This window comes from Heterocephalus glaber, unplaced genomic scaffold (genome assembly GCF_053883595.1).
Source record: "Heterocephalus glaber isolate CG9 unplaced genomic scaffold, H.glaber_assembly_v1.0 deba00001564, whole genome shotgun sequence".
In the NCBI taxonomy this organism is placed as follows: Eukaryota; Metazoa; Chordata; class Mammalia; order Rodentia; family Bathyergidae; genus Heterocephalus; species Heterocephalus glaber.
In genome coordinates this window covers 8,566,214-8,707,440 of record NW_028258351.1, presented here as the reverse complement: position 1 = coordinate 8,707,440, position 141,227 = coordinate 8,566,214, and the positions used below count along the sequence as shown (strand labels likewise).

The 141,227-nt window shown below is 44.2% G+C and overlaps 1 long non-coding RNA gene across 4 annotated transcripts; it reads left to right on the top strand.

Moving 5' to 3' along the window:
* The first annotated feature begins 33,985 nt into the window (after positions 1–33,985).
* LOC110346895 (uncharacterized) lies at positions 33,986–108,331 on the top strand. 4 transcript variants are annotated; one of them, XR_015443173.1, is made up of 5 exons: positions 33,986–34,572; positions 35,854–49,683; positions 63,283–63,438; positions 102,166–102,201; positions 102,931–108,330. It is a non-coding gene; the product is annotated as an uncharacterized LOC110346895 (long non-coding RNA). The 4 variants fall into 4 exon arrangements; XR_015443172.1 differs by having other exon boundaries at positions 33,986–47,661; positions 49,220–49,683; positions 102,931–108,328; XR_002391189.2 differs by having other exon boundaries at positions 33,986–49,683; positions 102,931–108,331.
* Positions 108,332–141,227: the final 32,896 nt, after the last annotated feature.

Below are 141,227 nucleotides of genomic sequence, written 5' to 3'. Positions count from 1 at the left end.
CACATACACACACAGGCACACACTGGACCCTCTACGCACTCCCTCCCTCCTCAGCAAGAGCAAGGCAGAGCGCAGCCCTGGCAGGCCTCCCTGGGAGGAAATGCCAGCCGCATTTCTTTAAGCCTCACTCAGCCTCCCCAGGGACCCTCAGGCCGCCCTAACGCTTCCTCTGAGGCCTTGTCAGTGCGCAGGCCTGGCCCACCCCGGGCAGTCCTCCGGCAGGGCCCTGTGACTCAGGGCTCAGTCAGGCAAAGGCAGGATGTCAGCGCCATTCACTGCGCCATGAGGAATCTCACTCTTCTATTTATAGGCAGCACAACTGCTGGCCCAGCCTGGCTAGAGGAAGTGGCCACTCCTGCCATCGAGTCAGGGGAGTGGGGCAGCGAGTCAGGAACCGGGACATGCCACTCCCTCTGCCTGCCTGGGGTGACTTCCAGGGTAGGGCTGGCTCTTCCACTTTGGAATGGCCACGGGCAGGACAGGCCAAGAATGAGTGTGTGGCCGTGGGACTCATCAACTGAGCAATTAGAGGTGGTAGACATGAGGTGGCTTGACCATGAGCCTTGGTTACTTTTCTTGGGAAGCTAAGACTCTGATACCTCCTAAAGGCTGTCATGGAAGTTCTTCAGTCTTACAACAACTTTATAATGTAAGCCCATTCAACAGAAGACAAAACGGAGGTCCAGAGAGTGGTGCCTCGAGGTTCACAAACACTTTTGTTTGCAAACAATTTGGTTCACAAACAGAAACATTTGGCAAAATTTTGTTTTTGTATGCAGACTCTGCATCGGGTGACAAACACAGCCACAGCCATCTTTCCCACAAACACAGACATGGCCATCTCTTCCAAAATCATAGAGCAAATTAAGTTTGTGAACCAAGGTACCACTGTACTTGCCTGGCTTTGAGTGTGTGCACAAATACAAGGGATGATCAAAATATATGGCGAATATTTACATTAAGAACATTTATGATAGTAAAAGACATATTGCCATTTAATCCTCTATCAAAATACTCCCCCTTAATTTGAACACATTTATCTCACCATTTTCACCACTTTCTGAAGCAATTCTGAATGTTCTGTATTGTGAGTGCTTTATAAAGTGTAATCAAAGATGGTAAATTCTGCTGCCAAGTGCCACCCAACAGAAAAGGAGGCTTATAAAAATGTTAGGATATGTCCTCATCCCCTTATTCACTGGATCTGCCACCGTGTGACTCCTGGCTCTTCCTCAAAGTCAAAATTACCATGAACAGTAAATGTTTTGAATCAATTTAGGACATTGAAGCAGCCACAAGAGTGCAATTAAAGACACTCATGAAAGATGACTTTCGGAGCTGCTTCACAAAGTGGCAAGAATGATGTGGTAGTGTGTTTGAAGGGAGAGGGAATATTCTGAGGAAGATTAATGGTGATGCAGCTTTTACTGTAATTTTTTTTTAAAGAAAATTTAAACATTCACCATATTTTTCAGTCACACCTCTCATGTCCTATATGTGAAGTGTGTAAAATGGGAGCTGCCCACTTGTCAGGGGGATATGTTGGGGCTAAGCGGGATTACTGGGGCCATTGTTAATTTGATGCCATCTCTCTGTAGGCGCATCTGTCTACGTGGCTGACCTTAGTTCTCAGCTGAGCCTGCATCTCTGACTGAGTTGAAGGATGCTCATGTTTGTTTCCTGCACTGGACCCCTTAAGGTCTGGAAGGGAGTCTTGTTCCTCTTATGACCCCTCCACACACACCCACCACACACACACTTAGGGCTTGGTACCCAGCAGGTGCTTGGTAGAGCCCCTCCTGCCTGCCCCCAGGGGCCCTTGGAGGCTCCCCTGGCCTCACACTCTGCTTACACTGGCAGCAGCCCTTTTGGCATCTCTGCCACATGGGGTCAGTGTGCAGGACAGATGCTCAGGAAACACAGAGGACCTGACTTCTAGGGAGGCCATGCACTGGGAGCCAGGCTTCGAGTTTTAGGACTTCTGTCCTCATATCCTTTAAGTGGATCCAAGTTCCTGACCAGCAGAGCCTTCCCACTTGGGGCCAGTTCAGAGGACCCAGACAGTGCTGCAATAGATACTGAAAATCTGCCCTCACCACGGGGAAAACCCTCATTCCTTCCTTAGTCTTCCTGGAGTAGTTCTCCAGTACCTTCCTGAGGCCAAGACCCGACCACTCTCCCAGGGTTGTGTGACACCCACTGGTCCACCATGCATGGCCCCTGGGCCGAGGGTCTGGTTACCCCTCCCTGCCTCCCTGACCCTGGAGAAACTTGCAGCAGCTGAGGAGAGTTGTTGGAGAGCTCAGGGAGCTGTCCCACAGCCAGGCAGACAGGGTCTGGGAAATGGGGGGTGGCGCTCACTGCCTGGAGCCCCCCAGAAGCCCCTCCTGCCCTCTCCCAGTGCCCCCATCTCCATCCCCTGCCCCTTTCCTCTGGAAGCCTCTTGAACCAGGTCCTCACTCCTCGCCCACCTGGGTGATCATAAACCTCAGGCCTTTTTGTGCCGTGTAAGTGTGCCTGACTGTCAACAGCTTTTCTCTCCTGAGCAGGATCCAAGAGGCGCAGAGCAGGGCATGTGGTGGGGGACAGGTTGGCTCTCCTGAGGAAGGGAGGCTGTGTAGGAGTTAGTGTGAGGAGAAAAGGGGTCCCCTGGCGTGAAGAGCCTGGGAGTGCGACTTGGCAAATGCTAGAGGAGCTCTGACTGGGGGACTCCTGGAGTATGGACGCTTCAGGAGCAGTCAGGGTTGCAGTGGTGGGCACAGCTCCAGGGCTGGGGGCAGATGAAGCTTCAGAGCGCTAACCTGGTGCGAGCTGCTGTTTGTTTCTTGGGGGGTTTTTTTTGGTACCGGGGATCAAACTCAGGACCTCGCACTTGCAAAGTAGGCGGCAGAACCACTGAGCTAAATCCCCGGCCCTCAAGCTGCTGTTTTGAAAGGTGCCCTGGCTGCAGGGTGAGGGGCTGAGGAGACAAGCCTGTGGCAGATGCATTGCAGCCTTCAGGTGAGAGACAACAACTGAACTAGGCAAGGGGCAGTGAAGAAAATGAGGCTGGGGGAGAGCGATGGTGTAGGACTCCCCAAGGCCCACTCAACTGGGGCGGCTCAGCATGACCAGAGTGAGGAGAGGCAGCGTCCCTGATGGGATGAGAGTGCAGCCCACGGACCCTGTCCACCGAGCCTGCCAGACAGGGCAGAAATGACATCATTTTCACGTACTTAACACAAGGTAAATGGGGGAAAGTCCAAATACTTATTATCTAACTTGGTAGCAGCCAGCTGCTGCCTCCTTATCAGCTGGTTTCCTGAGATTCCAGTATCCTTGTGCGGAGCCGAGCCAGCACCACAAGGGCTCCTCTTCCTGGGCACCGGGTGCCCTGGCCCTGGTGCCAGGCCGTGCTGTGGGGCTTTGCGTTGTTCCCTATAAGTTGATAGAGCTTGGCCTGCCGAGGGCCAGGCATCAGGCCAGACGGTGGTGTGCGGGGTGCAGTGGAAGCCTAAGAAAGTGTGGTCAGGGGCTGGGATCCCAGTGACCGGGCGGGAGGGTGTGGTACTCCAGGAGTAGGGGAAGGAACCGAGGTGCACAGGGGCAAGTTGAGTAAGTACTCAGGCGTGAGCTGAAACCCACAAGGCATCTTGGAGATTATCCAGTCTGACCCTTGAGTGTGCAGATGGATAAACTGAGGCCCAGAGAAGTCAAATGGCTTATGCAGCATCATACGGGGAGAGGATGCTCTGAGGAGCCCAGGTGTCCCGATGTCAGTAGTCCTTTCTGACACATACACTGAGGAATTAGTTCACTGGAGGATACAGGAAAAATGGACACAGGTAGTCTAGCCTTCCTGCTCCCACTCCTCACCCAAACACACACAGGTTGGTTCTCCAGAAGGACAAAGGTATATAGAGAAATCTCTTTCTCATGAGTGGATCCCAAGTGCTTTTCCTTGACCTCCAGGCCTGGAGGCAAGAGGAGGGGCTTCCTCCCGTGGACATAGCTCAAGGGCAGCCACCAGCAGCAGCCAGGCAACAACAGAGCACTGTGCAGGGAGTGGACCCCTGTCCACCGTCCCCTGGCTCCACATTCCCAGGATGGAGGGAGGAACCTCTTAAAGAGCCCAGAGGAACAGCAAGTTCCTGGTGCTGATCACACCCAGGGCCTTTCTCTTACAAAGCAAACCCCCACAAATGATCTGGTAGATTTTGTTCTCTGCTTTAAAAAACAGACATCACAAAGGATGACAGCAGTACTCCTCTTTTTCTAATGTCAGTTGAGTAAAGCAGGCAGCATGGAGAAAAGCTGGGGAGCTAGTCCTGTAGCCCTGGACACATCCGTAGTTCCTCTTGGGCCTCAGTTTCCCCATTAATATTGAACCCTAAGCATCCCAAGCCTCATTGACCTGTGAGTTTGGATGACTTCGTGTGAATGTGCAAAGCTGATCTCTCCAAGGCCCCCTTCCTCTCCTGGGAGTTCTAATCACGTCTTTTGAGGGCCCCAGAGGGAAATAATGCCTGGCCCCTTGGGTTATGTGATCAGCAGGGTAAAAGCCCCCAGTGATGTCCACATCCTGCTCCCAAAACCTGTGATTATGTCACATTACTGGGTAGGGCATTTTACAGGTGTGATTTGCAAAGAGCTTTGAGATGTGGAGGTTTGCCCGGATCATGGTGCTGGGCCCGGGGTCATCACAGCATCTTTAAAGAGGCAGGGGGAGGGGAAGTGGTGGGACAGAGTAGAGGGACAGAAGGCAAGCATCACATGGTGGGAGGAAGGGCCAAGGGGTGAGCATGGCCCCAAGACAATGGATGCTCCCCTGCAGCCTCCAGAAGGACTACAGCACCTCTAGCACCCTGGCCTCAGACTTCTGGCCTCCTGAACTGGAGGACAGCAAGTTTGTGTTGCGTTGAACCAGTAAGTTTACGGCAATTTGTTCAGGCAGCAGTGGGAAGTGAATGTGGGTTAGGACAGATGGCTGCCCAGGCCACCCTGCCTGTCTCCCTGTTGTCCTGCTGGGTACCAGCTCTTGGTAACTGGAAGACACAGCAGCCTCTGCTGGTCTCAATCTCCTCTCTTCCTGCAAGAGCCACCAATGCCTGGAGGTATCAGCCTGTCCACCCAGCAGCCAACATGGGCAATCTGTGAGGAACAGTCGTCCTCTCGTGGCTCCTAACTGTCTGTCCCCCACTCCCTAGCACAGACCCAGCCCCAGGCTGGGACCGCCCTGACCAACAATGCCCAGGCTGGATTCTGAGGGGCTCCCTGTGCTGGATGCCCCTTAGCTCATCATAAATGCTTCCCACTCAACCCACTATCTCCGAGGTGGGTGAACATTCTCAGTAGGAACTACCCCAGCTGTGGCTCAGGATTTATATATTTCTTCTTAAAGCCTTGTTAGCTCCTATGCAAATCACTGGTGCATCTTGGAGCGAAAAGGCAGGGGCACTGGGGACATGGCAGGTGCCAAACTCTGCATGCCACAGACTGGCCATGGACCAGTGTAGAGGGCAGAGTGTCACCTGCCCACATGGCTCATAAGTTGGCATAGTTCTGAGGTGGGTTTCAGGCCATTTACAAGCCCCCCAGGCCTCCCTGGTCCTCTGTTGGCCTGGACCCCTGATATTGCTGGCCCTGTCCCATCCCACTCCCCAGATGTGCATCCTCTGGCTGCTGAGCATCAGTGACAGTGGCCAGCCCCTCCTGTGGCCCACTGAGCAGTTTCTTTCTGGAGAAACTTTGATAACAGTCAGTTATGCAGGATCCCTGGAGCATTTTTCTCTGAACAACATTTCAAACTTGCACTGAATTACACAAGTAACGTACATTCCCTGAAGGAACAAAATCAGGAAAACAATTAAGCAAAAAAAAACCGCATAAAACAAAACAAAATACTAAATAGAAATGATTTCTAATCCTTCCTATCTGGAAATAATAATCCAATAATCCACTGCCAACTTTTGGTATATATCTCACATATTAATCTGATAATTTATTATTTCTGGAATATTGTTTATTTAACACTACCACGATCATATCACACAAACTACTCCTACACAGCTTTTCTCACTCAGCAAATGTGTGATGAACTGTATTCTGTGTCAACATACATGTGTCCACGATACCATTTTTTCATCCTTGTATGCTTATATGACTGTGCTATAATTTATGAAGTCAGTTATTGAATAATTATATTGTTTCAGTTTTTTTCAAAACTGTAAACAAGCTGGGTGTGGTGGTGCACACCCATAATTCCAGCTACTCAGGAGGGCAGGGGGTTTGCAAGTTTGAGGCCAGCCTGAGCACCTTAGCAAGACCCTGTCTCAAAATAAAGTAAAAAGGGCTGGGGATGTAGCTCAGTGATAGAGCACTTGCCTAGCATGGCTTCCATCCCAAGAAACACACACACACATACACACACACACACACACACACACATACTGTGAACACTGTTGTCTTATGTGCAACCTTCTTTGCCTTGTTCTTCCCCGGCTGGTTCGGAAGGACACATTCCTAGAGTTGCAATGGCTATCAGAACGTGCCTTTGGTGCATATTCCTGGCCTGCTCTTAAATCCACTCCCATTTCTTGCATGCTCTGGATTTGCCTCCCACTTTAGCATTGGCTCAAGGACAAGTAAATTTAGGTAAATCTGCTATTTGTAATTCTCTGGGCTACTTCTCTCCATTAATATGTATGAATGAAAAGATGATTCTAGTTTTCATTTTTAAAATGCCAACTATGTTTTCACCCCAGTGTTCTGCTGTGCCTGGCTTTTCCTGGTAGTTTTGGGACTTGGATTAAATGCTGCTTTCTTCTTAGAGTAAGAAATTCCTGGATGAAGCCAGACACTGTGGTTTCTCTGAGCCTCAGTTTATTCATCTGTAAAATGGAGACCTTATCAGCACTTTGTGGAATTTTCATGTGGATAAAAAGTACCCAGGTGGATAAAAAGTACCCAGGTGGCATCTGACACATGGGGAAATCTCAGCGCTTCAGTTCCTTCCTCCTCTCCAGGACCAGACAGGGTGCAGCAGGGCCTCAGCACTGGACGCCTGGCTCCTCTTGGCCCTGTTTCCAGCTGACTCTACCCACATTTTCAGCTACGCAAAGCTGACCGTCTCCCCCCAGAACAACTCCCAGCTTTGCTCCCCCTTAAAAGGTCCTTGAGCTCTCAGAAGGACAACCACACAAGGGAACAGAACATTAGAGGAAATTGCTTGTCTAAAGTAGACAGATAATTTTCATTTCATCCTTCCCTCTGTGTTCTACTTTCTCTGTCTCCTCACTGTCCCTTTTTTACATAAGCCAGGCATGAGGGCGATATTATTCTTATAAATTCTTGAGACGGATTATGTAATAATCTAGACTGGAGACTGAAAAAGAAAAGGTGACTGCCTGGTGAGTGCACGGAAATCTCTACAACTATTAAAGAAGATAAAGCCAGGCCCCTTAGCCTCTCCACGCTCAGTGGCAGGCAGGCTTCACTCTCCAGTTCTCCAGCCACAGCCCCAGAGGGTGGCTTAGAGCTGTTCTGCCCAGCCTCCCCGAGGGTCAGGGCCAGAGGTGGGTGCCTGGGCCCCAGGCTGGACCTTCTGAACCAGATTTTTCTGAGAAGAGTTCTAGACATTTATAAATGCACATTTTACATTTAACAGATGGCCCTGGGTAATTCGTGTGTGTGTGCACATGCATGTGCATGTTTGTCATACAGAATAGTGATGTTTGTTTTGAGGAACTGCCACATGCATATATGCATATAACGTATCTTGGTTATTTTCTTTCTTTATTTTTTTGGTACCGGGAATCAAACTGGGGACCTCACGCTTGCAAGGCAGGCTCCGGAACCACTGAGCTAAATTCCCAGCCCTATGCCATATTTTCTTTATCCATTCATCTGTTGCTGGGCTTCTAGGCTGTTTCCAGAGCTTAGCTACTGCAAACTGAACAACTATAAACATGGGTATGTGAACAACTATAAACATGGGTATGCAGGTGTCACTATGGTATGATGTCTTTAATTGTTTCAGAAATATACCCAGGAGTACAGCTAGGTCAAATGGTATTGCTTGGGCCAGGGATTTAGCTCAGTGGCACAGCACCTGCCTCGAAAGTGCAAGGTCCTGAGTTTGATCCCTGGTACCAAAAAAAAAAAATGGTATTGCCATTTTTAGGGTTGTTTTTTTTTTGAGGAATTTCCATGCCTATTTACATAGCAGCTGTACCAGTTTATATTCCCATCAGCAGTGTAGAAGGGTCTGTCCCTTCCGTATCCCTCACATCTTCATCAGAGTTCATCATTTTTTCTTTCTTTATTTCTTTTTTGAGACAAGGTCTCATTTGTAGCCCAGGCTGGCCTTGAACTTGTAGTGAACCTCTTGCCTCAGCCTCCTGAGTGTTAGGATTACAAGCAAGCGCCACCACACCCAGCTGTGTTCATTGTTTTTAGTGTCCTTGATGATAGCCATTCTGACTAGAGTAAGATGGAATCTTAGAGTCATTTTGATTTGCATTTCTCTAATGGCTAAAGATGATGAACTTTTTTTTCATGTACAGTACTTACTGGCCATTTGTCTTTCTTCTTTTGAAGAGTCTTTTTACTTCATTTGCCCATTTTTTGATTGGGTCATTTGATTTTCAGGGTTTGGGGTTTTTTTTAGCTCTTTACATACTCTAGATATTAGCCATCTATTAGAAAAGTAGCTAACAAAATTTGTCTTCCATTCTGTAGCTTGTCTCTTCTGTTGATTGCTTCTTTTCCTGTGCAAAAGCTTTTTAATTTGATGTTGTCTCATTTGTTAATTCTTATGCTATTTCCTGTGCTGTTGGAGTTCTATTCAGGAAATCCTTGCTTATGCCTATGGCTCCAAGTGTTTCCCCTATGTTATCTTCCAGCAGCCTCAAAGTTTTTGTTTATATCTAGCTTCTTTCTCCATTTTTACTGGATTTTAGTACAGGGTGAAACATATGGGTCTAGTTTCCATCTGTTGCAAGCTGATATCCAGTTTTCCCAGCACCATTTGTTAAAGAGGCTGTCTATTCCCCAATGTATGTTTTTGACCCCTCTGTCAAAAATCAGACAGCTGCAGGTGCTTGGCATTCTTTCTTTGTCTTCTGCTCTATTTTGTTGGTCTATATGTCTGTTTTGTGCTAGTGCAATGTTGGTTTTACTATCATAGCTTTGAAGCATAACTTGAAATCAGGTATTGTGATGCATCCAGTACTGCTCCTTTGGCCCAGGTTTGCTTTAGCTATTCTGAGTCCATATGAACGTTAGGATTTTTTTTTTCTAATCCTGTGAAGGATGCCGTAGGTATTTTAATAGGGATTGCATAGATATAGGGGGATATATGTAACTCCAACATGCCAGATATCAGATAGGCGGAGTTGGTGTTCCCCAAAGTCGAAGAATGAATTCTAAGGAACAATGGAGGTTAAGAGTAGGAAAATTTATTGGGGAATAGGAATGGGGAATAAGAATGGGAATAAGAATAGCTTCCTAGGAGACAGGAGGCGTCCTGAATGGGTTGCCAATGAGACCATTTCTCAAAGGAAATTTTATAGAGCAAAGTCATGTGGGGCAGGTACAACATGAGTAAAAACTATAATCAACCTGGGGCAGGGGATTTAGCTCAGTGGTTCTGCTGCCTGCCTTGTAAGCACAAGATCCCGAGTTCGATCTCTGGTACCAACCCCCACCCCCACCCCACAAAACAAAACAAAACTATAATCAACCAATAAAATTACAAATATAGTCACTTAGGTAATATTGGCCCAATAGTAACAAGGGTATATAGACAACATTAACCTTGGTCCATAATCTGTAGTCTTAGTTTTAAATCTTCTTAGTCTTAGTGGGTGGGAGAGGATGGCCCACTCTTAATGAGATAATGGTCTAACTATTGAGAAATCCCAAAAGGGTGGTACCAATAACCTCAAATTTCGTTTCATCCCTTAGGGGAAGTATGAAAATCTGGCCATTGTGACTTGAATCTTCTTCAGATGTGCCTCCAATGTGCTCTCATCCTCTGCATTGACTTTGAGGGCTTATCCCTGTCTGACTGCCTACAATATTTTTACCTAATTTAGCTGTCTATATCAGCATTAAATCTATAGATCACTTTTGGTAATATTTCTGTTTTCATGATATTAGTTCTTTGAATCCAAGAACAAGGGATGTCTTTCTATGTTCTAATGTCCTCTTTGTTTTTTTTCTTCAGAGTTCTGCAATTTTCATTATAGACCTCTTTTACCTCCTTGGTTAGATTGATTCCTAGGTATTTAATTTTTTTTGAAGCTACTGTAAATGGATTGTCTTCCTTACTCCTTTCTCAATGGTCCCAGGTAATTCTAATCCTAAGATAAAATTAAAGATGTTGCTACCAGAGGGAGACAACCTCAGTAGTTTTCAGCCTTGCATATACGTTAGAGACCTTGGGGGACCTTTAAAACCTCTATGCTCAGTTAAATCAGAACCCCAGTCTTGAACTGTGTTCAAGGGTCTGACTACACATGTACCACGAGTGTGGAGTCCTCACTTGGCTTTGTCACTCACTCAGTGGATGGCATCACTAGGCCGCCGTTTCCACACCTGCAAGGTGAAGGACGTAGACAAGCCTAGTGGACAATGTTTTCCGTCCCATGTGTCAGTCTGAATGATGGGTAATGGCTGCCTGTGCAAAAATATTGAGAAGGATTCTGACTAGGACTGGGCTAAGGGGAGATGCCTTCATTGTTTTGTTTTGGGTTTTTTGGTACCGGGGATGGAACTCGGGTCCTTGTACTCGCTCAGCAGGAGGCAAAACCACTGAGCTAAATCCCCAGCCCTCCTTCATTGTTTAAAGATGTCTGCCACGGTTACAGATCAGAGGGCATTGGCTCGTGTGTTCACACAGATCACAACCTGACTGAATAGCCACGGAGTGAGGTGCCCCAGCCTAGGGAGCGGGGACATGGACCATGAGGTGAAGGGCCCGGGAAGGGATATGAAAGTTTCCCGAAGACAAGGCGCTTACCAGCTGGGTGTGGTGCTGTGTGCCTGTAATTCCAGGCTAAGGCAGGAGGATCTCAAGTTTGAAGCCAACCTGAGCAGTTTAGCGAGACCTTGTCTCAAAAATAAAACTAAAATAGGGCTGGGGATGTAGCTCAATGGTAGAGTGCTTGCGTAACCTGCAGGAGACTTTGGGTTCAATCCCCAGTGCTACCAAAAATAAAAAGCAAAAGAAAGAATTGTGGGATTCCTGTTAGCTTGTGTCTGGATGTCGCCCCAAAGCCTCATGCAGTCATGGGGGTGCTTTTCAGAGGAGGCTGGATCTAGAGTGTGTGGTGCTGGGATCAAGGGTGTGTGATTACTAAATCAGCCCACTGATTCGTTCGGCATAGTCTGGCTAGGATTAAGGGATTGAGAGCTACACCTGCAGTAGTGTGGTAACCTGCATAAAATAGAGAGGACACAAAGAGGGCTAACGTGCTCTGCCTGCCCTGATTTGCCACAGGCTGTTTCTCCTCTGCAATGCCCCTCTGCTGTGCCACCCAGCCTTGGAGCCAGCTGAAACTATGGACTGAAACATCTATAAACTATGAGCCAAATATGAGGCAATGAGAGAAGAGAAACTAAAGACACTTGCATACAGCAATCCTGGAAGTTTCTCCTCTTATCTGAGCCTCTTCTGCGAGCTGGAATTCAGGCCTCTGTCTTTTGCTCCCTGTGGGAGCTCTGGCGCTTCCCTGAACCACTTTGAGCTTCATTTGCCTCCCCAGTGAGGAGGAGGCAGTGACACACGAGTCACAGGGGTGGGCGGAGGTGCTGTGGTGTGAAGGATGTGCCCAGGCTGGTGTGTGCCACTCTCAGCTGCTCTCCTTGGCCTCCTCAGTGGGGATGAGCTGCTCTACTCGAAGCGTTCAGAGAGATGCTGAGTCATTTTATTGTGAAGTGGAAAGTGGTAAGTGTTCCCTCTGATGCCCATCTTGAGGGAAGCAGCTAATAGTGGGCACATTTGTCCCTCCTCATGCATCGATCTGATCACGCTTTAGCATGAAAACAGATGCTCTGATGCCGGAGGAAGGAGCATCCGCCCCATTCTGCTGGCTGCTGTGGCGACTCAGGTGGGAGAGGGAGGAAGGCCTGTTCCCAACACAGGCTCAGGGAGTCACCCTTCCGGGAGGACACCCCATGGCAGGGCCAGGGGCGAGGTGGCAAACACACGGCTCTGCTCAGATGGAAACCTGGTTACTGAGACTGAGGCAGCACTAGGTGGGGCCGCAGGAGGCTGTTTAGGAAGGGGCTAACCTCCCTAATTCCTCTCCTGAGAGGTAGGTGGTGAGTCCTCCCAGGCCACCACCAGCCTTCTAGTTCTCTGCAGGTAAACGTTTCTTGTCTGGCTCCAAGTTCCAGCTCTGCTGTCTGACCAGCTGTATGACCTGGGCAAGGTACTTAATGCCCCTGAACTTCTTTCTCCCACCTACAAAACATGAAACTGGGAGAGGAATGTTTCTACCGGCACGGTCATATGTTGTTGGTAGGAAGGCAAAGCAGTCTGTCACCTACTAAGGGGAACTGGGTAACAACTGGTAAAATTACATAAGCAATTATTCTTTGACCCAGCAATTCTACTTTTAGAAACCTATGCCCAAACCACAATGGCAAAGATATATATAGAAAGGTATTTGTTACAGCATAATTTGTACTGGAAAAAGGCTGGAAACCACCTAAATGTCCATCAATCAGGGGGACTGGTTAGTCACACTATGGCCCATCCACACAGTGGAGTACCATGCAGCTGATAAAAGGAATGAGGATTATTTCCACATGATGATTTGGGGTAGTTACCAGGACAAAGGGTTATATGAAAAAGGTAAAAGCAGGCTGGGGTATGGCTCAGTGCTAGATTGTTTGCCTATCATCCATGAGGCCCTAGGTTTCATAAATAGCACCACAAAAATGAAAAAACAAAACAAAAAAGAAAGGAGGGATCAGAGGGAGGATAAGAGACAGGAAGGACACACACTAGGATTTTTTAAATGATTGCATATGAAGAGGCAGAAAATAGCATAGGAGGGCAAAGAGAAAGTCTGTATTTCTCTCAAAGAGGCTCATAATCCATTCCCTATGCTTTTGCATATATTTTAAATCTTCCATAATATAGCTTTTTAGAAAATCTTGTTCTTGCCAGCTGTGCTGGCACACATTCATAATCCCAGCACTTTGGAAGGCTGAGACAGGAGGATCACAAGTTCAAGCCCAGCTTGGGCAATTTAACAAGACCCTGTGTCAAATTTGGGAGGGGGACTGGGGACATAGCTCAGTGCAAAGGCCCTCGATTCAATCCTCACTACCACAGAAAAGGAAGAAAGGAAGGAAGGAAGGAAGGAAGGGAGTGAGAGAGAGAGGGAGGGAGGGAGGGAGGCAGGCAGGGGAGGAGGGGTGGGGGAGAAAGAAAATGAAAAAAGAAAAGGCAACCTTGTTCTTTTAATCTCACACTGGCCAGCAGAGCCTACAGTATAGAGCAGAGCCAGAACCAGCTGCAGTCTGGACTCCTGTGAGACACAGCATCAGCGATGAGCTGCCTGGTATCTATTTGTCCAGAGGCCCATCCCGACTGATACACAGTCCCGCCACTTACCTTCTAGTTCTCACCTTGGCCTTTCCCTCCTGGCTTGCAAGATACAGACTCGTCTCCAGCTTGACCTCCAGTGTTTCTGTTATATTCTCAAGGAGAGCAGGGTGTGGTGGTGCACACCTGTAATCCCAGTACTTGGGAGGCTGAGGCAGGAGGATAGCTGTAAGTTTGAGACCAGTTTGGGCTACATAGTGAGTTCAAGGCCAGCCTGAACACCAGAGTGAGACCCTGTCTCGAAACAAACAAACAAGCCTCAATATATTCTCAATTCTATCTCAAAAAGATAGAACCCAAGAGCCTATACGTTTGCATCCTCCTTGGCTATGACCCCAGGCCCACAAAAGATATGGAAGTACAATGGCAGTCCTGTTTGTTGCTGTCCACTTGTTCTATAAGTAAGGGACACTTGCTTTTGTCCAGTGGTTTTAATTATTCTCTGTCTTCCTTTTCTCCTGTTCCTTCTGCTCCTCTTTTTCTTCCAGATCCACCTCTTCCTCCCACTCTGCTGTTATATGGGATTTCTGTGAAGTCTTCTTGAAAACAAAGGGGTATTTCCTTCTTTTTCTCTACACCCATCCCACTACTTGAAACACAGATACAATGGCTGGAGCTCTAGTAGCCATCTTGGACTGTGAGGATAAGGGTCACATATCCTACAAATGACAGAGCAGAGAGCTGGAGGGAATCTTGAATCTCTGATAATTTTGTGACATCACCATACTACAGGCTGCCCACTTCTGAGCTCCATAAAAGAGAAATAAACTTCTGTTTATGTCATTATTCTTTTGTGATTTACAAAGACAAAGTTCAATCCCAATCAATAAATCTTCACCTCTCTTACCCACCAGCCGAGCTCAGAAGCCACTCTGCAGGGCCCCAGGCTATCTTGGAATTCTTCTGTGGCCAAGAGAAGACTGGCTGCTCACTGTGACATGTGCTGTCTCTGAAAGCTTCTGTCCAGAACTAACGTGTCATTTCTGCTCACATTTCACCCACTCACACAAGTTGTGATGGCCAAATCTTAGGGCAATGGGGTGGGAATGTATAACCCTCTAGGGGAAGGATAGAAAATATCTGGAAATAATAACACAATCCACCTTAATGGTAAAAACAAAACAAAACAACAACAACAACAACAACAACAAAACCGAGCATGGAGAGGACACAGGGCTGGCCTGAGGTTCTGCAGGCCCCAGGAACCAGAGCGTGAACCAGGGCAAGGCTGAGTCCAGTGCTAGCAGCTCCCCATTGCACCTACTGCCTCTCAAAAGGAACACGGGATGTGACAACTTAGGATGTCCCCCAGGTGGGTGGTGCCTGGCCAAGTCAGGCTCACATTCTTCAGCAGATCCTGCTTGCCAGCCTCCCCCCTCTCTGTATGCTACTTAGGAGCAGTGGTTATAATAGTCCCATCTCTCTCCTATTCTTCTTCACTTTTAGAGTCCAAGGCATCAACATCTATTACTGTGACAGAGACTAGAAAGTGCAGCCCTGCCGATGACTTTATGTAGGATAACCAAACAGATAGAAGAACATACGCTACGGCCTCCACATCTGTGGGCATTTCCAAAAGCATTTATAGCATCCAAGGTCACCATCTTGGGAACTTTTGTTGTTGCTGCTATTGTTGTTTTTGAGACAGCGTCTTGCTATACAGTTCAAGCTGGCCTTGAACTCACTATATAACCCAGACTGGCCTCAAGCCCACAGAGATCCTCCTGCCTCAGCCTCCTGAGTGCTAGGATTACAGGCATATGCCACCATGCTGGGCTCATCTTGGGAACTTTTAATTGAGTCACATATTTTAAAGATGTAGGCGAAAGTTGGGAGGACAGATTTACTCCCAAGTGAGATACAGGAGAGAGACAAGAGTCTGTCTTTACATGTTTCTCCCGTGCCATAAGCTGTTTCTTTGCCCAGTACCACACACGCGTGCGCGCGCGCGCACCCACACCCACACCCACACACACAGGAAAAAGAGAGTAACATTAAGATTGTGATTATCCAGAAGAGGGGGTAAAGGGGGAAGGGACACAGAAAGCTTCTTGAATGCTAAATGTGAATTAGTTCTTTTTTGACCTCGAAGAGCAGTGGCACACTGGTGTTTGGTTTATGGTAATCCACTGAAATGTAGGTTTTGATTTTTTTTCCCTTTGTGTATCTGTGCTAGATTTTTTTTTAAAAACTTGTTTGTTACAAGTAGTATTACTGCCAATATTTAAAAATAAAATATGCAAAAGACAAGAATTAGAAAGCAGGGGGGAAATTTTTTTGGTTTGATTAGTTTACAGAGTCATGAGCAATTTTTCTTTTGGATATGTGTCATTTTAGCATTTTTTTCCAATAATGTAACTTCTAAGTAAATATTAGAGAATAGTATTAGGGAAGATGAATTAATCCAGAATGAGCAGAGGCCTATAAAATGTGCTAAAGAGGGCCGGGGATTTAGCTCACTGGTTCCACCGCCTGCCTTGAGAATGCAAGGTCCCAAGTTCGATCCCCGGTACCAAAAAAAAAAAATCCATTTGCCAAAATGTGCTAAAGAAAGCACAAAGGAATTTTTAAAGGTCTACTCAGAGAAAGGAAAAAAAAAGAGTCAAGGGTAGGCCAGGGCTTGGGGATTTTGATGTAGTAATGTAAACAGAGGATGGGGAGAAAGCAGAACTACTGAGCTTTTTATTTTGCTTCTGTCTTCAGAACAATCACCCTAAAGAAGACAGATCATAAAAAGGGAATGAAAGCCTATGATGAATGAACAAGCTGTATACACTTGCCATTGTGATCAGAGAATAACACCGTCTGTGAGAAGTCCGACAACTGGAGAGGGGCCAGAGGACAGAAGATGAGGAAATAAAGTGAAGTTTCATACACAGAGGGTCCAGGCAAAAATCCTGAGCAAAGTAGAAACCAACTGTGGACATTTCTGCAGAAAGGAGTCCTCACTTAGAGCTTCCAGGGAACCAGCAGGAAGTCTCATCAAATTGGGTTCACTTTCTATATTTAGAGCATCAGAAGGCTGAACATGTCAGACAGAGTTCAGGTAGGGGCACATGTGGAGATTTTTTTTTTTTGGTACCGGGGATCGATTTTGGTACCTGCACTTGTGAGGCAGGCAGCGGAACCACTGAGCTAAATCCCCGGCCCAATGTGGAGATTTTTTAAAATTTGATACAGTTCAGTTATTTTCTAGAAGAACGGGGTGACTACTTCAAATGGAAAACATTGACTCAAGGCCCTAAAAGTTGACTGGGAAGACAGTAGCAGTGACGATGGGATACGAGATGCCGCAGTAATAATAGGACCCCGGATCTTGGCAGCTCCAAGCAGCAAGGCTCAGTTCTCACCTCTGCTCTTAGTCCCCTGCCTGGAGCAACTGGAGGCTCCACCCTGCATCTGTCTCCTCTGGGACCCAGGCTGAGGGAGCAACCCTTATGAGGGGGAGGAAGCAGTGTGGTGAGCCATGGGTTGGCTCTGAAAGCGTCACCCACAAGTGACAAGGCAAGTCTTATGGCCAAGGTTAACTTCAAAAATGGTAGGCAGTACAACCCCACTCCCCATGGGGAGGATGAGGAGCCAGAAATATGTCGGGGTAGCACCACAGACTCCACAGCCCCAGGGCTGCCAGTATCTCATGCAGGGAAGTGCAGGCTCTGGGCAAGAAAGGACTGGGTAGAGACTCAGCACTTTGGCATCTGACTGGGGTCTCAGGGTCGGGAGCAAGTCAGAGGCGCAGACCAGAGCAACTGGAGGCTGGGAAAAAAGCACCAGGGCAGCAGAAGCGGACGTCATCTCCAGAACCCTAAATATTCAGTGATTGAGGTGTTTAAATACTTGGCAGTCTAATCATTTAAATGGACTAGGACAACTACTTAAAGTGACAATATAAATGAACATTTGTTGGCAACAAGCTACACGCTGGGAGTGTCCATTTGGGGAAGGGGCTGTCAGATGTTGAAGCAGCACCTGGCAGAGAGGGGATCCTGTGGTATTTGCCTCGGTGCGGACAGGCAGGAGGTGTGCAGGTTGCATGGTGCTGGTTGAGACCTCAAAAGGTTGACAGACCATCTGGAGACAAACACATTCCCATGCCAATGTGGCAACTGGGGCAACTGGCATTTCCTCCAGAGCTACTGGTGTCATTTGTGTGCAAATAATGTGAGAAAATTTGACTCTCTGCCTGGCTTGCCAGGAGGCTCCTGGGCAGAGTTAGCTTGTGGTTGCCTGGACCTCGTGTGGGGCTGCAGTAGGAAGGACTCTCCAAGTATGACTATGGGAGCATGCACGTTTTCCGGACGTGGCCATTTTGTTTCTCAGCTCCTCAAATTTCTACTCCTAAAGTGAAGCTGTACACTGTGATTAAGAGCACAGACTGCTGGGGCTGGAATCCGGGGCCCATCGCTCTGAGGGACCTTAAGGGAGACTTGACCATTCTGGCCTCAGGACCACTGTGTGTGAAATAATATTTCAGAGACTTGTGTCCATATATAAATTAAATACAAAGGGCTTAGGAAAGAGCATTCGATAAATATTAAACATTTAAAACCCTATACTACTGCCTCTGAATTTCAGCAAAGAATTTGTGAGCCATTCAGAGTATCTTTGTAGGCAAACGGAAAAACTGAGACAGGTGAATAGTGTGGTAAAATCCTGTGAAGTCTGGGTTGGCTGGACTCCTGACAAGGAGAGTCATTAAGGAATTAGTGTCACCTTTCAAAGCAGGTATTTCGTGGTGTGACTTAAGTAAGCAATTCGGAGCATAATAAAGTGATGCTGCAGATCAATTTTTAAAAAGCATCACTTGGGCTGGGGATTTAGTTCAGTGGTTCCACCACCTGCTTCGCAAGCACAAGGTCCCAAGTTCAATCCCTGGTACAAAAAAAAAAAAAAAAAAAAAAAAGCATCATTCAATATTGTTAACACGGGCAGTGGGGGAGTTTAAGCCCTTCCCACAAAGTAGTATCACACTCAGAAATGGATGCCTGCAGCTGAGGGAGCTCAAGAGGCACGTGAGGGGAGGTGTACAAGGGGATCTGGGGAAGAAACAGGTGTCAGATTGTGTCTGGGGAGGGACATGCTCATTTCTCTCCCACTCAGGGGAAACTGCTGGGAGCCCAGGGCTCTGGGTAGGGAATCAGGAACAACTGTATCCCCTCAGCTCCTCTGGGCCCCACAGGATCTGATAGGCTGAGTGTGGTTCTAACACTGAGAGACGGATGTACACTCACATTACGGCCTCAGTTGCAAGACAGCCATGTCCCCCAGAGCTGAACCAAAGAAATGATTCCAATCCACTGATTAAAATCATGACTCATTCCAATCCTGATCCATTCCCACAGTGAAGGAAAAACTGTGTTGTTGCTTCCAGCAGAAACAGGGCCCCTACTATGAATGGCTTTCAGCTTACTTCCTGACTAAAAACCCTGAAAGACAAGACTTCCTATGTGGGACTGACCTTCCCATTCCATTCATCTCCTCAGGACCCCTCATCCCCTGATCCTGCTCTAATTTCCCCTCAATATCATTCATCATTTTCTAATATATTATATCACTTATTTATTTGGTGTCTTTATTATCTGTCCCCTAAAGGGGCTCAGAACGTGTCACCCCAAAATATGCTACTTCAGCCTATTGATTATTTTGAACTTAAAGAAATTGAGAACCGACCCAGGAAAAGTCAGTTATTTACTTCCCCCTGACCACCTAATATAAAGTACTGCATATATTTTCTCTTTTGTAAAGGAAATTTATATTTGTAAAGGAAATTTTTGTTAATAAAGTAACCTGTACCAGGAAGAGAGCTATTCCTAGACAACCTTTATCAGTTGAGATTTTTATCTGCTGAGTAAGACCTTATTCATCAGACATTTACCAACTTTATTTACCTCCCTTCACCCTCCCATAATCTTCCCCATCACTCCCCCAGATCCCCAATTCCTACTACTTTCTGTAGCTCAGGATGATACATAAACTCCAATCACCTGGCTGCCTCCTCAGGTCTCATGTTTTCGTGGGACTCCCATTGAATATCTTTGAAATTAAACTTGTTTCTCTCTAGTTAATCTGTCTTCTGTTACTGTAATTTGTAGACTCAACCCAGAAAAGTTTCTTCTGGAAGCAATTTTTTTCTCCCCTATCTCCCCCTTCCCAAACTATGAGCTCTAGAAGAACAGAATTTTACCTATTTTGCTCACTGATAGACCCAAACCACCTACTATAGAATCTGGCAACTGGCTGACACTTTATAAATTATTGTTAAGTTAATGTATCCCGATAGGGAAAGGCTTTCTAAACTTCATGTCACAAAAAGAAAGCATAAAGGAATATACTGATAGGTTTGCTCGTGCCAAAATATAAACATTTCTGAACCTCCATCACAAAACTGAAACAAAGTAACAGGAGGTCAATAAAGTGATTATATGTCCATACAATTATAAATTAATATACACTCTCATGAGAACTGTGTGATATATTGCCAAGTGAGAAGGACAGGTTCTAAAATGTTGATCCAGTGTTTGTTTAAAAACATACAGGAAAGATGATACTTTCACCAGGGTGATTTCTTGGGAGACCAATTGTTAAAATGACACTTATCAGTACCATAGTGATTATTGTTAGTGTTGTGCTTAGGAGTTCCTGAGATAGTACCAAGTTTCTTCTTTTTCCTGTGGTCCTGGGATTGAACCCAGGGCTTTGTGCATACCACACAAGCATTCTACTGCTGAGCAACACCCCGGTTCTGTTTCCAGTTTTTGTTGTTGTTATTGCTAACAATGCTGCTTCTAAACAATAATCCACAAATCACTTCAAATTCTCTGTATTTTGTCATAATTACTTCTGCTTTGCATTGTAGTGTAACTTTTCTAAAAAAATGTTTCCTAAAAACTAGATAACCTGGAAAGTAGGAATGGAGACTTTGATGTCAAAGACTTGTATGCTGTACCCTCTAACTGCATTTTCATCTAAATACTTAATGTGTTTTTAACCCTGAGGAAAATATGAATAATGCACAAAAAGGTACAGAAAAATGTCTGGAAGATAATAATAAGATGGGCTCTCTGGGGAATTCAGCTGTTTTAAAAAAACATATTTATTGGTTTGTTTCTCTGAATTTTAGGATTTTATTTATTTATTTTATTTTGGTGCCGGGATAGAACTCAGGACCTTGTGCTTTTGAGGCAGGCATGGTGCCACTGAGCTAAATCCCCGCCCAATGATTTTAAATAACAAACATGTACAAATTGAACATTTAGAGGTTATTTTTAATTAAAAAGTGAACAAATTAATTAAACAACAAATTAGGAAAAAGGGATGTAATATGTGTGACTGACAAAAAGACTTAGAGACTAATTTTACAGGTCCATGTGACTGGCCTGAGCAAGCACAGTTTACACATTGCTTGCAGGTGGAAGTTCCTGGAGGAACACTGTGTGGATTCCACACTCTCCATTGATGGTGGCAAAGTCCAGTCCTTGCCCTAGTGGAACAAGAGGCAGAGGAAGAAGGGATTTGCCCCTTCGCTGCCTGTGAGCTGGGACATCTCGTTTTCTCTTGCCTTTGGACTGGGACAGGATGGGGATGGCTGTGTGGTTCCCAGGCCTTCTGACTCAGACTGACCTACACATTGGCTTCCCAACTCTAGGTGGCCAACAGTGGGATTTCTCAGCCTTCATAGTTATATGACCTAACTCATCAGAATAAATTTCCTTTAATACATGTCTCCCACTGGCTCTGTTTCTCTGGAGACCCTTGACTAATACAGAAGTATTAGTATTATAAAGAAGTGTTCTTTAAAAATCAATAAGAGCTGGGGATTTAGCTCAGTGGTTCCACCACCTGCCTCACAAGCGCAAGGACCTGAATTTGATCCCTGGTACCAAAAAAAAAATCATAAGAAATTCTTCCTCTGTCCCTTCTTTTTTCCTTCCTCTTCCTTCTCTTCCCTTCCTTCCTGAGTGATTTAGTCCTAAAATCTATAGGTGGAGCAGAGTAAAGTAGGGATGGACTGAGGAGCCCTGAGACCAGATCAGAGTGTCAGACCCCAGACAGGGTGGGGAGGGCGTCTGCACAGGAGGGCTGTGCCATATGGGGTGACAGAGGCACAGCAGGGAGAAGGGGTCCCCGTGGGGAGGCCATGGTTGGGCATGGTCTGAGTTTGTCTCTGGGGTAGTTTATCGATTAATTGTCAACTTGAGTGGGAACCCTCAGGTGAATGGAGTCAGCATGGTTCTGGACATGGAAGACCCACTTTAAGGAGGACTGCTGTCAGAATGGTATAAAAGGAGAATGGGAGGGAAGGATCTGAGCTGATTTTCCTTAGAAGAGCTCTGTTGCGGCTGATGTTCCTTGGAGGAGCTCCGGTCTTCACCTTCACCTTGGGCCTCCTCTCCTGGTTTTCAGTGCAAACTCTTTCACTCCTTGCGCTGACCCTTGGGCCTCCCACACAGATCCCTTGGTCTTCTGTCCCAGATCTTTCCCTCTCCTTATCTTTTGTTTTTGGTACCAGGGATCGAACTTGGGACCTTGCACTTGCGAGGCAGGCAGCAGAACCACTGAGCTAAATCCCCAGCCCATATCTTTCCCTTCCCTGATGCAGACTTATGGGGGGTGGGCTCCTGGCCTTCAGCTGGATCCTTTGGATCTCTAGCGCTCGGATCTCTAGCACTACAACCCATCTCCACTCTTCTCGATTTGACTTAGGCCGGCCACGGTAGGCCAATCTTGTAAATTTCTGTGTCCTGCATTAAATCTGATTCAGAGCATATGCAATCTTTTGAGACTTGCCCCAGCCCTGCAAGCTCTTGTAAGCACTGACTAATACAGTCTCCTAAGGGTTCGTGTGTTGAAACCTGGTACTCAGTGTAGCAATGCATTAGGTGTTGTGACTTCTTTTCTTTATAAAGTACCCAGCCTCAGGTATCTCATTATCATAACAGACTAATACCAGAAGAAAGTGCTACATGGGTATGGTAGTCCACATAAAACGAGGGGTCGCCCAGGGGTACAAGGAACCAGACTTGAGAGGAGTGAGGTAGGGGGCAGCTTAACTGGGTGAAGGAGGCAAGGGCATGCAGAGGGTTAGAGACCAAACAGGATAAGCAGGGTGCCCATCTGGGGAGGCAGCCCCACACATAGTGTCAGTCTTAGTCTGCTTTCTGCTGCTATGACAGAATACTCAGACTGGGCAAATTACAGAGAATAAATTGATTGCCTGCGGACTTGGATGCTGGCAGGAGCACCTACCATGTGCCTGGCTTCCCCAGAGCAGGTGCCTCAGGGAGTCAGATTCTTACATGGAGCTTCTGAGCACCAAGAAGGAAGGGTTCAGCCAGCAAATGCAGATGCTATATCACCTTTCCTGATCTGGTCTTTGAAACTGCACAGTGTCATTTCTGTGACCTTCTTGGGCTCCAAGCAAGTCACAAACCTGCCCAAATTCAAGAGGAAGGAAACATAGACCCCTGTCCTTCAATGGAAGCAGTACTGAAGTCATGTTGTCAAAGAACATGTGGCACGTAAGATACTGTTGCTGTTGTTTTTGTAAAACACAATCTGTCACAAATGTCAGTATTTGTTTCCTGATTTTGCTGGTAGTGCTGTGTTTATGTAGAAATATACAGCAGAGTATTTTGTGGGTGGTGGAGCATCAGATCACAAATGATTCCAGAAATAAAAAAGTTTTTTATACTGTATCTTCAACTTTTCTGTAAGTTTGAGATGGTTTAAAAATACAAAATACTTAAAATTCAATAAGAAGGTGTACATTCTGATAGAAAAAGAAGGCAGGTGTTTGAATAGGCATATTATGAAGGATAAGCAGAAGTAACTGGTAAACACATAATAAAAATGTTCAGGACCAGGGATTTAGCTCAGTGGTTCCACTGCCTGCCTCGCAAGCGCAAGGCCCCAAGTTCGATCCCTGGTACAAAAAAAAAAAAGTTCAGTTGTGGTATTCAAACAAATGCAGATCATAAATAGCAAGAAGATGCCCTTGGAAAGATTTTTACAATAAAAACCATTGGTGAAAGTGTGGAGGGCATTGCCCTTGCAGAAAGGAACTCTCAGCAATGTATGTATTTCCCCAAGACATTGCATAAGGATTTATGGTAACATGTCAAATAGCTCCATGAAATATTACATTATAGATGTTAGTTAAATTAAGCCCCTACTATTGGATATCTAGTTTTTAGAAAAATGCCTCAGTGATCCTATATTTAAAATATTTGTATATGAAACTTTATACGTATCTTGAAGAGGGATTATTAAAGACTGCCCCCAGGGAGTTTCTGCTTGACCACTGAGCTTGTGTTTCAACATTTTATACCTTTTGATACTGTATGTATTGCCAACTTCCATGTGCCAAGGAACAACATGAGTAAGGGCTACTCAGTACCACTCCTGCTCAGGCTCTGTATGTCCTCCTCTTTGCCTGGCCCACAGAAGAGGCAGTGTGGAGCTGGGTGTCATTGGTCTACAGTCCAGCCAAGCCTGGGAACACAGCCTCTGAATTAGGGGTTGGAGCACCTTAAATTATTGGCTTCCTGAGGGTCTAACTGGCAGTTGGTGAGCCAGAAAACAAGCTACCTCAAGTGACAGGCGCAGCTCTGTTTACACAGGCGTCTCCTCCTCCTCCTCAGCCCTGAGGGGCTGATTTGGGTCCCTTGATTATGTTGCAGCATGACCTTCACCGTCTTCACAGGGCACACGGATGTCCTGAGGCATAACACCATCCCTGCAGGCCTCTTCTTTTTCCCCAGGGCAGCCTCACAGGCCACAAGGTCTCCAGGAACATGTACGCTGAGCTCACCCATCTTCATCACAAACCTCACAGAAAGCTGTGCTCCGTCACCGGACTCCCTCCCAGCAGCCTTCTGGTGTTTGTACAGCAGGGTCTCATTCACTGTCCACTTCCCTAACTCTCTGACACAACTGCCAGTCACTTCAATCCACTTATTCTATCCCCACTTCTTCACAGCCTCCTCTAGGGCCTTGGTAGTCACAATACATGAAACTGATAAAGGAGTAGTGCCTAGACTATATAAAGAGTACAAGTCACTAAGAAAAGGAGAAACATTAAAAATGGGCAAAGAATATGAAATGCAGACCACAGAAGAGAAAACACATTAAAAGTCAATAAGCCTCTGAAAGGATGCTTAATTTCACATGGAAAAAATAAAAGAGCTGCAGGTAGAATTAATATTGTTAAGGTAACCATATCACTGAAAGCAATGTATAGATTTAACACAATCCCTATTAAAACACCAACAACATTCTTTACAGAACTAGAAAAAAAAATCCTAAACTTTACATGGAACCAGAAGAGACCTCGAATAGCCAAAGTCATTTTGAGCAAAAAGAGCAAAGCAGGAGGCATCACAATTCCTGAATTCAAGTTATACTACAAAGCTATAGTAACAATACACAGCATGGGAGTAGTACAAAAATAGACACGTAGATCAAGGGAATAGAAAAGAAGATTCAGAAACAATTCCATGTACATACAGTCATCTGATTTTTGACAAGGGCTTAAAATGTACACTGGAGAAAAGACACCCTCTGTCACAAAATGGTGCTGGGAAAACTGGTTATCCATGTGCAGAAGAATGAGACTAGACCCGCATCTCTCACTCTGTACTAAAATCAAATCAAATGGATAAAAGACATAGATATAAAAACAGAAACTTTGAAACTGCTAGAAAATAGCATAGGGGAACTACTTGAAGCCATAGGCACAGGCAAGGACTTTTTGAACAGAATTCCAGTAGCTTAAGAAATAATACCAAGAATCAATAAATGGGACTACATCAAACTAAAATGTTTTTGCACAGTGAAGGAAACAATCAACAGTGTGAAGAGACAACCTGCTGAATAGGAAAAAAAATTGTCAAATCCTCTTCTGATAGAGAACTCATGTCTAGAATATACAAAGAACTCAAAATAATTAACTCCCCCAAAATAAATAACCCAAACAAAAAATGGACAAATGAATTGGGTACACGCTTCTCACAAGAAAAGTACAAATGGCCAATAAATACATGAAAACATGTTCATCATCTTTGGCCATTAGGGAAATGTAAATTAAAAAACTCTGAGATTCCATGTTACTCCAGTCAGGATGGCTATCAAGAACACCAAAAAGCCACAAATGCTGGTGAGGACACAGAAAAAAAGGAATCCTTCTACATTGTCGGTGGAAATGTAAACTAGTACAATTGGTACAGAAATCAGCATGGAGAGTCCTCAAAAAACTAAAAATAGAAATTCCATTTGACCCAGCTATACCTCTTCAGGTTATATGCCCAAAGGATTTTTAAAGAAATCATACTATAGTGATATCCACATACCCGTGTTTATAGCAGCACAGTTCACAATAGCTGAGCTCTGCAAACAGCCTAGATGCCCAGCAGTGGGTGATTGGATAAAGAAAATGTGATATATATATGATACATATATATATATATATATATCACATTTTCTCTCTCTCTCTCTCTCTCTCTATATATATATATCACATTTTTCTCTCTCTCTCTCTCTCTCTCTCTATATATATATATATATTACTCGCCATGAAAAAGAATACAATCATGGCATTTGCAGGAAAATGGATGGATCTTGAGAACATAATGTTAAGTAAGTTAGACCCAAATATAAATAAATGAAAGAGCAAAATAAAGACAGACTTTTTGAAGATGGGGGAGGGAATCGGAAAGTGGGAGGGGAGGGAGAGGAGAGGGAAAGGGAAGGAAAATGATGGAAATTATATATATAATCTCAATACCGCCAAATGCAAATATTACGTATGGGAAACATACATCAATTAAAAAATGATATAAAAGGAAAAAGGGCTGGGGATATAGCTTAGAAGTAGAGTGCCCCTAGTTTGGTCCCCAGTACTGCACCAATACTTTTTTTCTTTTTTTATTCATCAAGTTTATTGGTACATTTTAGGTATACAATATGATGACATTCATCATTGGGAATTTGTACTGTACACGATGTATCTTAGTTCTTATTTTTTCCCCATTCCCCTGCCCTCCCTTCAATCCCTCTGCCCCTCTCTATTGCTGTTGTTGTTTTTTTGTGGGGTTTTTTGGTACCACCGGGGATCCAACTCAGGACCTTGTGCTTGTGAGGCAGGCGGCGGAACCACTGAGCTAAATCTCTGACCTTGCCCCTCTCTGTTTACAAAGACTTTGTTTCGTTTTTTTCCTTTCTCATATTTTTTCCTTTCCCTTCTTTCCTTTCCCCTACCCCTCCCTTCCCCTTCCCCTTTTAACCTTTTCTTCCTATTTCACAATATCAATTATACATTTTGGTCCTCATTTACACTTTCAGTTTCTCACACCAGAGAAACTATTCGGTATTTACACATGTGTGTCCTATTTATTTCACTTAAAAGTATGGCCTTGATATGCATCCAAAAGGCAAATGCAAATCCTTTGCCACTCATCCCATCGAGGAGTGGTCTATTTCTTCCTCCCTTGAATCCCAGCTGGCCTATAAATTGTTTTGACCAAAAGAATACAGGGGAAGTAATGGTGTGTAATTTGAAGGACACAGCTTAAAAGAGCTACAGCCTCCACTTTGGTGTTTAGAACACTCCTTCCTGGAATTTGTGCCACTCTATGAAGAAGGCCCAGCACACCATGGGAAGCCCCAGATCTTCCACTTGTCTCAGGGTCCGGCTGACACCACAACAGATAGAAGAACCTCCCACAGAAACATGAAAAGTAGTAAGTTATTACTGTCAGCTGTAAATTCCTTACATAGCAACAGGAAGTTGAAACCCTGCAGTTCCACTCCTAGGTGTGTACTCTAGAGACGCACAATGAGACATGTACTGTATTATGCGCATTTACTACAGCATTCTCTGGAATGGCAAAAAAGTGGAAATGAGCTAAGGTCCACTAACAGGAGCCTGGGTAAATAAACTGGAATAGTCGCCCAACAGAATACTGCATAGTTCTTACAATCAGTGAGCCAGACCTACATATGTCTCCCACGATAAATCTCACTCACAAAATAGTACATGAAAAAAGGAGGCTGCATGGCTTGATACCTTTTATGAAAAAGGTGCAGTCATGCAAAACAACCCCATCCATGTTTATGGATCCACAGAACATATTCAGATTGAGAAATCACAGTCTCAGGTCCCCTGTGAAGAGGGTGGAGACGCAGGGAGGGAAATGACACAGGGAGGGGGAATTCACAGGGAACTTCAGGCTTATCTGTGAGGCTGTTTCTTTTATTCAAGACGTGAAGCAAAAATGGCAAAATGTTGAAATTTGACAGAACTGGGAAGTGAGCAAGAGGTGCTTGTTCCTCTGATGCTGAAAATACTTCATTAAAAAAAATGCTTAGAATGAAAAGAAAGAAGAGAATGAATGAGTGACCCTCTGCCCTCCCTTAGTTTCAGGGAGATTAAGGCTCTGCCCGAGTTCACACGGCTCCCAGTGGCAGATCCTGGGGCCTTGCCACAGGGCGTGTCATAGCCTCCACATGCTGTAGTTCCGTCAACTCTGCCAAGAAGCCACTCCACCTAAGACATCCGCCCTGGCCCGACTGAGGTCAAGGTCTAGGGGTTTAAGGTCAAAGTCTTGGGCCTAAACATTTGCTATAGCCTGAACATTTATGCCCCTTCCCCAAATTCACGTGTTAAAATTCTAATTCCCAAGGTGATAATATTAAGAAGGCCTTTGAGAGGTGATTAGGTCATGAGGCTGGGGCCCATGTAAAAGGGACCCCTGTCCCTCCTGCTATGTGGGGACACAGCAAGAAGGCACCATCTGTGAATTGGAAAGTAGGCCCTCACCATGTCTTAGTGTGCTGGAATCTTTTTTCTTTTCTTTTCCTTTCTTTCGTCTTGGTGGTACTGGGGATTGGACCTAGGCCTTCACACCTAGCTACATCCACACCCCATTATTTATTTTGAAGCAGGTTCTTCCTAAGTCTCCAAGATGCCCAAGCCTGGCTCAAACTTGCAATCGTCCTGCCTCAGCCTCCTCAAGTACTGGGATTATAGGCCTGCGCCACTGGGCCTGCCCTGCTGGCATGGATTTTGGAGTTTCTCACCACTTTAGTTGAGAAATCCATTTCTGGTTTTTCTAAGACACTCCGTCTAGGGTATGTTATGTCTGATGAAAGTACTAGGAACGTTCTTTTATATACTGTCCATATTTAGACTCCTGGGTGCCGATAGTGCCCAGGGAGGAGCAGCTGTCTGAAGGACAAGGGCATCCTAGCAGGACAGGCCCACTCAATGGACCAAGGCCTCAGGGTCCCCCTTCCTCGCTCTCCCCTTCCCTCCCTACCTTCCTTTGGTCACCTGACATCTTGCAACCCAGGAACAGAGGCAGAGTGACTCAGGCAGGGGCTCTCCCAGACCCTCTAGGAGAGGGGTCAGCTAGGAGTGAATTCTCTCCCTTTCTGTGGAAATGGGCTAATTATCCACCCCAGAGAGGCTCCATCCAAACTCTGGATTTGTGGTTTTAAGAAACAGCCAATATCCCAAAACACCATTTCTCTCATTCCTTCCTTCCTCTGGCTCCAGGGCTGGTGCATCTCAGAATCTTCCCAAGCATTCTGAGGCTGCTTCTTACTCTGCGAATTTGTTTGGTGCTTGGTGCTCTTGGGTGGCATGCACACAGGATCCTGGTGAGCTTCGAAAGAGGCAGACACTGCCTTCTCCACACTATGTGCTGAGGAGGCTTGGAAACAGCAGTGTTGAAAGGTGTGGAAGTAGAAGGATTCTGGAGCCGATTATGGCTGAATTTGATTCTAGAGCCTTAACTTGGGCCTCATGGTCCACATCTGTAGAACAACAGGGGAAAACTTGGGGACTTCTCTGATTTCCAGCTGGTGCACTGGGGAGGGAGCTGCTGGCATTTAGAACAGGCTGTCTTTGTTGTGAAGGATCAGCCCACATGTTATGGGATGTTTAACATCCCTGCCCTCCAATCCCTCAATGTCAGCAGTGTCTCTGGTCCCTGGGAAAACCAAGATACATTTCCCAGTAGACTGCCAAGCCTGCAGCCTAGTTAGTCAAGAACACTAAACTCCCTGAGGCAAGAACCATGACTTTGGGTCACCAAGCCTGGGCCCCCTGCAGGGACTCTGTGTGCATTTACTCCTTTCACATACCTTTGTTTTTAATAATAAAAGCACCCCAACACAGCTGTGTGATTTGCAGGCACTTATGCAACACAAGTGAGTGGCCACTGTTCTCCCCAGGCTGCAGCCAGGCTGGCAGATGGCCCTCACCTTATAAGTCCTGGAGCTCAGCTTAGCTGGACTTGGCTGTCTGAGCCCTGTGGTGGGATGAGGTGTCAGGGAGGGCGTGCCAGAACCCAGCATGACACCATAGAGCTCCAGGGCACAGTGACATGATACTTCCAGCCAGACTGGCTTGACTTTAAGCCAAATGACCTGCCCTCCCCTGCTACCCAGCCAGGTCATGGGCTCTCAGCCCAGCTCTCCCCAGAGAGGACTCTGGACATGTCCACCCCATGCCCATGACCTCTTTGGGGCCATGCCAACTTCAGGATATGCCCTTAGTATAGGCACTGCCCCTTGGGCAGGATACCTCCCACCTCTGAGCCTGTTTCCTCTTTTGTACATGGAACTCACACGATGCTGAAGTCACGTAATGTATCCGGAGAATGAATATACAGCACTGGGGGCACTGCTGTGACTCTGCTCCTTCCTCCTCCTTTCCCGCCAAGAGGCTTTCCAGTATGTCAAAAAAACCCTGACTTGGGAGTCCAGTCCTAGCTCAAGTATTTCCTAGCCAGAGGATTTTTAGTAAATTATTTTACTTCTTTGAGCATCTGATTAACTATCAAATAAATAGTATAACTATTGCTGACTTTCCTACCTCCCAGAAGCTGTCATGACAATTAAATGAGCTAAGGCTGTGGAAAGGTTTTTTTTTCAAACTCCAAAGCCAGCACACCCTCCCATCTGCCTCCACCCAATTTTCTGGCCCAAATTCTAACACCACTGGTGCAGGAGGTGAGCAAGGCCTTGCGATCCGTCCCTGGTCAGTCCCTCCATGGGAACAGCTCACTGGCTCCAGCATCTCTCAAGGATTTTGGAATCGCCCATGTATTCATTCAGTGACCTGATTTCCTTCTTTTTGCTATATAAAAATAATCATTATTTTCTTTCAAGTTGGCATTTTTCTCTTTTGTGTGTATTTTCTGTTCCCAAGAGTGGAAAGCCTCCCCAGCCCTTCCCTTTGCCCAGCAAGTGTTCTGGATAGAGCAGACTACTGGGTCCACAGGTCTGATCAGGAGCGAATGTCACTTCATTGGTCAGAGAGGGTTCGCAGCTGTGCAGCCTGGAAAGAGGTTTTATTACCCCCCTACCCCTGTTCACTTCATTAGGAACAAATTGTGAAACACTGGATAACACACCTTGGAAAACACGATATAGTCCTGCAGAACTGGTGGCCCAGTCATCAAGGGCCCCACACCCTTGGGCCTGCAGTGTTTGAGTCACTTCTTGCTGAGAGGTAGGGGTGGACACTGTCTTGATAAAAGCTGTTCCCTCCAAAGGACACTTAAAACCAGAGTTGTCTGTGCATTTCACCCTTTTCAAAGGAGTCTGCAGCCCAAAGCAGGACAACTCTGATGGATGTGGCTTAATCTTACTGTGCTGTCCTCATAAAACTCACTAATCCCCAGACACTGAAGCTCAAAACCCATCCTGGGGCTTCTTTCTCCAGGAAGTTGGCCTGACTCACACAGCACACGTCCGCAGCTATAAGTAGATGCCTCACCCCTTGAAATTCCACGATACTCTCTGTTCTGTTGTCTTGAGACTGTTTACACTTTCAAGTATTTATCTGGACCTTTGTCATCCACACCACCCCTCTATAACAGGGGGATCCTACAGCGCAAGGACAGTCCTGCTCCTTGTGGCAGCCCCACTGTGTCAATACAGAGCTGGTCCCCGGAATGATCAAATGAGTCAGACTTCACTCCCTGCCCTCTGACCTGACCACCATCTTCCAGCTGTGCCAAGGTAGAAACATCCTCTAAGAACCTGAGTCAAATGTTCTTTCCACTCCTACTCCACTTAACTGATTCACATCCAGCATGGAGCACAGTGCTTGGTGTAAATATCTAAATATCTGTTGGATTAAATTGTAACAGTACTGAACATGTACTCAGAATGTACTTAGGTTTGGAAAGAAAATGTCACTCCTCACTATCACTGATGGGCATTTCTTATGAGCCCCCAGGGAGATGTGCCACGTTCAAACTTGCCAGTTACAAACAGTCCAGGTTAGGGGACGGCTCAGAGGCAGAGTGTTTGCCTAGAGTGCCCAAGACCCTGGATTCCAAAGCATCAAAACATAAAGACAGGGCCAGGGATTTAGCTCAGTGGTTCTGCTGCCTGCCTTACAAGTGCACGGTCCCAAGTTTGATCCCCAGTACCAAAAACAACAACAACAACAACAACAAAAAAACCAAACATAGAGAGTTGTGCTTGCTTCAGTAGCACATACACTAAAAAACAAAAACAGCCCATCTCACAGACTTAAATGCCAGAATACACAGCCATTCGCCAGATGTTCTCAGGGTCCCTATACCTATTTGCACATATCTTATCTCAAACAGGGGAACCTCATTTTTAAGAAAATCCTGTGGGACTGGAAATGGTGTTGTTTGGCCTTATCCCTTTCCCTGCATTAGATCTGCCCTCTACCCCAGAACAGCCAGCCCAGTGCATGGAGGAAGCGTTGATGGGGTCCCTCATGCCAGATGTCACCGATGCTAGAGGAACTAAGAACTCCTTGTTCTCAAGCTTATTGTCTTGCTTCAGTTTCGAGTGAAAATGTAATGGTCAGTGGTACACAGTGATTGTTGTTCTAATAGACACCCATTGTCTCCCAAACCCTCTACGGCTGAGAAGAACTTCACAGCAACAAGATAAATAGGCATGGAAATACATATGGGAAAAATGTTATATGGAATAAGATTGTCCTTACAGTTGCAATCTTAATTATATAATCAATCCTCATTATTCACCAATTCTATGTTTTCAAACTTGTCTACTTGTTAATATTTATAACCCCCAAAATGATACTTTTTTTTTTTTCAGTGTTAGCACTCAACTCCAATTGCTGTAACATGAGCCACAGCCTTAGCCCCCAGTCAATGCTTGTAGCACTTTCATTGTCATTCTTGGACAAGCAAAGAGAGGTGAAAAGCTAGAGCTGCCCAACGCGTATACATGCAGGTGAAGCTGAACACACACTCTGCTTTTTGTTTCAGGATTTTTGTGCTTTTAGTTGGTAATTTTGCTGTTGGAAATGCCACCAAGCACAGCACTGAAGAACCAGCCACTGTTCCTGAGTTCAAGAAGACTATGATGTGGCTCACCAAGAAATTGCACGTCAGATCAGTTTCCTCTGTACATGAGTTAAGTGCCATTGTCCATGAGTTGAGGGTTAGAGAGTCAACAACACATATTAAATATGGTGTCTTTTTTTTTTTTTTTGTAAATGTGGTGTCTTTAAACAGAAACAGGCATAAAACAAGGTTGTGCATTGACCAGTTGATGAAAATGTGACCACAGAGTCCATGAAACCTAAGTCTCTGTTTTCCTAAAGAGCAATGATTCATGGTAATTCAGTGTTTGGGTGACTTTATAGAACTTAACTACCATGAATGACAAGAATTGAAGGGCCAGGGATTTAGCTCAGTGGTTTCACTGCCTGCTATACAAGTGCAAGGGCCTGAGTTCGATCCCTGGTACCAAAAAAAAAAAAAAAAAAAAGAAAAGAATTGAAAAAAAAAAAACAAGGCACATATTCTACATCCAGAAGACCTTTATCACAATTTTTTTTTTTTGGTATCGGGGATCAAACTCAGGACCTTGTGCTTGCGAGGCAGGTGGCAGAACCACTGAGCTAAAGCCCCGGCCCCCTTTATCACAATTTTTGGTTACCAGCATCTGGCTCCCCTTCTACGTGTCTTGACCTCTGTGGAACCTACCACTCACTGCAGAGCCAGGGCAGGGGCAGGTGGCCTGGGCTCTGTCAATCAGATCCACCAGCCCAGAGTTGGACTAAAGTCTAGGCCAAAAGGGGAGAGAAATTTGAGAAATGATCTGCAGTTTCTCAGGTGGTAGAGCTGGTGGCATAGGTGCCAGGGGTCAATGCTAGCAGGGTCAGTGCAGGCTGTGGTGCCCAGGGCATCCTGCACCTGCTCTAAGGGTGCTGCCAGGGTATGCCACTGCTGGTCATTCCAGGGGTGGCTCAATATCCTCTTAATAAAGTCTTTTGGGGTCTAAATTAGTTAGAGTTGGTCTTTACTATTTGCAGCCAAGAACTGTGTGTGTTTGTGTGGGGGTGGGTGGGTGGGTGGGTGTACATGCATGTGGGTGAGCATGTATTTAGTTGTTGTGTATGTATAAGTGAACAGGAAGGAGTCAAGGAGGGTTGGTAGAGAAGAGTTCTACAGGGAAGATTCCTGGGCTGGAACTTGAAGGATAGTTGGGGGTTTGCAGGGAAATAAAGAAGGAAGGAGAGTTCCAGCACGTGGATGACATTTATGTCGGCATGGAGGAATAAGCAGCATGGCACACTGGGGAGATTCTGAGGCCTCCAGGGGACTGGGGGTTGTGGGGAGATGGAGACAGAGGGGGGACAGCTATCAGAGTGGCCTGCAGCTGCTGGAGGCACAGCAAAGGCCCGAGGCTCTCGTTCTTTCCTCCTCATCCACACCCAGCACAATTTGCTTTCAACAGCTCCGGATCATGGCAGCCCACACAGTGTCAAGCCAAACCTGTGTTCTGGAGAGTGGAGAAAGCCAGTGCACTTCCCAGCAGTGCTTTTTTTAAAGCAGTTATAGAAGCACGTCATGAGAAGATCAACTCTGGGGTCCTCTAGAGACTCTAAATGAGAATGCAATGACCTGAAAGCCCGAATGTCTCAGTCCGCTCAGGATTTCTCAGCCCAGGTAGCTAAGTTGGGGTGCAGTAACAGACATTTGTTTTTCATAGGTGATCTCAGAGGCAGAAGTCTGAGATCGGGGTGCCAGCATGGTGAGGACAGTCTTCCTGGTGTGAGGAGAGATTTTTTCTCATAAGGCTACAGTCCTATTGGCTCAGGGACCCACCCTTATGACACTACTGGAGCTCAGTTACCCCCTAAACACCCTATCTCCAGATACCTTCACACTAGGGACTGGGGATCCACACATGAATTTGGTGGTTGGTGAGGGGGACACAATTCAGTCTGTAACTAACCTTCAAGGAGCTTCCTTGAGTGGGTAGGAGTCTGGGCTGGAGCCAGAGACCAGGGTGTCCACCAGCCCACTCTTCACTGGCAGCAGCTTTGAGTGGGTCCTATGTGGTCACTGGCATTATGTGGAAAATGAGAAGCTCCAGTTAAGCCTCCAGGTTCTTCCCCTTATGATTCTTTGAGAGCACCAGGCTCTTTGCTTGGTGTTTGTGGGGGAAAGACTTCCTCGCCCCAGGAAAGGTCAGAGCGGGAAGAGATTGGCTGTTTTCTTTCCAACCCTTCAGTGAACACACTTGGCACAGGGACTGTGGTGGCCATGGCAAGAGCTTCCTATGGTGCTAGGCCTGGGGGACCTGCTGCAGGGTCTGAGTGTCCTTGGGAGAGGGGACCCTGGGAGGAGAAGAGGTGGGGGCCAGCAGATTCCAACTTGAGGAGAGCTCTAGAAATGACAGGGTTTCAAGTAGCATGGGCTGAAGGAGAAACTTGGAGAAGCAAGGGATTTTGTAGCTCACCAAACTCCTTCAACTCCACTGCTTTTGCTTCCTGACTTCTATTCCCTGTTACTCAACCACAAGTAGGGGACAGTTTCTGTCCTGCAAGACTCAGCTCTCCTAGTCTTGAAGTTTATAAAAAAAAATCAACCTGGAGGATGAGGAGAACAGTGAGGTGTAGAACCCACTTCTCAGTGGGGCCCAGATCAACAGCCCCAGCACCACTAGGAGCTTGTAAGACAGGCACAGTCTCAGGCCCAGCCAGACCTAATGAATCAGAATCTGCATTTAGCAAGACTCCCGAGGTTTACGTGTGCATTAAAGTTTCAGAAGCCCTAGGGTGGTAGAAAGAATGCCAGCCTAGAAGCCACAAACCTGTCATAGGGAAGGCTTTCCCACTCTCTTGAGTGACTTTGGGCAGACACTGTTACCTCTCTGAGGCTTGATTTCTGTAAAGGGAGAGTCGAAGAGCATTTCTTTCTAATGCGTCATTACTTTCCACTAAGATGCTTTGCCTGGAACAGATCAGTTTGTCCTGGACTTCTCACCTGGCGTTGGAAACAACTATCCTGATCGCAATGCCCCAGTCACCCTGCAGAAACTCAGGACTGTATGAGCCACCATGAGGGAGGCAGGCAACCAACGGCCTTGCAGAAACAGAAAAGCTAAGTGTTCATGGAACCTTTTTGGGGATTAAACTGGGAAGTCAACACATCCAGTCAAAAACGAAAACACACACCCAGTCAAAAGGAAATAGAACCTGGTGTTTTGATAGAGGGGCACTCAGAGTGGGCTCTTTCCCTGCACATCTCATGTTCTGGTGGAGTTTAGTAGAGAGCATCTCAAACTTGAGCTTGCATCAGGGTCACACGGAAGACTGTTTAAACCCAGATTCCTGGGCCCTATCCCAGAGTTCCTGACTCAGAAGGTGCTTGGACCTAATTGCGTCCCTCAGCCCCAATCAGATATTGAAGCCTTAGTTCTCAATGTGACTGACTGTATAGCTGGCCCTGGGTACCCACTGGTTCTGCATCCATGGATTCAACCAATCCTGGTCAGAAAATATTTGAAAGAAAATTGCCTCTGTATCGAACATGTACAGACTTTCCCCTGGGTAATTATGCCCTTAACATTGCAATATAACAACCATTTACATGGGATTTACATTGTATTAGGTATTATAAGTTATCTGGAAGTGATTTCAAGCATATGGGAGATTGTGAGCAGGTTACATGCAAATATCTCACCATTTTACATAAAGGACTTGGACATCTGCAGATTTGGTCTGCCAGGATGGGGGTCTTAGATCCAATCCTCTTGGATACCAAGGGAAAAACTGTTTGGAGATTTGGCTTTAAGAGGTTATTAAGGTTATGGAGGTATGTTCCTAATTCAATAGGCTCAGTGGCTTTATAAGAAGAGGGAGTGCCCCCCCCCCCACAATAGGCACACACAAAAGAAAGGCCCTGTGAGGACAGAGTGAGAAGGTGACAAGTCAGGATGAGGGCACTTACCAAAACCCAACCACACTGGCACCCTGATCTCAGACTTACTGCCTCCAGAACTTTGAGAACTAAACTTCTGTAGTTTAAGCCACCCATCACGTGGTATTTTGTTATGGTAGCCCGAACAGACTAAGACAGTACGTCCAGAGTGTGCACTATGAGGTGCTTCTGATTCTGTGGACCTGGGGACCCACTTTGGGACCTGCTGGCTCAGTCCTTTTAGATCCTCTGCCTCTGTTGGGGAAGGTTATCCTTATCGCATTTTCCAGACCAGGCCTATGTAAATCTTGCAGATGGACTAGAAAGGCAGACCAGGTGTATAGGAGGGAAAAGGCAAGTGTGAACGTGAGAGGTGGGGTCAGTCTTCCTCACAGTGCAGTCTCTGAGGGCTCAAGTGAGTGAAGGAGGAGCCTGGTGAGCAGGTCTCATCTTGGAGGAGCAGGGATCAGGGTGGGAGAGGGCCAGCCCAGCAGTCCAGGCAACAAGGAAGATGCTATCATACATCTTGGGCAGATGTTGGACTCCTGTGCCACAAGGATGGGTCCTGTGCATCCCCTGATTGGGCTGAGCCCATAGGTGGGGGACACTGAGGAGCCCAGGAGCCTGACTCCACCTCTCTAGGAACCAGAAGCACCAGGTGGAGTAGGAAACTAGAACTTCTCAGGCCCAGTCTACTCAGCACAGGCCTAGTTGGTGTCACCCTAGGCCCAGTCCCTGGCAAAAGGCACAGGAAGTTCTGCCCAGGAAGGATCTTTACCTTTGTCGTCCTGAAGGTAGAGCTTGGTGACTTCCAGTTAGAGCTGAGAACTGGATTACTCACTAGCAAAGAAAGACAGGAAACCTATCCTGTGCCAGGCTGGGGTGGGAGAGGCATTTCTTTCTTTTCTTTTTTCTTTTTCCTTAAATTCTTTTACTGGTACATTTTAGGTATACAATATGTTTACATTTATCATTGGGTGTTTGTACCTGTACATGATGTGTCTTGGTTCTTATTTTTTCCCCATTCCCTGTCCTCCCTTCACCCCCTCCACCCTTCCCTACTTACAAAGACTGATTTTTTTAAGTTCTTTATATATTCTAGATAGTAGTTCTTTGTCTGAGGTACAGTTGCTAAAACTTTTTTCCCACATTGTAGGTTGTCTCTTAGCTCTGTTGGTGGTTTCCCTTGCAGTGCAGAAGCTTTTCTTTTTGGAACTGGGGATCAAACTTGGAACCTTGCGCTTGGGAGGCAGGTGGGGCACTACTGAGCCCTGGCCTGCAGAAGCTTTTAATAAGATGAGATCCCAGTTGTTGATTCTTTGTGCTAGTTCCTGTGCTACTGAGGTTTTGTTCATAAAGTCTTTTCCTATGGCAATGTCTTTAAGAGTTCTACCTAATTTATCTTCCAGCAAGTTTAGTGTTTCTGTTTTAATATTTAGATTTTTAATCCACTTCAATCTTAGTTTAGTGCATGGTGATAGATAAGGGTCTAGTTTTAATCTCCGACAGGTTGAAATCCAGTTTTTCCAACACCATTTATTAAATAGGCTATCTTTCCTCCAGTGAGGGTGGTTGGCTCCTTTGTCAAAGATGAGGTGGCTGAGTATGTCTGGAGTTGTTTCCGCATCTTCTAATCTATTCCACTGATCCTCAGGTCTGTTTCTTTTCCAGTACCATGCTGTTTTTATCACAGTAGCTTTGTAGTATAGTTTCAAGTTGGGGATTGTGATACCCCCTGCCATGTTTCTGTTGCCTACAATTGTTTTTGCTATTCTAGGTCTCTTATGGTTCCAAATGAATTTTTGGATTGTTCTCTCGAGTTCTGTGAAATATATTGTTGAAATTTCAATCAGCATTGCATTAAATCTATATAGCAGTTTTGGAAGTATGGCCATTTTCACTATATTGATTCTTCCTACCCAGGAACAAGGGATGTCTTTCCATTTTCTTATATCCTCCTCGATCTCCTTTTTCAAGATGCTGTAGTTTTCAGTGTAGAGGTCTTTTGCTTCCTTTGTTAAATTGATTCCTAGATATTTCTTTTTTTTGGATGCTATTGTGAAAGGAATTGTCTCCCTAATTTCTCTCTCAGTGAGTCTGTTATTTGTCTACAAGAAGGCTATAGTTTTTTGAGTGTTGACCTTGTATCCAGCTACTCTACTAATCTGTCAATTAAGTCTAGAAGTCTTTTGGTAGAGTTTTTTGGGTCTTCTATCTAAAGTATCATATCATCAGCAAATAATGACAGTTTAACTTCTTCCTTTCCTATCTTTATTCCTTTTATTTCTTTCTCTTTTCTAATTGCTGTGGCTAATGTTTCCAGAACTATATTGAACAGGAGTGGTGATAGTGGGCATCCTTGTCTTGTTCCTGATTTTAGCGTGAAAGTTTTCAGTTTTTGACCATTTAGTATGATGTTGGCTGTTGGTTTTTCATAGATAGCCTTAATCAGGTTGAGATAAAGACCTTCTATTCCAATTTTCTGCAGCGTTTTTATCATGAATGGGTGTTGGATTTTGTTGAATGACTTTTCTGCATCTATTGAGATGATCATATGGTTTTTTTCCTTGGCTCTGTTAATATAGTATATTACATTTATTGATTAACGAAGTTGAACCATCCTTGCATCCCTGGGATACATCTGACTTGGTCAGGGTATATGATCTTCTTGATGACCCTCTATATTCTGTTTGCCAGTATCTTGCTGAGGATGTGAGAGGCATTTCTTAGAGTGTCTGGAGCCCAGACAGAGCTTCCCATAGTGGGCAGCTTTCTGGCCCTTGTCCTTTATGTTCACAGACAGAAGTGGGCCTATAAATCCCTGGAAGCTAAAGCATCCTTGTAGACCACCTAGTTGACTCTTTGTTTTAACAAGTGCTATCCTGTCTGCAGCTCTTCCTCTAGGAATTCCTCCTCTTTTCCCTTAGCTTCTACTGAAAAGTCAGCCCTGAGCACCAGTATTTGTTCCATGTGACATACTCCTTTCCTATCATAACTGACTGGATGAAAGGTAGTCACTTGACCCAAGGAGAACTAACCTATTGGCTGGCCAACAACCAATGAGATGTCATTTCTCTAAAAAATTTTGAATTTAAAGATCCATTTTTGGGTTCTGGAGTTGGAATGGTTTAGAGTGGCCATGTTGCATCATTTTTTTTTGAGCAAAGCAACATGATCAAGAGGGAACAGAAAAACTCAACATATCTTGTTGGATGTCTCACTGGTACCCCAAAGTCATGCCAAGAACCCAACACTTCCCCCCAAGTCTGGTTCCCTTCCCGTCCTTCACTAGCTCAATGAAAGGCACCATCACCATTCAGTTAAAGAAATCAGAAACCTTGGAGTCATCATTTCACCTTGTCCCCATTCACAACATCTAATCAATCGTTGCATCTCATTGCTTTTACTTCCTTAATATCTCTCAAGCCCAGCTTCTCTCTTCTCCCCGGACATCCTGTAGTTGTGATACCATACTCACTTGCCTGGACCCTGTGATGACAGCTCCCCACATCTGCTCTCAAGTCTCTTAGCTCCATACTCTCTCCAGTCAAAATGACCTTTCAACACAACCTGATGATGCTGTCTCCTGCCCCAGATCTGCCCCTGCCTCCTCTCAAGCCTCTCATCACCCTGTCCTATGCACTCATCACACTGGCCTCCTTACAGTTTTCATTCTGGAATGTTCTTTCTCCTCCTACTGCCTGAAAATGAAGTATCCATTCAGAAAAATGAAAATGAAGAGAATTCACTGCCAGTAAATCTGCAAAAAGTAAACAAATAAATGCTAAAAGAAGGTCTTCAGATGGACGGGAAATTATAGCAAATGGAAACTTAGACTACAGGAAGGTGCAAAGAGTACCATAAATGGCCAGGGTATGGGTAAATATGAAAGGTGGTTTTCTTTAAATTTCTTCCAAATGGATATGATTAGCAGGTATCTTAATGGGTACCTACAGTGCTAAGGCTGAGGCAGGAGGATTGCTGGAGCCCAGGAGTTCAAGACCAACCTGAGCAGCATTTTGAGATTCTGTCTCAAAATAAAAACAACCAAACAAACACTCAGAACAGGGCCGGAGATTTAGCTCAGTGGTTTGGCCACCTGCTGTGCAAGTGCAAGGACCCGAGTTCAATCCCCGGTACCAAATCAAAACAAAACAAAACAAAAACATACAGAACAAACATACATACACATGGCTTTTAAAAGAAAAATTTATAACAGTATATTGTGGTGTTTATAGTGCTGATAGATGTGATATACATGACAATATATCACATGAAGGATGGGGTGCATGATTAATGGGCCTATAGAGTTGCCAGGCTTTTTAAATTTAATGAATGGCACAAATAAATTGCCAATGTCATCTAGTCAGGAAGTGGGGGAGCAAATTCTCACTTATGTCCATATTTCCTCCTCTTTCTTCCACATCAGACAGGAAAAGTGAGTTGGTAGGAGGAGAAACTGAGGCAGGGAAGAATCTGACAGTGTCAGGGAGCCTCGTGCTCCCACGATTGTCAGAGTGGGAGGATACCCAGACCTCGGAGTCTGAGCCAGTGAGGACAGGACCTGATGTGCCAGGCTCAGGGATGAGGCACCAGGGAGGGGCTGGAGCAAAGAGCCAACTTCGTGGCCAGCCTTGAAGTCAGCCCTGTGTCTGAGCAGTCACACCTGTGAAAGGCGTGACACTAGGAGGGTGCTGACTGCCACAGCAGATCCTCCTGCTGCCCCCTGGCCAGGGAGTAGCCAGTTCTACAAGGATAGCACCTTGCCAGCTGTCTGGGCTGGCTGAGGTGTCTGCAGAAGATCTGGGCAAAGCAGACTGGAATTCTCTCGTGAGGAGCTGGGGCTGGGAAAAACATTCCTCCAGCACCCAGAGTCCACATTGCAGACTGTAATAAACCTATTTCACTATGCAATGCACCTATTAGAGCCACCGACCTGGACTGTGGGCTCAGCTCTACACCCTGCAAGAAAGACCAGAGAAGGGGACAAGGGACGGATTTGCGTCTTGATTTGGGATAAGCTGATCCTTTGCAGGAGTGGGAAAAGCGCAAGATGTGTCAATTAACCTTTGCCCTGGCTTGGCACTGTGATGCTGGGCTCCATCTTGGCAACCTCATTTCCCAGTTGCCTTTGCTGGCTGGCTTTCCATTTGGTGCTACCCATAGGAGCCCCTGGGAGGAGATGAGAAGGCAGGAGAGGGAAGGAGAGAAGGCAGGAAGGAGCGCTGCCCATGCAGCTTCCCAGTGGCAGCAGGTCCCAGCAGCAGCCCTGCTGTGCCAGCTCAAAAGTCCCCAAATACCTGGGCCAAAGTCCCCAAATACCCCTCCTCCATGTCTGAGCTGTGCTCCAGGGGCCTCCTCTGAGTTCCTGTAACCCCATTCTCTTCTCTTCTGTCCCAAGCCCTAGAAGTGACAGCTGCTTTCTGTAGTTATTTTCACTGGATCTTCCTAAGTATTTTCTTTCTCTTCTGCCCTGTGTAACCAAATCCTCATATTAGACTTCCTCGGTTGAGATCCTGGCATGATTTCTGCTTTCCTGACCTGCTCCTACTAATACAGAAAGAAACAGAGCTGTTATGACAGAAGAGAACCAAAGACAGTGAACAGAGGGAAGGACAGGGAGTTGGGGGTAAGGTGGTCTTAAGTCCAAATCCTTTCTCTGCTTTTATCCCTGAGTGACTTTGGGCAAGCTACTGGGTTTCTCTTAGCCTTGGTTTCCTCACCTGAAAATAGGGGTGGTGACACAACCTGACCTGTCAGTCTCTGTGGGCACAAGGCGCGCGCGCGCACACACACACACACACACACACACACACACACTGATCTGAACTAGATTAGGCTGAAGGATGAAATTATTCTGGAAAGCTTCCAGAAAAATATCTATCAAGTGAGAAGGATAAGAAGGCAGGGAGAGGTAAAGTTTGCCTCTAATATAGCTGGAACCAGAAGGTCACACACATTCAGGTTCCTCTCTGCTTCTCAGCGTCAATCAGAGGAGACCAGATCCTCGGCACAGTCCCATGTGGTATCGCTCTGCCCAGAGAAGAAAGGGCTCCTCTGGGTTAGACTCAGCTCTGTCATCCCTAGGGGAGGCTCTGGCTGCCCAGGGTTGGCCATGTGCCCAGTCCTGTACACATGCACGTAGCCTGGGAGCAGAGTGACATAAGAGATGACAGGTACCAGTCCGTAACAACATGCCCAGGTCTTACAAAAACTTGGTTGTCCTCTTTTCCTCCCTGGCTGCCTAGGGGTGGGCCACCATCATGAATGACACAGTAATTAACTAGACTGGAAGTCCACAACCAACCAACTACTGCAGAGGAAACAAATGGTCACTGATACTTCTTTCTGGGAAGACCACAGTACCTAAGACAGAAATGCAGGAAAACTTACCAAAATGCACACAACCACGCCACTTGTCATCTTTGTATCTGGACTGACAGTCCATTTTGGTGGTGGTAAGACAACTGGCTTTGGTGTGATTTATGATCCCTTCGATTAAAAGCAGCCTATATGAGAGGAAAAGATGTCAAAAACAGGGCCGGGGATTTAGCTCAGAGACACCGTGCCTGCCTCACAAGGAAGGTGAAACCAGAATGAAGAAAGTCAGTGGAACTGCAAAGGCCAGGGAAGTGAGGTGGAGACTGGATAAGAACAGAAAAGATTAAAAATTCTGCCATGACTTTCTTTGTGGTGATTGTACAACATTTTCATGACAGGATTAATAAATTGTAAAAATTTGAAAAAAGAAAAGAAAACACAAATTTTGGTTGTTCCCAGGATGACCATCCCTATTCCACAGCCGAGGCTCAGAGAAGGAAGGGCTGGACCCCAGAGGTGTGGCTTTTATCTAAGGAACAAAACTGGACCCTATGTCATCGAAAACGAGGTGACTTGAAGTTCTTCAAGCTGAGGGCAAGTAGCTGGATATGGGAGAGGGCAGGCACACAAGCCCAGGAGAGCGAAAGTCAAAGGTTCAGAGAGACTCTGTAGACAGCCCGGGTTCCCAGCTTACAGCAGGCAGGGCTGCAAGTCCCACCCCATCTTCTGGGTTCTCTGTGTGATCCATCCCAGCAGCTGTGTGCCCGGTCCTCTTGGGAAATGTCTTGCTGTTGGACAGCTCAGGAGTGGACGGCATTCCCTGGCTCCACTTCCTCTGGTCTCAGATGCCAGCAGAGTACCAGCGCCCTCTGGGAGTTTCAGAATTGGAAAAAATGTAGGGAAAGGGTGCAGAGAAATTAAAATGACGATCAAGGGGCAGTCAGGGTCCTCTGAGGACAGACAAGGACAAACAGGAGCACCTGACTTGCTGGTGACCTGGGCCAGACACTTCTCCAGCCCTACCCATCTGATTGTCAGTCACACTCAATTAGTCTCCTGAATATGTCCCTATATTCTGCCTCCATGGCTTTTCAAAAACTGATTCTTTTACCTAAAACACCTCTACTCCCATCCAAACCCTGTTCTGAAAAACTCCTCAAAACACGTTTTCATCACCTCCTCTGTGCAGTGCTCCTATTTCCTAGAAGTGAACTCTCTCTGATCCACACACCAGGGTTGATGGCTCCCTTTTCTTTGTGCACCAGCACACCTGAGACTTCTTCCAGAACAGCTGTGGATCTGCTGCAAAGAGAATTACCTCAGGGATAATTTCAAAATATTCTGGCCCAGGCCTCACCCCATGAGAAACTGACTCAGGGAGTCTGAGGTGGGGCCAGGTGTCAGAAATGTTAGTGGTTGCCCCAAGCACTTGTGCTGCTCAGTGCGGCATGGGCATGGGGATGGCTGAGTGTGTCCCTGGAAAACGGTTTTCTCCCACATTCCAAGGCCTGGCTCAGAGGAGCACTGAGGGAAAGGGAGGGAGAGACAGAGTTAAGAAGAAGAGAAAAAAGTGGAGGTAGAAATGGGCATGATTCCAGAAGGGGCCAGAAGCAGGGGTCTTAGGGCAATGCTCCTGAACATTGTACTTATTGGCAGAGACACCAGTTTTGGAGTGAGACACACAGAGGGGCTGAGCCCTGGGTCTGCTACACCCAGGGACACCTCACCCCACCCCACCCGTTTCCTCTGCCTGATGGTAATGACTGCTGTGCCTGCCTCCACCTGATGTTGTGAGGATTCAGCAAACCCTTGGTGGGATCAATGTCTTTCAAGCATGGTGCACAGATGAACGAACAGGGGCCTTGGGAAAATGTAGATCCTGACTTACATCTGAGCCGGAGCCTGAGTCCTGCAGTTCAAACAACATTCTAGGGGGTGTTGGTGCTGCAGGTCTGTGGTCCATCTTTGAGAGTCGAGGACATCTATCTACAGTGGACACTGCCCCTTTCAGGGAGCCAGCCTGGTCCTCTGGGACAAGCTGGGGATGAGGCCAGAGTGCCCTCTCTAGAGCATGCTGCGTGCCAGGCACAGTGCCGACCCCTCCATATCCCATCTCACAGAGCCAGAGTCCCTGTTTTCCAGAATGTGAGTAATACTGACGATGCACTGCTTAAGCCCCACAGCACAGGTGTCCTTTCCCTACTGTAAGAAGTTACCACACATACACCTGGTGGCTTGAAACACCACCTCTTCCAATTCCAGAGGTCAGAACTTAAGCAACTTCTGGAGGCTCCAGGGTGGATCCACACCTTGGCTCTGCCAGCTTCTGAGCCTGCATCACTCACTCCCATCTCTGCTTATGTTGTCAGGTTGTGGCCTCCTGTCTCCGACCTCTTATCTGTCTCTTCTAAGGACCCTTGTGATTATAGCCAGCCCACTTGGAAAATCCAGGATATTTTCCTCATGTCAAGATCCTTAACTTTATCACACTTGCAAAGTTCATTTTTACCACGTAAGGCCACATGTCATAGGTCCTGGCAGTTAGGAAGGAGGCCATTACCTTACCAACCACAGCTGCCATCAGGTCTTCCAGCAGAGCCTCTGCAGTCAGATTCTGACTATAGCTCTTGGGCTGCTCAGCACCTCCTGGGACCAAACCTTCTATCACTGTCCCAGCAAGTCCAGGCTCTGGGCCGTCAGTGGTGGCCATGAGAGCCATTCCTCCACTGACCCTTCCTCAGCATAGACCCTCCTTGCTCTGTGCAGTGGTCACCCAATTGTCACCCAACTAAAGGAGCAGGACCAAGGTCATACAAATCCGTCAGGAGACTACTGGCAGACACGCTGGACGGAAGGTAGACAGAGCACTAGCCACAAAGGCAGTGGATAGTTATTAAAAAGGAAAAAGAAGCAAAAACCCCCCAAAACAGCGCTACTATTTTTTTTTAAAAAAAACAAGTATAGCCTTAACTCTGTGGCCCCTGACACATGGTACGAGCTGAGCTGACTGCCTGATGGCCACATGTTCCGAGCCTCCTAAAGGCCCTTGGAGGCAGGCTGAGTGACAGGTGTCTGTTCCTGCAAAGTGTCTGGGTCAGAGGGCGGAACAAGAGCAAACAGAGCCGGCCCTTGGCTTGGTCACCATCTCTGCAAAGCAAAGAATGGGGCTTTGGGCTTGCCAACAGGGGGACCACCCATTCTGATTTTCCTGGGACTGAGAGTTTTCCTGGGAGAACTAGGACGAACTGGTCACCTTATTTGTAGGGCAGCTACACAAACCCAGCAGTGGGCTTGGCTGCTGTCGACCCTTCACCCTAGGTGACTTGGCAGGCAGCCTAACACTGTCAGCTGGCCGGGCTCATCGCTGTTACTAGAGACTGTCCACAGGAAGCAGTCTCAGGGACAGCTGGAGCTCCAGGCTGTAAGAGAGGGCTGCTGCTGAGTCACACTGGTTCAAGGTCTGGGTGATTTAGAAGCTTGATTCTTTTCAGGTCAGTAGGTGGGGTTAGGGGTATAGGACAGAGGTAGGGCTCAGGCTGGAAGGAGGGGAGGAGAAATAAATCCTGAAAGTTAAGACTCCTCTGAGAAAGCTGACCGCCCTGTCAGAAGCCTGGTGATGGGGGTGTGCCTTTTCAGGGTCCAGACCGCTCCTTCGGGGGCCAGGACCCGAGGCTGGGAGCAAGCATGATGTAATGGGAATGGAGTCCTGGGGCCCAACAGACCCTGTGTTACCTGCCTGCAAGGTACTTGAAAAAGCCCCCTGGACCTCTGAGCATTATTTTCTGGCTTAGAAAATGCAGCTACTAATGACACCTCTGTGCAGAGTTAAGAGAAACAATCAACAACCAAGGAGTGAACTTGCCTAATACCTAGTAGGCTGCTTCTGGCCCCAGGCTAGACCAAGGTCAATGAGAATACAAATCAGCAACCAGAAGGCTGTCTGGTGAGCCTTGACTTAGGACAAAGGGAGCTGGATAGGCCCAGCGCTGCTCCGCCCACACTCTGGACCCAGGGGCCTTTCTGTCCTTGGGTAAATTCTCTCTTCTGCTCCTTCTTCTGGATTTTTTACTAGCCTCCTGGCATGCCCATCCTTCCTACATTACCTCATGTTGGCTGGGTTACAGAGGAATTAGATTCTAGTTCCATGATATGACGCACTGACATCCTGCTAGACTTTTCGTGTTTTCACATAAGTGATCTCATCTGACCATCATGCAATCCTTTGGCGTAGGCATCACTCTTCCCCATTTTACAGATGTAGAAACTGAGGCCTGAAGGGATTGAGGAAGCTACTTATGATCACACTGATTCAGGTCCTTGTTTTAGGCTGCAAGGAGACCCCATGACATTGCCAAGGCCGTAAGAGGGAAGCCCACGCTGGTGGAACTGCCACAGTCACCCAGCACTTGGAAACCACTCTGTCCTGTGGACACCCATAATTGGGACTGGCAGAAAATTCTTTTCTAAAGAGGATGGGCCTCCTCTCAGTCCCCACTAAGCTGCTAAGAGGTAATGTCCTGATTCTAGTGTTTGATTTAGGCCCCTCCTCCATTCCTCACGGAGACAATGTGGGCCAGCTCCCTTACGCTGCTAAAAATGGACAACTCCAACTTCCTATTATGAGAGAAAAGGGAATTTATTAGATTGAACAAGGGATATGCTCAAGTAGAAGGATGCTGTGTGTAAATGAGAGTCAGGGAGAAGTCCCTCGTCACGGGGTGGCTGTTCCGGCCTAGATCCTGAAGTCCAAATGTGGCATGGTGATAGTTTTCTACAGACCTGGAATCCTGTCAGGGAAGGGGACAGGGATGAGGCTGTGGATCTACTTCTTTGATCATTGTTTCCAGAACTTTGTTTATTGATTTTTGTAAAAAGTGGGAGGTTTGAAAGCGGGGAACTGTTCAGAACTTTGGTCTCTGAAGGTAACTGCAAAGCACTTGTGACAGGAGTGGTTACAAATTTGACCAGTCTCTCAGTGCATTAAGGAGGGGAGGAGCAGGAGGTAGAGTAGCGGTGAAGGGCAACCTCACAGGACCTCAGAGAGCTGTGTCCAGAGTTTTCATTACCTGTTCTTAGAATTGGGAATGGCCACCTATCCATTGCATAGGAAGGATCAAATGGGCAGTAATGGCCCCACCCATTTCAAGGAATTCTTTGCAGTACTTAAAAAGAATGAAGATAATTCGTCAGGTTAGAAAACATATGTACACTATATCATTTATGTTTAACAAGTTAGAGCAATTATGTACACATATTTATGAATAGGGGTATAGAAAAGGACATGGGTCTACATACATCACACTATCTTTAGAGGGAGATGTTGGATTGTTGGTATGATAGTCAAGAGGGGATTTATCTGTAAAATTTAGACTTGTATTCCTGTATTATATAATTAAAAATTTTTTAAAGGCTTTTAGTAAAATGAATGTTTAGGAAAAAGAAGCAAGTGGGAAAAGAATCACTCCACGTGACAGAGAGACAGGTGAGTTTTGTGCCAGGCTGGGTAACAGTTTCAGGATGGGCCCTGAAGAACTGGCTCCTCTCTCGCTGTAGTCCTAGGATGGACATGCTGCCCAGAGCATTGAGGCCTTGCCCACTCCCTGGCCAAGTGACAAGTGTGCCACACCACAGCAAGCACAAAAGGAGAACAAGTTCCCTTCAACTAACTACTACTCTCTCCTTGGCCTCAGGCCTTGCTTGATTCACGTGCTCCAAGGGCTGTGTCCACATCTGCTCCCACACCTTGGGCAGTGGCCTCTGTGACAGCCACAAGTTGCTCTGAGTTCCTGTACAATGTAAGCAGTGTAAATCCTTATACAGCTGTCCTTGGGTCACTATGGGGGACTAGCTCCAGGACCCTGCAAGTCCCTTATATAAAATGGTGCACTATTTACATACACATCCTCCCTTAAACTTTAAATCACCTCTAGATTACTGGTAATACCTAATACAATGCAAATGTTATGTAAATACTTGTTACTCTGTATTGTTTGGGGCCTAGTAACAAGAAAAAAGTCTGTATAAATCCAGTAGTAATGATTTTTAAAATTTGTATTTATTTTTGCAGTACTGAGAATTGAACCAAGGACTTTTGCACTGAGCTACAACCCCAGTCTTTTTTTAATTTTTAAATTCTGAGATGAGGTCTTCATAAGTTGCCCAGTCTGGGCTAGAACTTGTGATCCTTCTGCCTCAGCCTCCCAGAGGGCTGGCATTACAGGAGTGCACCATCAAGCCTGCTTCATGCAATTAAAAAAAAAGTTCTGATCCAAAGTGAAACCCACGGACGCAGAATGTGTGGATGTGGAGGGCCAGTGATGTTACAGGAAGAAGTGGTGACTTGTCCATTCTCTGCTGGGGCCAGCTTTCCTCCACCTATTGCTCTGGGAGCAGGAAGAAGGGCAGACAATGGGGGAGGAGAACGTTGGACCAAAGTGGCTGTCCTACTTTGTAGCCTTGCATTTCTAGCACAGTGAGAAGTGGAAGCTGTCAGGAGAAAGGGACAGTGGCTTGGAGTCATCATTTACCCAGGTAAGAAGTGCAAACCCCTGGCAGAAAGCCCAGCAGCCAGGTGCTCAAATCCTGGGACTGACATAAGCAGCCGAGGCCTGGATTTCACTGGGAGAACAGGGCCCCAGTGTCCCCTCCCTCATGGAGAGACTACCCAGGCCAGTCTCCTTGTGTGATTACTACCAACAGCTTCTCACAGAAGGAAATTCTGTGACCTATATCAATAGTGGGAAGATGATCTGGGTTGGAAGTTCAGAGACATGAATAAAGAACAAATAAAGTGGCAAATTTGGGATGATTCTAGGTAAATGTGGGCCATATGAAATAATAAATACAACATCTAAGGTTGTGCTGGACATTGCTGCCAGTCATTGCCTTTGCTCTTGTGTCACACTGCAGGGTTAGAGATGAGAAGCATATTGCTCAGATTCCCAGGCCAGCAGGATCCCGCTTAGGTTCTGAAAGTGAGAAACATCTACCTATAGGAGTTGTGAAGATGGCAGAAACACAGGGACCTTCTTGCTTCTGTCCCAATAGCCATGGCAGGACCAAGTGAGGGCATTGAGCCTGATGTCAAGTAGCTCTTTCTGCAGTTCCTGCTAACATTCCTGTACCCCTATTTTGTTTCACCAGGCTTTCCAACACATAATAGCCAAAATTCCCATATGAAATTTGCTTGAAACACCTAGGGTAATTTCTGCTTCACTGACTAAACTTGCTGTCACACAGGATCCAGCACACACACACACACACACACACACACACACACACACACACTGTGGAATTAAAATGCACAGTGACAACAGTATCTACACTGGGAAAGAGTTAACAACGTCAAGTGATTTTAAGATTCTTGATTGTTTGGAAGGAAGGCAAAGGTTTTGATTAACTTCTGACTGATATATAAAGAATGCATGCTGTGTCTTCTGGGTAATTACTAAGATAATAGAAAAAGGTTTTTAAAAAGTAGGATTAATTTTTTAAAATAGATAGTTATTCCAAAAGAAGGCAAGAAAAGAGAGAAAAGGCAATATGGAACAGGCAAGACAACTAGAAAGCAAAACTAAGGTGGTAAATTTAACTCATTTATATACAGATCATCTAATTATTCTAGTTAAAAGATAAAGACCCTCAGTATAAATTAAGAACAAACGCACTTTTTACAAAAATACATAAGAATACACAAAGGGTGAGTGACAAAGAGTAAAATAAGATAAACCATGAATACGCTAACAAAAGATAGCCTATGTATATTATGTTGTTATGTTCATTGTATTAATATGAGACAAATATTAAGGCTAAAAGTCTCAAAAAAGAAAAACAGGGCTACTTCATAGTGGTAAAAGTTGCGATTCATCTATAAAACATAATTGTGTATCATATACAAAGAAAGAATAATAAAAGAAGTGGAAAGGAAAAGCAAAACTGTCATTATTTATAGATAATATAAATTTTATATATACATAGTCCAAAAAGATCCATAAATAAACTATTAGAATAAGTTTGACAATATTGCTAGATACAAAATCAGTGTATGTAAAATTATTCACATTTCTGTATCCAGTAACAAGAAGCATAGAAAAACATTTTTAAAAAATACATACCACTGGGGCCGGGGATTTAGCTCAGTGGTTTTGGCACCTGCTGCTCAAGCGCAAGGTCCCGAGTTCAATCCCCAGTACCAAAATAAAACACATACCATTTACAAGAGCATCAAAGAAATTAAATTACCTGGAATAAAACTAACAAAAGATGTGTGGTCCCCTTGTGGTTTAATTATAAATCTGTATAAAAAGACATCTTTAAAAGACTTCAAAAAGGCAGAAATATACCTGGTTTGTTTGATCCATACCTTTCAACACATACCAAAGTTGTGATCACAGACTTAAATGTTAAGTCCTAAAACTATACGAAGAGACACAGCAGAAAACCTTTGTAACCTTGTATTTGTCAAAGATATCTTAAATATTACAATGAAAGCACAATCCACAAAAAAAACCAAACTGATAAATTACACTGTATCAAAAAATGTTTACTCTTCAAAAGATACTGTTAAGAGAACGAAAAGACAAACCACGAACTGGGAGAAAAAACATTTGTACATCAATATCTAATGAAAAAGTTGTAACCAAAAAATATAAAGAATCCTCAAAACTCAAGAGTAAGAAAACAACTCAGTTAAAAATGAGCAGATTTGAAAAAAAAAAAAAAGAGCAGATAACTCACCAAAGAGGATATATGAATGGAAAATAAGCGCATGAAAGGAAGTTTAACATCATCATGGAGGGAAGGGAGGGGGCACTAGGGAGAAGGGATTATAAAGAAGAATGAAGAAATATCTGGGGCTGATGGATATACTCATTAGCTTGATTGAAGGGTTGGTTTTATAGGTGTATATATGTCAAACTGTATCAAATTGCATGCCTTAAGTAAGCATAATTTATTGTATGTCAATCATGCCTCAGTTAGGCTATTTCTTTTTTAAGATTTCAATAAACCAAAAGTATACCATGTTTGTGGGCTGGCAAACTAAACAGGCTCCTCAGTTTGATTTATACATTGAATGGAATCCCAATAAACCTTCCAGATGGGGGCCGGGGATTTAGCTCAGTGGTTCAGCCGCCTGCCTCGAAAGCCCAAGGTCCTGAGTTCAATCCCCGGTACCAAAAAGAAAACTTCCAGATGGCTTTTCTTTTCCTTCTGTGGAACTGATGGCTCATTCTAAACTTTATATGGAAATCCAAAGGACCAAGAATATTCAAGACACTTGAGATTCTTCCCTCAAGATCTGAGAATTTGACGGATAAAATAAAAAGTTATTACAAATCTCTAGTAAACAAAGCAGTGTGGTGCTGAGGGATAGACTGGCAGACCAACAGAACAGAAGAGTGCAGAAATAGATTCATGCTTCTATGAATACTTGGCACATGGCAGAGGTGGATCACAGAGCAGGGGGTAGACTTTGTAATAAACAGTGCTGGCATAGCTGAACATTCATATAGGGAGGCGACAATTGGGATTCTATCTCACTCCATGCAGAAAAATCAATTCTAGGGGCTGGGAGTCAGCTCAGTGGTAGAGTGTGTGCTTGACATGCTCGAGACCCTGGGTTGGATTCTCAGCAGACACACAAAATGTCTAATCACTCATGAGGTTGCTTCCTGGCAGCTCTCTGAGTCACTCCGACAGCAGGTGCAGCTTGGCTGTCAGCTGTGATGCACCTCCCCTGCTCTTGCCACTCCAGATGATGTCCCTCCTCTTTGAAGAAGGTGGAGGAGCACCCTAACATGGCCCAAGGGAGGTATCTGGGCCCATTAACATCCCCACCCCAACCCCCAAATCCTAACAACTGTGATGAACATAGCTAGACCTCCTGAAGACTCCCTGGTTTCAGCCCTGACATTTTTTGAGGCAGTGCAACAGCTATCAATCAAACAGCTCACCTGCCCATGATAGCTGGGCTGTCTTGGATTCCCCTTACCCACCCGCTTGAACTAAGCACAGTCTCCAATCAGCAGGCCCAAATTTAAACCGATCACAGACCTACACTTGGACCAATCACAGGCCTATAGCTGCTATATAAACAGCATTCCCCTCATACTTCTTGGATTAGTCTAGGAGGGCTGTCTCTCTGTATTGGCCTTCCTGTGCTGCTGCACAGGTCATGTTGAAATAGTTTCACTCTAGTCGTCCTATAAATTTACTTCATTTATTTCTTGGGTATCGTGGTCTCTGAAGCAATTGCTTTAAAGAAAGAGCAATAGGGCCAGGGATTTAGCTCAGTGGTTTCACCGCCTGCTGCGCAAGCACAAGGACCTGAGTTCGATCTCTGGTTCAAAAAAAAAAAAAAGAAAGAGTAATAAACATTAGGGGCTACTATTCCTGAAGAGGTCCAGAGACCAACAGCCAATGAAGGGTGGCAGCCAACAGCAGCAGAGACCAGTACCCAGCAGCGACAACTGTTGGCATCCAGCATTAACTGGCATTAAGTGGTAACATCAGGGCTGCTAGCAGAGCTGTACTATGCCGATGCATAATTTCTATCTTACTCGAGGTAAAGAACCCTCAACTAATTGGCAACATCAGGGCAGAGAAAAAATTTTTAATCATACAAAAAGTACAAATATAAAGGAAAACATTAACAAACTTGACCATATTAAAATTAAGAACTTTCCTTCTTAAGAGTGAAAAAAAGTCCATACACAGACAGAAGATACTTGCAAGACATGAACAAACCCCCGCCCCAAAAAGTGTAGTAGCAAAATTATATAAATAACAGGCAATGCAGTAGAAAGTTGGCAAAATTTTTCCTAGGTACTGCATAAAAGAGAAAATTCAGATGGCTAATAAAAATATAAAAAGGTGTTTAATTTCATTAATAATCAGGAAAATGCAAAATGGAACCACAAAGAGATATTGCTATGTTCATATAGACCATAGGACAATCAAATTCTGACATCACCAAACATTTAGTGAGGATATGGAGTTATGGGAACTCTTATACATGGTTTATAAAGTGCAACCACTTTGGCTAACAGTTTGGCATTTTAAGGCATAGATGAATGCAAGTCTACCTAGACAAATTCATGTAGTACACCTGCACCAAGAGTTATGGACAATGAAGGCCAGGCGTGGTGGTGCATGCCTATAATTTGAGCACTTGGAAGGCTGAGGTGCCACAAGTTCAAGGCCATCTCGGGCTACATGGTAAGTTCAAGGCCAGCCTGAACTATATAGCAAGACCCTGTCTCAAAAGAAAAAAAAAGAGTTAAGGACAATGAGCCAGGTGTAGGGGCACACACTTGCAATTCCAGCTACTTGAGAGGCTGAGGCAGGAGGATCGTAAGTTCCAGGCCATCTCAGGCAACTTAGTGGGACTCTGCCTCAAAAGAAAAATGAAAAGGAGTGGAGGAATAGTTTAGTGGTTCAATCCCCTATAAAACCAACCAAATAAATAAATAAGTTATGGACAATAGGTGCCTATGGCAACTTTGTTGCTAAACCAGAATACTAGAACCAGATTAAATCACTACTAATAATTTACTAGCTAAATGAATCACAGGACATTAAAAAATGGAGTGCTACAGAGCATCAGAAACTACAGCTACATTCAATAATATGGATAAAGCTTATGAATACAATGTTGAACAAATAAGTTTAAGGATATACTTAGTATAATTCAACTTCTTAAAAAATGTGTATGTCAAGATACATAAAATAGATATATATTGTTTAGGTGTGAATACATAAGTTAAAATGAAGAGCAAGGAAAACAGAATCTTGAAAGTCAGGATAGTAGTTATTTAGGGAAAGAAGGAGAGTTTGTTAATGGGAGAAATACACACAGGAACTCCTTGAAGTGTTATATTATAGGATTTCAAATCCAATGACTTTCTTTTCTAATCATGGAATTGAAATTCTTCCATTCATTCTGCTCAATCCCACATAAATGGTGTGCCTATTGCTGGTCAATAACTATGGTTAAAGGAATTCCTTTAGCCAATTGAAGTCTGAAGTACTGAACCAATCCCTTGCAACACAGATGAAGTTATTTAAATTTAGACCAATCAGATTCAAGGCCTGATTCTGCCACATGCCTGCTTTGAAATCATAGGCAAATCTTTTAACTTTACTTCACCTCGGTTTCCTCATCTATACAATAGGCGTAGAACAAGAATCTACTATGAGGATTCATGGGCTTGAGACACTGTGAGGAAGGGATTTTAAGAGTTCCTGTGGAAGATGCTGTGGATGATGTTGTTATTAAAGTACATGGCCCCGTCACAAAAAGGAAGAAGCAAATAGGAGAACGATGTGTACAGTATTCTACCTTCACTATAGAAAGGAGGAGAAAATTTTTAAGTCACATATTTATAATCTCTTATATAAGCTTAAAATAGTCCCAGAGAACATTCAAGAAACTAATAATCATAGTCACAGGGGAAACTGACTGGGGCAGAGGTAAAGAAGTAAAGAAGGGATATTAGAATGACTTCTCTGTTTACCTGTTTATGTATTTTATCTTTGTATTTGAACCACATGAATGTAAATTTTATTCCTAAAATTGAACATTCAACTTATTAAGTCTGTGTTGCTGAGAAATGAATGCAACATTGCGAGCAAACTGAGGAAGAGTGGTTCTTCCCTCCCTGACCTGGAAGCTCAACACCTGGTACCCTTCCTCGAGGCCACATTGACTTGTTTTTGCCACACACCTCATCCAGGGTTGGCCTGGCCCCTAGCTGCAGCCACCTGCCCTGACAAGGCCTGGCTCTTCTTGGGGAAGCAGTGTGGAGAACACTTCTGCCCACCAGCAGGCTCCGCACAGCCCAGGCCCGGGCCTCCCACTCTGCCCTGGCTTTCTGGTCTCTTCCTTCCAGCCTGGTTACCTACCTGGACTTCTAACACTGCTGGGGATGCCATTTCTGATTGCTGCCTCCTTCTCTCTCACTGGACCTGCCTTCCCAGCTAGGTCAGGCTCTGCTCTCTTGTCTGCGGCCTCCTCCCAGCCTGGGCCTCATCCTTGGGCTCCCAGCTGTCACTCAGACCTTGCTTAGGCTCTGCTGTCGTCCACTTGGAACCTGAGTGCCAGCCCTGGCCTACCAGCTCACACACTGAATTTGCCAGTACTTTCCCAGCCCTCAAGGCCTCTCTGGGACATGTATTGGGAAACAAAACAACAAAACAGCCTGGGGATTTAGCTCAGTAGTTCCGCCGCCTGCCTTGCAAGTGCAAAGACCCAAGTTCGATCCCCGGTACCAAAAAAAGAAAAAGAAAAAGAAAAGACAACAAAATACCTCCTCAAAACTACAGTTCCTTTGAGAAGTGTGCAGTGTGGAGTTTGAGCCATTAGGGATACACTTTTTTATGATAAGGGACACACACTTGATTCCTCTTCACAACTTATGACAAAAATCACCAGCAGAGGAAAATTTTGCATGTAGGATGGAAGCTGGGAAGAGTCAACCATGTGCCAGAGGAGAGTTTATGCTGACTTTACCTAGCATGTCAGACTTTTGGGGATCAGCCCCCAAACTACCTGGCCTGGGAAAGCCACACACTTACAAAAGTAGCAGCTCTCCAACAGGGAAGAACAAGTTCATAGGATGCTTGGGAAGGAGGGTGTAAAAGTGCAGAATTTAGCCAAGAAGTGAGTCCCTCTCCCACCCTCCTGAGAATTCTGAAGCACAGTGCGAACTGGAAAGAACCATTTTCAAACATCATTCTGTGGCAGCAATTCCACCAGGGCCCATAAATATTTTTGTATTGACTTTTGTTTTAGTCTTTATCAGTATCCTAAGAACTATTTCAATAAACAGTGCAAGGCAAAGGAAGAGAAGACCCAGAGAGCAGGGTAAGTCTCTGCGATGTTACTGTGAGCTCCGGCCCACTCTGTTTGGATTGCCAGAGAGGAGCCTGGGTACTTATGAGACTCAGTGCACAGAGCAGGCCCAGATGTGGTTCTGCCGGCACCTCCAGCAACATCACTGAGAGGAGAAGGAAGGAAGCTTCCAGAACTAGAGAAGGCCAGCTGGAGGGAGGGAGAGGGAGGAAGGGCTGTGGCCTCAGAGCCGTTCCAGTCCTCCCCTACTGTGACTTGACACAGCAGTGTGCCCCAGGCCGGAAGAGCATAGCTCTGGGGCAGAACTGGTTCTCACCGCTCAAGTAGGCCCTGGGAACATCACTTAACCTGTCGGGGCTCGATTTTCTCTTTCATACATTGGACACAATCGCACCAACACTACTGGGAAAATCAAATGAGGGAGAAAGGCAAAGAGCCTGCCCGGCAGGTGCATTCCCAGCCTTGTGCAACTGAGTGAATGTGTCCTCATTGAAGTCAGAAAATTAGACAAGTCGTTTCTCTGTCCAGATCCAACTGGATCACATACCTGCGAACGCCGTTGAGAGGACAGTCATTTGCAAAGCAAGCTACTGTTTACTGAGCACTCTCACAAGCTGGGCCCCACTGAAACCTGTGAGGCTCAGAGAAGTAAAGCGATTTTCTCAGGATGACACAGTAAATAAGTAACCACACAAGAGATCAGACTCTAGTTTCATAAGAGATTCTTGACCCTACTTCTCCATGCCTGCTTGCTCCAGAACTTGGGGCTCTGGAGCCTGATGGGAAAGCTTGTCTCACATTATCACAGTCCCTGGCATGGGGAACACAGCCTGCCCCTACTTCCCAGTAACTTTCCCACTGGTGAGGGGGCCTGGGGAATATGTGCCACTGGCACTCGGGGTCTGATGTGGAAAGGTTGGGTCAGTCTGACTCCATCCCCAGGTGACAAAGGAGATGACACATTTAAAACACCATACTCTGCCAGGGATTTAGCTCAGTGGTTCTGCCATCTGCCTTGCAAGTGTAAGGTCCCTAGTTCAATCCCTGGTACCAAACAAACAAAAACCCCCACAAAACTAAAACACCATGCTCAATACATGGCTGCTAGCATGAGTATTGCTGGATTAGGAGTTCTTGTGGGAAGGGACCATGGTTTTTGTGCCTCTAAACTGTAGTGACTGCAGGATGAGGGAAAAAAACCCACACAGTGCCCTGGGAAAGAGCAGCTTTTAGGACTGTGGCCAAGAATGAACACATGAAAGACACAGAGCAGAAATGGTCAGAGAGAACACTGGGATGTAGCTCAGTGGTAGAGCACTGACCTAGCATGCATGGGGCCCTGGGTTCAATCCCAGCACTACAAAAAATAAATAAATGGTCAGTGACACAAGGAGAACCACAGGGTGGGTTTTAGCCCAGAAATTAAAGGATGAGATAGCTTTGAAGAAGGGCATCGTGGTGTCATATGCTGTTGACAGGTCACGGAGGGTAAGAATTTTGGAATCAGGAGGAGAAATCAAGATTCTGCAATCAAGAGGAGCAGGAGGTCTCTGCAAGAGCAGAGTAGTGGGGTGATCAGATAACAGAGGTCTGAGTGGCCCAGGGGGAAATAACATGCTGTGGCAGTACAACAGGAGTAGCTGACATTTATGGAGCACTGAACACATGCCACTCACTATTAGGCATATTCTTGTACATTGTTCTAGTGATTTCTCTCAACAGCCATGCAAGGTGTCTGTGCTACTGTCCCTAAGTTACACACACCAGGGTCAGACAGGTCAAGCATTTTCCCCAAAGTCACACAGCTAGAAGGACATCCAGGAGTGAAGCATAATCCTCTTTGACTTTTTAGCCAAAGTCTTAACTAATGTAGAAAAGAAGGGAAAAATAGAAGAGAGAGATCTTGAGGGGGTGGGACCCTCCGTCTAGGCACAGGAGGCTAAGGGGAACCCCTTCTTCTGGTCTGAACCAAGTCGCCTCCGGGGCATTAATTCTACATCCGTGAGTTGACCAACTGACCCTCCAACTGGCCAGGCTGCACACACACACCATCCCCATTTTCAGAAGTGACAAGTGAAGCACAGAGATTTTGTCAAGGTCTGGGGCAGCCAAGTGCTAAACTGCTCTGCAGAGAGGAAGGGATTTTGGGGTTTTGCTTTGTTTTGTTTTCTTTTTGGGCGGTCCTGGAGACCAAACCACAACCTTGCACGTGATAGGTGGGTACTCTACCCACTGAGCTACATCTCCAGTCCAGAAGAGTTAATCTCCTTCTCACTGATCAACTGTAATGAGACCAAAGAGCATCTAAGGAAATGAGACAGAATGAGCCATTCACTCATTCCTTCTGCCTCTGTATGTTCACCACTTGCTGTGGGCAGACTGTTCCAGGCAGAAGACAACAGGGCCTGACTTCAAGGTGGGGAGACAAGAGGGGACAGATGGAGACTTCATTCTCCTCTTGGTGGCAGGGAAGCCCAGGGCCTGTGGAGCAAGGAAGCCAGGATAGGAAGGGCTTGCTACCAGGGGGGAAGGCTGGGTAGCTGCCCCTTACCTCCCAACACCAGCACCATCTTCCCCCTCCAGGTGTTCTCACTCTGACCTGGCAGCCAGACACTGAGACCCTGCAGGTGTCCTGGCCCAGACAATCAGTCCTGTGCAGTCCCATTCCTCTCTGCAGCCCCAGTGGCCAGCTTGGCCAGACACTCCTATTGGGCTGAGCTCTGAGGACAGAACCTATATGTAGCATGAGTCAGGCTCAAGATGACGTCATCCCTGCCACAGCTTCGTGTGACCTGGGGCCACTCACCTCACATTCTTGAACCTTGATTTCTTCATTTGTCCAAGGGGCCAGACCTTAAAGCCACTGGGCAAATGAAGTAGGCTGGTATCCATAGAAGTGTTTTTCAGGCCTCAAATCCCTTGACAAAGAGTAGGAGCTTCTCAGAGGCCCTGGCGAATTCCCACGCTAGAGGTTCGAGGCCATCCTCAGCCATCAAAGGCAGCTGATGAGTTAATTCTTAAACTCTTCAGCCCATGGGGAGCAGAGACAGAGCAAAGGGCAAACCTAGAGGCCTCTTTTGGAAATGACAAGATCCATTTAGCAATCAATTAGCGCAGTCCCCAGGCTCTGGGCCTGCACGCTTGGCAGAAAGAATGCGCACGCAGCGCTGATTGGAAACAGATGTGCTGGCAAACAGAGCTGGCCAGGCCAAGCTGGAATTCCTGGGTACCCAGCTCCTGGCTGAGAGGCTGGATTCATTATTACATTCTCAGCACCAGCGCAGGGAGGGAGGCCAACGAAACCAAGCTAAGAGAGCAGCCAGCCTGGAAAATGTGTACCTTTGAGGGGATTCAGGAGGGTGGGAGGGAGGAATGTTGACTCTCTCAGCAGTAATCTGGGATAAAATTAGTTCAGCCAAATACAGACTATGACTTTGGACCAACAGATGCTGAGATTCCAAATGTGACAAGGGCAACATGTGAGGAAAAGAGTGAACAGGGAGCTGAGCAAGTTGCAGAGGGGCCAGAATATTGCCACTGCCACCCCACCAACCTATTTACTGAGCTCAGACTGTGTACAAGGCCCTGCACTGGGCTCTTTAATGCTACCTCATGTATTCGTCACAGTTAGCCTCTTATTACACTCTTTTGAAGACCAGAAAGCTGAGACACAGAGGGGTATAACGACTCACCCAAAATCACATAGCTAGTAAGGAGGGATCCAATCCTTGAACCCTGCTGTCTGGCTCAAGAGGCCCTTCTCTCTACTATGGCAGAATTGATTCCTCTTCTTCCAACTCTTGCCTTCTCCCTTAACAAATGGAAGGGGAATGCTGAGACTCTCTACTACAGTCCCCAACAGATCAACAGCCTCTGTCAACCCTCCCAAGGATGAGAGAGGATCAATGTCCCCAGGCTGCTGGGTCTAGGCTTGGACAGCTTACAAAGTCGGCCATTCTTCCTTCTATTAAGTTAAATGTTGGGTCCCAGGAGCTTGGGGCTTCCCCAGGACTGCTGCTTCTGCTCTTTGGATTCCTCTTCCCTTGGGAGATTTCAGGGCATGACTGTGACCCCTTCTTTGTTTTTCTGAGCTATGCAGACAGAGCAGCTTCTGTAGCACAGTCCAGCTGCGGTGCCCTCTCATTGCTGCCTGGATCCTTCCCTGGACACCTCCCCACCTACCCATGTTTCTGGTGGGCCAGGGGATGGACACAAGGGTCAACCAGATCTCCCCTCTCCCTGTGGCACAAAGTGGAATATTCTTTAGAATATTATTTTAATGCAGTTTGCTTGTCATTATAAGAGTGATACATTCTCACTGTAGGGAATAGAAAAAATATAATGCATAGAGCAAAACTGCTTCGCCAGAGAGAGAAAAAGCATTCATAGTCACCTCCAGCCTTTTAAAAAAAATTTGCGCTGTGCTTTTTACCTAGCTTCATTCACCCTGTGTCTGCACATTTACATCCTACTTTTTTTTGTTATAGCATAGGCAGTTTGCTAGAAAGTGAAAATGTCATTTGTAAGGGCCACACAATACTCTGTGAAGTGGGCAGAATTCCTTATATTTCCCCCATTAGGGGTAGTGCTATAAATCCATATCTCTGGTTTTTCCTTATTACAGAACCCCAGATGTTTTCAAGGTCTCCTCAAAATGTCATCTACATTCTAGGGGATAGGGCCAGTGTTTCTAAACTCCTTGAAATCATACCAAGCACCCCATTCCCTGGTGGTCTCTCTGGCCCCTTTCATTAACAGGCAAGCATATAAGTTGTCACAAATGCATGGACCAATGTTCTATCTGAACACTCTTTCTAGTGCCTTGGTGTGCTTTACAACCACATGGGAATGAATTTCTGGTCCAGCAAGGAAATTGCCACACTGTCCTAACAAGAAGTAAAAGAGCTGAACAGACTGAAAACTCAACAACTCTTCTTAGATCCATTAGACAAGTGAGGTCACAGGGCAAACGGCTGCCCCCCAAATTGGAGAGACAGACAGACATACGGAACGACAACTTAACAGAGCAGAAACCTCTGTAAGAACCAGTTCCAGGCAGGATACCTTGAGCAGTAACTGACACCTTCTGGAGGCTGGGGGTGGACAAGTCAGAGTAGAATCCCCAGGAGCCCAGCCCAGGGGGGCACTCAGGTGTCTGTGACTTTTACCTACAGGTGCTCCACCAGGTTCTCATGGTAAAGATCAGAGAAAAGCCCCCGCGTGCTTCTGGCAGGGGCAGGAGGACAGTAACCAGCTTGAAATCCATTAGAGAAACCTGTTTTTAATAGGGCCAGGGACTGACATGCTAGGCTCAGTCCCCAGCACTGAAAAGAAAACAAGTCCTGCCTCAAGAGAAACCATCTTATCATAGCCTAATCTGCCAGGTCTTATCAGAGCCCCACTGATGAGGGGGAAAAGGAAAACCCAACTCACCCTCTCTAGCCATCCTTTTCCACCTCAGGGGAGAGGAAAGGTCACCGAGATGCACTGGTTAAGTTCATACCCAGAGCACAAGCTCGACAAAGCCTGAGACCCAATCACAGGGCTACAGGATCCCACACACACCCTAACTCCTTACCACCACTTCATTCAAGGCTTAGTCGCTGTAGTTCTTTACCTGGTATATCATTTCTAGCCACTTAAAAAAAAAAAGCACACTAAAGGACAAATATCATTTGCAGAGAGTAAGCAAGAATCAGAAGCAGACTCAGATGGAGTAGGGATGCTACAATTTATCAGACCAAGAATGTTGGAGGGAAAACCTATGATTAACATGCTGCTGTGGCTTGGATGAGTGTCCTCCCAGGCCCATGTGTCAAAAACTTGATTTCCCCAGGGTGACACTATTTGGGGTGGTAGGACCTTTGAGAGGCAGAGCCTGAGAGAGGCCCATAGGTCATTGGGGTGTACCCTTGAGAGAGTGGAGGACCCCAGTCTCTGTCTCCTTTTGCTTCCTGGCTCAGATATAAGCAGTTTGTTCTGCCACACACTTCTGCCATGTTCTTACCCCATCCAGAGGCCCAGAGCAATGGGGCTGCCAATCTTGGAGGGAGGTGAGCTCCAAAACTGTGAGCTAAATGCACTATTTCTTATTATAAGTTGATTACCTCAGGCATTTAATTCTAGTAACTCAAAGCTGATAAAGCTAAAGATTCTAATGGAAAAAGTACACAACATGTAAGAGCAGGTGGGTGCTACAAGCCGAGAGATGGAAGCTCCAAGGAAGAATAAAGGCAAAATGCATTCTTCATTTCTCTACTGCTTTTTATCTTTCGTAGAAAATCAAATGAACACAAATTAAGAAAATTTGTTGCCAGAAGACCAGCCTTGCAGGACATATTAAAAGAAGTTCTTCAAAGAGAAGGAAAATGATATTGGTCAGGAATTTGGGTCCACATGGAGACAAAAGAACACTGGAGAAGACATAGCTAAAGGTAAAGTAGAACCACATGATGTCACACAGCTGGAGAGGCTCTTAAAGATCATCCAGTTAAGCTGCAGATGGTAAAACTGAGTCCAGAGATGGCAAGTGAGTTGTCCAAGGACACAGAGGGGCCGGGACCTGCCAGCTTCTGTCTCCCAGCCCAGGGCTGTCTCTACTGCAGCCCAACACTGCTCCCAGATAGCCAGGGAGGGCTCAAGTTAGGGCAAGCGTTGTATTCTTTGAGAGGAATAAATCAAGCAAATCATTTTTAGCTAAAGCAACTAGCCTCTTATCAAGAATACAAATTCAGTAATAAAAATAAACAATAGCACATCAGGGCACAGAGGAGGCAATTTGGAAGCACAAAGAATGTGGCCAATTTTCTTGATTCTACCTCTTTCTCCAGCCACCAGGTATGAGGCTGAAACCTGGAGAAGGGAACAAGAGGACAGGACCATACCCTCCAATAAAATAATATCCAGAGTGCAGGACTAGAGGGGGAAAAGTCATCACATGACTGCAGGAAAGGGTTGATGTGTGGAGAACATGAACAATGAGGGAAGGATCCCACCTCAAGTTTACCTAGCTAGCTAGCCCTGAACTTCCAAAGACGTAAGTCATTTCCTGCTTTTTGTTTCAGTCTTCATCTGTCAGATTTATTCTTCCAGTTCATTTCACAAACATTCTTGGAGTGCTTCCTGTGTGGCAAGCTCTGTCCTGGGCACTGAGGGAAGGCCTAGAGGCCAAAGGATCTCAGTTACCAGGAAAAACAAAGAATGAGCAGAAGAGCATATTGATCTAGTATCTTTCCTATTCAGGCAATATGATAGACAAAAGGGACAAATGATTAGTGAAAACTAGTGCTAAATACTAAAGCTTATGATCTTAGTAGGATTCACTAGGAAACCTAAAAATCTTCTCACTTAAAACACCTAGAAATTCTGGATAAAATATACAATAATCCCTCCCTTATCCACCATTTTCCTTTCCACAATTTCAGTTACCTATGGTCAACCACTGTCTAAAAATATTAAATGGAAAATTCCAAAAATAAACAATTTATAAATTTTAAGTTGCGCAACACTCTGAGTAGGATAAGATCTCTGGCAGCTCCTTCCTGCCCAGAATGCAAATCATCCCTTTGTCCAGAGTATCCATGCTCCATACACTACCGCCCAGTTAATCACCTAGGAGTCATCTCAGTTATCAGATTGACTGTCACAGTCTTTCGGTGCTTGTGTTCAGATAATCCTTATTTTACTTAATAATGGCTCCAAGTTTCAAGAATAACATTACTGGCAGTTGGATATACCAAAGAGAAGCTGTAAAAGCTCTTCCTTGGGGCCAGGGATTTAGCTCAGTGATTCTGGAGCCTGCCTTGCAAGTGCAAGGTCCCGAGTTCGATCCCCTGTCCTAAAAAATAAAAGTGCTTCCTTTAAGTCAAAAGATGAAAATTCTCAATTTCATAAGAAAAGAAAAAAACTGTACTCCATGGTTGCTAAGATCTACAGTAAGAATGCATCTGTGAAACTGTGAAGTAGGAGGAAGAGATTTGTGCTAGTTTTGCTGTCACACCTCAAACTGCAAAAGTTACAATCACAGTGTGAGATAGATGCTTAGTTAAGGTGGAAAAGGCATAAAATTTGTATATATAAATATGGAACAAACATAGAGTTCTATATAAAATGTTCAGTGCTCTGCAAGGTTCCAGGCATCTGTGTGCGTGGGGAAGGGTATTGGAATGTATCCCCTGCAGGTGGGGGCACTTCTGTACTGTAATAGATACCCTTTGAAAACCACAGTAAGAGCTCAGGTAAGGAAATCTTCAAGGGCCAAAAATTGAGAGAAGACTAAATAGCAAAGGAATAATCTTTTGTTACTGCTGTATCATTATAGGGTTAGGGGAGGGCAGAGGGTGATGAAGAATTGACAAACACTTTTCTGCTGTAGTCTAGGCTATGAGTGGAAAAAATTTCCCCAAGGATTGTAATCTCGGTTCTCTATCTCCTACTGGGTGCAAACTTTGATTACCCTATCCCTGGGGTCCAGGAACCCCCAAACTGGTAAAAGAATCTAATGATTAGTCTCAGGACAGTGATCTTGACAGTAATAAACACAAAACTACTGTGGAGGCCACACTCTCTAATCTGTCCATGATTCTCACAGAGTGCTGCTGGGATGAGCTCGTGATCCAAAATTACAAGACATGTAGACAAGAGTTGGACAAAATAAGCAGTGGATTTAATCATGCATGCCAAGAGCCTACCCATTAGAACAAACATATAAACTACAAAATAAGTATGCCTTAAATAATTACCAATATAAGGAGTTCAAAAAAAGGAAGCTACCATGAGAAAGAATAAGCATATTCAGGGAGAAAACAACTTTAAACTATTAGAAATATATAAAGTCACTGAAATTAAAAACCCAACGGCCAGGCATGGTGGCACACACCTGTGATTCCAGCACTTGGGAGGCTAAGGCAGGAGGATTGCCTTGAGTTCGAGGCCACCCTGGACTGCATAGTGAGTTCCAGGTCAGCCTGAACTACATAGTGAGACCCTGTCTCAAAAAAATAAAAAAAGTAAAAACTCAATGAATAAGTTAAATAGCAGGTTGAATCCAGCTGAAGACGTAACCAGTGAGGTGGAAGGTAACTATTATAAATTATTGCTTCTTTGGCAATAGAGCATTTTTAATAGTATTATGCTGCTATAAGTTACAGTGTCATTTTTAGATGAATCATTCAAAGGTAAAGAAAGAGAAATATATTGTTTTAAACAGATGGAATAAGCTCTTTAACATTAACTGTCAAACATGGTCCTACTTATACCTGAACAGACTAGCCCCTGGCATCATACATTTCAAACTTTGTCAATAATCATACGCTTCCATATGATTAGACCACATCATTAGACCTGTTGTCACAGTATACTGCCAGTACCTGCCCCTTAGCCCGCCATCCCAGATGAACGGACAAGTAGGCGGCATATTAGTCATGGAAGCCATTCCCAGACCAGGATAGCTAGCAATATTTCATCTCAATATGGAAATGACTGCAAACAAAATAATACATGCCATCAGGCTGGCTGGCCGGCTGCCAGTTTGGCACTACCATCGCTTCTTTTAAGTCATAGAATTACTTCTCTAGTATGACTCCAGGTTAGAGTTGGTCGATGAGAAAACTTGAGCAAGCCTGGAAGGTGGAAAAGAAGGTGAAATAGCCACTTTTTTCCCCCAGAAGATTGTAGCAATCAGACATGGCTTTACTATTTCTCCACCAGTTCCCACTTTCAAGTCATGCAGAAGCAGCAGTACCCAACCCTTCCACAAACTCTCACTCCCCAGACATGGGCGAGGTATGGCAGTTTCTCTAACAGTCACATAACTGGTGGTTTCTCCCAGGCCACCCTTCACTCTAGCCAGAGGTATGGATGGTACACTGATTCACACACATGGCTGCATGGACAGAGATGTTGAAAGAATCAGATTAGAAAGTTTGTGACAAAGTTGTAAGAGGAGTGAAGACAGATCTCTCCAAATGAGCATGTTTATGTGAGGTTGCTCAGAAGAATGTTCCAACAACCTGATGGAGAAGACAACCCATTCTGTGGATGTCAGGCAGCTCATGTCCCAAGCCACTCTTCTCCCTGCTCAAGGGACTCAGCTACAAAATGGCCAAGGTGGAAGGGAAGGAAGCCACTCACCAGCTCAGCAATAGGGGCTCCCACTCACCCAAGCTGATTTGGCTACAATCCTGCTGAGCATCCCACCTGCCGACCACAAAGGCCAACACTGAGCCCTCAGATTAGCAGCATTTTCCAGAGGGACCAGCCACTCTGCCTGATGGACTGTTTGTGGCACTGAATTCCATCACAGAAAGGATTATTTCGTAGAAACTGACAAGCTGCTTGCAAAATCTGTACAGAAGATGACAGGACCATGAAAATGTAAGTTATTCTTCAAGACCAAAAGAGGAGGGTTTGCCCTACCGGCTATCAAGATAGAGCTGCAGTGGTAAAAATCATGCACAGGAGCTGATAGACTGATGAAATAGGAGACTGCAGAAATAAATGTAGGTGTGTATGGTGCCACAGCCTGAACATTTACTGCATATATGTTGAAATCTTCATTTCCCAAGGTGATAGTTTTAAGAGGCGAGGCCTTGGTGATGGTTAGGTATGGGAGTGGAGCTCTCAGGAATGGGATTAGTGTCCTAACGAAAGAGGCTCCAGAGATACTCCTGACCTCCACCATGTAAGAACACAGCAGGAAGGCACCATGTATCAGTCTCAAAGCAGACCCTTACCACACACCAAATCTGTCTTGATTTTGGACTTCCCAGCCTCTAAAACTTTGACAAAAAATTTTCTTTTATCAGCTGCTCAGTTTACAGTACTTTGGTACAACATCCCAAATAAACCAAGACATGGAAACTGGATTTAGGACAGGTCAGACATTAAGGATTAGTAGAAAAAAGATGCACTGTAACAAATGATACTGACACAACTGTTACCCATATGAAAAAAACTCCTAAAATTCCGCCTTCATGAAATACATAAAAATCAATTTAAGACAGATTAAACACAAATGTGTGAAGGGTAAAACTATGACAAAAAACAGAGCACAATATAGGATAATAATTTTAGGCCCCCAGGATAGAGGGACTTCTTAAACAAAGGACAAAAAAAGCATTTACTTAAAAAAAAAAGATAAATTAAGAACTCCTGGTTGTCAAGAGCCTTCATAAAGAATAAGAAAAAGGCCACAATCTTGGCGATGACAACTACAACACATATTACAAAGGATTAATTTCTAGAATATGTAAGGAATGCTTATAAATCAATAAGAAAAAGGAAAACAAACCCCAAAGAAAACAGATGAAAGGCAAAAACAGGAACTCCAGTGAAGAGGAAAGACAACGTGTAATGAACATGAGGATATGGTCAACACAATTGAGAGTAAAGGAAATGCAAATTAAAACCACAATGCCAAAATTAAAAGTTTAAACACACACATACAATGCCATACTGGGTCACATTCACCCGCATGGCAAGAATTAAAGCACTAACAGTACCAAGTTTACTAAGTATGTGAAGCAATAGAAGCTCATATATGGAAAATGGAAGTATAAATCGGTACCCTTGAATCCAGGTATGGTGGTGCACACCTGTAATCCCACACTCTGAGAGGTGGAAACAAGGAGATTGCAAGTTCAAACCCAGCCCAGGCAACTTAGTGACTTACAGAGATGTGGGCTTAAAATTTTTAAAAATGTTTTTTAATTTTAAAAGGGCGAGGGGTAGCTTAGTGCAAGGGCTCTGGGTTCAATCCCTACCACAGAAAAAAGAAAAAGTGGTATCATAGCTAATTGCTAGGTACTAATTAGTAATGTGAAAGTCATATACCTTATAAACTGGAAATCCAAGTGATAAATATATAATTTTTAAAAAGGAAACATTCCAGGGCCATGGATTTAGTTCAGTGGTTCCGGCACCTCCCTTGCAAGTGCAAGGTTCTGAGTTCAATCCCCGGTACAAAAAAAAAAAAAAAATGGAAACATCGCTCATAATAAGTATTCATGAGGCCAGGGATTTAGCTCAGTGGTTTCGCCGCCTGCTGCACAAGTGCAAGGACCTGAGTTTGATTCCTGGTACCAAAAAAAAAAATAAAAAAGGTATTCATGAAAAGTATATTAGAGTAGTATATTGTGAGAACAGTAATACTCATCAACATGAATTAATTTCAAAATTATAAGATTTTTAAAGTTTATATATTATATTTTCTTTCATTTTTATTAATACATGTTTATTATACATAATGATTACATTCATTATGGGGAGTTGGCACGTGTACATAACACATCTTAATCATTTTTCATCCCCTTCCCCTCCTCTCCCTCCCCCGCCATCTCCTGGTCCCCTTCCCTTCTGCAAAAGATCTACCTCCCTATTTCCTGTTATCTCTCTTTTATTTTGCTCTTTATTTACATTTTGGGTTTCTCATATAAGAGAAACTCTGTGATATGTAAACTTCTGTGTCTGATTTATTTTACTTTAGATTATGATCTCAAGGTGCATCCACTGTCTTAAAAATGACTCAAGTTTATTCTTCTTTAGGCCAGAGTAGAACTCCATTGTGTATAAATACCACATTTTCTTTATCCATTCATGTGTTGATGGACATTTAGGTTGCTTCCAAGATTTAGCTATTATGAATTGTGCTGCTATAAACATAGGTATTCATTTCAAAAATACAAGTTTAAAGGAAAAAACAGGTCACAGGAGAATATATACAATATGGTTCTACTTGCATGCACTTCAAATATGGGCAAAATTAAATAATAAAGTTCTTAAAAACATATAAATGTGGTTAAAAAATATCCAAAGAAGAGGTGGTTTAACCAACATAACACTCAGAATAGTGGTTATACGGGGACAGAATGCACTAGGCCGAAGGAAGCACGTAAAGTACTGACTCATGTTCTAATTGTCAACCTGACTGTTGGGCACATTGTTCTTCTATGTAAGTTTTGTAGACTCTCTAGGTACAATATACAATAAAAGCAAACACAGTACACAATAAAAGTAAGTCTCATAGGGCCAGGTATTTGGCTCAGTGGTTCCGCTGTCTGCCTTGCAAGTGCAAGGTCCCAAGTTCAATCCCCAGTACTAAAACAAACAAACAAGTAAGTATCATAGACCTGAGGCCACAAAACAGTCCATTCTACATAGTATCTGCTGTGTTCCAGTAGTAGCCATGCCAGCTTTAAAGGGTACTGGCAGGTCAGGTAATCTGGTGATTTTTTAAAAAACTATTAATTTAATGATGTATTTATTAACTTTTCATTTTCCTAAGGTAAACTCTTAAATTAAATTCTCCAGAATCCGTGAATCATCTGATATGGAAACACAACGAGTCCTTAGCAGAGGAAGTAAAAATAAAACCATCCTTTTATCATTGCAGTTAGGGCGACTGCCTAATATTTCATTCTAAGCAGGATATTTTTGACAGTCAAAGGACACTTTTAATAATTAACAAGGGTAATGGATATAAAACTGGATTGTCCAGGGGCCGGGGATTTAGCTCAGTGGTTTCGCCCCCTGCTGCACAAGCGCAAGGACCCGAGTTCGATCCCCAGTACCAAAAATAAATAAATAAATAAATAAATAAATAAATAAAACTGGATTGTCCAGAGAAAAGTAGTAATATATGGTCATCTTGGTGTACTGGCACCCACAGCGAAAAATTCAGACTCCTAGTATACTTTGCAAGTAGACTTTGTAATAACAATAGATAACAGAACAAAATGAGGAAATATATCCAAACTACTCAAGAAAGTAGCAGGAAAGAAAGAAAGAAAAAAAAAAGAGAGAGAGAGAAAGAAAGAAGCAGTCAACCTGAACACTATACCCAGCTACATGTTATAGAAAAAAACTACCTCTGCCCAAACTAAGACAAAGAGATTTTGCCATTCTATACTACAATGAAAGAACAACTAAAAGATATACTTCAAGGGAAGGAAAATTGAATTTTAAAAAATGAGAAACAATAAACAATAATTAGATAATTGATAAAGTTATAGATAAGTCTAAGTAACCCAACATGATGCCAACATCATGAAATACTATTATAATGAATAATTTAAGCATAGTGAAATAAGATATAAACAAAAAACTAGAAAACAATATGTAAACTAGGGAGGAAATTATCATGAATAGTCTTTTTATTGTTTAGGAAGACTATAGAGATACTGAATAATTGTTATCTTGCTAGGTCAAGTGTGTGTACATTAAGAATAAGACTAAAAGAAACAGAACACGTGATTCCAAACTAGTAGAGAAGAAAAAAAGAAAAAACAAGCAATTAGATCATCAAAAGGAAACAAGAAATGGGAAAAAGGAAGGAAGAGCAGAGTAACCAGAAAGGATGAAATAAAGCAATATAAATAAGTCTACATATCATAAATATTAACAAAAATAAGTTAATTGATACAAATATACAATAATTCACAGTACATTTTAAAATACTAAATTATTCACTCAGAAGATAGGGATGCTTGGATTAGATTCAGAAACAAAATCTGTGTATGTGCTATTTACAGAAGACATGCCTAAAATACAAGGGCTCCAAAAAGATGGGGATTTTTTTAAATGAAAAAAGATAAACTAACCAAAAGCTAATCATAAAAGAGCTGGTATAGTTAACAAATATATGTCAAACTGTACTATTAGGCCAAAGAATTATTAGAAATAAAGAATTACTATAGAATAAAGAAAAACTCATCAGAAAGTAGAAAAGGCAGACCATTTCTGAACTTATATACATCTAGTTAACATATTCCAACAGATTTAAGGCAAAAAATTAAATGCAAAAAAGTTGACAAAATTGTAAGTAAAGTTAAATCTACAACCATAGTGGAAGAATATAGCACATTTCTCAGAAATTGAAATATCAAGGAGACAAAGATCAATAGGCTATAGATCTTATAAAACCTGGCCCCAGTGCTTTTACAAGTTAGCTTTACCAAACATTGGAGGAACAATAAATAATCCATCCTCATGAAAACTATTCCCAAGAAAAAGAAAAGGAGGGAAACTCCTTATGTAACCTTCATATCAAAACAAACAAAAAACCCAAAGCACAATCCCATTTTTCAGCATAGATGCAAAATCTTAAATAAAACATTCATAAATGAATACAGTATTATATATAGTAATAACAACCAACAAAAACAGACTAGGTTGATTCTAGAAACAAAAGAATAGCATTCAAAATCTCTTTAATGGGCCTGGGGATTTAGTTCAGTGGTTCCAGCACTTCCCTCACAAGCACAAGGTCCCGAGTTCAATCCCTGGTACCAAAAAAAAAAAAACTCTTTAATATAATTTACAGGAATAGAACAAAGAGAGAAAGCATATGATCGTTTGAGATATATATATATATATAGCATACAAATATAGAAAAGTCTCTTGAAAGAAAACATTCATTTATGCTATCTTTTTAAAATGTTTTTAGCAAAACTAAGATTAGAAGGAAAGTTTATAACTTTAAAAAACTACAAATACTTGGAGCAAAAATCATAACTTGTGAGCAAATATTAGAAGAATCCCATTCAAAGTTAGGACAGAGACTAAGCTGCCTTTTATTGCCTCTTCTGTGAACCATTGTTCTGAAGGTCATAGCTGGCATACAAAGAAAGAAAATTAAAGGTGCAAAGATTTGAAGGGAAGAAATGAAGCTGTAATTCTTTACAGATTAAAGTGTTGTCCATAAAGAAAAATCCAAGGAGAACTACTGCCGAGCCATAGAACATAACGAAAGAGTTCAGAAAAGTACTGGATAAACTATCAATGTACAAAAATCAACTGTGTTCCTGTGCTTGCTTTGGCAGCACATATACTAAAAATCAACTGTGTTCCTATAATCAGAAAAAAAAATTATTTGAAGTGTAATTTTAACTTTGAAAAAGTTCCATTTACAACAGCCAAAACAACTAGAATTTATCTAAAAATAAACCTCACTGAAAGTGCGCAAAATCTTTATAGAAAAAAGCATGTAACATTACTAGCAGACCTTTAAAAAAACTAAAAAGAAAAAGAAAAGAAAGATATACCTTATTTGTGAATAGGAAGTCTCAGGATCATGAAGATGGAGAGTCTCCCTCCTACTCAATAAATCTGATGCAAATTTAATAGAATTTCAGCTCTGTGTTTGTGTAAACACAGACTCACAAAATCGACAAATTGATCCTAAAATTTACATGGAAGAGCAAAGACCCTCAAGAGACAAACTGATTTTGGAAAATCAAGTAGGCTGTCTTACTCTACAAGATAGCAGGACATTTTATGTATTAGAGTAATTAGCATAAAGTGGTTTGGGCATAAGGATAGAAAATAAACCAATGGCATAGAATTAAATCCAGAAAGAGGTCTGAGTTCATATGGAAACTTCATTAGTGATAAAGATAGCATTACAACTGGGGGTGGGGAGGGAGTGACACGGTAATCAATGATGATGACAGGGATACTGGTCAAACAAGGAATGGAGGGGAAATAGATTCTTACCTCACACAATAGGCAAAATGCAATTTCAGATGAATGCAGGATACAAGTGTGAAATGCAAAGTTTGAAACTTTGCAGAAAAAATACAGAAAAAAATTTACATGGCTTCAGAAAAGTATTTCTTTAGCAAGAATATGCCCTTAGTCGGGGATTTAGCTCAGTGGTTCCACCGCCTGCCTGGCAAGCATAAGATCCTGAGTTCAATCCCCAGTATCAAAAAAAAAAAAAGAAGAAGCTCTTAAAGGAAAAGATTGTTAAATCAGATCATAGGCACTGTTAAAAGATGAAGCATAGAGTATCTTATAAAGTTAACAAGCATCCTCCCTATGACCCAGCAATTCCACACTGGGTTTTTTTTTGTTGTTCTTTTTTTTTTTTTTTGGTAAGGGAGATCGAACTCAGGTCCTTACACTTGAGCAGCAGGCAGCGAAACCACCGAGCTAAATCCTGGGCCCAACCCAGCACTTCCAAACTAAAGCATTTGTCCAAGAGGAATAAAAACATGCCCACAAAAAGACAGGTACAAGAATGTTTATAGTCACTTTTTTCATAGTGGCCCAAAAGTGAAACAACTTACATACCCATTAATAGGAGAATGGATAAACATATTGTGGTGTATTTATACAACGGAAATTTACTCAGCAATAAAACAGAAATCTATGCAACAACATGGATGAATCTTAAAAACATGGTGAGTAACAAAAGCCAGACATACTTGCTGTATTATTGATTTCTACATCAGGGAAAATTAATATATAATAAAAGAAGTTAAGACAGTAGTTGCCTGGGAGCGAGCACAAAGCAACTTACTACAATGATAGAAACGTTCAATAACACATGATAAAGGAGTCAGTAGCTGGATGCATTTGTTAAATCCATTAAGCTGTAGCAATTAAGACTTTTTGTATTTAACTATAATTTTTAAAATATTTTAGACTACACTTCTCAAAAAAAGGACTAACTACAACCTAAGAGAAGACATTTGTCTAACAAGAGGGCCATGTTTGAAATTCATGGAGAACTAACAATCAATTCTAAAGAAAAATCACCAAATAAAACAGGCAAAAAATATAAACAAGAAATTTGCAGAAGAGAAAACATTTAAAAAGATGTTCAACCTCACAAGTAATTAGGAAAATAACAAGATAACATATCCTACCTATTGAATCCACAAAGTTGTGGATAGTAAGCACTGGGAGATTTTGAAGCAATTAGAATATGGATACGCTGCTTGTGGGAATGTAGACAGGCAGTTTTCTTTTACTGTAATGAAACACCTGAGCTTTAAAGTAAGCTAAGAAGCTTACTTTAAAAAGTTTATTTCAGTCACAGTTCTGGAGATTCAAGCGCATGGTACCAGCATCTACTCAGGCTCCCCCCTTGGCTGCATCCCAACATAGCGGATAGCTTTACGGTGTGAGTATGTGCAAGAGGGAGACATCACATGGTGAGACTGGAAGTCAGAGAGATTGAGGGGCCAGGCTCATTCTTTTATAGCAATCCCTTTAGAAGGAACTCCTTCACTCCATGAGACTGATCTCAATCCCTTCCAAGGGCAGTGCCCCCAATGACAATTACCTAGGTACTACAAGGCTCAAAGGCTTAAAGTTTCCACCACCTCAACACTGCCATATTCAGGACCAAGCCTCCAGGACGTGAACCTCTCGGGGGGACAAATCACATTGAAATCAGAGCATAGATAATGTCTAGGAAACATGAAGAGTTTCCCTTATGACCCAGCAGTCCCACAGCAGGGGTGCCACGTGGTCTTCATTTGGAGGGCACTTTCAGCTCTCCTGTGCACAAGGAGGATTCTCACTGCAGCAGTTTGTAACAGGAATAAAGGGCAGGGGAAGAAAAAGGAAAAAGCAGATTGTAGAGAGAGGAGGAAGCAAATGAAATGTTTGTCATTTTTAGCAACTGGAGAATGGATAAAATATGGTATGCCCACATAACAGAAGAAAAATCATCAGTGAAAATGAATGAATTACAGGGTGCACATAATGTCGGAACAAAATGTTAAACAAAAACAGTAGGTCTCAGAAGAAAACAAACAGTATGTTTCCATTTATATGAAGTTTGAAAAAACTGCAAAACTAAATGACCTATTGTTTAGGGATACAAATATATTTGGTATAAGTATAAAGAAAAGGAAGAAAATCATACACATAACTCAGGATAATGGTTACCTCTGAGAAGGGAGGAAGTGGACTGGGGTGAGGAGGGCTTCAGAGGGGACTTTAAAAGTAACACACATTCTTTTTCCTTAACTGGGTTGTGGGTACAGAAGGGTTCATTGTTTCATTATCCTTAGACATTACACATATTACTTAAATACTTTTACTATTTAACATTTAGCGAAGGATATTTTATAGACATGTGTTGAAATTTAGAGGCCTTCAATTGTGTTTATAATCATATATTCTTTAAAGGCACCTGAAGCAAAGTAAGCAGCAAGACTGGACAGAGTTGAATAATGACTTACAGGTATTCATGACTCTCTTCAAGAATTAGGAAAAGCAGTACCCTCAATACTTAGTTGGGAGATAGACATTAATCCAGTAATCACTATTATCATATATATAACTACTAAAGTGCCCTCAAGAAAGGAAAATTACTCCAGTGGAGCATAAAATAAAGGAATCTGGACCCAGACTGAATGTCAGATTGGTAGAAAGAGTAGGATTTGGAAGAAGTAGGGGAAACAGTCTCTCTCTCTCTCTCTCTCTCTCTCTCTCTCTCTCTCTCTCTCTCCCTCTCTCTCTCTCAAGAGTGAGCAACAATGAATACACTCACCCTACCTGGGAAACAAAGGGCTAGTCCCAGAAGCCTGGCCCGGCAGAATCCCGAATAAGGAGTAGGGCTCAGCCAATGGGAGAGAGTGGTAAGAGGATCCTGCACAACGGGCACATTTTGTGCTAAGGCAGAGGTGGAAAATGAGCATTTTTTGTTTGTTGTTTGTTGTTTTTTGAGACAGAGTCTCACTATGTAGCCTAGGCTGGCCTCAAACTCACAGCAATCCTCCTGCCTCTGCCTCCCAAGTGCTAGGATTACAGGCATATGCCACCATGCCTGGCCAAGAAATGAGAGTGTTAATTTGGGAGAGTTTGAGCAGTTTAGGATGACCAGAAAGTGGGTTTTGGGGGTGGCAGGATATGTGGCAGAAGACAGGGCTAAGAGCCTGGAAAGAACTGGTCACAGGGGCCTTGAATATGGAGTAGGGGCATCAGCAGGGGTGGCATTTTCTCATAGAGACTGGAGTGGAGGCTGAAGCCAGGTCCTCCAGTTGGTGGTCATGGCTGAAATGCAAAGGAGAAGAGATGGAATCCTGGAGCAAAACATGCAAGAAGGGAGTGGAATGTAGGGGCGCCCCAGGACTAGGACAGCGTAGTGTATCAGAAGCCAGCAAGGACAGAGCTGAAGGATGTCAAACGCTTCAGAGAGACCATCAATGGCCTGGGACTTAAGAGGACTGCCCCGAATGTGTCCACTAGGAGACCAGACACTGCCATGGAATAACGCAGGGTGGACGCAGACGTTGGCCTGTGGTCACCTGGAGGAAAGAGACGAAGAGGAGGGAAGACAGTGAAGGAGGGAGGTCAGGGTAACTGGAGTGGGGCTGGGGGTGGAAAAGGCTTGAGGGAGTGGAGAGCAGGAGGGGAAGAGTAGAGGAGGCTGAATTTTGGGCTGAGTGACAATGAATCACTATAAGGGTCAGGGGAGGAGTCATGTGGTACAGTGACCCCTCTCCCATCCAGAGGCTAGGGTGGCAAGGATGTAGAAAGCTTATAGATGGGGACATGGACAGGAAATCAAGAGACCACACTCCTCAGGACTTCTACCATGTTCTCTGCAAAGAAGGCACTAGAGGTGACTGTTGAGAAATTGGGGAAGGGGACATCTCATCTCCCAGCCTGACCACAGTGACCCAACTGCCATGGGAGGTAGCAGATCCTCTCTAGACACTTGCTGGAGAAGGTGACAGGAGATTGCCTGAGACTAACTGCCCCTCCTGCCAGATAGTCTCTTTAGTTGGTTACAGACCCACAAGCCACAAACAGCAAGCTACCAGGACTTCTGTGGGTACCACACTGGTCAAAGGCTGGAAGAGGCAGCCTCAGGGCTTCGGATATCCACTGCCCATTCCCATCCTATCTTGAGCTCACGAACCACATGCAAACAAAGGGCCATCATCAGGCTGCAGAAACCTTCCCATCTGCAGAGTAAGGAAGCCTTGGTCTCAAGGTTAATACTGAAGAGGAACTTGCTTGGCTCTGCAGGTTACAGGGTCAGCCAGGCTCCTGATAAACAAGAGAGGATGGTGGCACTGGGGGTTGGGAGTTTCACTCAGTGATTTGGCAACCAGAGGTTAAGAGGAGGCCAAGGATGAGGGATCTTGTGGAAATGAAATGGTGGTCATTTACAAGCACAAATTGTTTTATATTCCAGGAGCGTTGGCTCGTGAGCCAATCTCTCCCTGCAGAACTTTAGTTCGTGTATGAGTCATTGTTATAAATAGACCAGTGATCGGCATGTCATCAGAAAGGACACACACAGTCCCATGAGCATGACCTTGGAGGGAGCAGCATGGCACTGCATGAATTGAGAGCTTGTTCCAAGAGGAGTGCAAAGAGGAGCACTGGGGGCTGTGGAGGAAGAAGAAGTGCACATGAGAGGGGGGGGTCTAGCTGCAGCAGGAGGAAGAGATGCAGGGAGCTGACCAGGAACAAAGCTTCCATGCAGCCGGGCAAAGCCCATCTCATAGCCCGGCCCTGGCTCAGGCTAGGCCTCCACAATGCACTCGGCCACTTGGGCTGCCACAACAGAATCCCACAGCCTGGGTGGCTTAAACAGCGGAAGTTCACTTCTCATGGTTCTGGAGGCCGGGAACTCAAGGCACTGGCAGGGCTGGTTTTTGGTGAGTCACTGGGTTACAAGTGGCCTCCTTCTTACCAGGTGCTCATGGGGCCTTTTCTCTGCCATGCGTACACAGAGAACTCTCCAGTATCCCTGCTTCTTCTTAAAAGGACACCAGGCCAATCAATGAGGACCCCACACTTAGCCCCAGTTAGCCTCAGTGACCTCCTTAAAGGCCCTACCTCTAAAAATAGTCACATTGGAGGTTAGGGCCTCAACGTGTGAGTCTTGAGGAGAACACAATTTAGTCCATAACAACCACTTTCTAAAAACTCTTCCAAAGAATTCTAACTCTTTCAGGCTCCCAAGATACCCCATGAAGAGCTGAGCATGGTGGCTCATGCCTGTAATCCCAGCACTCAGGGCACTGAGGCAGGAGATTTGCCATGAGTTTGAGGACAGCCTGGGCTACATAGTGAATTCAAGGTCAGCTTGGAATAGCAGGGAAAAAAATCATGGGCTTGTGGGTCATAGCAGAAAAAAAAAGACATCCCACCACCCAAGACATAAGAGAATACAATTCCTCAAGCAGCATCAGCTAATTCATTCACTCATTCACCATCTGCCATGCCTTGATGGGCACTGGAGACACAGAAGGTCCCTACCTTCAAATTAACAATGGCTCCAAAATAGGTGCTTGGTGCTCTTAGGAAATTTCTAGAAGGGGAGAACTCTGTAATGGAAGTTGAGCAGTGTCCTCTGAGGGAATCTGAGTCCAGCCTTGACTGGGGCAAAGATGGCCACCCCAGAAGCCCTTCTTGACCCTGGGCCAGGCTGAGTGCCTTCCTCTTTGTTCCTGAAGTCCCTGTACCTCAGCTTACATAGGTCATGTAAAGATTTAACCATCCCAGAACCGAGCTAAGGCCCAACACTGAAAACAAAAGGGTCTAAGAAATTGGCACATTCATACCCCAAAAAGGAGGTTGGGCCTTCCCAGCCACCACCAACTACCAACCCTGAAAAAGGACCACAACGCTCGAGAAGCTATGTGAAATGTGTCAAAGGACAGGAAAGGAGGGATTTCACATAGCATAATGGAAAGAGTTGTAAAATAATAAAAACTTTCCTGTTTAGACTCCCATGAGTTGATGTTCCTTGATAAACCACAAATCACAAGATTATGATGTTTCCACAGTGAAGACTGTGAAATTCTTCAGGGGTAGAGATGTCCCCTCTGTCCCTAGCACATGCAGGAGAGTCAAGCACAGCAATGCTTGGGGACAGAATCTAGTGCCCAGGGCCTCTGCTCTGAGTCTGGGGCTGCCTGGGATCCTCACGGTATATTTCTTGTCTGTGGGGCAACCCAGTGACTCGGGACCAGAGCAGCCACCTCTCAGGCAAGCAATAGCCATGCCGGGTCCTCCCCATCTAGGGCCCTGGTGGGGCTCCAGGCAGAATCTGCTCTTCGGAAGAGTTAGCCGCCTGTCCTGGAGTTTCTGTATACCTCTGCCTTTCCTCTTCTGGCATGAGGTTCAGAGACGCGGTGAAGAGGGCTTTCGGATTTCCTTTGGAAAGAGGAGGGAGGGAGCCCCCTGTTAATGCCCACCAGCCTGAGATAGACAGGAAGTGCCCAAGAGCTCTGGACAGCCAGCAGGGAAACCCCTCCTTCCTACCTACCTATTTTGGCAGGAGGAGGAAGGAGTGGGTGGCAGGCAGTCCCTGTGCACAGACAAGCCTGGCCTGGACAGGGTGACTAAGGCACTGGGGCTTAGACAGACTGCTGGCTGACCCACTGCCCTGCAGAGTTTTCACAGTCAACTTCCTTCTGACCCTGCCCTGGGGTTGTGCAGGGAGGGAGGGAGGGAGGGAGGGAGGGAGCCGCCAGTCCCTCAGGCAGCCCTGCTGCAGGGGCCAGAGACCCAGCACTACTCCTATCTCTTCCCAAATGTTGGAGAACCAGGTCTAGAGAGGAGGAAGGACTAGAGAGCAAGAGAGGACTCAGGGAGTCAGTGCTGGGATGACTTGGTGCTAAGTATGACAGATATGGGGAGCCACTGAAGGTTTCAGAGAAAGACTGGCAATGAAGAGACCAATGAAGGGGTGGCTGAAATTGGCAACATGCAGAGGAAGGATGCAGCAAGAACTCAGGGGGCGCCAAGGGGAAGGAGAGGTGGGACAAATTTACACAGATTTGAGTTACAGATCTGGGACTCAGCAGCTATTCAGCAATCCCAGCAGTGTTGACATGGTACTGTGTGGCCAGCTGAGCGGAGGGGCCAAAGATGACCCCCAAGTTTCTGACAGGGGTGCCTGAGTAGTGTGGGACCATGACCAAGAGTAGAGCAAGCTTGCCCTGAGGAACAGTAAGGAAAAGCCTGTTGCCTCTGGGAATAAGTGGAACTGGAGGTAAAATCCACTTTTCTGCAATGAACTTTGAAGTCAGAGAGACCTGCCTGCCAGGACCCCCAAACTCTGACATTCAACAGCTGAGTGACACTGGGCAAATCCTTCGCCCTCTCAGCCTCATTTCCTCGCCTGTAAACTGAGCAGAGCGAGAGTGCTTAGATCCAGGTTGTCACAAGGACTAAGGTACAGTACTGCACATAAAATGTTCTATGCAATACAAGCATTAGTAAATATTTGCTGGTATTTCATTACTCTATGCCAGGTGCTTAATGCAGATAATTTCATTTAATTCTATAAAGAATCTCTGAAGCTGGCACCGATTTTCCCAATTTACAGATGAGAAAACTGACATTCAATGAAGTTAAAGAAATTGCTTAGAGTCACACAACAAGGCTGAGGGTCTGGGAGGGCTTTGAACCCTGGTCTTTTTGATTCAAGGCACAAAATTTTCAGTGTGTGGTTTTAACTCTGCTGCTGCCATGGAGCTAAGGGCTGTCTCCTGTTCTCTGGAAGAGAAGAATGCAGAGGCTCAGAGAGTAGAGAGTCAGTCTGAATGCACAGACCATGAGCCCAGAGTCACCTGGACAGGATTTAGACAATTTTGTCTTCAATGACCCTGATGACATTTTCCTTTAATTTTTCATCCCCATTTTCTCGTCTCCAGTCAATGAGACTGTGCTTCCAATTCTATTGAGTCACTGGAAAACGTAAATTAAAAAAATTAAGAGGAACATTACTCCTATGAAAGCCCCTGCCTCCTGTGAATCATTCAAGACAGGTATAATGGACATAATTATAGCTGTTCCTCAAGGAAGACCTAAAATCAGTACTAAAGGCTTATTTCAAAATCGAGTGGTTTCCTCAGCAGAGTCTGGGGCAACTGGAACCAGCCTGGAGGACGTACTGTAATCAGGTCTCCTGGGCCAGGTCATCTCCCTGGGTTCTTGGGTGTAGATGTCGTGATGCCAGAGACCCACAGCCCTCATCCCCCAGTGCCACATTCACCCTACTCTTGAGCTCCTCCTTCCATTTGAGCTCATTCTCCTTTTAATACTTTTCATTTTCTTTTCTTTTCTTTTTTTTTTTTTTTGAGACAGAGTCTAAGTTATCCAGGCTGCCCTCAAACTCACAATCTCTGGCCTAATGTGGAGTCGAGATTAAAGGCATGTGCCACCATGCCCAACCATCACCTTGCTTCTTAATGGACCCAGATATTTATTATTCCTGTCACTGTAAACTATCAAACCTAACAAAAAATGAGGGGATGCTTACAGGCACTTGAAAACCCAGGAACCTGAGCCACAAATTTGGATCAAAGTTACTTTAGATTCTAGGGCCCTTCAGCATCTGAAGAGAAATTTTAAATCCTCTTTAAAGGAAGATAGCATCATCCTAGGACTCAAAATATTTCTAAATAACACCCCACACCCCATACTGGGGATTGAACTCAGGACCTTACACTTGCCAGGCAGGAGCAATGCCACTGAGCTACATCCCCGGCCCAAAAAATATTTTTCCAAACACAAATCTTGCATTCAAAGATGACCAAGTACACAAGGAGACATGGTGTCATGAGAGAAAACCAGTATGAAAAATGGACAAAAGGGCTGGGGATGTAGCTCAGTGGTGCCATGCCTGCCTGGCAAGCACAAGGTCCTGAGTTTGATCATTGGTACTGCCAAAAAAAAGAAAGAAAAAGAAAGAAAGATGGACAAAAGAAACAAACCAAAGGGGACTTCAGATTCTGGTACTATTAGGCTCATGAAACAACTCTTGTACAAAGAGATAAAAACAAAACTTGACAATGAAATTGGCAATGAAAGAGATTCTTAGAAGAACCAAATTTATTAAACAGAAAATAGAAAAACTAAAATGACCAAAGAAGCTGTCACCAATGCAACCTGTCCCTCCTGGGTCTACCCAGGAAAGCTGAGACCCAGCCAGAGCTGAAATGCATTTCTGTCTCCTGTTAAACGGCATGGAACATGGCACTCTACCCTCACACTCCTAGAGTGAGATCAGGACATTTTGCTTAGTTCTCAAGTGTTGGCCCCAGCTCCAGAAGTCTTTGATATAAAAGACCACAGCAATTATACCACCATAGGGCAATAGCTCCTGGCTCTAACATTGATCTTGATTTTGGAAAAAGGGTCTTATTAGTATACAGTTTGCTAAGACAAGGAAGGATAGGATATATTTCAGGAAGATCTTTAAATTGTTTTCAACTTTGCTTTAAATTGCTCAACTTTCCTTCTCAGGAAATCTCACCTGTAGAGCAAGCATGGGCTCTCTCCTTGCCAGCTCCCCTCAGGGATTACTTGGGCCTGTTTTTAATGAAACCTGATCCCTTCTGTTGTTTAGCGAAGTTCCAGCATGTATATGAGAGTCCCACTGGGAATATTTAAAGACATCACATGTATTTCAACAAACCGTTGCTCCCATTCCTGAAAATAAATTCTAAGAAATGAAGACTTCCCAGAAATTCCAGAGTTTTCTAGAAACAAAAGTCCTTTAACCTAATGACTTCACTTCTAAGAAATCATCTAAAATACAGGATAAAATTTATTCCCAAAGGTGTTCATCACAATGCTCCCTATAATAGAAGCTACCTGAGTGCCAGCCATAGAGAATGGTTACATTAACAGAGACACAGCTGCTTATGAACTATTTATTAAGCATCATCTAAAGTGAGAATAATGAAGAAAAGGGAGTGAAATGATAAAATACTAAGAGCAGGAATTAAATTTGTATTCAAGACCACTAACTAGAATTTTGGATTTGTTTTGTTTTGTTTGCAGTATTGGGGATTAAATCCAGGTCCTCCCACATTCTAGGCAAGTGCTCTACCACTGAGCTACATCCCCAGCCCTTTTTATTTTATTTTGAGTTAGGGTCTTGCTAAGTTGCCCAGACTGATCTCAAACTTAATAATCCTCCTACCTCAGTAGCTGAGTAGCTGGAATTACAGGCATGCATTAGCTCTGTCCAGCTGAGTTAGGTTTTTAAAAAAACATCTAGAAAAAAAATTAAAGGAATTATATTTACCATTTTTTAGGGTGTGGTATTATAAATATAGGGGATTCTCCTGCCCCTGTTTTCCCATTTATTTCAAAAGTGTTCTACATTTTAGGAGTTTTTAAATTTAAAAAAAAAATTGAAAGAGATATGCCCCAGCTTACCTCTGCCTTATTTTTGGGTTAGCCATGAGTACAACATAGGGATTAAAATGTTGGACCCTGTTTCCATCAGGTTAGACATGTGAAACTCATCAGGTTCCTCAGCCCCTTGGAGCTCCAGCCAGCCACCCAACAGATAATTATTGAGCAACATTCAAGTGCTGAGGCTACAACCTTCAATAAAATAGACAAAGTCATTGCCCTCCTGATGTTTACAAATCAAATGGCAGGACAGACAAAAACACACAACCATGGAAATATGGTGATAAGTGCTCCAGCTTCCCCCCAGAGCTGATGTGGGGTAGAAGTAATGTACTGAAGCATGGGCAAACCATAGCTGCTCAATGCATGAGGGTCATGAATCAGGGCTACTTAGCAGCTTCCTGGCTGCTGTTTCAACCCTCTGGGGGAAATTGAGGAGGCCAGAGCTTCAGTACTCAGCCTCCAATTGCAAGCTTGAGAAGAAATGAAGATGAAGGCTCTAAAATGTGAACTAATCCCAGGATAAACTCACCAGGGAGGTCTGTGGGGCAGCTGAGTTTGATCTTCAGGATATCTGACCTTTACTGACTGAGACTGGTCAAAACCCAGAGCCCACCTAACAAGAGAGAGGTATGGTAGCTCTGAGGCCCCAGAGGCAAGGGTTCAGGGCTTTTTTTCCTGGTCTCTGAGGGAAATTCATCTGCTCTTTATCAAGGGAACTGGCTTCCCACCCAGCTAACACAATATCCCCAAACCCAGTTTGAACCTAGCCTTGAATGCCACTTAGGGTTAGGTTTTAAACTAGGTCTCAGGAAATAATTTTCCTCTTTCACTGTACCAGTTATGCCAGGGTTGGACCCTGCTTGTCTTAATTACTTTCTCATTGCTGGGACAAAATACCCAACCCAACATCCACAAGTTAAAGGAGTAGAGTCAGGGCAGCATGGCAGAGGAGAAACAGCCCATGGCAGGGTAGGCAGGAAACAGTGAGATGTTCTTTTTCTATCTCTTTTTATTCCATCCAGGCTACACACCTATTGGTTGGTGCCACCCACATCCAGGGTGGGTCTTCCCTCTTCAGTAAGTCTATCATCCACATCCAGAACTATGCTAAACCAAGCACACCCGTGATCCAGTCATTCCCCAAAGCCCCACCTGTGAGCACATGAAGCTATAGGAGGACATCTAGTTTTACGCCATACTACTGCTGTTCTCCACACATTTCATGATACATGACTTTCCTAGATCTTTTAATAAACAAGGAAAGTAATGACAATATAGTTACTTTGCCCAAGAACTCAAGAGACATGATTATTTGCCTCAATATATCCAAACCCAAATACTCCATGATTTTATAAATCTGTCCTCGAACACATCATCACACTCTTTTTTTCCACATGCTTGGAATTAAAAAAAAAAAAGAAAGAAAGAAAAAAGAGTCCCCATTCCTGAAGAAAAGTGACTCATACATTGGGTGATTATTCTGTGCCAGCCATTGAAGTGGGCATCATTGACATCTCATTTAAATCTTATTACTAGATGAGAATACTGATGGTCAGAGGTCTTGGCCCTCTCAAAGCTGCATGGCCTATATTTAGTTAGCTCTCCCCTCACAGTAACAAATACCTGAGATAACCTATAAAGAAAAAGTTATTTTTGAGTATTGTGGAGGCTCCCGTACATGATTAGTTGGCCCTGTTGCTTTGGGCCTATACATCATCACAGGAGCACATGGTGGAGCAAAACCACTCATTTCACGGACAAAAACAGAAGAAGTGGTGGGAGCCCACAATCTCCTGCGAGGGCACTACCCCCAGTGACCTGAGGACCGCTCACTAGGCCCCACCTCTTAAAGGTGCCACCACCTCCTAATAGCACCACATGGACTCTGGGGAATGCTTAAGATCCAAACTGTAAAGGTGTGTGAGTGGAGGAGCCAGAATTCAGACCAGCCAAAGCACCCTCGCTAAAAGACCTGTCTCTTCATTTACCAGCTGACCATTAGAGTGGCAGTTTGAGCTTGGCCTGGTAAGTTGAGCACATTCCGTGTTTTAGTACCCAAAGTCCTATGTCCCAGGAAACCTTTAAGACCTGGGCAAGCCTGGATCATTGGTCCCCCTACAGGCAGTCTTTGGAGGCTGGAAGAAATGCCCTGAGGTCAGCTGGTTGTCACATAATTTTGGTTTGAATCAAAGATTTCTCTCTTTTTTTTTCTTTTGGCAGATCCAATAATGAAGCACAGGATAGGGTCAATGCACCTTAATTTCCCCATTTCTACATTTTCTTTCTTCTTCTTTTTTTTTTGGTACAGGGGATCGAACTCAGGACCTCGCGCTTGCGAGGCAGGCACATTGCCACTAAGCTAAATCCCAGCCCTCTTCTTTTCTTTTTAATGTTTCCTAAAATGCAAACCTTAGAGTCTATTGATCTGTATCCATGAAGGAAAAGGTCTTGAAAATTATGCTGGAATCATTACATATTGGGCTCATATTTCTTTGTCAGAAAAAAAGTGGGATTTTTGCTGGGCATGGTAGTGCATGGCTGTAATCTCTGCACTCAGGAGGCTGAAGCAAGAGGATTGGGCTACATAGTGAGTTGTAAGTCAGCCTGGCTACAGAGCAAGATTCTGTCTCAAAAAGAAAGGAAGGCAGGGCCAGGGATTTAGCTCAATGGTTCCGCTGCCTGCCTCACAGGCGCAAGGGCCATCCCCGGTATCAAAAAAAAAAAAAGGAAGGAAGGAAGGAAGGAAGGAAAGAAAGAAAGAAAGAGAGAGAGAGAAAGAGAGAAAGGAAAGAAAATGAAACATTCTTAAAAAACCAGAACCCTGATCTGGTTCAGCCTGTAAATAGCTGTGGGTCCTACGAAAGTCCCTTCCCTCTCAGTTTGTTTGAAACATGGGCATTCTAAATGATTTCCTGTCCTTGGAGTGCACAGAACTTGATGCTCGGCCCCTTCATTCTCCAGAGAGGGATATGAAGGCCCAGAGAAATAAAAAATCTTGGCCAAACTCACACAGCAGACCGCAGTAGTGTGAAACAAAATGTTACCCCTTCACCACCACACATACCACCCCAAGGCACCCCAGAGAAAAAGCAGAGTGAGCTAAGCAACAGAGTCTGTTTAATGTTGCTCTCTAAGCCTGCAAGGAAAGTGAGCCAAATGCTGAAAGATTAAGAATTGTGATCTTTAAAAACAAATCAGGGTTTAATTTGGGTTTTCTTAAAGCCTCATAAAAAGGGAGGCTGAATCCTTGACCAAATACCCAGCATTCCAAACTGGGAAGATGAGACAGATCCTAATCCCCTGCATGAGTTGCAGGCAGATTGGAGGGCGTGTGTTTCCACCAGCCTGCATACTTCACAGATGTGTAAATGGCAGGCAGCCTGGAGGGCAGAGGCTGGCTCCAAAGGGCACCAGAGGCTCCAAGGTAGGCTTCTTCTGAGCAAAGCCAGGCTGGGCATTAACTGGGCTGCATTCGGATGGCTCAGAGAGGATAAGTAATTTGCCTAATATCATTCAGTGAGTAGGTAGCAGAGTTAGAACTTGAACCCAGATTCAAACTCAAGCCCAAGGGCTCACTGGTTCTGCTATGAAAAGTGCGGAGTTGGAAGAAGAATGGAATGAAGAAGCCAGGGCCCCTTTCCATCACCCAGGCGCTGCTGTGGGCTCTCCAGGCTCCTTTCCAAGTCTCTCTCCTGCCGCAGCCTGTGGGCTCTTCCACCATTTCTTCCACCTTCCTGTACTGGATGGGAATTTATTGACTCAGTTGTTCAATAAACCTTGCTAAGAGTCTGCTGTATGTTGGCTTCCACACCTGGAGCACACTGCTGACCCTGCCCTGAAGATGAGCCAGTCAAACCAAGGAGATGCATTCAAGGGCTTGGGGATTAAAGGAGACCACCTGGAGGCAATGTCTGCAGCAGAACTTGGGTTGGATTTGAATGCATCCATTGTCATGTCAAAATAAAACTCAGCTGAATTGTTTCATCATTTACTAGCTGCATGGGTCCCCTTTGGTGAGGAGGGCTCTGGGTCAGCACCATTGATTAAAACAAACTAGGAATGCCAGTTATCCCCCAAATTCCAGCCCCCAATATACCAACCTCTCAGTCATTTCTGTATCTACTTACCTAACACCAGCCTCCATCACTTTGGAAAGGGAGGGGAGGGAACACACATGTACCCAGCAGCTCTGTACCAACTAGTTCAATAAATACAAGGCCTATGTGGGACACAGCATAGCCTCATGTTATAGCTGAAGACTCAGAAGCTGATAGAATGTAGGTGACTTGCTCTTGATCACAGACCTAGACACCATGGCGGTGGCAGCATTGTTTTCATGGCCCTACCTGCTTTCCGTGTGCCAGACAGTGTTAGTTGCTTCCAAAATAAAACCTTTGCAAAGAACAGTCCCGTAAGGACACAGGAGATGTTGATCTGCTTGGTCCTCAGATGCTGTGAACTGTGTAACCTACAGAAAGCCACAGAGGCTCACAGTGGCATCACTGTGTCCTAGGAGGTGGGGGCCGGTGAGGAATGAAGAGTCAGTGGTTAGAGTCAAACAGGAGGTGACTTGGTGCTGGGCTAAAAGACCAACAGGATTCGGAAGGAGGGCGGAAAGAAGGAAGCTGGATTGGTGGTCCAGTGGTGGTCCTCCCAGCTAGGGGAAGCAGAGACCAGGCAGTCTTCTCCCCCAGCTCAGTCCTAACTCCCTTGGGATGGCTCATTTTGGGGCCAGATCCTTGAGCTCAGCTACTGCAACCACATCCTTTCTGATACAATCCAGCCAAAAGCAGCAGGTGTCTGTGTTCGGTGAGAGTCCTGAGGTTCACACTGTTTGGACCCGCTTAGGTCCCTGCCACCCATGAACCAAGATGCATAGTTTAACTTCAGGCTTGATCATAGGTCCCCTGCTACCACTGAGAGCAGAACTAACTCCACACAGAGGTCTATGGACCAAAAGTGGGGCAGGGATGTTCCCAAAGGAAAACCAGCTCACGGTTACCAAGGAGACAGTAAGACTGGAAAGTGATGCAGAGCTCCCAACACTCGGTAAATAGCTACTCATTCCATTGCCTAAAGAGAACCTAAGGGTCAGCCTAGAGCAGGAGAAAGCAGGTAGAGAGCTCAAGTTCAGATCTTCTGCTCAAATCCAGTGAAGGAGCACATGCGCGTGTCTTGGGAGAGGCAGTGGTGAATGCAAGCTTAAAGGCTGTTCTGGGGGTTGATAGCAGTGGGGTTGTTCTTGGTAGGATGTGCCTGGATTAGGGTATGTTTTGGAAACCAGGAAGAGGCTGAGCTTAATGAAGAGGGAAATAGGGAACTTCTGTGGGTTTTACAGACAGAGGGTGAGCACGTGTGAGCTGTGACTCACCCCAGGCTGCAGTCAAGGGTCTGTTAGCTTATCAGTTCAGACAGAAACTCCTGTCACATTCAGGATATTCTCAAGGGATGCACTCTTTGAGGCGGTCCACTTCCACCCCCACTGCCTGGCTCCAGCCTGTCCTTGAGCTCCGAGCCCCCCTCCTCCCCCAGGGCTGTGGCTTTGGCAGCCACTTTGGAAACTGCAAGCTTTAAATGAATTTCCACCCCAGAGGAAGTCCAGGGGCAGGCATGTTCTACCAGTCACTTCTGAGCTTCCAACATTTCTCCTTCCCCTTCAGAAAGAAGATCAAAAGCTCTTGTACAATGGAAGGAGGAGAGGGAAGAAGGAGGAAGGTGGAGCAAAGACAAAAGGAGAGAAATAAGGGACCTCATTTGATCTTAATCAGACAAAGTTTATGTCTAAATTGCACATTTTTCTTTTCCATGCTGAAAAAAATCCAGACATAAGGGGAAACAAATCACATGTTATTTACGTATTTCCTTTGAACTTCACTCTGATTCCAAAAGGATTTAGGAGGTTCACAAACAAAATGGGGACTATGATAATTATGGACAAAAAAGGAAAAAAGACCCTAAAGGTAGGGAGAATGGACACCAGCGGGCACCTGCTGAATGCTGATTTGTAACTTGCATGCTGTATTTGGCCCTAGGTGGGAAGATATTAGCCTTATGTTGGTTTTGTCTTCTGACAAAAGAAAGCATTCAATTGCATCTGTGGCCACAAACTTTTTTATTTCTGGGACTAATTTCAAGCTGCAATATCTCACGTAAGGCTGACAAATTATATTTGAGTTACAGAGAATGGCAAGGGCAGTAAGCCCAAAGGACTGCTGAAGGAGGAATTGTCCTGAGCAGCAATGAATATTCCAAACAGCATTTTTCTTGCCAAAAGAATCAACACCATGGTGGATCGAATCACGTGTTCTTTGAGTAGGAAAATGTCACTTTCATCCCAGACGTAGAAGAGTTACCTGCAACAGATGGGCAGACAGGGATTGTGAGGTCCCAGCAAGGTGACCTGCTGCTGGACCTGCAGACTAAGCTGGAGTAGATGCTAGGAGAAAAGAGAACCAGAGGACCTGCCTGCCCTGAGCCCTTTAAGCCAGTCTGACCAGTTGCGCACACATCTTTGGTGATTGAGGTGATGTCAGGACCCCTTCCTTTCCATCTATGGATCCTGACATGTTTCCTCCTGCTGTTACGATCCTGCCAATTATCACAAGTATTCAGCTGTGAGCCCCATGTTCAACCTCCAATTAGGGTGAACATTTGTGGGTTGCTTCCTCACCTCTAGTCTGTTTTTCTCCCACCCAGCAGCATCCTTGAATCTCCTTTGGGAGCCTATTTTCAGCCATGTTTGGTTGGGGTTGATTTTCCCCCCAGTTCTAGGGTTGATTCCAATGATCTAACCCTTAACCAATCCGCATAACACATTTTTGTAGCCCTTGTGGCTGGTTTCAGGAAAGAACAGTGAGCCAGATCAGGCCAATCAGGTCTTAATAAACCTCAATACTGGAACTTTTGTTTGTACCATCAGAGAAATATCATGGAAATTTTTCTCTTTCTCCTTTGGAAAGAAAATAGGAAGGATGTAGCCCCCAGAACTGCTGGCAGCCATTCTGTGACCATGAGAGCCGAGCCAGTTTAGGAAGGAAGTGAACTCAATGCAGAGGACATCAAACTATGACAACAAGGTCTGGATTCCTGCAGTACCTCCTGAACTGCTGCAATGAGCCATGCTTGAAGTCAGCCGTATCCTGGACTTCCCAGTTAGCTTTTTTATTTAAGCCAGTTTGGGACCAGTTTTCATCACTTGGAACTGTCAAAGCTGCCTTTGACTGCTCTAGTGGTAGGCTACTTCTTTGCCCTTGTGTCTACTCCCAGGCTCTTATAGATACTCTGTGGCTCACTCCTCTGGGCCCCTGCTATTTCCTATTGTCTAAACCACCAAGCAAGAACTGCCTTCTCCCCATTCCCATCCCAGCCGGCACCAGCCGAGCCAGCCCCAGCCTTCCCAGGAAGGCTAGAAATCCTCCCAACACCAGATTTATAAATAAGAGAACACTGGATTGACAGGCAAATGCAGCACTCGGCCAATCCAAGCAAGACTTCAGAGGCTCAGGTCCACCACTCTCAGGGATCTCGGGGCAGGGCAGGGGCTAAGGGGCACCCAGGGGCATCTGGGCAGATCTACAGTACACTCAACACAGCAAGACTGCAAGCACCAGGCCTGACTTTGGGCCAGACTCCTGACTGGGAGAAGAACTGGCAGAAGCAAGCAGGGTTTCTGACTTAGAGACCCAGGCCAGTTATTTAGCAAGAAATTTGGCCAGGAAAGTGTTCAAATTCCAGAAGAGGGGGCCAGGCCAGCTGTGGGATCAGAAACCAGGCAGAAATACAACTACTTCAGGGAGTCAGGATCAGAACCAGTTTGAGATATCCTGACAGAGGACAAGTCACTGGGCCTGCATCTGAGACCCCAAGGGAGTGGAGTGGGGTAATCCACCTTTCCACCCAATGCTGGGAACTCCTGAGGATAGCAACTATCTGCCACCCAAATCCACCCTCCTTTCTTTCTTTTTTTGGTACTGGGGATCAAACTTGGGACCTTGTGTTTGCGAGGCAGGTGGTGGCACCACTGAGCTAAATCCCTGGCCCCTCCTTTCTTATTAGATATTTTCATGCAAGCTTTGGACAAATCAGCCATGTGCCCAGTTTTGTGGAAAGGTAAACTTTTCCATGCTGACCCTTCTTGTTTAGAATGCTGTTTGTATGAGTTGCTTGGAGCCCTAGCAGCCATTTTGCAGTCAATCCTGAGGAACAGGCCAAGAGAAGAGTAAAGACTTTGACCTGGAACCTGATATCACTAAGCTGTTAAACCAACCCTGGGTCTGCCTACACCTCAACTTTTTATTCTTTGAGATAATTTAACACCTCAATTGCTTAGGCCAGTTTACCTCTAAGTATATCCCCAAACCAGCAGGGAATGTGTTGAAAGTGCTCATCCTCAGGCTCCGTCCCAGATCTGCAGAACCTGAAGCTCTGTAAGTGGGACCCTGTAATCTGAGTTTTACCAAGCACCCTAAGTGAGTTGTGTTTTACTGTTGTTGTTTTTTGTAGTTTTGGGGTGCAATCCAGGGCTCCCAGGTGATTCTGATGTGTGCTAAAGTTTAGGAATCACAGGCTTAAACCACTATGCATCCAATTTTCTGTGAGAAACAGCTGAAAGCATTTATAACTTATCTATTTCTCCACCGCATCCTTGAACTGTTTATGGGATATCAAGAGGCTGACAGCAAATTGGGAAATACAACAGTCACAAAAGCAAATGGGAATGCTTCAAGGAGGAAATGGAACTCACAAAAAGAACAGATAAATAAAAGTTAAGTACTTCTATTCATCAAAATAATTGTAAGTACAACTAAAAGGCCAAATAAAATACTGGGGAAAATAACTGCAACAAATATGACAAGACATAAAACCCTTCCTTTGTCAAAAAGTCATACAAAATCAGAAAGGAAAACAAGATCCCAATGGAAAAGAAAAAACAAAGAACACAAAAAAATTCACAGAATGGGAAATGCAAATGGATAATTAATAAGAAAAAACGGCTAACCAGTTGGCAATCAAAACAGTGTGATGCGGGAGAGTAGGATGGGAGTTTTCTCAGAGTACCCATGTTGCAGAAAGCAACCAGGCACATGGGTGGAGAGCTTGAAAACTTGCGTGCTATCTGAGGCAGGAGTTCAACTTCTGTTTATTTTGTGAGGGTCAGCAAAGGCCTATTTTTGTGTGGTTTCTACATTTTTTTAAGCTAGGGAGAATAAGAAGGGAAGATGAGGAGGAGAAAGAATAAAGAAAAATAAAGCACAGGGAACAGAACAAAGATAAAGAAGATGAAGGAAGAGAAGAAAAGGAGGCAGAGGAAAAGTGAGAAGTAACATGGTGGCTGAGCCCATATTTATACAGCTGAAAGTATTTTCTATTTATCTTCTTATTATTAAAAAATGTGCAGTCCTTGATGGATGCCAGTCTAGAGTGGTGTCAGCAAACCATGGCCATGGGCCAGATCCATCCAGCCACCTGTTTTTGTATAAAAAGTTTTACTGGAACACCACCACATTCATTTTTTTACAGAGTTTATAGCTGCTTCTGGCCTCAATGACAATGACACAAAGACTGTATGGTCCTCTGAGCATAAAATATTTATTATTTGGTCTTTACAAAAAGTTTGCCAACCCCTGATCTAAAGAAATAATCAGACACCAGGCACTGTGGGACACACCAGTAATCCCAGCCCTCTGAGAGGCTGAGGCAAGAGGACTGAAACTTCAAGCCCAGGCTGGGTAATTAAGCAACTAAGTGAGACCCTGACTCAAAATAAAAAATAAAAAGGCTGGGGATATAGCTCATTGTGGAGGCCCTGGGTTTAATCCCCAATACCACACACACACATACACAGACACACACTCACACAAAATCAGATAATGAAGCCGGGGATTTAGCCACCTGCCTTGAAAGTGCAAGGGCCTGAGTTCGATTCCCAGTACCAAAAGAAATCAGATAATGAAAATGTGTGTACAAAGATGTTCATTACAGAATTATTCATATAAAACAGCAGTTAAACAAATGATGGAATATCACTTGAGATAATGAGTATGCATTTTCCCCAAGGCCTCACATCTTAAGGATTCAATAAACATTAGCAATCATTAGTGTCCATAGACTATTTAGCCATTTTTACATGTTTTCAAAGAACCAGTAATAAAAACACGGAAAGCAAGGTATAGGATCCCATTTTCAAAAGGTAATATGGGCCAGGGATTTAGTTCAGCCGCATCGTGCCTGCCTCGAAAGTGCAAGGTCCTGAGTTTGATCTCCGGTACCAGAAAAAGAAAAAAAAAGAACAAATGGCAACATGCTGCTTTTGTAGAAAGAAGCAGCACATATTTTTTATTTTCTATTTGAGTTATATTTTTAAAATATACACATATGCAAGAAAAAAGAGGCCTAAAAGGAAAGAATCAGGACCCCAGCAAGACTACTTGCACTTTAAGGATCTGGATCGTTTTCATTTTCTCTCATCTACTTTTCAGTAATTTCTGAGTTTCCTATAATGGGTGGATATTGCTCTTATTATCATTGAATGAAAAAGTCTTATTTCTCAGAAAGTAATTGAGCTTTTGAAATACAGCTGAGGGCCAAAGGCAGGTTTTGGGAGTCATTGCTGCAGAAACCAGAATCAGGATCAGGAGGTGTAACAGAGAGAGGGAAAGGGCGAGGGGAGGGAAAGGGCGAGGGGAGGGAATGGGGTGGGGGAGGAGGGGTGCAGAGCCAGGCAGCCTACAGCAAGCCCCAAGGGCCACAGAACTTGGAAGGACAAGAAGCAAAGTCTGGCTGCTCAAAATGTGTGGCCAGGCCAGCCGCATAGCCCCCACCTAGGTAGGAGGTGCTCAGGGATCTCAACCTTGGGCAGGGCCCAGACCCACTGAATCAGAACCTGCAAGGGGCACCAGCTGGCCCAGGGGATCATGTGCAGCTGATGACCTGCTCCAGCCACCGCCCCCCACAAAATCTCTTTCAGCAACATCCAGGGCACCCGGACACTCCAGTCTGCCCAGAGAAGCTTGTGCCTCTCTCACAGAACAAAAGGGAGGCTTGACGGAAAAGCAGGTAGATGGGCAAGCTGCTGCCAGGGCCCCTGTGCCTGTCACAGGTGCACATCCACACACCAGCCCGGCATGAGATGGCCTCAGGGGCTGCAGAAGGACCTCACAGAAGGACCAATGGAGGTCCATCCAGCCACCTCAGAGTAGCCGCTTTGCTTACGGAGGATGTTCCAAAGGCAACCCGTTTGCCAAGAGATGTTATTTCTTGTTTCTGAGCTGTCTGGAAGATCAGGCACTGGCAGAGAGATGGAGAACAGGGGGGTGACTTGGCCAGCGGTTCTGGCCCGCACCCCCCAGCCAGGCCCCTGAGCTGTCACCAAAGAGAGAATCCTGGCCCTTCAGAGGCCCAAGCTACCTCTGCATCATCACTCTGTCCGAAGAGCCACTCTGGGGGCAGGGACTATTGTTATTTCCAATCCATAGGTGTGGAAACTGAGGCTAGAGGGGTTGAGTAGCTTGCCAAGGGTGTCACGGCAGAAGCAGAGCTGGCATTCAGTGAGAGGTGTGTTTCTCAAGGCCAATTTCGCCCTGGACACCAGGCTGTCTTCTGGAAGAGTTTCCTTCCGCTCTGATTGCCATGCCAAGGAGGCACTGCTGAGGAGTTCTGTCAGGTTTGAGCCGCTCTGCCCGGAGATTTGCCACCTGCAGTCCTATTTTATTTTATTTTATTATTTTATTTTATTATATTATTTATTTATTTGTTTGTTTGTTTGTTTTTTGGTACCGGGGATCGAACTCGGGTCTTGTGCAGGCAGGCGGAGGAACCACTGAGCTAAATCCCTGGCCCCGCAGTCCTCTCTAGCCAGCAGCTACAGTCACACAGGAAGGCCTGCTTCTCCACCCACGGAGAGAGGCCTCCCAGCTGCTCTGACAGCTCGGTGACTCTCTAGTCCCAACTAGACGGGCTCTGAGACCACAAGAAATGAGCAGTCACAAAAGGACAAAACGCAGGATCCCCCTACATCAGGCAGTAGAAAGATCCAACCCCAGGAGACAGAAAGCAGCAATGGCCAGTTGCCCTGGGCTGAGGAAGAGGCCAGCAGGGACAAGGGTCTAGTGGGTGCCGGGTTTCAGCATGGAGTGATGAGAAAGTTCTGGGCTGGTGGGGAGGGCTGCAGAGCAATGCGAACAGACTTGATGCCACTGAACTGCGCCTTCACGTGAGTCAAAATGGTAAATTTTGGGCCGGAGATTTAGCTCAGTGGTTCTACCGCCTTCCCCGAAAGCTTAAGGACCTGAGTTCTATCCCCGGTAACCCCCACCAAAGATAAATTTTTCTGTTGTGAATCATTTACGACATTTTTTTTTTTTTTTGGTACCGGGGATCAAACTCGGGTCCTTGCGCTTGCGCAGCAGGCAGCGAAACCACTGAGCTAAATCCCTGGCCCTCTTTACGACAATTTTTAAAGAGGAAGAGGAGGGACAGAAGGGAAAAGCAAGAGACCCTGTGGCCCTGGGGAGAAAGAATGGTAATATTGAGCCCTGATTGGGGCTGGCTAAGTCTGGCACTGGGTTCTTCACGTGGGCCACTTTGTGTGGTTCCCAAAATGACCCTGGGAGTAGGAACTGTTGCTATCAAGCTGCGGTTGAGAGACTGGCTTGTCCAGGGTCACGAAGCCAGACAGTGATGGACAGGAGCTTGACCCAAGCTTTGTGGCCTCCAGGGCACTGGCCCCAGAACGCAGCCATTCGGATACTTTCTCAGAGATGAGGTGTCAGAAAGGCCTTGTCTCCGTCACTTTCACTCAGTTACAAGGAGTAGCACCCCAGGACTCAACAGATGTGACAGTAAAGGGAGCGGTGCCCCTCACAGACCACTGAAACAGGTAGAGGCGCCCACTTTGTCTTATTTTCTCATCCTCAGAGTCTTGATGCTGATGGGGCCCGAGGGCCATCCTGTCAGGAACTACCTGACCCTATTTCCACTGCACTGGGAGCTGCAACAAGCTAGGATGAAGGTTGTAGATGATAGGATCAAACGGCTCCAGACATCCCTCAGAGCACAGGGATATAGGTTTGAAACTGGGCACCAGCTTAGTAGAGCAGAAAACAGATAATCTTTGGAGTCTAAAGGCCCTAATAGGTTTGAACTCTAATCAGAACCAGGCCCGGTGTGGCACACCTAGAATCCCCAGCCACTTGTGAGGCTGAGGGAGGAAGATCACAACTTTGATGCCAGCCCAGGCTATTTAGCAAGGCCCAGTCTCAAAATAAAAAGGTCTAGGAATGTAGCTCAGTGATAGAGCGCCCCTGGGTTTGATCCCAGTACCACAAAAACAAAAAAAACCCCAACAGATTGTGACCCAGGTTTGGCCTCAATCAGTCCTCAATCAAAGAGGAAACACTACTTTACCAGGGCCCTCCCGTGGTCTCTGGACGCATCTCACCCATTTCTCCACTAATTTTTAGCCTATGTGAACTTAGTTGCTTTGCCTCTGTGTGCCTCGGTTTTCCTCATCTGTAAAAGGGGCAAAGTTTTTATTTTGATGGTTCGTTGTAAAGATTAAATAAGGTAATGCAGATAACATGCTGGGCAGCAGCTGGCACTCACAAAATTTTGTGTGTTTGCATGGAAAGTTTTTTAAGTACTATGAAATGTACATAAACCCCTGGGCACAGGGTAGGGGATTCACGAAGGGTACTTTCCCCCTTCTCCTGTTTCATTCTGTACGAGACACAGAGAAGCTGTTAATGGTGTTTGTCCTGGAGTTTTTGCTAAATATCCGGGTTGGACTCAGCCAGGGTTGGCAGGAGCCTCCTGCCTTTCCTGCCCTCCACTCACTCCCCACCCACAGGTGCTTCCAGGCAGGGAGAAGGAAGCTAGTCAAGCCACATCCTCCAGAAAAAAGGCAAAAGAAGTCATTTCAAAAATGTGCTGCCTGCTGGCTGCCTGTGCCCATCCCGTTCGTGGGTGCTTGGTGTGTTCCAGGGTCCTGGGGCAGCCCTGAGCAGTCCTGGCAGTGCTGGAGGAACCCCCAGCCTAGGGGAATAGGTGGGGAAGAACTGACAGCAGGGGAAACCCTTGCTCCAAATGAACTTTAGTTGATTCTCTGCAGCCACCCAATGGGAGTAGGATGGCTTTCTCCACTGAAATGCTGATGAATTCATAAAAGCACAGAGAGGTTAAGACACTTGGCCAAAGTTACCCAGCAAATTAATTTAAGAGTGAAATTTATACATTAGTCATCTTTCTTGATACAAACCCGAAGCTTCTCACTGTGACATTCTCTCTACATTGAACCACATCACCATCAGCTCTGCCACTTAGCAGTTGTATGAACTTGGGTGAGTCCCTTCACCTCTCTGGACCTCAATCACTACAGTTATAATGGAGGGACTACCTTACAAGGTTGTTTGTTCATTCAACAATCAGTGACAGGGCCAGGGGTTTAGCTTAGTTGTTCCACAACCTGCCTCAAAAGTACAAGGCCCCAAGTTTGATCCCCAGTACCGAAAAAAAAAAAAAAAAAAAAGAAGTGAGCTGAAAAATCAGCGATGGAACCCAGAGGCTTCTGTAGGGTGAAGCATAAGTCTGAGGGCCTCTATCTTGCACAGATTCCTCTTAAGGCTTGGGAAAGGCCTAGTAATCTTATTCACTCTTCTTCAGGAGAGTTCCCAACACTACAAAATCTGGACCTGCCCTTGCTAACCAGTGTGGTAGCACTGTGCCAAGACCCGGATGTAGGGCAGGATGGAAACAGAGGGGGGCAGTTCCCAGCACCTGACTCTCAGGAGGTGCAAATAAATGGCAGCGGGCGACAGTGTCCCTTACTTCATGCCCGTCTATCTCCGTTAAAATGTAAGCTCCTGAAGGACAGGGAACTCGGGAAGTTCTGCTCGGTGATGTACCTCAAGTGCCAGTACATGATAAACACCCAGAAAGTACTTTCTGACCCTTGAGATAGCTCAGTTCAAGCCTGCAATTCACAGGTGAGGAAAATGTGGCCCAGATAGGTATCTCTTTCCCATGACCCCACTGGGCTGAGTAGGGCCAGGCCCCAGGGCCCAGAGCCTCCAACAAAGGCTGTCTTACTTCTTGCTGTCTCCTTTGGTCACCCACTGGGACCCAAGGAACGTTTTTGGAATAAAAGTTAAGGGTTCAATGTTCTGAACAAGAATAGCAAGGGAAATGGTAGGGTGTAAACCTCATGAGGTTCCCAGATTTAACAACACCTGACAAGCAGTTGATTTGGAAATTTAGATAAGTGTAAGTATGTCCCATGCAATATTTGGGGCACACTTATACTGAAACATTGCTTACTGAATATCTGAAACTCTAACTTAACCAAGGATCTTGTATTTCTCTGGAAACTCTTGCAGAAATGAATTGACATTCCTGTTCTGGTCACTGTGGGTTTTTTGGGGGGGGGGGTTGGGTTTTTTGTGAGAGGGGCTGTGCTGGGGATTGAATCCAAGCAGCACCAAGCTATTTTATTTTTTTACCAACCATTTTTATTTTCATGTCCAAATACGCAGTTTAATTGTAAAGCTTTTCTCCTGTAATATAGAAACCTCAACCGCTCTGTCCCCAGCCTGGCTCACATATATACAGATACATTATACACAGATGTGGTTCCTACCACAGAACAAAATCAAGAAACAATTACTCTTAGTCTCAGGATTAACTCTGGTTTTCTTCAGGCCTTTGTATCATCACTCCTGAACAGAGACAGAACCACACACCTGTCTGTGGTGATAACCAGGACAAAACTGGTTCCGATCTCATTCCATGAGGTAAAGACTTCAAAGAAAAATAGTTTTAGTTTCTTTTATTGCTATAACACTTAGGTATTACTCAGAATGGGATTTTTACATTTAATGTGACCTAGCTCTTTGAGACAAGGTCTTGCTAAGTTGTCCAACCTGGCCTTGAACCTGAGATCCTCCTGCCTCAGCTTCCCAAATCCTTGGAATTACAGGCATGTACCACCACACCCGGTTACTATGTAACTGGGGAAAGTATCCTGATCCCTCTGATATAGTCTGAACGTGGGTGCCACCTTCAAAAACTCGTATGTTGGAAATCTAATCCATTGGTATTAGGGGATAGGAGCCACTGGAAGGTGATCAGATCAGGAGGGACGCCCACATAAACAAGAGACCTCAGAGAACCCCCTCTTCCCTGGGGTCACCATGAGAAAGCTCCATCTATGAACCAGTGTGTGCTGTGTGATCACAAAATACAGTGATTGGGCCGCGGATGTAGCTCAGTGGTGCCATGCCTGCCTCACAAGGGCAAGGTCCTGAGTTTGATTCCCAGTACCAGAAAAAAAAATACAGTGATTACAAAATTTATTACAGTAAAAGATATATTGCCATTAATCCTCCTCAAAATATTCCCCCTTGCACCAGGCACACTTATCCCATTGTTCTTGCCACTTTCTGAAGCAACTCTGGAAGTCTTCTTTCATGAGTATCTTTTTTTTTTTTTTGGTACCGGGGAACGAACTCAGGACCTTGCACTTTCGAGGCAGATTTGGTGCCACTGAGCTAAATCCCAGGCCCTCATGCGTATCTTTAGTTGGACATCCTGGCTGCCTCAGTATCCTGAATCGATTCAAAATGTTTACCTTGCATGGTCATTTTGACTTTGGAGAGGAGCCAGAAGTTGCACAGTGCCAGATTCGGTGAAAAAAACAGTGAGGACACATAGTAATGTTTTTGTTTGACAGAAATTACTGGACTGGAAGAGATGTGTAACATGGAGGATTGCCATGATAGAGGATGAAATCATTTGCCCATTTCTCAGGTCATTTCTATGCACATTATTTCTGAAGTGCTCTAACAAACCTTTCCTCAGCTCACATAATTCCACTAAGGTCAAAAGACACAATCAACATCACCCTTGATTGACATGATTTTGATTGACAGGGTTTCCTCACACAAGGAGATCTGGGTGGTTTCTCTTGAGAACTTTGAGTCTTGGTCTCAGGATCATAACCATAGACCCAAGTTTTATGTCCTATGATGACATTTCTTAAAAAGCTGGAATCTGCAGCAGCACAAAAACTCCAATGACATTGACAAATACTGTTGCTTTTGTTCAACTATCAAAGCACTAAACAAATTTCACTCACTTCATATGCAAATCTGTTGTTAAAATGCTTTAATAAAAGCATAAGAAATATTCAGATCCTCAGAAATTTCTCTAATAGTCAATCACCAGTTTGATTGGATTATTTTGCTTACTATTTCTTTTTGGAAGTACCAGGGATTGAACTCAGAACCTTGCACTTGCAAGGCTGGCACGGTGCCACTGAGCTACAACCCCAGCCCCTTGCTTAGTATTTCTACATTCTCTTTCTGCATTCTCAGGACATCCTGAACTCCCTTTGTCTTCAACCAATTCGCAACCATTATGAAATCACTCAAACACTTGTAAATCATCTTCATGATCACTGTAGCATTACTATAAACTAATCTTAAGATTTCATGTGTTTCAGGCTGAGGATTTAGCTCAGTGGTTCTGCTGCCTGCCTCTCAAGCACAAGGACCCCAGTTCGATCCCTGGTGCCAAAGAAAAAAAAAATTCATGCGTTTCTTTTGCAGTTTGAAAGAAAATTTCATGTTAATGTGTTGTTCATGATCGATGATTTACAGCTCACCTTAAAACACACCTTCTCTTAAAACACACCCAAGCTGACAATCCCTGTGTTTCCTTGGCATGGCACTTGGCAGCAGCATTCACCATATTTTTTTTAATCACACCCCTGTGCAAGCCCTCATAAAACACCAAATTTTCTGACATTTTGATCTTGAATTTCCCAGGCTCTGAAACTGAGAAAAAAGAAATGGACATTGTTTTTAAATACCAGTCTATAGTATTTTGTTATAGCAGCCTAAACAGAAGAAGCCACACTCTAATCTCCAGTTTTCTTGTTTGCAAATTTCTAATAAACCTACTTTTCTCACAGGGTTGTTGTGATAAGAGGAAACAATGCCTCTTAAATACTGGGCACACACTAGATAGATGCTCCTGTGCTGTCTCCCTTCTAGTTCTGGATGACCTGTGGCACTCAGTGGGGAAATGCTTGTTAATTGTAAGATGACACAGTAACCACTCTGTCCAAGTTCTTCCAGACAGCACTCTTCGACAGAATAGAATGTTGGGGTCCTGCCTTAAGGAGTTAAACTTCTCAGCCTTCTCAGACCCAAACTCTCTGTTTATAAGTTTGCTTTTTTTTTTTTCTTTCGTAGTGCTGGTGATTGAACCCAGGGCCTCGTGCATGCTAGGTAAGTGATCTACCACTGAGTTACATCTTGAACCCTTCAAAAGCATTTTTAATGCCTCCTTGACATTTTAAAAATGAAACCCAGGGCCGAGGATTTAGCTCAGTGGTTCCACCGCCTGCCTCGCAAGCTAAGGACCCGAGTTCAATCCCCGGTACCAAAAAAACCACCAAAAACCAAAACAAAAAAATGAAACCCAGTGATAAAATAAATCATTTACATGCAAATACAAAAAGATTCATACAGTGCCTGCAAATCAAATTTTTTAAAAAATATGTAATAATAACATTTTTGACATGTAAACAAAAGTGACATGCTTGCATAAACTAAGAATAGATTTGGATTCACAAACTGGACAATATTAGATATTAAGTTGAACCACATAAAATTACCAATATTGAACATTGTCCAATTCATGAAGATGGTCATTTTACATGATTGAACCTAATATGTGACATTTAAAATAAAGCAAAGGAGAGAAAAAACTATTTTTCCCTCCTCACAAACTGTATCTGCCTATCCTTTGTGTGCATACATGTATCACACCAAGAATCACCAGTTGCAATCATAGGCGCACATAGACACATTGGCAGTTTAAGTGTCATAATTATCATCATCATCCAGATTGGGATTTTCTAAAATAATGACCCACTTGTCAAAACTGCAAACAATGCAAAGCATAATCTTCCTTATTTTGCCTAGGATTTATACTTCTGAAAATTTTTTTTCCAGAACTCAAAAGCAAGACATTGCATATAAAACAGCATTCAAAAACAACAACAACAAAACAAAAAAAACTCAGGACGTCCAGGAAGATGGCAGAGTGGTGAAGAGCAGAGAAACAGCCTCTCCAAGATTTGGTGTCCAGATGCTGGAATTTAGCAATGTGAGGAAGAGAAGAAGGAAGGAAGTGGGTCTCCGGAACCCAGCAAGGATTTGAAGCAAGAATTGAAGCTCACAGGAAGAGTAACAAAAGACTTCACCACAGAAGAAGGAGGTGGCAAGCAGCACTTTCTCCTTGAGCCCTGACTCACAGTGTAGGAAGGGCAACTTGAACCTGCAGATGCACAGTGACTACTGGTGACCCCAGAGGCCTCAATGGAGAAACACACCAGCAGAACAGAGCGGGAGACGCAGCAGACTGCAGTGGCTGGTGAGTTATCTGGGTTCAGACATCCCCCAGGAGAGGGTGATTGGCCGGTAGCCATCTTGGAGAGGGGCCAACTGAACTCAGAACTCAGAGCAGCTGCAGGCTGGCTCCATCTAGTGGCTCCCACTGTCAGGGTGAGGTGGAAACGAGTTCAAGTAAGCAGGAAGTCAAGGAGCCAAGTTCAAGCCAGCAAGAGGCACACAGTGTTGCAGGCTGAACAACTCAAGCTCCCTCACAGCCAGAAACCAACCTGAACTTCAGTGGAACTAAAGATTCAGGCTTGCTAGAATTATTCACTACCCTGCCGTAAATCTACAGCTGGCTTTCTGAGATCAATCAACATGGATCTGGATTCTGTGTGCCCACTCTGTCTACCAGTGACAAAAGAGACACACCTTGAAGTGAACATTTTTTTTTCTTGTTTTTTATTTTGTTTTTGGTCTTGTTTTTTTTGTTACTGGGATTCAAACTCAGGGCCTTGAGCTTGCCAGCCAGGTGCTCTACTGCTGAGTTGCATCCTCAGCCCTCTTTTCTTGTTTTTTAAAATTTTGTTTTGTTTTCTTTTTTTCTTGTTTGTTCCTGTTTTTATATGAGTATGAACATTGTGTCTAGTTTTTTGTTGTTCTGTTCTTGTTTTTATTTCTTCATTCTCTCTTTCCTTTCTGTCTTCTTCACCAATTTCCCAAAGTTCATGTAATCTTTTTTTTTTTTGTACCAGGGATTCAACTCCGGACCTTGTGCTTTTGAGGCAGGCACCGGAACAACTGAGCTAAATCTCCGGCCCAGTTCATGTAATCTTGCTTTGATTAGTACATGTCTAAAAAGTGTTCCACTCCACAACATCAGAATACACATTCTTCTCAGCTGCACACAGGACGTTCTCCAAAATAGACCACATACTAGCTCATAGAACATGTTTAAGTAAATGCAAAGGAATTAAAATTATCCCATCCATATTATCAGACCATAGTGCAATGAAATTGGAAATCAATAGAAAAAGAAACCTCAAGAACTTCATAAATACATGGAAATTAAATAACACCCTCCTGAACAACCAATGGGTCACAGGTAAAATTAAAGAAGAAATTAGATAGTTTCTATAATTAAACAATAATACCAATACAAAAATACCAGAACTTATGGGATGCAATGAAGCAGTCCTATGAGGGAAATTTATAGCAGTGAATTCCCATATCAGAAAAGCAGAGTGAGCTAAAATAAACAACCTAATGTTGAACCTCAAACCTCTAGAAAAAGAAGAGCAATTCAAGCCCAAAGTTCATATAAGGGAGAAAATTATAAAGATTAGAGCACAAATTAATGCAATAGAGAGTAACAATACAATACAAAGAATCAATGAATCATAGAGTTGGTTCTTCAAAAGATTAAATAAAATTGACAAACTCTTAACCAACCTTATCAAAAAAGGAAAGAAAAGACTCAAATCCATGCAATTAGGAATGAAAAGGGTGAAACTACAACAGATCCTGCAGAAATCCAGAAGATCATCAATACCTACTTCAAGAACCTGTATTCTAATAAGATGGAAAATACAGAAGAAATGGACAGATTCCTAGATACATATGAATTACCAAAGATGAATCAAGAAGGTATAAAATTCTAAATAAACCAATATCAGTCAGTAAAATTGAAGATGTAATTAAAAATCTACCAACAAAGAAAAGCCTGAGCCCTGACAGATTCACTGTTAAATTCAATAAGAAATTTAGAGAAGACCTAATACCACTACTTCTCAAACTCTTTAATGAAATTGAAAGGGAAGCAAAACTCCCAAATTCATTCTGGAAGAAAGCATTACCTTGATACCGAAACCAGAGAAGGATCCAACCAAAAAAAAGAATTACAGGCCAATCTCCCTAATAAACATAGACATAAAAATCCTCAATAAGATCATGGCAAACAGAATGCAGCAAATCATCAAGAAGATTATACACCATGACCAAGTAGGATTCATCCCAGGGATGCAGGGATGGCTCAACATATACAAATCAATCAATAAATGTAATATACCATATTAACAGAGCAAAGGATTAAAACCATATGGTCACCTCAATAGATGCAGAAAAAGCATTTGACAAAGTCCAACACTGATTAATGATAAAAACAGTACAGAAAATTGGAATAGGTGATCCTTTTTGCAATCTGTTAAAAGCCATCTATGACAAACCAATGGCTAACATCATACTAAATGGACAAAAAACAAAAACTTTCACTCTAAGTTTTTATGACCACTGTTATTCAATATAGTTCTGGAAACATTAGCCACAGCAATTAGACAAGAGAAAAAAAAAGGTATAAGGATAGGAAAAGAAGATGTTAAATTATCATTATTTGTGGATAACATGATATTCTACATAAAAGACCCCCTAAACTCCACCAAAAGACTTCTAGATTTAATAACTAAATTCAGTACCATAGCTGAATACAAAGTCAACACTCAAAAATCAATACCACTCCTGTACACAATGACAAATGCACTAAGAGAGAAATCCGAGAAACAACACCTTTCACAATAGCATCCAAAAAAATGAAATACCTAGGAATCAATCTAACAAAGGAAGTAAAAGACCTTTACATTGAAAACTACAGTATTCGGAAAAAGGAGATCAAAGAGGATATCAGAAAATGGAAAGATAGCCCTTGTTCTTGGGTAGGAAGAACCAATATAGTGAAAATGATCAAGCAAACTTCCAAAATTGTTATACAGACTTCATGCAATCCCAATCAAAATACCAATAGCATATCTCACAGAATTAGAGAAAACAATCCTAAAACTCACTTGGAACCAGAAGAGACCTAGAATAGCAAAAACAATTCTGGGCAACAAAGGCAAGGCAAGGGGCATTACAATCCCTGACTTAAAATTATACTACAAAGCTACTGTGATTAAAAACAGCACGGTACAGGCAAAAAAAAAAAAAAAAAACCCAGACCCAAGGATCAGTGGAACAGATTAGAAGATGCAGAAACAACTCCAGACACACTCAGCCACCTTATCTTTGACAAAGGACCTAAAACCTTCACTGGAAGAAAGATAACATCTTTAATAAAATGATGCTGGGAAAATTGGCTTTCCATATGCTGAAGATTAAAACTAAACCCATATCTTTCACCATGCATTAAACTAAAATCGAAATGGATCAAAGATCTAAATATTAAAACAGAAACACTAAGTCTACTGGAGAATAGAATAGGTAGAACTCTTGAAGACATGGGTGTAGGCAAAGACTTTGTGAACAAAACCCTGATCATACAGGAACTATTGCAAAGAATCAACAACTGGAGTCTCATCTCATTAAATAGCTTTTGCGGACTGGGGATTTAGCTCAGTGGTTCCACTGCCTGCCTCGAAAGCCCAAGGTTCTGAGTTCAATCCCTGGTACCAAAAAATAAATAAAAATAAAAATAAAAATAAAAGCTTTCGCACAGCAAAAGAAACCCCCAACAGTGTGAAGAAGACAATCCACAGTATGGGGAAAAATTTTTGCAAGGTGTTCTTCAAAGGACTAACATCTAGAATATATAAAGAACTCAAAAAATATCAGACCCCTCAAATTTAAAGACCCAATCCAAAAATGAACATCTGAAATGAATACACACTTCTCAGATGAAGAAATAGAAATGGCAAATAAATAACATGAAAAATGTTCAACATTAGTAGTCATTCATGAAATGCAAATTAAAACAATGCTGAGATTCCTTCTCACTCCAGAAAGAACGGCTGTTATCAAGAAATCAACCACGGGGGATTTAGCTCAGTGGTGCCACCGCCTGCCTGCAAGCACAAGGTCCTGGGTTCGATCCCCGGTACCAAAAAAAAGAAAAGAGAAAGGAAAAGAAAAGAAAAAAGAAATCAACCAATAACAAGTTCTGGAAGGGCTGTGAGGAAAAAGGAACCCTTCTCCACTGTTGGTGGGAGTGCAGACTGGTGCAACCACTGTGGGAATCAGTGTGGAGAGTTCTCAAAAAACTAAAACTAGAGGTTCCATTTGACCCTGCTATTCCCCTTCTTGGTATTTTCCCAAAAGAAATAAAAGCATCATACCATATGGATATATGGACACATGTTTATATGGGCACAGTTTGTAATAGCTAAATGTTAGAAACCATCCAAATCTCCACCAACCAATGAATGGATAAAGGTGTGGGGTTTTGTACAATAGAATACTACTCTGCCATAAAGAAGGATAAGCTTCAGACATTTATAGCTAAATAAGTGCACCTGGAGACCATACACTTAAGTGAAATAAACTGGACACGTGTTTAAATACTGTATTGTTTCTCTGGTGTGAGAAACTGAAAGTGCAAATAAGGACCAAAATGTATAATAGATATTGAGAAATGGGAATGTTCAAATAAGAAGGGGAACAAGGGAGGGGGAGGGGGAAAGAAAGGAAGGGACAAGGGAAAAAAGGATAGAAGGAAAAAATGGAAACAAAGCTTTTATAAATAAGGAAGAAAAGAGGGGTTGAAGGGAGGGGAAGGGAATGGGAAAAAAATAAGCAAGATATATTGTGTACAGGTACAAATTCCCTATGATGAATGTTATCATTATGTATATCTAAAACATACCAATAAAGAAAATGCAAAAAATAAATAAATAGTGAAAAAATATTTAAAACAGCATTTATTTCTGGGTTCAGAAAATTATAAGCAGGTTTTGTAGATTTAACCCACATGAATTTCTTGCAGGACACTGAAAAGTTAGGAGGAGCTGGAAAGCCTCTTACCTGAGCCTGTCTCACACACTGTAGGTCTTGCCCTCCTAAATGGAAATAGTTGATGCCAATTCATTACGACAACAAAAATAATCTCCCCCATTCTAAAATAACCACTATGGGGACAATGCTGCCCCCACTGAGAACCAGCAGTCTAATAACCTCTGCTTGGATAATTTCAGGGCTAAGAAACTTCCCTGCAGAACACCACTGTCACCTGACTCACCGGTCAGGACACCACAGACCTTCTTGTATCTGTGGGAGGAGCACACATTGGTACAAATCTTCTTCCATTTGGTCAAATGTTTCAAAAACCCTTGACCCACTAATTCAACTTCTGAGAAGAATCCTATTCTAAAAATTCTACTTCTAAGAATATAGGCTAAGAAACAACCCAGAGAGCCTCCAAAGTCCCTGTGCAGGGAAAGCGTTCTATGCAACACACACCAGCCACAGGGAGAGGGCTGGGGTGATTGCGGCACAACCTCTGTGGACTAGGAAGCAGCCAGCAGAAGTCAGATGTTGGCAGCTATAAGGGGCACAGGTGTATTTGGTTTTTCTCTCTTTGCGGTTCTCATTTTCCAGAATGATTTACATTCTTATAATAATTAGAGGAAAATAAACTCCTTGGGAAAGGGGAAAAGAAGTTCACAGTTGGAATCTTCTCCTGTGGAATGAAGACACAGAGGAGAAGGAACCTCGAGTTTAGGGGACCTAGGAAAAGTGGTTCATCTTCTGTCACCATTGAGCCTCAGAGTGTGGGGGCCCCTCAGTGCCACCCTAGGGCTTCCAGCAGGGAGCTTTGGGACTCACACAAGACTCAGTGGTGAGTGGCCTGCAGAGGAACTGTGGAGCCCGCCCTGAGGAACCCCCCTGTGAATCACTCTCTGCACTCCACTGAGGGAAAGACAGGTCCAGGAGGCCCCGCCCAATTGGGGTGAAGCTGGGAGATCATCTATTTTGCTTCTCCTGTCGAATTTTAAAGTGAATTAGTGAAGATAGACACAAAACAGCATATAATTATTTCCATTTTATAAAAATGCATATGACCGTGTGTGTGTGTGTGTGTGTGTGTGTGTGTGTGTGTGTACAACCTGAAAAGGCACACATGGAATGCTGCTGCTGCTCATCTGCAGCAGCTACCTGCTCAGTGAGGCCCAGCTCTGCTGCTTGTTAACATCTACCACAGAGGAGGCCAACTAGTCTGAGACTCAGTTTCTCTGTCCTTAAGATAACAGTGTCATCTATCTCACAGGAGCAAATCTCAATTACACATCTGGGTCCTCAGCAGAGTTCTTGGCATCCAACAAATGTCTCATATTACCTCTGTCTACAAGAGTAGACAGAACAATCAATTTTTCCGAGGGAAAACCCACATACACACCCAAGCTGCAAAATTAGCCCAGGGGCCTCTCCGGCCCCACCAGGATGGCTGAGCACAAAGTGAGATAAAGTCCCTCTTGTGGCCTTGGACAGTGGCAGCCAGACTGTTCCCTTCAATCTAAAGGCCCTGGGACAGAGAAGTGCCCAACTCTCCCCTTTTACCCCTGCTGGTTAGAAGGGGGCATGGTTTGGCCAGTGACTGTCACGCTCCCCTCCCCTGCTTCCCTTTGCTCCCCTTTGCACCCCAATGGACTGGGACAACTTGCCTCTTGCCTCAGTGTCCTCTTGCCACCCATGAAGCTGCTTGGCAGCTGTTCTTTAGGCCACTCCAACAGGAGGTGCCCCTCTCCAGCTTCCACCACTCCAGATGCTGCCACTGCCCTTTTGAAGAAGGTGGGGGCACTATTCTAACATGGCTAAGGTCAGGAGGGGATTCTTATTATTAACATCTCCAACATCCCCCAAGCCCCGATAGGCTGTAATGAACACAGCTAACCTTCCTAAAGATTCTCCTGTTTGGACATGTCTAAGTCAGTGTAAAAGAATTGAAATTACCTCCTGAACATTATCAGACCATAGTGCAATAAAATTGGAGATCAATAACATGAGAAACTGCAAAACTCCCACAAACACCTGGAAATTGAATAACACCCTCCTGAACAACCAATGGGTCACAGAGGAAATTAAAGAAGAAATTAGACAGTTTCTACAAGTAAATGATAAAGCCAGTACAACATACAGGAATCTATGGGACACAATGAAAGCAGTTCTATGTGGGAAATTCATAGCAGTGAATGCCCATATTAGAAAGACAGAGAACTCAGATAAATAACCTAATACAGAACCTCAAACTCCTAGAAAAAGAAGAGAATAACAAACCCAAAGCTCACACAAGAGAGGAAATTATAAAGATCAGAGCAGAAATCAATGCAATGGAGACTAAGAGAACAATACAAAAAAATTAATGAATCAAAGAGTTGGTTTTTTGAAAGAATAAATAAAATCAATAAACCTTTAGCCAACCTTATCAAAAAAAGGAAAGAAAAGGCTCAAATCTATGCAATTAAGAAAGAAAAAGGGGAACTCACAACAGAACCAGCAGAAATCCAGAGGATCATCAATACCTACTTCGAGAACCTGTACTCTAATAAAATGGAAAACACAGAAGAAATGGACAGATTCCTAGATACATATGAATTGCCAAAGTTAAATGAAGAAGATATAGAAATTCTAAACACCCCAATTACAATGAGTGAAACTGAAAATGTAATAAAATATTTACCAACAAAGAAAAGCCCAGGTCCTGATGGCTTCACTGCTGAATTCTACAAGACATTTAAAGAAGAACTAACGGCATTACTCTTTAAACTCATCAAGGAAATTGAAAGGGAAGCAAGGTTTCCAAATTCATTCCTGGAAGCAAGTGTTACTTTGATTCCAAAACCAAGGAAAGACCCAACCCAAAAAGAGAACTACAGGCCAATCTCTCAACATAGATGCAAAAATCCTCAACAAGATACTGGCAAACAGAATGCAAAGGGTCATCAAGAAGATCATACACCCTGGCCAAGTCTGATTTATCCCAGGGATGCAAGGATGGTTCAACATTCATAAATCAATAAATGTAATACACTATATTAACAGAGTCAAGGACAAAAACCATATGATCATCTCAATAGATGCAGAAAAGGCATTTAACAAAATCCAACACCCATTCATGATAAAAACCCTACAGAAAATTGGAATAGAAGGTCTTTATCTCAACCTGATTAAGGCTATCTATGAAAAACCAACAGCCAACATCATACTAAATGGTCAAAAACTGAAAACTTTCACGCTAAAATCAGGAACAAGACAAGGATACCCACTATCACCACTCCTGTTTGATACAGTTCTGAAAACATTAGCCACAGCAATTAGAAAAGAGAAAGAAATAAAAGGAATAAAGATAGGAAAGGAAGAAGTTAAGCTGTCATTATTTGCTGATGATATGATACTTTAGATAGAAGACCCAAAAAACTCTACCAAAAGACTTCTAGACTTAATTGACAGATTCAGTAGAGTAGCTGGATACAAGGTCAACACTCAAAACTCAATAGCCTTCTTATACACAAATAACAGACTCACTGAGAGAGAAATTAGGGAAACAATTCTTTTTACAACAGCATCCAAAAAAATGAAATATCTATGAATAAATCTAACAAAGGAAACAAAAGACCTCTACACTGAAAACTACAGCATCTTGAAAAAGGAGATCAAGGAGGATATAAGAAAATGGAAAGACATCCCTTGTTCCTGGGTAGGAAGAATCAATATAGTGAAAATGGCCATACTTCCAAAACTGCTATATAGATTTAATGCAATGCTGATTGAAATTCCAACAATATACTTCACAGAACTAAAGAAAACAATCCAAAAATTCATTTGGAACCAGAAGAGACCTAGAATAGCAAAAGCAATTCTGGGCAACAGAGACATGGCTGGGAGTATCATAATACCCAACTTGAAGCTATACTACAAAGCTACTGTGATAAAAACAGCATGGTACTGGCAAAGAAACAGACCCGAGGATCAGTGGAATAGATTAGAAGATGCAGAAACAACTTCAGACATACTCAGCCACCTCATCTTTGACAAAGGAGCCAACCACCCTCATTGGAAGAAAGAGAGCCTATTTAACAGGTGGTGTTGGAAAAACTGGATTTCAACCTGTTGGAGATTAAAACTAGACCCATATCTATCACCATGAACTAAACTAAGATCAAAGTGGATTAAAGATCTAAATATTAAGACAGAAACACTAATCTTGCTGGAAGATAAGTTAGGTAGAACTCTTGAAGACACTGGCATCGGAAAAAAACCTATGAACAAAATCTCAATAGCACAGGAACTAGCAGAAAGAATCAACAACTGGGATTTCATCTTATTAAAAAGCTTCTACACTGCAAGAGAAACCACCAACAAAGCTAACAGACAACCTACATTGTGGGAAAAAATTTTTAGCAGCTGTAACTCAGACAAAGGGCTACTATCTAGAATATATAAAGAATTGAAAAAATCAGACCCCCCAAATTCAAAGACCCAATTCAAAAATGGGCATATGAAATGAACAGACATTTCTCAGGCAAAGAAGTAAAAGCAGCAAATAAACATATGAAAAAATGTTCAACATCACTGGTCATTCGAGAGATGCAGATGAAAACAACACTGAGATTCCACCTCACCCCAGAAAGAGTGGCTGCTATCAAGAAATCAACCAATAACAAATGCTGGTGGGAGTGTGGAGAGAAAGGAACCCTTCTCCATTGTTGGTGGGAGTGCATACTGGTGCAACCACTATGGAAATCAGTATGGAGATACCTGAAAGAACTAGGACTAGAGGTCCCATTTGATCCAGCTATTCCCCTACTGGGAATCTTCCCCAAAGAATTAAAAGAATCATACCACAGCGATATGTGTGCACCCATGTTTATAGCGGCACAGTTTGTAATAGCTAAAGCTTGGAAGCAGCCCAAGTGCCCATCAACTGGAAACTGGATAAAGAAGATGTGGGGTTTTTTTTATATATAAAAAGGAGTACTATTCAGCCATAAACAACGAGAAACTAGAGTCTAGCTAAATGGATGCATATTGAGACCATACTCTTTTTTTTTTTTTTTTTTGGTACCAGGGATTGAACTCGGGTCCTTGTGCTTGCACAGCAGGCAGCAAAACCACTGAGTTAAATTCCTGGCCCCTAAGGCCATACTCTTAAGTGAAATAAATAAGACACACATGTGTAAATACCAAATAGTTTCTCTAGTGTGAGAAACTGAGTGTAAATAAGGATTAAAAGGATTAATAACTAATAATTGATACTTTGAAATAGGAAAAGGTCCAAAGGTGTAGGGGTGGTGGGAAAGAGAAGGGGAAAGGGAAGAATGGAAAGGAAAAATTATGAGAAAAGAAAAAAAAATGGAAACAAAGTATGTAAATAGGGAAGGGAGGAGGGGTGAAGGGCACATAGGTAATGGGGAAAAAATAAGAACCAAGATACATCATGTACAGGTACAAGCACCCAATGATAAATGTAAATGAATTGTATACCTAAAATGTACCAATAAAAGGATTTAAGAAAAAAAAAAAAAAGATTCTCCTGCTTCAGCCCTGCCATTTTTCATCAAGATGTGCATCTGTCAAGCAAGTTCGTAGCATCCCACCCACTCACTGAATTGCTGCCATGACAGCTGTGGCTATACTGTAGCCCTGCACTCATCTGAACCAATCACAGGTGTACACTTAGACCAGTCACAGGCCTGCGGCTCCTAAGAAGCAGCACTCCCTTCACACTGTTCAGGTTAGCCTAAGAGGCTCCCTCCTGTTTACTGAGCCCCTGTTCTGTTGCACAGGTCCTGTGAAAGACTTGCTCCAGTGGTCTTGTAAATCTGCTTGTGATTTATTTCTTGGGCAGGGTGGGCTTGGAAAGTCCTGTAAATCTTGTCAGGATTCTTAGATAGACAGATTGGTCACTTTGAAAGAAAGAGCAATAAACTCTAGGAGCTGTTAGCCTTGACGAACCCTAGGCCAAGTACCCACTGAAGATCAAGGATGGAGAGGAGAAACTGGCAGTCTCCAGCTGAATCTGGCACAAACTGGCATCAAAGGGAGGCAAGTGGTATGGCAGAGACCAGCTGCTAGCTGTGTCAGCAAACAGCATCCAGCATCAACCGGCATTATTTAGTGGCGTCAAGGCTGCTAGCAGAACTGCACATGGACAATTCATGATTTCTATCTGAATTGCGCAATTGAGCAAAAGAACTCTCAGCTGATTGACAGCATGACTTGCCACACCAGGAAAGTCATAGAGGAAGATACAGGCAAGATATAGCCCACGCTTGTGCAGAAGTCCCAGAGCTTGTTCACATGGCATTTTGGTAGAGCAAAGTGAAATGCAAGGGCTAGGGAGAATAGTTGGAGAATATAGAGCAAAATAAAATAGGAAGATGACAATTAGCTAAGCAAGACACATTGGAAAAGGCAGAAGGAAATTTTAAACATTAAATTTAATAAGTACTGCATCACAAGCTCCTAGGACAGAGAAGCTGAGCCAGTTCCAGCACCCGGAAGGAAGCTCCCCCATTGCCATCCCAAGGTCCTAGGGCAGACAAGGTGAGCCGCGTGGGTGCCAGAATCACCGCCCCCCCCATGGAAAAGAGAAGACACATAAACAAGCCTCAACAAATTTCACCAAACACCCCAACAATGGGGCCTTTTTTTCCTTTCTGGTCCAAGATCCAATCTAAAAACACATTGCATTTAGTCATCATGTCTCACCAGTCTCTGCCAAATGAGGACAGCTCCTTTCTCTACCCTTCAGATCTTTCCTTGATAGTTTTTTATTTTTAAACTTGTGTGATTTTAAAGACTTGTATAGTCTTTTATTTTATAGGCTAAAACCTATAAAATGGAGCCAACTGCTTTTCCTTGTGACAGAACCTAAACTCAGACCCCTTTCTTGGCAGGAACAATACCTTTCCCCCATACATTTGTTTAATTAAACCAACATATACCCATGGACACCTATTTTATTCAGTGGGGTTTGTCCTTTATTCTGGATTTGGCCAATAGGAGCCCCATCTAGATGATTCCTGTGCCTTTTTTATAAGTCCTTATCATCCTTTGAGCACTTCTTTTCTTTCTGGTACAAGAAGATGTTCCAGGCTCATCTTCTCATTTCCCTTCTCTAGCTCTGGAAGCAACTACTCCTCAAAGAAGCTGTAGCCAGGCATGGTGGCGCACGCCTGTACTCCCAGCCCTCGGGAGGCTGAGGTAGGAGGATTGCTGTGAGTTCAAGGCCAGCCTGGGCAACACAGTGAGTTCAAGACTAGGCTTAACTACATAGTGAGACCCTGTCTCAAGCAGGAGGAGGAGGAGGAGGAGGAGGAGAAGAAGAAGAAAAGAAGCTCTGGTTCATTTTAGTAGAGAATTGTGTCTAGAAACTGAGATCTTGAAGCTGGATATGCTCATGATAAGTAGAACATTATTGTTTCTAAGCCCTCTGTATTAGCTACTTTCCTGTGACTGGGACAAATACCCAACACCTACTGCTTAAAGGAGGAGAGGTTTATTTTAGCTCATGGTTTCAGTTCATAGCTGACTGTCTCTGAGGCAGAAACAGGATGGTGGAAGGGCCTGGTAGAAGAAAGCTGTTCAGCCATGGCAGGCAGAAAGCAGACAGAGAAGGGAGGAGCGAGGGCTAAGACTACACTTTTCCAAGTCACACCCCTAATGACCCACTTCCAACCAGGCCCCATCTCCTAATAGCACATTCAGCCACTGAGCTCAATGGGTAAATCCACTGATGAGCACACCACACCCATGTTTTAATCACACTCCAAACACATGAGACTTTAGGGGGAACATTTAAAATCTATCCATAACATCCTGCCTTTAGCCCTCAAAAGATTCGTGTCCATCTCATTATGCAAAATCTATTTAGTCCATCTCTAAGAGTCACCAAAATTTTAACAGTTCCAGCATTGCTGAAAAGTCCAAGTCCAAAGTCTTCTCTGAGACTCAAGACAAATTTCACATATTGCCCTCTCTGTCTGGCCTCCCTGGCCTTCCTTTGAAATCTAGGTTGAGGCCTCCATGATTCCACAATTCTTTCATCCTACATTCCTGAAAAACCAGCACCACGTGAATGAGCCAGGGTTGGCTGCCAGCTCAAAAAGTAGCTAGACCCCCTTAGATAGTGCAATGGTCTCTGAATGCTTGGATGGCTGAGCATTATGAAATGAATCATGGGGAGCCAATTCCCTAGGCAGCCCTTCTTAGGAAGGGGCTTGGGGGCTCTCTTCTCAAATGAAAGTTGTTTTGGGGGTTTTTTTTGGTACCGGGGATTGAACTCAGGTCCTTGTGCTTGCACAGCAGGCGGCAAAGCCACTGAGCTAAATCCCCAGCCCTCAAATTAAAGTTTTACAGTTTAAACCTTTGAGCCTGAGAAAAGTAAGGTCTTGATGATTCCTAAACTGCCTTTACAAGCTATCTTTCTCATTGTCCTGATATAAAGTATGTGGCTTCTTTTTAATGCTAATCTTTCAGTAATCATGTTTCCAGGGCTCCAACTTTGTAAGTGATTATTTTTTATGAAATAGCAAACTTTTCATATCTCCTTTTTGCTCCTGATTCTCACTGTAGATCTTGCTAAAGGCAGCCAGCAGTACCCTTGCTGCAACCTGAGTGTTGGGCTGCTTTGAAATTTCTTCCACCAGATTAATTAGTCTACTGACATTAATCTCCACCTCTTGCAGTCTCAGGACACAGGCAAAAAGAAGACAAATTTTCTGCCAGGATGTAACACATATGGCCTCTAGTCCAATTGCCAATGGAGTCCTTGTTCCCAACTGAAATCTCCTGAGCCTGGCTTTTCTGTCTGTGTTCATCTCAACATTCTGGTCTTCTAAGCTCCAACCAGAATCTCTTATCAAGCTCAGCTTACAGCATTCTGGGGTTGTTGAAACCAGCTGGCATCACCAAACTGTTCCAAACTCCTCCCACAAACCAGTTCCAAAGGTTTCTGAATCACATGGTCAGGTATTGCCGTAGCAATGACCCCACTTCTCTGGTACCAAAATCTGTCTTAGCTACTTTCTGTGACTGGGACAAAATACCCAACACCCACAGTTTAAGGGAGGGGAAGTTTATTTTGGCTCACACTTTCTATCCATGGTCAGCTGGCTCCAAGGCAGACACACCATGGTGGAAGGGCCTGGTGGAAGAAGGCTGTTCAACCCACAGCAGGCAGGAAGCAGAGACAGAAGGGAGGATCCAGGGACAAGAATGCTCTTTTCCAAGTCACACCCCCAGTGACCCACCTCCAACCAGGCCCTGTCTCTTACTAGCACACTCAGCTACTGAACTCATCAATGAATGAGTCCACTGATGAACACAGCACCCCCATGATTCAATCACCTTCTATACACCTGAGAATTTTGGAGAACATTTTAAATCTAAACCACACCACTCTCTGTAAACTAAGAAATGCACATACACATGTATATACAAATATCTATAGCTATATATTTGGATATATACATACATCACATTCCTGGTTTTAATATATGTACATATGTAAATCTAGCTATTTACATAGATGATGTCATTTCACTCCAGCTCCTTGGAGTTCTTTCTAGCCTTCTCCCCTGCCATGCTTGCAAATCACTTCTCTAAAAAGAAACCTGGCTCCATTAGCATCAGTTTATGTGTTCTGTGTAACTGATCTCCCAGCCACACCAGCTGCTTTCTCTGACCACCCATGCAAGTGCCCCATCTCCTCAGCTGCCGGGCACATCGCTGCCTCTGTGAAGCACCCCCCCCCAGCCCCCACTTCCTCAAACACCAAGCATGTTCAACATCTCTGCAAAATGCATTTACATCATCTTCACAGACTGTCATTTGCCATATTTCCCTCTTTTTAATATTTTAATGTAAAAACAATTTAAGATATAATACCTGCAATCCTACAGAGGCTGCAGACCAAGGTCTCATGTGGCTTCCACACAAATCCCCAGCAGGCTTAGAAGTGTTGTACAGCTAGGCAGCTGGAACCAAGGCCTCTCTGCCTCCCCCAGCCTCCTCCCTGTGTCCCTCCCCCAGGGCTGTGGTCTTTCCCAGGGGCCTGTCTTCTTCTCTGGAGGCCAGCTGCCACTTCCAGGGACCCTGAGGCCTTTCATGGCTCATCCTTCACAGGGCCTTCCACAGAAGCACCTTCCCTCTGAAGGGGTACTCCTCACAGACACACCCCACTTCTCCTCCTTCTCCTCACAGGTCCAGCACTGAGGAACCAAACTAGGCCAAAGCCAGGAAAGACATTATGGAGCCAGCACAAATGACACACAAGTCTGCTTTGACAAAAGGGGTTTTTCCTGGAAATCTTGAATGTCAGCATGTCACTTATGGACAGGGAGAAAAGCACAGGGGGATGGGAACAGCAGGAGGGCCACTGAAATAAGAATCTCCGATCACTGCACTCGGTTTCCTGCAAAGTGGAGATTGTAAACTTCTGAGAAGACCCCAGCATGGAAGCCAGCTCCAGGACTATGTCTAAGGAACTGAGGATGACCCTGAAGGCCTTTCATGCAGATGCCACCCATATCTCCAGTCTCTTGCTTCCCTACCACATTGTCCTGCACATGTCCTACCCACTCTGCCCAGGGCACACTTCTCACTTTCTCTGCCTGCAAATTCCTGCTTATTCTTCAAGACCCTACTCAACTGTGACCTCCTCTTTGCTGATTTCTATGACTACCAGCCAAGGCTACTAGGGTTGCAATGTGCAAAAGCCAAATCAAGCTCCCCTATGCAGAAAAGTAACAATTTGGGCTTTCCAAACTGAAAGGGGGCTTCATGCCTGCTGTCTAGCCATCCAGGATATCCCTGTTCTGCTCTTGTTGCTGGTTTCCATGAGTTATCTTCCTGACCACAGGTTTTATCCATGTGGTGACCCACTGGCCACCAGCATCTCCAGATTCAAGTTGTATCAGCTGAGGAATCCAAAAAGAGTAACAACATCTCACCCACAGTTTCAGGACAAGCCCAAGGTTGACTCACTGGTGTGGGTTGGGTCCCGCACCTATCCCAGAACCAACCTAGAGTACTCTGATGGATTAGACAGGCCCTGGACACATACCCGCTCCTACCCATGCCCAGTGGGCTGAGGTGGGGAGCAAGTACTAGATGAGAGGACAGAAACTTGGTAGCTCCCCTCTCAGAGCATCACAGTCACTGTACTGTGCTCAGCGGGAGGGTCCAGCAGCCAGCTTGGGTGGGCCTCCAACAACCAGACTGGGATAATAAAGAAATTATATCACATTTCCTTGAATAAATACTACATTTCTTTGATTCTAAGAGGGCCAACTGTCCCCAATTTTATAATTCTGCAAATAAGTTGCATCTTATAATCAATCATAAATCATAGTTAGTAGCATTTTTATTCCTTTTTAGGGAGGTACATAAAAAATGATACTTCTGATTCTTATTCACTCTTTCAGTTTCTCACACCAGAGAAACTATTCAGAATTTACACATGTGTGTCCTATTTATTTCACTTAAGAGTATCACCTCAATATGCATCCATTTAGCTATAAATGTCTCTAGTTTCTTGTTCTTTATGGCTGAGTAATACTCCATTTTATAAAATTTAAAAACACACATTTTCTTTATCCAGTCTCCAGTTGATGGGCAATTGGGCTGTTTCCAAGTTTTAGCTATTACAAACTGTGCTGCTATGAACATGGGTGCACATATATCATGGAGTATAGTTCTTTTAATTCTTTTGGGAAGATACCCAACAAGGGTATAGCTGGGTCAAATAGGACCTCTAATCCTAGTTTTTTGAGGTGTCTCCATACTTCCAACCACTGCATTCCCACAAACAGTGGAGAATAGATAATGTGAAATAGGAAGAAAAGTTCCAAAGGGGAAGGGGAAGTGGGAGGAGTAGGGGAAAGGAAGGAAGGGAAAGGAACGAATATGAGAAAAGGAAAAAATGGAAACAAAGTCTGTGTGAATAGGGAGGGGTGGAGGGGGTGAAGGGAGGGCAGGGGTACGGGGAAAAAAATAAGAACCAAGATATATCATGAAAAGGTACAAATTCCCAATGATGAGTGTCATCATATTGTATACCTAAAATGTACCAATAAAATCAATGAATAAAAATTTATTTTAAATGGTACTGGTTTTTTTTTCCTCGGTACCAGGGATAGAACTCAGGACCTTGAGCTTGCCAGGCAGCCATGGAGCCACTGAGCTACATCCTGAACCCCAAAAATGATACTTATCTGGTCATGATGGTGCAGGCTATAATCTCAGCCCTCAGGAGGCTGAGGCAGTAGGATCGTGAGTTAAAGGCCAGCCTGGGATATGCAGTGAGACCTTGTTTCAAAACAAACAAAGATATTTCTTACAATCATTCTTGTGGCATCTTGGATTCTGTGAAATACTGTGAATAGGAGAAAAAGAAATGTTTGGCCTGTTTCTCTGTGGCCTGTCTCAGACAAGTGAACTTGAGCAAGCCCCAGACCTGCATTTGTTCAGATCATGGGGACGTTCTGATGGCAAAGCGCTCATTTGATGGGTACGAACCCTGCTGAAAGCCGGCTGCTCGACTGCCTCTGTTTTATTAAGTCCAGGCCCTGCCCACCAATGGCCTGCACAGCTGGGCAAGATGTGCTGGGAAAGGGAAATTGGTTTCTCAGATGTGGAGTGTTTGCAGAGGAAGTAAAACATGGTCTTCATTCCATGAAGCCTGTGCCTGTACTTAGGACCTGCCTTTGGCCCCTGGAGGCCACAAGGTAGCTCAAGGCCCATGATCCCCCAGCGCTGGAAGTCAGCCCACCTCTGCATGGGGGTGGAAAACAGCGAGTACCTAGGAAATGCTTTGTACTTTGTACTTCTTGTCAGGAAGTACTGGTTTCCTTCAGATCAGCAAACCCAGCCCTCTTTCCCACCACCCTGGAGGGCTCCCCTGGCTGCCCTTGAACTCTCAGGCCCAGCTTCTCTTATTCTACCTGCACACGTGAGATGGGGCTTGGACGGGATGACTGGGGCTCTTATCTGAGGCTAAGCATCATCCCTCCAGGGCAGCACATGATGCCAGCAGGAATCAGGAACCAGATAACATATCTGGATGACCTATATTTTTATTTGCTGAATCTGGCAACCTTAACCAGGTAGCAGCCCAAAGGCCATGAACCTCTTGATCCTCATGGCTACTGAACCCAGCCCTCCTCCCCAGGGCCAGCATGGAGGTTCCAGCTTGATGTTGCCTTCAGTCTCGCACGTACCTACAGGCCCAAGTACTTGGCCAGCCACAAGCCCTTTGTCTTGTACCACAAAAGCTGTCTCTTTTCAACCAGAGGACTCAGCTTTGAGCCTGGCAGGCCTGGCAGGCCTGGCTTCAAGGTCATATGGTGGAGGCAGAATAGAGGTCCCCAAAGACAGCCAAAGCCTACTCCCTGGAACCTGTGAATGTTAACCTTATATGCAAGAGACTCGACAGATGTGATTAGGAAGTTTGAGGACGGAGGGAATAGCTCAGTGGTAGAGCATTTGCCTAGCATGCAAGGCCCTGGGTTCCCAGGTGGGTTCAACTGCAATCACAAGTGTTCTTTTTTTTTTTTTTTTGGTACTGGGGATCAAACTTGGATCCTTCTGCTTGCAAGGCAGGCAGCGTGACCACTGAGCTAAATCCCAGGTCCCTATCACAAGTGTTCTTACAGGAGAGTGAGAAAATCTGACTACAGAGGAAGCAGGAAATATGATAACAGAAGTAAGAGGTGGTAGTGATGAGGGGACACCACAAGCCAAGGCATGCAGGTGGCCACCAGAAGCCAGAAGAGGCAAGGATTCTCTCCTAGATTCTTCAGAGGGAAGTGGAAGCACCAACCACCCTGAACATACCTTGATATTGCGGAAGCCAACCCAACTCCATCTTGAGCCACCATTGTGTGCTTGTGCTTGGACAAAGCACCCAAAACCCACATTCTGTTTGGCAGAACACTTGCTGCAGTTGCAAGTTATTTTTTTGTAGCTCACCCAGTATGTGAAACTTCCTTGTGCCCCCCCCCCCAACCTGGCATGGTTCTGCTTCTGTAAGATTCTGGTTCCTCTCCCCTTGAGCCCTCCCCAACTGAAAGCATGATTTAAAAGGAGAAATCAAACCACTTCTCGGGCCTGAGAGATCTTTCTGGGCACTAGTTCCCTCTTGGTCTCTGGCTGTAAATAAACGGACTCAAATCTGATTCAGAGTATAGTGCATCTCTATATTTCCAACTCGCTCACCTATAACAGATATTAGCCCAAAGAAACCCATTTCAGACCTCTGAACTCCAAAACTGTGGGGGAAAAAGTCCATGCTATTTGAAGCCACTTAGTTTGTGGTCATTTGTTAGCAGCTGCACAGCCTGTGCTCTGAAGGGTCCCCCATTTGGCTCAATGCTCTGCTGGTGCTTTGTAAAATTCTGATTTCAGAACATTTTCATTTTGTACTGTAGGCTCCACAGGAACTGGTCCTGGAGTCCAGTACATAAGTGGAGTCTCCCATCCCTACCCTGTTCAAACCAAACATCTCTCCTGAGACATCAGCTTCACTCAAAAATGGATTAGAAAAGACTTGTTTTTATGATAAAGCAATCATGGCCATCATAGGAAAGAGTGCAAAATTCAGATTAAGTTTAAAAAGTAAACTGGGTATGGTGGCACACACCCGTAATCCCAGCCACTTGGGAGGCTTAGACAAGAAGATCACAAGTACGAGGTCAGCCTGGGCAACTTAGCATGATTCTGTCTCAAAATAAAAAATAAAAAGGAATGAGGATATATCTTAGCACTCTCTGGGTTCAATCCAAAAAAAAAAAAAAAAAAAACAGAAAAGAAGATAAAACATGAGACTTCCAAAAAATTGTTTAACATCAGAAAGGACACTTCTGGCCAAATGCCCGGCCCACAAGGGGATGCACTGATGTCCCTTTGCCTTTAGGGAGCAGCCATACATGGCTTATCTCTCAACTGAGTGCACTCTACAAGGCCACTACTTCCAGGAGGCCACTGAGGATTGATCACAGAGCACTGTGGACCCCTCTCCGGCCACTCTTTCTAGATCCAAATCTCCTAATGTGCTCCTTCCTTGCTTCCTGTTTCAGACACTAATATGTACCACGTCAGTGGCATACACACGCCACAGACCTATCTGAGATTCACTGGTCAGGAGTCCCAGCCTGGGCCCTTGGGTCAAAGTCCTAACTTCTTCAGCTGGTGTTTGAATAGGACAGCATGGGCTTTGAAGTCAGGCAGTTGAGGGTTCTAATCTTGTCCCATCAAGAACCAAGCATCTTCTTTCAATCATACAGCTTCTCAATCACCTGCTCCATCTCGCATTCATGCGGCTGCTCCAACTTGCTGGGCTCTGCAATACAGCAGCAAGTTGGGTTGTAAGTTTCCAGCTCAGAATCATCACCATCATCTCCTCTGCAGAGGGAAAGCCAAGAAGCCCATTTCCCAGAGTCTCCTGTTTTTGAACTAGAGACCCAATGAGAGGTATTCAAACAAGATTTGGAAGGCCAAGGAGAAGGCATTTTCCTCTCAGCAGTTGCAGACTTCCAGGCAGATGGTAGGTGTGACATTCGCAGCAGCTTCCAACAAATTATTTGTGGGCAAGGGAGCCAGGCAGCAGGGGGTTTTCGGAACTTCTTTAAATTCATGGCAGTTTCTGAGCAGGCTGTTAGGGATTACTTTCCGTATGGCTGGCTGTGGTGGTACATGCTTATAATCCCAGCACTCAGGAGGCTGAGGCAGGAAGATTTTGGCAAGTCTGAGGCCAGCATGGGCTACATAGTGAGTTCAAAAGGAGGCTCTGCCTCAAAAAAAACCTTTCCTTGTTGCTACAGACTGAGACATTGGATTCCAGAGTGTTTCAAAATTCACAGTGGCTGCAGGTGAGCTCTTGAGAACCACCTGCCTCATTGTGGCAAAACGATGTGACAGCCAGTGACGTCCCCAGTCCTCAGTCCCCCAGCCTCACAACTGCATGAGCCTGTAATTCCACAGATGAAAACTCTGCATGTAGAGCATGACATAGACTAGATTCTGCTCTCGTGACCACAGAACAAAGTCCCTAACTCTCAAGAGCTTGTGTTTCTAGAGGGCTGAGGCAGATCTTAAACAGAAGAATAGGGCCGGGGATTTAGCTCAGTGATTTTGGTGCCTGCCTCGCAAGCCCAAGGTCCCGAGTTCGATCCCCAGTTACCAAAAAAACAAAAAATAGAATAAAGTCACTTTGCTTAGGGTGGTCAGAGAAGCCCTATCTGAGGAGGGAACTTTTAGACTCAGACTTAAGGCACCCAAAGCAGACTGCCATGGGAAATCCAGGAGAAAAGTTCTGCAGGCAGGGGGACAGCAAGTCAAGTTAAAGGGCCCTGATGAGTGAGGGAGGGAGGGAGGGAGGCACATCCAAGACGAGAGACCTTACAGCTAGCCAAGCCAGAGAAGCCCCGCCCATCTCCAGCCCACCACTACTACCTTTTGTCCCCTATTTCTTCTTGAACAGATCATTGTCTATACTTAATCATGGTCAACTGTTTGTTTACCGGACTATTGTCTGTGCGTTGTTCAGGTGAGCAAAGGGCTTGTCTTGTTCAACTCTCTATCCTGTGCCTGGCCCAGAACCTGGCTACTGGATGGCTAGTAATTGGTCAGCAAATGGACCGACCAGGGCGCAAAGCATGGTAAATGCCACAACGCGGGTATGCCCAGGGTGTCATGGAAACTCCAGGGAAGGAGCATTGATTGTGCAGGGGCTGGGAAATGGACCCTCAAGGTTTTCCTGACTGACAATGTTTATGTTCCACTCGAAACAAAGAGAGCAATAACAGGAGAGCAGAAAAAGAGCCTCTGCCTTTACTCTCCTGCCTGTTTTTCCAAGGGCCAAGGTGCATGGGACTCCACCTGGTGCAGACATTCTCTGAGGCATTAAGTGGCAGGAGTTACTGGGTCTGACCTGCTTGCTCTTACACAACGTATTTCTCCTCTGAACAGAAAGTGGCTAAGATGCAAAATCAGACATGCCTGAAGGTGTGTAGGGAGGAGGGGTTTAATGGGAAAGGGTGTTTAGATGCATTGATGTGGATCTGCTTGGAGGACCTTGATACATAAATGGATGTACATTTTTTAAATCCAAAAATGTTTGTCCACTTCTGTTGCCATGGTGACACCCACTCTCCAGGATGGGACCAGAAGACGTAAAAACTAAAACCCGCCACAGTCAGGTTGCCAGGGTCTCAGCCTCCCTCACAGCCCTTCTCTCTTCCCCTCCCACCTTGGTTTCCCAAGATAGTTGGGCCACAGAGAAAAAGGGTGGTAACCAAAGTTACCTTTTGAAAACAAATCTGATCACATCAGTCCCCTGTTCTAAACCAGTCAGGGACCCTTCTAATTTCCACTCAGAATCCAAATTCCTCTTAGTGGGCTGCTCTGCCACTGTGCCCATCATCTGTTGGGAGCTTCAACCAGCCAATGTTTCTCCTTCTTGGAACATGTGGGTGGTCTAGGTGTCCTCCACCTGTGAGGGGGTCTCACCTCCTGGGAGGCCATCCTGACTGCCATATGGAGCAGGTCCCCTGGGTATGCCCTTCTAGGACTTGACTATCTTCCTTTCTCACATTCACTGCAGTATAGAATTAGACCTTTATTTGTTCACCATCTCCTGTCCCACTTCTTTGGGAACTCTTTAAAAGCAAAGACTTTATTGCTAGCACTTCTAGTCCATTGCCTAGCATAATGGTCTGGCACGAAGTAGAAGCTCAATACATATCTGTTATTGAACTCACTGTCACCCCATCTCCACTCTATAGGAAGGAAGGAGATCAGGCAATACCACCTCCTAACTCAAGGGTGGAGGGAGCACTCTGCTGAGGTGGGGGTACCCAAGGACCTACAGGGAGCCCTAGCTCAGCCATGCTGAGGAGACAGGATCCTGGCAGGTGGTCTGGGTCTTGGTGAGGCTCCTGCATCTCACCCTAGGACCTACCTCTCTGAGCCCCTTCTTGGGTGGTCTCTAGGGTTGGCAGAACAGCTCCCTATTGAGGCAACCAAAGCCAAACTCACTCCCAGGTTAAATTCCGTGGTGCTCCAAGAGTTGGTCATTTCCCAAAGCAACTTATTCATCTTAATAATAATTTATCAGCACATCTTCTATCTAGAATGTGTTCTGAGCTTTTTACAAGAAGTTTTCATTTAATCCACAAAATAGTCCTATGAGGTTGAGATTATCATTTATCAGATGAGGATACTAAATCTTGGAGAAGTTGAGAAAATTGTCTACATTTACCTAGCTTCTAAAACTAAAGAGCTTGAGGATTTAACTATTAAATTATACTCCTCTTTAAGTATAATCCTCCCCCTTCTGACCAGCCTCTTATCTCCCTGTCAAACAGAGAAGGTCCTGGGGTCCTCTCACCAGAAACATGCATTAGTTAGGGTTCTGAGTGTGTGACCTCCTGAGAGAACCCTTATAATTCCTTGGGAGAGTTCGGGAACGGATCAGGATGATTAAAAGAATACTAAGAAAATTGGAAAACAGTTTTTAAATGCAGAAACCATTAGGTAATTAATGTCACCTGTCACAGTAGACCCATCTAGAAATCTCAGGGGCTCAACACAGAAAGCTTAGATCATAGTCACCTCTCTCATTCATGGGCTGATGCTGATTGACACCTCTCCTCCAAGTGGTGACTCAGGAGCCCAGGCTACTTTCATACTGCTGCCCCATCTCTGAGTGATTCTTCCCATTCACCTGGAAGGGAAAGGCAGAATGTGGAAGCTTTGGGCTGCCCTGCCCAGAAAGGGCCATATCACTCCCCATACATTTCCATTGCCCAGAATTTAGTCACATGGTCCCAGCAGAACCACAAAGGAGGCTGGGAAATGTAATTTTCTGTGTTCCCAGGAATAGAAGACAGTGGGGGCAAACACATAGCATTCTTTTTACCATATTGTGTAAGAAATAAAATATAATCATTGTATCTCTTGTGACCCAGCCATGAATGTTTATGCAATAATTAATAATAATTTATATAATAATAAGCTCTGGATATTGATTCAAGTCAAAATCGTAATAAAATAGGAAGATGAAAAGGGTAGAAGTAAAATTAGTAATATGGGGGGCCAGGGATTTAGCTCAGTGGTTTCGCCGCCTACTGCGCAAACCCAAGGACCCGAGTTCAATCCCCGGTACTAAAAAAAAAAAAAAAAAAAAAAAAAATTAGTAGTATGGGGAGGAAGTGGCTAGGATTGGGGTAAAAGAGCTAAATCTTTTCTCATGGGGTAGAAAAATTTTCAACCAAGAAATAGCAGTATAGACAGGTTATTTAGAAAATGGTAGAAAATACCAAAAGGAGGTCTTAAAAAACTCTAGCCACAGGCCAGGGATTTAGCTCAGTAGTTCCACCGCCTACCTCGCAAGCGCAAGGTCCCAAATTCAATTCCCCATACCAAAAAAAAAAAAAGAAGAAGAACTCTAGCCAGGCATGACTGTGATACCTGTAATCCCAGCACTCTGGCAGGCTGAGGCAAGAGGATCGCAAATTTAAGCCAGCCTAGACAACTTAGCAAGATCCTATCTCAAAATAAACAAAATTAAAATTTAAAGTCTTAAAAAGAGTGGGGGATATAGCTCAGTGCAAAGGATCTGGATTTCATCCCCAGTGCCAAAAAGAAAAAAGAATTCTAGGTGTCTGACTCTAGAATGTTGGAATCAGGAGTGGGGTGTGAGGCTGAACCGTTTTAATTTTTGAACCAGGTACCCACCCTTCCTTGATAAATGGAAGTTAAATTAGTTAAATTAAATTAAAGTTAAATTAAGTTCAGTTAAATCAACTTTTCCAAAGGGAAAGAGAAAAGAAAGTAACCTTATTGTTTTTCTATCAAACAAGGACCAGGACAAACACCAGCTATGACACGTGGTACTGGCACAAAGGCACAGGCCTAGCAAAATGCACCTGGTCCCCAGCTCCTGTCACACCTCAGAGAGCTGACTCAGGCCAGTGTAGCTGACCACCTTGAGGTGGTACCCCAGAGAAGGGACCCTGTTGGTCAAGAGAGGCAGGGGAACATTGCAGAAGCAACCCAACACCTCAGGGTCAAGTGTGGCATTTGAGTCTGTAACCTATGGCCAAGCCCACTATAACATATAATGGGTTATTATCTCAAGGCAAGAAGAAAATAGAGAAGAGGCCACAGGGATCAAGCATCCAATCCATTCTCTAGACTCTAAGTAGGACCTCATCAAACCAACTCCAAAGAGCATAAACCAGTGGATCATTGAAAATTGGACACAATTTTTAAACCACAAGCAGAGATCCCTCTAGAGACCTACCAGGTCCTTTTCTTTTCTTTTTTTTTTTTTTTTAACCAGGTCCTTTCAGATCCAACCTTCCATCCATTTCTTACAAAGATGACATAAGACCTCTGTGACCCAACCATATTACCCAGCAGCAGATACCCTCCTCTCACCTCGCTCCAGAAGTGCGAAACAGCCCCCACTGTCCTGTGGGGGGCTTATTTCTCTATGTCTCTCCATGTTTGGATATGCAAAGGCTGCTTGCAACTGGCCCAAGGCTTCTAAGACAAGGAAGCACTCAATCCAGGGCTCTCTCCACAAATGGAAAGATCGCCTCTATAGTCAGGTAAGGGCTTTAGAAAGGTAACAGTAATCATGAAGACAGCAACAATGTCCAATTCCTGCTAAGAGTGCCAGGCACACAACATTTTACTTGCTTCAACACTTTTGATCCTCCCAATAACGCAGAAAGGCAAGAGTCATCATCACCCCCATTTGACTAAGGATGAAGGAGAAGTACCAGGATTCATAGTGATTTCCCCAGGTGCACACAACTAGCAATCAGAGGGACCTGCGTAGGATCCTAAGCAGTATGATGCTGCAATCCATGGCTTGGTGTCTTATAAAATTTAAGTTTGGATCCTGGGTCTGCCACTTCACTCACACACGTGCCCACACACAATCTTGAGAAAATCATTTCCTATCTTTGCTGCTCTGTTTCTCCTCAAATGGGGGCGATCACACCTACTTCTCTAATAATTGTCGAGAATTAAATGGCACAGTCTCTGTAAATGTCTCAGCACAGGCCTGACACGTAAAAGGTTTCAGTGACTGCAGGGTCCCTTCCCTCCCCCCATGTGCATGAAGGAAGTGAAAGGAGAGGTGGAGAGAAAGGTTATTATAACCTCCTGGAACCTTTAAGGGAAGTCGCCTGACTACAGAGAATTTCAGTCCAAGAGGGAACTCCCTCGGGTCTATTGAGAAATGACAAGGACCTTTGTAGAAAAAGGTCCCAGACTTCTCAGGCAATCATAGTGAGAAGATTACACTAGCATCTGTGCAGTTTACAAAATACTTGTACATGGTTCAAGGGTGTTTGAAGCAGAACTGCTGTGTACAGTCAGGCAGCCTGCACATTGGGGTGGCCCAGAACAGAGGCTGTGTGTAGGGAGTGTGGTGTGGAAGGTTTACCTGGTTTCTTACAGGAATCCTGGAGTCTCAGAAATGAGAGGGCCCTGAGCAAGTGACAGCCAACACACCCTTTCCAGCACAGGGCAAGTATTTGAATTTGTTGAGTAAATGAATGATGGTCGAGTTCCCAGATTGGAGTCAGGGGGACTAGACAGGAGATTATTTTTCAGAGGCTCGATAAGAAATGGTGAGGGTTCCAAACTAAGAGGTAGCCCTGGAAAAAAAAGAACCCCAGACAGAGGTGGGTTCAAATTTCCAGCTAACTAGCTAGCTGTGACTTTGGACTGGTTGACTGGTTGGTGCCTGGTTGATTAGCTGGTTGGTTTTCAATTCTCATATACATGCGTGAGTCCCATCCAGGCTGGAAGACACAAATTTGCCCAAGCCCCCCACAGCAGGTCAGGCTCCCTTTCCTCTGCCCCGCACAACAACAGTTGATCTCCTTTTGGAGATCTCCCGACAACCTCTCATGCTGTTTTTCATCCATAAAACAGAGATTGGTGCCCTCGGGAGACCCCGCTGGAAGGCTTTTGTCCTCTCCTGCCCTCTTTGACTGGCAGGCATTCGCTTGCTGGTACAAACGCTCCGCCTCCCGGCTTTGCCCAGGCCTGTGCGCGGCTCCACCTTCGGCTTCTCTCCCCGTCTTCAGAGTCAGACAGGGCTGGAAAGGCTATTCGAGAGCGCCTGAGGGTCACCGCCCTGGCGCTGGAAAGAACAGAGGAGACTCAGCTGTCTGCCCTTGGGTGCGCAAGGTCATCCTTCGTGGGAAGCCACCCGATAAAAATGGCTCCAAGCAAAATTCATTTTCCTTTACCCACGTCCCCTTTCATTCAGTCACGGCTCAGCTTCAGACCCCACACCATCGTCTATCTCGGTGCACACGGTCGTCACCCTCCTGCAGCCACAGGCCCGAGCCAAAAGCTTGTCCCTGCTGACGCCCAAAAATGATACATTGGCTTGATGGCTTTTCATCTATTTAATATTTATAACGAACCACAAAACTCTAGAGCGAAGGATTCAAACTAAAATTTGAACCCCAACTGAGAAAGCACCAAGCTGATTCTCTGAACCCTGAAGCTAAAACCCAAAGACAGTTTATTTTCCTGAACCACGAGTCAAAGCCGAGTTTTCCCAAGAAATAACCAATGAACTGTTTCCACCTTGATCATGGGCTGTGGGGTCAGTAAAACTAGGCCTCATTTCCCTGTGTGAAAACAAGGATAAAAGTCACTTCCCAGGGTGTTTGCAAAGGTTAAGATGAATGATGTCTCTGTGGTCCCCAGTAGGTCCCAGGCAGACTCAGCTCGACAGCCCCCCCAAACACCCCCTTTTCTGTGGGAGGTGAGACTGGGATGAGGGGAAGTTGACTGTGGGTTTTTAAAGACACCTCATTTCCTCAGTGTGAGACCTCCCTCTCTCTGAACTTGGTCCTCTCTTGGAAGGTGGGACCATAACCTTCTCAGAGGTGCCTGTGAGTGCTAAGTGACCATTGAGACTTCTCTGCCCCTTCCCATGTAGCCTGTGGTCCCCTGGACTGCTTTAGATAAGTAAGCGGGGCAGTCTCCCCTGTGGCTCACGGGATCCCTGATGACAATGCTGTTTCTTTGGGGACCCTGTCCTCATCCTGCCCAGCCCAGCCAGCTCTCACTGAGGGGCCTGCAGAGTGCACCTCACCACACCTTTTCTTGTGTCTAAGCACTCCTTACAACAAGGTCAAGTCTGGCCTTGATCCCTCCAGGGCAGAGTTCTTTGCCTGGGGACCCCTCCACCAGCTCCCCAGTGGTTTGAACCTTGCCTTGGTGTGAGACAGAACCAGCATTGCAATGGGTTCCCTCCAGTTGAGACACCCATTGGTGGAACACCCACACTGGGCAACCCAAAGCGCATTTGTGACACCTACACACCCTCCAAGCTGAACTGGACCTGGACACCAGGTGACTGCAGGGGCTTTTTGATAGAAGAAGAAATCTCTTAAGGGTTTCAAAGCAAGTTTTATTGGTATGAAGAATTAAGTTATAAGGAAATTAGTATACAATATCTTACTAGACATTTGATAATATTAAGAATTCTGTTCATTTATTCTAGGGTGTGATGATGGTATTGTGGTTATGTTGTTATAAAAGAGTCTTTACCTTTTGAGAAACCTACTACAGAAATATCTACAGATAAAGTGATATGATATCTAATATTTGCTTTAAATAATATGGAAAGGAGTATAATGAAACAAGACTGGCTGAGAGGTAGCAAGTATTGAAGCTGGGTGATGGGTGTATGGCAGTGCATTGTACAAGTCTGTTTAATTTTGTGTATGCTTAAAATTTTCTATAAGAAAAAATTTTTTTTCAGTCAATTTTTTTTTCAGACAGGAACTCACTATGTCTGGCCTCAAACTTGCAATTCTCCTGCCTCAGCCTCTCAAGTACTGGGATTACAGGCATGCACCACCACATCTGGTTCAGCCAACTTTTTATTTTTTTAATAAATTTTATTTTAGGGAATTAGGTACTAAACATCTTCCAACACTGTTTTTTTTGGGGGGGGGGTTGTTTTGGGGTTTTTTTTACTTTTCTAGGTCCTTTGTACTCCTACATAACTTTTAAATTTCAATATCCAATTCTTCATTTATAGCAAGTATACACAGACCTGAATTTTTATATATACCTTGTGTTTTCTAATCCTGCTAAATTCAAATACAAGTTCTAGGGGCTCCTAGAGATTTCTTAGTATTTTCTCTGTAGATGATCATTTCATCTACATATAAAGATTTTGCTTCTGCCGTGCCAATCCTATCCTAATTGTGTCATTTTATTGTGAGACTATTTTGGTTTGGGCCTAGGTTTCAAAGTTTAATGGACAGATGAAGAGTAAGCATATCTGCCCTTGTTCCCCACCTTAAGGAGAAAGCACTGTATCTTCTCCATTCATATAAGGCATTCTTGCTGGAAGTATGGAGTACATGTCTTTAATCTGTTGAGAAGGTTCTGTCCTACTTCTAGTCTCCCAATAGCTTTTACCATGAACAGCTGTGGAGTTTAGTCCAATTCTTTTTCTCCAACTAGTGACAGGATCATATGGCTTTTTCCTTTCCTCTGTTAAAATGATGGCTTTTGGGGGTGGATCTTCCAATGCTGAACCAACACTGCCGTCCCTATAATAAAACCACTTTCTACATATTGCCAGATCTGACTTCTAATAGTTTGTTTTGTTAAACAAATTTCTATCTATGTTCATACTTTTTTCTTCTATTACCTTTATCCAGTTTTAGGATTAGCACAATGTTGATTTCCTAAAATAAGGGGAGAAGTGTTCCTTCTTTTTTTCTACTTTAAATGTTTGATATAATTTATCAGTTAAAATGTATATGAGCCTGTTGTTGTCTTATAGGTAGGTTTTCAAGCTAGGAATATACTTTCTTTAATAGGTGCTATTCAAATTTTATATTTCCTCCAGAGTTAGTTTCATTAATTTGTCTTCCAAGGTACTTCTTAGAAGTTGTCGAATTTATTTCAAAACAGATTTCTGAAATATGCTTTCTATATCCTTTAAAATTCTGTAAAATCTGTGGTAATGTCTCCTAGGTCTTAATATTTTAATTTTTAAAATGTATAATTGATCTTGTGTAATAGGAAGTAAAGGTCTAAAGGAGTAGGGGAAGTGGGAGGGGTAGGGGAAAGGAAAGAAGGGAAAAGAAAAAATATGAGAAAAGGGAAAAAATGGAAACAAAATCTTTGAAAATAGGGAAAGGTGGAGGGGGTGAAGGGAGGGCAGGGGAAGGGGAAAAGCAAATAAGAACCAAGATACATCATGTAATGGTACAAGATCCCAATGATGTATGTAAATGTATTTTATACCTAAAATGTACCAATAAACTTAATGGGGACAAAATTTTTTAAAAATTTATTTTAGGGCTGGGGATTAGCTCAGTGGTGCCAGCACCTGCCTCACAAGCACAAGGTCCCGAGTTTGATCCCCTGTACTAAATAAAAATTTATTTTATTTTATCCCATTTTCCCCCCTCAAACCCCCTCCCCTCCTTATGTACAAAAGCTTTGGTTCCATTTTTTCCATCTATTTTTACTTTTTTTCTTGTCCCTTCCTCCCTTCTTCCCCTTCCCATTTGAACATTTTCTTCCCATTTCCCAACATCCATTATATATTTCATATATATAATATTCATATATATAATATCCATATATGTAATATTCATATATTCCACTTTTGGTTTCTCACACCAGAGAAACAATTCGGTATTTAAACATGTGTGTCCAATTTATTTCACTTAAGAGTATGGTCTCAAGGTCCATCCATTTAGCTATAAATGTTTGAAGCTCATCCTTCTTTATGTCAGAGTAGTATTCCACTGTATAAAAAACCCCACATCTTCTTTATCCATTTGTCAGTTGATGGACATTTGGGCTGTTTCCAAGATTTACCTATTACAAACTGTGCTGCTATAAACATGGGTGTACATATATATATATATATATATATATATATATATATATATATATATATATCACTGTGGTATGATGCTTTTAATTCTTTTGGGAAGATACCAAGAAGTATAGCTGGGTCAAATGGAACCTCTAATTTTTGTTTGTTCAGAACTCGCCACACTGATTTCCACAATGGTTGCACGAGTCTACACTCCCACCAACAGTGGAGAAAGGTTCCTTTTTCCCCACAGCCTCGCCAGCATTTGTTATTGGTTGATTGCTTGATAGCAGCCATTCTTTTTTTTTTTTTTTTTTTTCCCTCGGAATGTGGCTTTTATTCCAGCCTTCGCACATCTACTGCTAAGACAACACAGACCTGTGGTACCCCAGCCCCCATGACCATTGTGACCACTCTCACTTCCTAGTGCCCTTCTCCCACCCCACCCCTTCTGCCATGCTCCCTGGCTGGGGGCTTTGCCTACACCTCACCCCGGGCACGTAGCATGAAGTGGCCATGCAGCTCTCCGAGGTTATCCTCGCACTCAGTACAGTGGTGGGTGCCCTCCTCTGCTTCCTCCTCTTCCTCCTCCCCCCCTCGCCCAGCTGGTCGGCCCTCCCCAGCCCGAGGGGCCTCTTCCTCTTCCTCCCCAAGGGCTCTGCCTTCAGGGGCTGGTGCTTCCTGGGGGACTGCAGCAGGGCAGCAAAGCCGGCAAGGTGGGGTGCCTGGTGGGGCCTCCTCAAGCGGTGACCGGCCACAGAGCTGGCAGGGCTGGGCCGCGGGGCCCGGGGGCTGGGCTGCACGCAGGCCGGGCGGGAATAGCAGCCATTCTTTCTGGAGTGAGATGGGATCTCAGCATTGTTTTAATTTGCATTTCATGAATTACCAGTGATGTTGAATATTTTTTCATATATTTATTTGCCGTTTCTAATTCCTCATCTGAGAAGTGTCTTCTTATTTCAAATGTCCATTTTTGCATTGGGTCTTTAAATTTGAGAGTCTGATTTTTTTTAGTTCTTTATATATTCTAGATAATAGTCCTTTATCTGAATATCAGCCAACTTTTTTAAAGATATCTAGTTGGGTGCCATGGTGCACTCTTGTAATCCCAACTACTCAGGAGGCTGAAGCAGGAGGAGCACAAGTTCAAGGCAATTTAGAGTCCTGAGCAACTTAGCAAATTTTGAGACTCTGTCTCAAAATAAAAAATTTTTAAAAGGGGGGTGTGACTCAGTTGTAGAGTACTCCTGGGCTCAATCCCCAGTACAAAAAACAAAAACAAAAACAAAAAAACCCTCTTAAACTTGAGCCAGAATTACAACCCAACCTTTGAGAAAGGTATGCCAACACTGGCTCTTCTGTCAAAACCCTCTAATGCCACTCTCCTGCTCAAGAATTTTCTGTGGCTCCCAATTGCTCTCAACATACGATCTCCTTTGCCTCTCCTTCAAGACCTGCCGTGATTTATTCCAGGTCAGCCTTCCACCTCTCTCGCCTAGCCCCATGGAGGATACCAAGCCTCTACACTATCAGACACCATAGGCTTCCATGGAAATAGCCCACCATTTCCACCTCAGAGCCTCTGCTCACTGTGTCTCTACCTTCTAGAAATCCTTCTCTTCATTTCTGTTTGTCAAAATTCTACATCCTATTCAAGGCCCAGTTCAAATGTTACTTCCTCCACAAAATCTTCCATATTAACTAGGGTTCACTAACTCTTCCCAGGCCCCAGTCTGTTGTGGCTTATCACAGTAGAAATGTATTTTTCCCTCAAGTAACAGTTCCATAGATGTGTGCCTGCTTGGCAGGCAGCTCCGCCCCTCAGGATGATTCCTTGGTACCCAGGCTCCTGCTGTCTGGAGGCTTTTGCTTCCAGCCAACAGGGGGAAAAGTGGAGCCCCTGTTGCTCCCATCTGATTGGTGAAAGCAACCAGCTGCTCACTGTGGGTACAGGCAGGGAAGGTCACCCCTGGCTTTGCCCTGTGGAATGCAGCACAGCTTTGTTGAGGAAGGACAATTAGTCATCTCAGCCATGCCTGACCTGAGCTCTCTGCCACCCAGTACTCCCTTGCTTCCCCAGTCCATGTCTGTTTTGCTCACACTTAGGATCTAGCAATAGCAGAACCAGCTTTGTATGGGCTGGTTCTACACTGAAGGTCTCTGCACCCTCAGAACAAGGACAGTTCCTCTTGTCTTCCCACCTTCACACCACAAAGAGCAAAGCCTGGCACTCATCCAGCTCTGATGGGTGCTCATGATACTGAATGACTCTGCTTCCTTTCTACATTCCAGGGTAATTTTGTCTAGGTGAACAGTACTCATCATGAGTGTCTAAGTCCCTCTGCCTTGGACAGGGCTGAGAGATCTAACCAACGCCCCCTTGCTTTCCATCCAGGGAAGGATATAATGATCTTTATCATGGATCCCCAGTTAAAGACTCATAAGTGACGGACAACACATACCCCCACATTCTAAGAACTCGCTAAATGGTACTAAAGCAACCCAGCAGCTGCCCCTGCCAACATTCTGTGACAGCTGAAGACTATAAGTGCTCAGTGTCTGCTGAAGTAAGGGAAAATGTAAGAGGAGTGAGGCAAAGGAGATGAGAAGGGGTCCTACCCACCACTGTGAAGCTACACTGGGCTTTTTAAGATCTGAAAGTGAATCACAATTACCAAACAGAGACCACTGTTAAACTGAAAACAAGAAAGCAAAGATTACTAGGCAAGTGCAAAGAAAAACCAAGTAGGAATCAAACAAGTTGGCTTAAGATATTTATGCACCAAATAAAGCATCGTGAACATGAATTGAAAACTCATAGAGCCAGGCATGGTGGCACACATCTGTAATCCTGGCTCTCTGGGGGGCTGAGGCAGGAGGATCAGAAATTTGAGCCTAGCCTGGGCAATTTAGCAAGACCTTATCTAAAAACTAAAAATAAAAAAGGGCTAGGGATGAGCAAAGGGGATTGGTCAGAGCTTCCATCCCTGGGTTCAATCCCTAGTACCAAAAACTAAAAGACACTCAAACACATTTGTAGTGAAATGTAAACAACCTCTCTCAGCCCATGCCAAATGCACCAATAACATACCTTATAAGGTATGTCTACACACCGCAAACCCTGTCCTCTAAAGATCAAGTATGTCTTTTTAGAATTCAGGGGCCAGGGATTTAGCTCAGTGGTTTTGCCGCCTCCTACACACGCGCAAAGACCGGAGTTCAATCCCCGGTACCAAAAAAAAAAAAAAGAATTCAAATCATAAAAATGAACCACATAGTAGGTCCCAAGCTACATTTTTTTTTTTTTTCTTTTTCTTATTAATTTTATTGGTACATTTTAGGTATACAATATAATGGCATTCATCATTGAAAATCTGCACTTTATATAATCTCTCTTGGTTCTTATTTTTCCCCCTTCCCCTGCCCTCCCTTTAACCCCTCCCTCCCTATTTACAAAGACTTTGTTTCCACTTTTTCATTTTCTCATATTAATTCCATTCCCTTCTTTCCTTTCCCCTACCCTTCCCACCTCCCCTTCCCCTTTGCCCCTTTTCTTCCTATTTCACATTATCTATTATACCTTTTAGTCCTTATTTACACTTTCAGTTTCTCACACTAGAGAAACTATTCCGTATTTACACATGTGTCCTATTTATTTCACTTAAGAGTATCACCTCAATGTGCATCCATTTAGCTATAAATGTCTCTAATGTCTCATTTTTTATGGCTGAGTAGTACTCCATTTTATTTTAAAAACCACATTTTCTTTATCCAGTCTCCAGTTAATGGGCAATTGGGCTGTTTCCAACTTTTAGCTATTACACACTGTGCTGCTATGAACATGGGCGCACATATATCACCGTGGTATGATTCTTTTAATTCTTTGGGGAAGATACCCAGCAGGGGAATAGCTGGGTCAAATGGGACTTCCAGTCCTAGTTCTTTGAGGTATCTCCATGCTGATTTCCACAGTGATTGCACCATTCTACACTCCCACCAGCAGTGGAGCAGTGTTCCTCTTTCCCCACAGCCCCACCAGCATTTGTTATTGGTTGATTTCATGATACCAGCTATTCTTTCTGAGGTGAGGTGGAATCTCAGCATTATTTTCATTTGCATCTCTCGAATGACCAGTGATGTTGAACATTTTTTCATATGTTTATTTGCTATTTCTACTTCTTTGTCTGAGAAATTTCTGTTCATTTCAGATGCTCATTTTTGGATTGGGTCTTTAAATTTGGGAAGTCTGATCTTTTTAAGTTCTCTATAGATTCTAGATAGTAGACCTTTGTCTGAGGAACAGCAGGTGAAAATTTTTTCCTACATTGTGAGTTGTCTGTTCACACTGTTGGTGGTTTCTCTTGCTGTGCAGAAGCTTTTTAATAAGAAGAGATCCCATTTGTTGATTGTTTGTACTATTTCATGGGCAACTGAGGTTTTGTTTATAAAATCTTTTCCTACACCAATGTCTTCAAGAGTTCTACCTAACCTCTGTTACAGCTGGTTCAGCCTTTCTGTTTTAATATTTAGATCTTTAATCCATTCCAATTTTAGTGTAGTGCATGGTGAGAGATATAGGTCTAGTTTTAATCTCTGGCAAGTTGAAACCCAATTTTTCCAGCACCATTTATTAAACATGGTATCTTTCCTCCAGTGAGGGTGTTTGGCTCCTTTGTCGAAAATGAGGTGGATGAGCATGTCTGGAATTGTTTCTGCATCTTCTAACCTGTTCCACTGGTCCTCTGGTCTGTTTCTTTGCCAGTACCATGCTGTTTTATCACAGTAGCTTTGTAGTATAGTTTCAAGTTTGGGGTTGTAACACCCCCTGCCATGTCTCTGTTGCCTAGGATTGCTTTTGCTATTCTAGGTCTCTTCTTGTTCCAAATGAATTTTTGGATTGTTTTCTCGAGGTCCGTGAGGTACGCTGCTGGGATTTCAATTAGGATTGCATTGAATCTATATAGCAGCTTTGGAAATATGGCCATTTTCACTTTGTTGATTCTTCCTAACCAGGAGCAAGGTATGTCTTTCCATTTTCTGATATTGTCTTCAATCTCTCTTTTCAGAGTGCTATAGTTTTCAGAGAAGAGGTCTTTGATTTCTTTTTTTTTTTTTTTTTTTGTCTTTGATTTCTTTTGTTAGGTTGATTCCTAGGTATTTCAGGTTTTTGGATGCTATTGTAAAAGGAATTGTTTGCCCTATTTCTCTTTCAGTGAGTCTGTTCGTGTACAGGAAAGCTATTGATTTTTGTGTGTTGATCTTATATCCAGCTACTTTACTGAATATGGTTATTAAGTCTAGAAGACTTTTGGTGGAGTTCTTGGGGTCTTCTATATAGAGCATCATGTCATCTGCAAATAATGACAATTTGACTTCTTCGTTTCCTATCTTCATTCTTTTTATTTCTTTCTCTTGTCTATATGCTGTGGCTCATGTTTCCCAGACTGTATTGAACAGGAGTGGTTATAGTGGACATCCTTGTCTTTTCCTGATTCTAGTGTGAAGGATTTCAGTTTTTGACCATTTAATATGATATTGGCTGTTGGTTTTTCATAGATGGGTTTTATCAGATTGAGGTAGAGACCATCTATTCCAATCTTTTGTAGGGTTTTAATCATAAATTAGTGTTGGATTTTGTCAAATGCTTTTTCTGCATCTATTGAGATGATCATATGGTTTTTGTCCTTAGCTGTATTGATATAGTGTATTACATTTACTGATTTGCATATGTTGGACCATCCCTGCATCCTTGGGACGAATCCCACTTGGTCAGGGTTTATGATCTTCTTGATGATCTTCTCCATTCTGTTTACCAGTACCTTATTAAGGATTTTTGCATCTATGTTCATTAGTGAGATTGGCCTATAGGTCTCTTCCTTTTTTTTTTTCCTATAGATCTCTTTTTCAGTTGGGTTTTTCTCTGCTTTGGGGGTCAAGGTGATGCTTGCTTCCAGGAATGAATTCAGGAGTATTGCTTCACTTTCAATTTCATTGAAGAGTTTAAACAGTAGTGGCAGCAGTTCCTCTCTAAATGTCTTGTAGAATTCAACAGTGAAGCCATCAGGACCCAGGCTTTTCTTAGTTGGTAAGTTTTAATTACGTTTTCAATTTCACTGATTGATATTGGGTTGTTTAGAATTTTTAGATCATCTTTGTTCAATTTTGGTAATTCATACTTATCTAGGAATCTGTTCACTTCTATGTTTTCCATCTTATTGGTGTATAGGTTCTCAAAGTAGGTATTGATGATCCTCTAGATTTCTGCTGGGTCTGTTGTAATTTCATCTTTTTCATTCCTAATTGCATGGATTTGGGCCTTTTCTTTCCTTTTTCTGATAAGGTTGCCTAAGGGTTTGTCAATTTTGTTTATTCTTTCAAAGAACTAACTCTTGGCTTCATTGATTTTTTATATCATTCTCTTAGTCTCCATTGTATTAATTTCTGCTCTGATCTTTATAATTTCCTCCCTTGTATGAGCTTTGGGCTTGTCCTGCTCTTCTTTTTCTAGAAGGTTGAGGTTCAGCATCAGGTTGTTTAATTGGGCTCACTGTTTTCCTAATATGAGTATTCACTGATATGAATTTCCCTCATAAGACTGCTTTCACTGTGTCCCATAGATTACGATATGTTGTATTGTCATTGTCATTTAATTGTAGGAACTGTCTGATTTCTTCTTTAATTTCCTCTGTGATCCATTGGTTATTCAGAAGTGTGTTGTTCAATTTCCATGTGTTTATGAAATTCTTGCAGTTTCTTTTGCTATTGATCTCCAATTTCATCGACTATGGTCTGATAATATACAGGGGATAACTTCAATTCCTTTCCACTTAAACATGTTCTATGAGTGAGTATATGGTCTATTTTGGAGAACAACCCATGTGCAGCTGAAAAGAATGTGTATTCTGATTTTGTGGGGTGGAACACTCTGTAAACATCTGTTAAGTGCATTTGTTCAAGAGTTTGATTGAGTTCTAGTATTTTGTTGCTTATTTTTTGTCTAGTCGATCTATCTGTTTGTGACAGTGGGGTATTGAGGTCCCCCACTACTATTGTATTAGTGTTTATTTGACTTTTCATGTCCATTAGTATTTGTTTTATATAGTTGAGTGCGCTAGTGTTTGGTGCCTATATGTTTATGATTGTCATCCCTTCCTCTTGGATTGTTTCCTTTATAATGATGTAGTGTCCTTCTTTGTCTTTCTTAATCAGTATTGGTTTGAAATCCACTAGATCTGCAAAGAGGATAGCTACTCCTGCT